The sequence below is a fragment of the Protomyctophum bolini genome (genome assembly GCF_963924005.1).
Source record: "Protomyctophum bolini genome assembly, chromosome: 12".
Lineage (NCBI taxonomy): Eukaryota > Metazoa > Chordata > Actinopteri > Myctophiformes > Myctophidae > Protomyctophum > Protomyctophum bolini.
Genome location: NC_137873.1, coordinates 36,220,781 through 36,364,959, shown reverse-complemented (window position 1 = coordinate 36,364,959; position 144,179 = coordinate 36,220,781). Strand labels below are relative to the sequence as shown.

Genomic DNA, 144,179 nt, shown 5'->3' with positions numbered 1-144,179 from the left:
GATTGGTGACAACTCCGTCAGTAGAAACCTGTGGACAAACTAGACATAGTTAGTGCAGAAAACAGACAGGCAAACATACAGACATTACTTTTTTTTGTTGATGCAATACTGCTCCATTCTGCTGCTCTGTGGAGAGAGGGAGTTTTTTTTTTTTAAGATATATATTTTTTAAGTTAAACCCTATAGAGTAGAGAGACAGTGTCAAGTTTCTCTGTGAGGCCTAGCACGTGGAGGAACATGGAATGCCTCCAAGATCCACTTCCTGCTGAAAAGGCACCAAACCAACCTGTACCAGAGGTCCTTAAGAGCTGCTTGTCGTCTAGGAAAGGTCACTTACCTGGTCAATCCTCTCATGAAGTACTACTAAAAGCATTCCGTATTAATCCACACAATTCCATGTGTAAGGTATGAAATAAAAATGTCTGGCCCTCAACTTAGCTGCATGTCCAGAGATAGACGGCTCCTTGATCAACTTGATGCACACCCGTAGGAAAGGAAAGACCCTGTGCATGCAGCTGCTACAATGACCAGCGCACCCCAGGTCTGTCTGAGTTACAGTCTTAGACCAGTCTTGCTTCGAGGAGGGCCTCTGTCGATGCGACCAATACCATCGACATCGGTCTTCCTCTCCAGCCCCCCCTCTTCAGTCACTTCTGCCCCGTGACTAAAGACGATACGCCTCCGTACCGTTTCAGGGAAGCTACAGAACACGGACAGCTGCATCTGTCCGTCTGACCTATAGACAGTGACTCTCCACTGCCTTTGGACTGGCCTTCCGCCGAGCTCCCATGTGGCGGAGACACCAGAGATGACTCTGGCCAGCTGCTGACCGTTCACCTCCACGAGGTCATAACGGCTGCCACAGCGGGCGTTCCAACACCTGAAGGGGGGCGTTAGGGTGTCAGGGTGGGACGGAGTCACCAGGGAACCAGAGAACTCCTGGAAGAGAACGTTGCTCTGGGTAGTCACCACGGCTTTTGGGGGCGTGGGAGGGCGGACTAGCACCCACGTCTTAGTACTGGGGACATAGCGCTTACAGCAACACCGGGCGACTTTACGGATAAAAGCTGGTACCCACTGCTTTCTACAAGGGTCATACCAAGGAAGCACCGGCCTCCACTCCTTAGTACGCTTGTCAAAGTAGCATGCACAGGGTCTCTCCTCAACAACGGGTGTGACATCCTTCGGAGGTCTGAGAAGCTGCTTCTCAACTACTACTAGTGAGGAAACGTCACTTACCTCGTTGAACTGGCGGTACAGTTCAGGGACGCACGCTGTGATGATGGCGAAGTCGTCAGCGGTCAGGGCTCGGTTCACCAGGTTGTCCACGCGGACGTCTACCTCCCTTCTGGAACGAGCCCTGAACTTACCTGCACGTCCAGAGACAGCCGGCTCGTTGATCAACCTGATGCGATACTGCTCCATTCTGTGGAGAGAGAGAGAGAGAGAGCGAGAGAGGTGCCTGTGGGGGGAGAGAGACAGAAGTCCTGCTGTGCCTGTGGAGAGAGTACTGAGACAGAGAACTGAGAGTTGTACAAGGCTGATACACCTGTGAAAGAGAAATGTCAACAAAAAAAGAACAGATCTAACAATGAGTATTATTTATGCTACAAGTGGTTAGCTTAGGTCTGGTCTTTAAGAGACGCGGTGACTGATTTGAATGACTGCAGCTAGGTTGTTATAGTTTGATTCAAAATGTAATGGCCGAGCCACAATTTCAGTTAACTTTTAAATGTAGCTAACTTAAGTTTGAAACAGTAAGACGGGAACCTGATGGTGCAAAAAACAATTGAAGCTAGGCTACAACGGCTGCCGACAGCCCAAATGCTTTCAAACGTTTATGAAAATCACAACTACAGACGTTTTCGACGCAACGACGATACAACCCAAATGCTTACAAATGTATTTGAAAAACAACTACAGACGTTATCGACGATGATACAGACAGCCCAAATGCTTACAAACGTATTTGAAAAACAAAACTATACAGACGTTTTCGACGCAACGACGATACAACTACAGACGTTATCGACGACGATACAGACAGCCCAAATGCTTACAAACGTATTTGAAAAACACAACTACAGACGTTATCAACGACGATACAGACAGACCAAATGCTTACAAACGTATTTGAAAAAACACAACTACAGAAGTTATCTACGTACGTAACAGACCGTTCCCTCTTCCACGGCCCTTACCCCAAGCCCAAGCCCAAAACTCACTGTAACTCACTGAAAACGCAACAATATTAGCACGCAAGATAAACACTGGTTCCTTTCGTGGTTGTCGATGTATCCTACTGTGTGATGGCGGTCGGCAAGTGATGTCTGTGGCTGTTGAGCAGGTGGTGGTAACTGGTAATGATGCTGTTAAGCGGGTTGGTAGATGCGACTGATTCTGTTTAGGATTCAATGCATCTGAGGTTTAAACGGTGCGACTCGGCTATTTATCCGCAGCCCGCCCCCAACGTGTGCTCTTTCCCGTCATTGATTGGTTGACTGTTAGGATGTCGCTGCTCGTTGATTGGTCGGTTTAAATGTCAACTAACTTCTCACCAGGCGTCGGGGGGATTTCCACCAGGGTGCACGAGTGTGCTCCGGTGCGGTATTTCCGAACGCGCCCGAAGTAACAAATTGGTTTCGTGTGTTTATTTTTGGATTTTTGCTATTGCTATTATTTTTGTTTAAATTCAAGTGACACATATGTTACGTTTAGATGAGAAAATATGAGTCATTGATTGTTGAACTTGAACCACCACTGCGTCTGCATGCCACTGCAGATCAATGAAATTATTTATTTACATCAGCCTCGTAGCGTGGTGTGTGAACGTGTGTGTGTGTGTGTGTGTGTGAGACATGACATGGCAGTGTTACGGTGAAATTGGTGACCTGACGAAATATGTGATCATCTTGTGGACTTCTTGTCTAAGTTGTCTTTGACACATGGCCTAAATACCAATGGTTAGACTGCTTTCACTGCTATAAGTGCTAATAAACAAACAGCAATGATTTACGTATGGAATGGACACTGACGTGTTATATATGACCTATTTCAGCAGGTCGCCAATTTCACGGTAACATCGCCATGCTGGAATGACCGAGACTCGGCCGAGATTTTGGGTATTGTAATTTGTAATACAGCGTTTACATGACATCACGGTGTCAGATCACGTTCAAGACATTTAGCAACCGTTCTGTAACTTCTGTACTATCTGTAGCTACTGTCATGTCGGCCACTGTTACTGATTTACATAATGAACCGAATACCAGATTATTTATGTAAATGTAGCCCACATGACAGCACTCTATTGATAGTAAACTCATCTGTTCAATACACAGTAACAACACCCCCTGTTGTTGTGGATTTAATAGAGTAGTAGTTAACCTTTCAACTTTTGTGTCGAAGACTAAAGTTCAAGTCCTTCTGTCTTTAACTTGACCATAGGAAACCTGAGGTGGTTCAGGGGAGGCCTGCAAAATGTGTTTAGCCAGCTACTTTAACCACTTTAACCCTACTCATGTCTATTTGAAAATAATAGATCAAACAGGATGGGTAAAATGCAGAGGACGAATTTCACCTATGTACCGTAGCCCAGAGCCTTAGATATATAGTCTATGCAAACTGCTCACTTCATGGGGCCAGTCCAATGATGGCTCTTCTACATAGACTTCTATTGAGAATGGGGACAAGTTGGACAACCAACCAGTAGGCAGAAATGCATTGGACTCAGGCAACAGCCCAGCTTTAATGATCTTAAATCCCTTTCTTTTAGATTGTTTTGTAATAGTACAACATAAACATTAAAGAGACTTTAATTGTTACTATACAATACTTTAAAACAGTTGTCATGTTGCACACATGCTTAAAATAGCTCTTATTTGCACCGCCCTCGTTGAAAACAATTGTAACAACAGTTGTATTTCCAACTCCAGCTTGTCTCAGTTCAGGCTGCATGAACAGTGCTCCGAGCGCTCGGTTTTTGCCCCCTCAATATCGTAACTCTTCTATTAGATGGCTCTGCTGTAGCCTATATATAAATGGTAAATGGTGCATTTATATCACACCGTGAGAGATTTATCCAAGGCACTTTACATAGATTACATTCACCCATTCACACACATTCATACACTGATGGCGGATGAAAACATGCAAGGCACCAACCTGCTCATTGGGAACATAGGGGTTCAGAGTCTTGCTCAAGGACACTTCGATTGTCGAAGCCCGGGATCGAAATGGTTCCCAGTTCGATCCCGGGCTCCCCCAGAGTCTCTGGGGGAGCCCGGGATCGAACTGGGAACCATTTCGGTTGAGCCACTGTCGCCCCTAAAATCCTTACATTGGCTACCAGTATCCCAGAGAATTGATTTTAAAATGTTGTTACTTGTCTGTTCATATTATGAACCATCTAGAACCCTCAGGTCATCTGGGGTTGGCCTACTAATTGTTCACCCCATAGTTGGAACAAAACATGGGGAAGCAAGCACTATTATGCACCACAAAACTGGAATAATATTCCAATTTACATTAGGAAATCCCCAACCATAGCTGTTTTTAAGTCTAATTTAAAAACATATATTTGTTCGAATTCATATGCTCCTTTATCTTTGTTCATTTTTTAAGTGTTTGCACTCTGTATTTGTTTTTATTCAGTAAAGCACTTTGAATTGCCTTGTGAATGAAAGGTGCTTTATAAATAAAATTGCCTTGCCTTGCCTATGTACACGTCACACACACACTTACTTGCTTATGGCAGTCCGTCGATGTCGACGGTGACGTTGCTCCAAATAGGATTTGTGATTATTGTTGTGTCTGTCGTCTGTGCATAGCCAGGTGGCTGTGCAGACCGACGTGCGATCCGTAGATTTTGTCACAGGAGGAGCAGGGGAAGGCAGCAGTGGTGGACCTTTGGCACCTTGGTGCCTCTGTGCATGCCGCTGTAGTAGGTAGGCCTACATAATGTATGTGTACTTATGCTCACACAGACACACACAGACACTACACACCCTTCAAACCATATAACAATATGAATGTACATATCTGATATTCACAAGCTTGCATATCTATGCCATCAGATGCCAAGAATATGCCCGCTTCCCCCAATATAATATTAATCTTCATCATTTAACCTCTGTTATTTGTCCAAAGTCTGACATATTAATGGTACTACTCACATGCTTTATCCTCAGGATGGCGCTCCAAACGGTGATCCACTGAAGTGACATGAACTTGAAATAACTGGGCTGAATGAGAACAGGAGTTGATACTGTACACTGCTTAGAATGAATCAAAAATGTACCTTCTCATACTTCATATTCATATTTTATAAAGTCACGAAGGAGCCGGGCCCGGACAGGAGTCAACCCACAGAGCCTAGTCCTTCCACGCGCCAGACCTCCCAGTCCCGGCAGAGTAGTTCGGGAGCAGCGGACTGTGTGGCCCCGTCTTTCCCTAATGGGACTGATGGTGGGTATAGCTACTGGGACGTATAAGGGTCATCTGAGTGAGGGGTGTTGCGAGACTCGAAACCCTGATGACCTTGGGATAGGCCTATATACATGAGGATACGTCCCAGGTGCATCCATGCAATGTTTATTGTTCAGATATTATATTACCGGTATATTCCTATGGTATTTCTTCAACAGTGTGTCTCCAACGATATATAAGTATATGTAAACACAAGGGTACAATATAACATTTCAAATCTTTGTATGCTCTTATACACTAACCCTTTTTCTTTTCTACACAGGTGCAGGAGTTCGAACGGGAGACCCATGAGAGAATCATACGCATAATCATACCTGATTCTGAGTCTGATTCTCTTGATTCACTCCTCATTCCTCTAGGGCTAGGGTGGCGAGGAGGAAGCCGAGGCAGACTGTGGTGACCTTCAAGTGGGACAACGTTTTGAGAGAGGTGTATGGGCAACCTCTGGCCATGCCCATGAACCCAGGCCTTGTTTAGGGTGGGTTCATCCACCCTAAAAGACTACTACTGGCTGGACAAGTCCATATCTGTTCAATGGACAAGAGGTCGCAGAACTCGCCCGGTGGTACGCAGGTCAGGATCCCGACTAGGTCTTCTCCAAAGTGGTCGTTGAACTCAGGAACAAGTACCCGGTCACATTCTACCAGATGAAGACCTCCAGTGGGTGTTTGTGAATGCAGGAGGCTCAATTCAGGGTTCAATTAGCCCTGGTCCAACATGTCAGTGAGTCTCTCACTGACGCCCTGCCGGCTGCCGAGCACGCCTCCACTGCTCTCTAGAAGTTTTCCCACTGCCGTGGGAGGCTTTAGAATTCCCTGAAAATAAACAAAACAACGTAACTACTCAGCGAAACAAAGCCTGCTAGACCTTGGTAAAAGTCTCTAGCTTCTCTCTAAAATGCACTTTGTGCCATTTTAATTAAGTAAGTCAATCCAGTGGGATGCATTTTATTTCATGATAAAAATAGTGCATTTTAGAGAGAAGCTGGGGAACTGAGACACTTCCCTTCGGTGAGTAGCTACGTCGTTTTGTTTATTCTAAACCCTTGCACCCTTGGCAGTGGGAAAACCTCACTGACCGAACATGTGCTACTGTTTGGTACAGCAGTGGACACTATACAGGACACTGGTCGATACTGGGCTGAATCTCAGAGACATAACTGGAACATTCAGACAGTGGAAGGAAGTTACCACTAAAGCCCAAACCACACCAAAGGGTCGGGTTGGACAAAACGTTTTTTAAGGTCAACCACATTAATGCAACTAATTGCAGTGGTTGACCGTGGTTTTGTCCCGACCCGACCCTTTGGTGTGGTTTGGGCTTTAGAGTGACGCCTTGATGCCCTGGAGACGTGTAAATATCTTTGTAAATACTTTTATATTGTTTTTATTGTATAAAATGTACATTGTTTGCATTTATTTAGCTGTTGCCTGTTATTATTATACTGTTTATACTTTGGCTGTTGTTGCATTGGCTGTTGTTGGTTACGTAACCAATCAATCTAGACCATCAGACCAAACTATTCAAGCATTATAATAATGCTTAATAATAATTTTCAAATATATCGGATATACACCTCCATATACTATATCCTATGCAAGTGACTGCGGCAACCACACTTAGACTTTAGTTATTATTATTATGAAAGTAACCGTTTGACATATACAAGGTTTCCACCTGACAGTGACAATTAACTATCCAATTAACAAGAGCATGCACAATTTGGGTATATAGTATCGTGAGCATTTATTATTTGCATATAGTGCTATAGCCTTATTATCATGGAAATCTTTATGCTGGTATAAATGTTGTCAATAAAATGCAATTAATCAGTGTAACTACAATGGCCTGTTTGGTCAAAGAACAAAAACAAATGAGATGGGGGTGATCATTTTAGGGATCCTTGACATGAAAAGATTTTGAGCACCACTTGTGGTGCATGCTCAAAGTCAAAACCTTTTCATAGAACCAGGATTTAGTTCAAGACATTAGAATCTGCCTCAGGTCTTAAGCCCAAACCACACCAGTTGCAACTCCACTAACTACGGTGAGTTCAAAACGGTTTAATGGTGTGGTTTGGGCTTAATGGGCAAAACAAGCCTGTGTGGAATTAAATGGTTTCTATGTGCATTTATCCACATAGAAATACAGTACCTAGGCCTAGAAGATGGTCTACAACTTTAGAAGAATCACATACACATTTTGCATTTTTTCATAGATTTATTAGGAAACTAAAATATGTACAGTCAGTGCAGGAATTCAGACCTAGAACATGCATGCCTACAACATTAGAACAATTACAGTGCATAGAAAATAATAAAAATAAATATGTTTTTGTAGCCTATACATCAAGATTAAGTTGGATGATGCAAACTGCACAAATTCCACCATATTGCACTTCTAAAAATGTGTATTTATTTATTCATGGCAATTATTATTTTTATTTTGGTGATCAGTCTATGAGTCCAACACATGATTCACCTGATCAACAGGATAGCTAGATCCCAGCAAACCCAGCTACTGCCATCAATGTAATTAATTAGTGCGTCCAATGTACCTGATCAACAGGCCCAATGTCAGCCCGATCCCAGCAAAAACAGCTACTGCCATCAGCAGCTCGCTCCTCGTTGTGGACTCTGGGTGCGATACCCGAAAGAACTCCACAAAACCAGCCCATGCATTGTTCTGCACCAGCCATTCCCGTTGGTCGTCGAGGAGGTATGTGGAGATTTCCTGGCCCACCATTCCAACAACGACAGAAGGGTCCCTGTCCTGCTCCTCGACCAGGTGTCGACACACAACTGCTCCGAAGGTCACAAGGCTGGCAATGCGACCCCAGTTTGTGGTACCATCGCTGAAGAGGTGCTTCGCTACTTGACCCACGAAACCCATGTCATCTCGTTTATCCAACCCGAGTCTGATCTTATTGATCATGCCATTGTAGAGGTAATGATGTTTTTCAACGCAGTCCTCCACAACTCGTTTCATTGTTGAATGAGCTTTGCTTTGATGTCTGCTCGGTATATGCATCACACCCGCAAAGTCCGTTAGGAAACTGCTGATTAGATGTCTTGTGTCGTTTTCCAAAACCTTGTCCCCTGCTGCTGCTGCAGAAGCAGCTGCTGGATGCATCATTGTTGGTGTTGAGAGTTGAGACATTGAAAGTTTACTTCAAAGGAAGACACAAATGTAAACAGATATCTGGTTCTGTTCCGTTCTGTTCTGTTACTTCTGTATGCTCTGTCCTCTATACTGATGATGATCAGCCATGCTTCAAGCGGTTTTAAAGCTGTTGGCCGGCCGTCGACCAATGGCTATCCGCGCTCGGCATACACAAAAAAGCGTTGCCGTTGGCAACGCGTCAATTTGTGTTGAGCGCGGCGCTCTGACGTCAGCAGAAATAGCCAGGTAAATAATCTGCTGCATTGCATTGACATTATTTGACAACACAAGGATCATGAAAACAACTGTGTAACACAAACCACTTTACTACTTTATGTATAAACACTGTCGTTTAGCTTGAATTATTATATCGCACGTAACGTAAACACTGACATGTCGTTTTGTTTACGTTCCAAGTCATAACGTTACAGAATTTGTCAATATTGCCATCTAGCGGTTTCTGGTGGTATTGCTCCGTGAGGTCACCTGGGCACCACAGGGAAAAGAAATTGATAACATCCTAAACAAACACTGGCACATAATCCAATCTGACAACGCCTTTAAATCAGCGTACGAAGGACCACCACAGATAGTATACAAAAGGGCACCAAACATCAGATCGATGTTGGTGAGATCGGATCATAATCCCCTAACACCTCGTACTTTCTTGGACAAAAATGTCCTTACAGGCAACTTCAAATGTGGATCCTGTGCACAGTGTAACTTCACCACCAGATGTGACACGTTTAACCATCCACATACAGGCAAGGCCATTAAAATCAGAGGAACAATTACGTGCTCAACCACAAACGTTATATACATGTTGACATGCCCATGTGGCCTCTCATACGTGGGACAAACCAGTAGAGCCCTAAAAACACGTATTAGTGAACATAGATCCAACATCAGAAACACCAATCCCAAAAGCCCAGTAGCCCAACACTTTAATAAAATGGGCCATGCCGTGGCATCGCTCCGGTATGTGGGCATAGAGAGGGTGCAGCTACCACGGAGAGGTGGAGATATCCACAACCTCCTCTTGAGAAGGGAGGCATATTGGACCTACACCCTCCGCACCCTACAACCCCATGGACTAAATGAGGACTATGAGTTATCAGCCTTCCTGTAAATAGTGAGCAAGGACTTAACAATCAGATTCCCCTGTGTGAACTGAACTGCATGTTGACTCTATATTTATCTATTTATACTTATACTTATTATTTAAAACTTTTGGTCTTGTGAAGTATACTTCTCGTTACTTGTCTTTTATCAGGGTTGTCCACTTTAAATTAAATTTATCTTGATGGCTTTACTGGCCGATGTCCAGAGAACCATTGATTGATCTTGAATGCCAGCCTTCATGTGTCTCTTACCTGTTCCCTTTGATATTGTTCTGACTGATTAACACTATTTTGGAGCAGACTGCCCAAACTGTAAACTACTTTTGGTACCAAAAGCTTTTTAAATCTTAAAACTAAAAACAAACAAAAAATGCAAAATCTAATATATAAAAAATATTAAAAAATGTATTTAAAAAAATACTAAAACAGTCTGTAACAAGCAAAAACCAGCAAGTTTTATTGAAATTGTTCTTTTGAAAACTGTGTTGCCTTATTGTAAACTTGCTTGATGTGGTGGTTATTCATGTTCATATTGATTGTCATGTCACTTATTGGTGTTAGTGAATCACCTGCCCATGCAGTCGTCATCAGTCACGTGATGTGACGACTAGGTTTAAAAGGGAGTTGTCACATATACTGCCGATTATCACCTGATGAAGGCCGTTCACGGCCGAAACGTCGTGTTATATTTATGGTGTTTTGAATAAAAAACAAACACCTTGGAGCAAACCTGTGTGCGGACTCTCTTCTCTTCACTGTATGTACCTTATTGGTCCAGCACCAGACAGGAACTGGATGTGCGCTAGCCACCTACCTTTTTTTTACACCTGGGCTGGGGTGTCATGTAATGTTACTGTCACAGATGGACCATTTTATTTTCAAATTTGCCGAACGAAACCGTCATCATCCTATATGACTCAGTAGTATCTGCACCTGGCTCGCTGATAACAAACTATATTTACACCTGGGAAAAACTGAATCCATTATCTTTGGATCAAATAATAATCTCGAAGGCAGATGGCTTCTTGGTTAGAGTGGGTGACAAATGACAATATTATCACACGAAAAGATGAATTACCTACCTAGGTTCCATCCTGGAGGCTAATCTTTCCGGTGATAAAATATAACAACATAATAAAAAAAAAGTCAACCAAAGAACAAGATTCCTTTACAGGAGCACAAGTCAATAAAAACACATTGAAGACCCTAACAGGAGCCCTCGTACAAGGTTTCTTTGACTATGCATGCACCTCTTGGTACCACAGCACCTCAAATGCCCTTAAAACAAGGCCCCAGACTTCCCAAAACAAACTGGTCAGGCTCCTACTTGGCCTCACCCCCGAACCCCTGCCCACTTTGACAGGCTGGAATGGCTTAGGGTCGATGACAGAGTACAGCATATTGCAATGGGTCTGGTCCACAAGATTCTATACACCACCAAGATACCCATGTACCTGTCTTAATGTTAACAAAGTCCACACCCACAACACCAGAGGGAGTGCAACAAACCATGCACAACCCAGATTGGGCACAAACAAGGGACTAAATTATTCTCTCTCACACACACACACACACACACACACACACACACACACACACACAGGTCTGATTTTGTTAGGGTACCTATCTACCCTAGGGGACACGGGGAGAACATACAAACTCCACACAGAAAGGCCTTTTCGACAACCACACCTCGGGTATGGGCACTGATGACGCGGAGGAGAGAACACGCCCACAGCGGGAATCGAACCCAGGACCTTATATCTAGCTGTGACGTGACAGCACTATTATAATACAGAAATTTCGACCATCTGAAAAGTATGTTAATTTATGCTACTCAATATTTGGTCTGGGCTAGTAGGGTTACGTTTACCCACATACTGCCCAAACTACTAGTAACTGGAGTGCTGACAATGGTTTTAATGCGCTTGACTGACCAGCCAACTGGCCTGACCACCATAGAGAACCTATGTCGTATTGGCAAGAGGAGGATGAGACAACAATGACCCAACAATACAGCTGAGCTGAGGGTCGCTATCAAAGCAAACCTGGGCTTCCATAACACTTCAGAGCCACAGGCTGATCTCCATGCCATGCCACAAGATTCTAATATTTTGAGATACTGGATTTCTGATTTCACAAGCTGTATGCCACAATCATCCAATTATTTTCTTTTTTGTTGTTGAAATATTTCACTTTATGCACAATATATCTAGGATATATATGAAAGTTATGATTTATTTTAGATGCACCTGTATACAGTCTGTAGCTAGATAACTTGCTTGTCATTAGGACTCAGCACAGCTAGGCTAGAAACACTGAAATCAAATGTGTATAAAAACACCAAAAGGGGTTCCCGTCCTGAATGGGTTAAGTGGTATAAAAGTCAATCAGATATCACTATCACTTGCAGCTTTGACAGGACTAAACATTCTCCCCCCCCCCCCCCCCCCCACACACACACACACACACACACACACACACACACACAGGAACATTTTATGTGGGTTTTGACATAATTTTGGAAATATTCAGATTATCCCCTTACGCACAAGATCGGTATCGGCCGATCATGAGAAAAACAATCGGTGCCAAAAAAAACCCTGATCAGAACATGGTTCCATGGACCATAATGCAGACCACGGCCATCTTACCATATAAGTTAATGGCAAGGTGCTAACAAGGTGCAACTTCCCATTGGCAGCCCATTCATCCAAACAGAAAAGTCCTATCTGATTGTATTACACGTCAAACTCACCAACATTGCAGCTGTGCGAAAAATCCACTGTAGACATGTTATGAGTTACTTTCTGCAGGTGATTCTTTTTCTAAGTGTTGCAGTTTGGAAGTGCTCGTTAGATATAACTCAACTTCCCTGCGTACCACCTGTTTGGAAGAGGCAGCAGGACATTGCTTTACAGAAAACGAGTGCTTCCAAACTCTGATGGCAAGATGGCCACGGTGTGCAAAGGGTCAATTAAATAGATGTCAACCATTTCAAATACAGTCGTCAAGGTAGCTGCGTGATTTGTTCATGGATTAATCCCTCTATGACCTTTGAGGTGGAGCAAAGGTTCTCCCTGGTCTGGGGGCTAATGGGATGCATGCTCGCCATTTTAGAAATAACTTGGGCTACTTCCTTCACAGGTGTTACCGATGATACTAATGAAGGCTCTGTTCCATTCTGGTCAAACAGTCTCACAGGAAACACTAGTGGGTCTCAAAGTGGCTTGATTATGGATCCTGCCGCAAAAGAACAAGGAGGCGCGGCCTTAGTGTCCTTGAGTGGGTTCCAAAATGCCGCCTAACTATGTGACATTCACCCACCCACCTATGTGACTGTGAGCACGAGTATGACTATTAGTACCAGTAGGGGCGCTGTTGTGCCAGAAACAGAGAGAGAGAGAGTGCTGTAAAGTCACTTGAAAATAAATTATTGGTAGTTGCTGGGTTTTTTTTTTTTGGGCTTGACTCTAAAGTGTACAGTAGTTGCTTACAATTTACAATTTAGGCATTTAGCAGACGCTCTTAATCCAGAGCGACTTACATTAAGCAAGAACAAAAAGCATGGGGAATACATCACATAAAAACATTTATCATGAAACATGCGTAAGCTAAGAAAGTAACAGTGGAATATCTATAATGAAACTATACATATAAGCTATACATCTATATTACTATGATATACATTATGTACTATGACGTGCTATGACTACATACAATGCACTTATGCTGTTTACATAACATGCTATAAGTCTGTATCAAATGCTATCTAAGTCTACAGAATTGCTATCTAAGGGGGTGGGGTAAGTGCTATGGGCCATGATGGAGTCTGAAAAGGTGGGTTTTCAAACTATGGCGGAAGATTGGGAGTGATGCTGCAGTTCTGACTGCAATGGGAAGTGCATTCCACAGTTTTGGAGCCAGAAGGGAGAAGAGTTTGGGACGTGTGGAGCGTTGTCCCGGCGTTTTTAGTGAGGGTACTTCCAGCTTCCCTGCGTTGGCTGATCTGAGTGAGCGGGAGGGTTTGTAGGGTTCGATCATACTTGCAAGATATGGGGGAGCCATACCTTTGGTTGCTTTGAATGCCAGCATCAGAGTTTTGTATTCTGTGCGGGCAGCGACCGGGAGCCAGTGGAGGGAGCGGAGCAGGGGGGAGACATGTGAGAATTTTGGCTGGTTGAAGACCAAGCGAGCTGCGGCATTTTGGATCAGCTGGATCATGCTGGTAGGCCAGTAAGGAGGGAGTTACAATAGTCGAGTTTTGACAAGACTGTTGTCTGGATTAGGAGCTGGGCTGATTCCTGGGTGAGGAACGGTCTAATTCGTCGTATGTTATAGAGTGTGAACCTACAGGATCGAGTGACAGCTGTGATGTGAGTTTTGAACGAGAACTGCTTATTTGGGCTTGCTTCCACATTTCTTCACATCAAGGAACCCCAGCCCAGATTGATATGTAATTGTCCACAGACATCCATCTGAACATATTTTGTGCCTTTATTAAAATGTTCAAAATATATCCATTTATTCTCAATGTGTTTTTAAATAACAGATGTACAACCTCACAGTGTGTTGCTGTGAGCTTGTAGATCAGGTATTTTCATTTGTGCTTGTTTTCATAGACCTGGCCACTTGTTTCTCTTGCTAAACTGGCAACAGCAAGAGAAAGAGGAAGTTATGCACCCACAAACGCAAATACTTAAAAGGGCTATATGAAAAAGGTGGAATAGCCCATTGTAAAGGATAGTGTGATAGTCATTCATACATTCACTTATGTATCTTAGACATTTTGTCATGTTTATTCAGCCGATACCAATTTACAGTATTACAGTATGTACTGATAAAACAAATAATGTCACTATCACTTTTATACAGTGGATTGTGAAGAGTGACAATGACAAACTTTGTTCAATGAAACGAACAAAATTATACACTTAATACAATGTTATAAAAAATAAAAGCACTTTAAAACCCTGTAAATGCAGCAGATATTCTTTCAACAAAACCTTTTTTTTTTTTTTCCTCAAATGATTTGGCACCAATCAGTGACAGAAAGATATTGTACAACTGAACGTACTGACCTCTCCTTTCACAGTTGGCCAATTCTGACATTCTCTTATCTTCTCTTGTGATAAAAATAGGGGGGAACGTATCACCCCCCCTTCTTAAATAAATATTGGATGAGTCTGCACAGTTTGCACCACATATTCCCCCCCCCCGTAGCAACCTTTAAAATAAATAATGGCGAGGTCTGCCTCTGCCTCTGGCGAGATGCAAAGGTTTGTAACCATGTCATCATCGTCTGTCAAGACTGTCAAAAAAGCAGATGCTCTTTGCATGTCATTTCTCATCTGATCTTCAACCCCAGCCACCCACCCACCCACCCCCGTGTCGTGGTAGCAGCGCTACTAAAGCTCCAGTCTTTCCCAGCCAGCCAGCCAGCTAGTCACCAGGTCCTGCAGTGCACCTGACATCTGGACATGTGAGTATATATATATATATATATTGTCAGTAATTAGCAAAACCAAACCAACCCGGAGTTAGCAATCTCACTGGCTGTGGTGTGTTTGAGCGAGCAGACTGGATTGCTGGGCAGTCAACTACTAGTCAAACCAGTCTCTCCTCTGTCCTCTCTTCGTCCTTTTTCCTTCATGGAGAGAAAGACAGAAATATTATTTTGACAGGACAATTCTAAATGAATAGTACAGTGTGAAAAGGGTACTGTATATTTTTGAGACAGCTGGCCAATCACTGTTGTTTCTGGCAGCAATTTCTAGATTTTAGTTTTAGTCATAGCCACTTGAATAGTTTTCCTTTAGTTTTAGTCACATTTTAGTCACCCGGAATGTTTTAGTCAGTGGAAAAAGGTAGTCGACGAACATTTTTCGTCTTAGTATTAGTCGAAGGAAATCAACACTGTTGCCAATACCTGTTGGATTCGACTGTGTTTGTGTGTGTCTGGTCTGGCCGTGGCACAGATCTCACACCCGGGGCGCGAAGGCTTGTTAATGAAAGTGCATGACGGACACGCCCACTCTGTCTGCAAAGACAACAATAAAAGTGGGACAAAAAGAATACGTTTACTTCCAATGTGTGACAGCAACTTTGTGATGCGTACAGTAGCAGTGCACGGTGCTTTGTAACATACCTGTGATTTACTGGATTTGCTGGGCTTTTCACTTATCTGCAACGTCTCCAGGTTGAGGGCATCTTTGATCTCACCACCTGTTGTTGGCCTCTCCCCAGCACCACCTGCTGCAAGCCCATGAATATAAACAACAAACAGAAAGTAAAAAGGGTGTCACAGAGTGAGCCGTTTCATTCTTAAACCATTGAATAGGCAATAGGGGGAAAAAAAAAGTTTCATTCTGTAGACAATAACACAACTGCCCTCAATTATCTAACCGTGGCGAACTTCCCGTTTGTAAAACGTTGCCCTGGGAAAGTTAAAGAAGCAACTCTTAATAATAATAATAATAATATCTCAAAACTATTATAACGCTTTTCGGAGTACCCAAAGACGCTTTACATGGGGGGCAGAGGTAACAACAAAATAAAACAACTTTATTGGGAAAAAGAAATAAACACTAAAAAGCTATAAAAACATTGAGAGTTTAGCTAGGGAAAGCAATGTTGAAGGTGTGTTTTGAGGGGGCGGTTTTGAAGGTTCTCTGAGTGGTTTAGGGAGGGCATTCCACAGGGTTGGGGCAGCAAACGCAAATGCTCTGTCGCCCCATGTACGGAGTTTGGTCTGGCTGAAGTCGAGGAGCTTTGCATCACCAGACCTGAGGGAGCGGAAGGGGACATGACGTTTGAGGAGGTCACAGAGGTACGGGGGGGGGGGGGGAGCCAGGTCGTTAAATGCTTTGTAGGTGGTCAGGAGCGTTTTGAAATGGATTCTGTGTTTGACCGGGAGCCAGTGAAGGTCACGGAGGACTGGTGTAATATGATCTCTGGAACGGTTACTGGTGAGCAGATTGGCAGCCAAGTTCTGGACATATTGAAGTTTATTGAGGACTTTGGAGGTGGTGCCATAGATAAGAGCATACTTTTGCAGTAATCAAGGCTGGATGTGATGAAACTGCATGGATGAGTGTTTCAGCTGCGTAGAATGACAGAGAGGGTCGGAGACGGGCAATGTTCTTGAGGTGGAAGAAGGTGGTTTTGGTGACTCGAAAACTATGCCATGGTTGCGGATGCGGGTGGAGGATGTGACAGTGGACCCAACAATGTTAAGTGAAAGATCTTGGGTAGAACTGGTGAGGGAGTTGGGAACCGATGATTTCCGATTTATTGCAATCGAGTTTGAGACAGTTATTTTGCAACCATAATTACGATGAATGATTTAAATGTGACTGAAAATGTGAAGATATGCATAACAATTACATTTTCGTTTGCTTATTATGATTTGTAAATTTGCACAGGGCAGATATGACAAATAACTGAAATATACATGACTGACGGTGTATCATAATTATTAACGTATTAAGTGTTTTTTTGTGGCCAGGGACAGAGACAGTAGGCTGACAGGAAATGGGGGGAGAGATGGGGGGGATGACATGCAGTAAAGGCCGTCGGGAACGGGAGTCGAACCCGCGGCACACCGCCAGACTGGATTACCAGCCAAGGTGCCTGGACCGCTGAGCCACAGCCCAGGCCAAGTGTTTTTTAAACAGTGGAAATAGCCGATCCATTAGCTCACCAATGCGTTACATCGCGAATGCGTTGTGAGCTTGCATACAGTATCTACTATTTTAAAATGCATTTACATTTTCAACAGATGAACGGAAGCGATTCTGACGATCATGCAAAAAACCTAGATTACTTCAAATAATTGCGATCAGGCGATTACATAGTTGGATAATGACTGTGTATAGCCACTGTATGTGATTGTGCTCACCTGGAGTGCTGTAGTTGAGCCGAGACGGAAGGGTACTGTATCCTCTCCAGTCTTGAGAAGTTGAACCGTTGCTTGGGGGTGGAGGTGGGGCTAGCAGGGCATTCTCCTGGTCTTGCTGGAACAGCTGGCGGGTGACGCGGGCTTGGCGGGCAGACACCAGGTAGAGGTACGCAGTGTCCCCGTCTTTCTGGACACCATAGGAGGCCAGGGACCGTGGCTCTGTGCACAAACACTGCCCAATAACCCAGCGCTGCACGCGTGGATGAAAGCCATATTCCAGAAACACCTGACAAGAAGGAGTGCGTTTTGAGTTTACAAATGCCACGTTTGCTTACTTTTGTATCCAAGAAAGACCACTGAAACGTCCAATTTTGTTTTCCAACCTGCTGCTTCAGTGCGGCCACAGTCATGTGGGGGAAGACTTTCACAGTGACACAACAGGACGAAGAAACGTCTTCCACTGCCACAGATAAACTACAAGACAGAAAGGGCACTCTATGATGAGCTCAAAGAATAACCTCAAGAATAACCAGTCCAAAGTAAAACAGCATTTCCAAACCGTCCCCACCTGATCTCTCCGTCCGCGTAGCTCTTTTCAGAGAGCTGAATTGTCAACGCTGCCTTTTGCCGAGCCAGCGATGATGCATGCTGGGAAGCAGCCTGTGTGTCGCCTGCTTCGATCGCCCTCGCCAGCTCAAAGCAAAGCTCCTCTATAACAAATTGACGACAGGTCATTTAGTGTGTTGAAAAGACGCCGTCCGACAGAGAAAGCGTCCGCGCCTGTCTGGTAGGTCTGGCTACGGCTAGATCATAGTAAGAAAAAGTCAAGTTACATACCCGTGAGTGGCAATGAAGCAGAGCTCCATTGTTCTATAGCTGCCGCTGTGTGGAGTCTTCTGTCATCTGAATCGTGAGCAGTGATATTTGCAACTGACGGCAGAAACACAAAACAAACAAAAAAGCCCATCAGCTATCAGTGAAAAAGCACTTCTCAACAACTTCTTTGTGGGGAAAGGGAGAATAAAATTAAGCAAAAACTATCACTCTCTGACCTCTGTGTGCCTCTCTTAGTGACGACATGACCACTGTGGCCCATTCCTCAGCCTCCCGGTCGCAGCGGAAGTTGAATCGGATGCAGTCGTGGGGCGGCGTGGCCAGACGCATCTCATGACACCGTGGGGATTTGACTTCATACTGTACCGAGCGCAGGTCAAACTCGGCGACAAACTGCGGGACGGAAGACAATGGCAATATGCCAGTGATTAAATGTTCATCGATATGATTCATTTCAACCTACTGTATATGCCCTGGTCGGTCTGGACAAGGTTTTATCACTTGAGCAGACAGAAATACTGCTTTTATAGTTTCTCAATACATACTCAAGAGTAAATCATTTTAAATGTAGCTACAAGTCACCTGAACGAGATAGTGTCCGTGTGAGCGTCCGTCCGTTACCAGCTAATCTCCGGCACCGTTAACCCGGTCGATGCCAAATTTTGCACACACACTCCCTGGATGCCAACGATGAACCTCTGCCCCAATTTCTCCAGAGCGGCATGGTATAGCGCAACCAGGAGGCCGACTTTTGAAAAACGTTTTTTTTTTTATATTACTCCTCCAGATTCTGTCCAAAAAATCCTGCAAATCGTTACACACGATCTCTATAGTCATGTGTTTAAGACAGAATGTCTCAATTCATCCAATTGCCATCCAAGAAATGGCACCCTTTTCACATTGGCCTATTATAGCACCACCAGGAGGCCACAACCTGCCCTGGTGGAGACCTGTGCCCCGAGGGGCACTTTATCTAGTTGTAACCTGCATTAGCTAAATGACATATGGTGGATGATGTACCCCCATCCTTCACACACAGGGAAATCCTGTGTTCATACGGTAAACGCTGCCATTGTGCTATGTAACGTGTATGTTCTGTTCCTTTGATTGAGGGAGGTGTCACTGCATGGGTATTGGCTACATGTGTTCCGGGGAGGGAAGAAAACAAGGAAGTTATTCTGTTCTGTTGTGCTAAAAATATAGTCTCACGTTAACAGACTGTTGCCTCCGCGATTTCCAAACGCTTCATCATACAGTCTGGACCAACGTCTTTACAGTCGCGCACATAATATAAATAGAAAACATCTAGCAGAAAAGGAAATAAAAATATATATTTTCGTTAACGAAAATGACAACTTCCGTTACTCAGCTCATGGGGACTATAGGTCCAGACTCTATATAGCATTCAGAGATTGTGTAATAGTTGTCCGGTTACGCGAGACTATGCTAAAAAGGTGGACTGCGTTAACCGAGAGACACAGCACACGTTCTGATATTACGAGCCTTGGGCTAGACACCCTATTTTAGTTGTTTTATGTTCAGTGACCCTCAACAACCCTCGGATTAAATTGTGCTGCAGCAAGGGAATACATCTGGGCTCAGTGTGTTTGAGCTAGCAACTTGAACATTGATTGACTGATTGAAAGATGTATTTAACAGATTGGAGAATTACAGTACATTTCAAGCACAGCTCAATACAAAACTGTTTTAACTGTGGACGACACCATAAAGCATTACACTTGTTTACAATAGGGTCCCGTGACTCCACCATGTTCAATTCATCATAACATTTAGAGACGTACAAATATACACTTCTATATAGCCAAAAACTGGAAATCATGGAGGTAAAAAAAAAAACATATACAGTGAGGGGGGAAAGGGTGGGTGTTAGGTATTTCGGGATCTACATTTGTAGATCTGTTATTTGGTGAATGAAGTTTTCATGTTGCCCTGTGAACCTGTGACTATGCTGTCCCACTGATTTTGGTTCTCACTTCTTTTGCCCTTGAAGCACTTAGTGAGAGTTCTTGCTCTTTTCCCCGGTTCCACTCTGATATTCATATCAGAGCCATCTCTGCCCCGTGAGATAGCTTCTGTATGCCATATTCAGTGACGTCTTGCATTATCTGTCCCTTTGTAAACAAATATGTTTTTTGACCTTTTTGTTCGACACGTTTTCCTGTGTATTGATTACAATATGCTATATTAACCATGTTCAATTTGAACATGGTGAGAGATCTTGGTGAAACGCTGTCCGAACTACCATCTTTTTTCTATAATGGTTAAATATATCTGATTGAACCTCCTCTAAGTTCTGCTTGCCTGAGTTCGCTTCATTGTGTCGGTCAAATTCATTCTGGTAAACTCTGTTATACTTTGACTTTTACTCATTATAGTCTAAAAGGTTTTATTACCATTTCTGTATATTGTTACAGGCCCTTTGCCTCAGTGTTTGGTTATTATTTATTTTACAGTTTTAGAGTTTCAGCTCTGGCTATCGAAGTTATTACGTTTATTTATACAGTCCTTGTACTTAGCATACAGATATTATTAGGTATCATAATTAGGGCTATGTATCCCTTAGAAATACATATGACAGAAATATTTCTGTCAGTGGGGGATTCAGATTTTACGGGGGCCAGTCAGTAAGAGATGCTAATTGCATGTCTTAATGACTGTTGGTAGGGCGTTCCACATTTTGGTGGCATAGGAGCGAAAACAGCAGATCAGTCCCTTGTTTGTGCCGAATCTGGGTTTGTTGCACTCCCTCTGGTGTTGTGCGTGTGGAGTCTGTGGACTTCGTTGACATTAAGGAAGTATTTATTTAGACAGGTACATTGGTATCTTGGTGATGTATCGAATCTTGTGGACCAGATCGTCCCCGCGACGTCACAAAACGGACCACCAGTACATTAAACGACGAGGATTGTTATGCCGTCCATGCCATATAAACCTCTAGCGTTTAGTAGTCTAGTTGGCGTTGTTCAACAGATGTTGTCAAATTCAAGTCAAAAGCTCACCACACTGCGGCTTCCGCTCGTATCTCGCAGCGCCAGGCGAAACTCTCCCGCCCGGCCGGGATCCATGCTGAGCTGCAGCCGCAGAGCTTCGTTGCCCGCCCCGGGGAGGCACAGCGGGCGGATCCCCGAGTGGCACACGGACACTCGCACCGACATCAGCACGGTGTTGCAGCTGGCCAGCGTAGGCCCGCCGTGCAGAGCCTGGGACGGGGCACCACCACCGACCCCAGCCGGGGCTGGAGTCCAGCCGCCCGAGCTCAGTGCCATCTCGCTGCTGCTGACGACCGCCTTGAACGCGGACGTGTTGCTGCTGTCTGGGGCGGGGAGATTACGCCGAATCGTGGCGTTTTTGTAAACCCTTGCGAGGTCTACCTTGCTGTGAGAAGGCTGTGTTTCATTGTTGGACGTTCAATAATATAATAGTCTCCTCCTGCCGCAGAGTAAACCATTAGGTCTGTGCCTGCCTGGTAGTGGTAGTAGTACAGCGAGATGCGAAAATCAAAACAGGAAGTAGGGAAGTACGTATTTTATTTAGGTCCGATGAGAAACACTTGCCACGAAGGAAGCATTGGCCGTACACGCCACATAATAATAAAAATATAAAATACGATAAGATAATGGAAATACTTTTTAATAAGTCTACGAAACAATGAGATGATGAGAAGTTGAGAACTGATCCTTGTTATTCACTGGCCTTAAACTAGATGGGAGTGTCATACAGATTGTAGATAGAGGCAGTTTGTAGACAACCCTTTTTTTGGGGAAAAGAGGGTTGGAGTTGGTCTTGTTGTCTGTCACAGATGGAGATTATCATGTTGCCACAATAATTAACATTTTGTAAGGAACAATTAACATTATTCAATATATAATTTGATGGACACGGTATAAACACCAATGGGAATAAGTAGGCCTACCTATTACCGATTTTAGGAAATTTCCCAAATTAACATGCTGGCAAAGCCAGAGCATTTTGTTTGACTTGCCTCTTTAGACTATGTGGCCAGTGATTGGCAGTGAAATATAAACTATGCTAAGTTAACTAATGTATTATGTGTGTGTCCCTGCTATATGCCTAGAAATGCTTCCACCCTTTGGAAGAGCAGAATCTGTGTGCTGACCAGCACACACTTGAGGAGAACTAGACCATGGCTGCGTCCGAATTGCTAGGGTTGTTCCCTACTCCCTATCCCCCATACGGGGATCCAGATTCTAGTGGACTCTATAGTGATGATTTCGGACAATACTCCCTGTATGGGGAGCACCGACTCTGACGTCAATATCGATAGAGGGCGCTGTAGTTCCGCGGGTTCATGTACTTTTTATTTGCATGAAATCCCCATTAGGTTTTTTCAGATCGCCTCATAAAGAAGTTAAGAACTGTTTGAAAAATAAACAAATCATCCCGGCCATTTCACTCATTTGGATATGAAGAATCAACTGACTACAAGAAACCAATCAAAACGCTGCTGCTGAATTTCCGCTAGGAACAGACTGTATCAAATAAGTCTGGCTGTCACCTCCCTGCAAGGACAGTTTGTAAAGTTATTTTTAAATTCATGAATGAATAAAGGAAAAAATAGGTTAATGAAAATATGTTTGCAGGCATTTAGGCCTATATATCTATGATAAAAAGGTTATTTAGGATAATGGATATAGTCTAATATTAATTTATTGATAATAATCATAGGCCCATTGTTATGGGAAAACAGTGCACAACCTTGACAATATATGAAAATATCAGCAGCATGATTTAATCTTAACCACATGAACCCCCGCTAATCCTGGGGCGGGGGGGATACGGCAAAAATAGCCGATCTAAGCAACGCGCGACGTCCGTGTTGTGAGCTTGTATACTTTTACTTGGGTACTTTTGGTAAAGAATTACCAAAAGTAGCCGATCTACAAGCTCTTCTCACAATACGGACGTTTGGTGTTAACAGAAACAGCAGTCCAATAAATGACTGCCTACACAATGAAGTTGCAATTTATTGCAATTCAATGAAATAATGTTAGATAGCCTATTCATGGCAGGAATGAATGAATATTAATAAAACATATGTTCGGACACAATTAATATGTGTCTCACATGCATGTATTTAGCCTACGTTTGTGATAAAGAATCTCACAAATATATTCTACAGCAAGCAACTGATTGCTCTCCTAACGTCATGCGCTGGGCCTGGGTGATACAATTAATCAGATTAGTAATAATACTATTGCAAACGAGTAGATTTATTATAAATAAAATAAAACAATTTCAAATAAATGCACAGATCATTTGTCTCGAGATCTGTAGCTTCGAGATCCGCCAGGGAAGAAAAGAGGGGGAAACGAAAGTTTAAAAAGTACATTTGTGTTGAGTTCTTTCGCTGGTTCAACTTCTGCCTCTTCTGAGTTGGAGCGCAATGAGCGCATGCATGCAGAAGCAGCGCACGTGCGCAAACGCGTGCATGTGCGCTCAAGAGCGAGCTTGCGCAATGCATTATGGGGCAGATTTGCTTCGCTGTGTTTTTGTAGTGACCATCGGATGCTCCCTACAATTCCCGGTGCATTGTGGGATACTTCAGTCCACTACGTTAGGGTGCAAAAATGCTCACTACATATTCGGACACTATAACAAAATGGCGGAACCTCAAAGTAGTGCACTATATGGGGCATAGGGAATGATTTCGGACGCAGCCCCCGTCTCTCTTGAGACAGATCAGTCCAAAGGTGAGGAACATCAGACAGTCGGAGTTGGAGGTCCTGGGGAAACGAGCCAGCCAAATTGAAGAAGAGCTTAAACAGGTATACATCTTGAAGTATACAGAGGGTTGACAACTTGACATGTACTGTGTGCTATACAGGGATGCACTGGTTAGGTGACCGGAAAGTGTGTCGGCTCTTCCCTCTGCCCTCAGTTTCCTGCCTCTATTACTAGATTTATAAAAGAAGGAATAAGAAACCTTTATAACAATTTTGTTTTACAACGTATGGTTAGCAATTGAACTCACTGAATCCCCTCATTTACAGGGCGCAAGAAAACCATACAAGCAAGTGATAGATGTCTCCTGGGGTGATCCACACAGGCTAGGAGTAAAACCCCTGTCATTTGTCCGACAGGTAATGTTATGCCTTTTAAGTTTTAACCTGTGAACACCTGTGTGTATCAACTGAGTGCACTTTCCTGCCATTTTCATTGACCGCATATTAAGCATTTACACTTGGCCACCTGTCATATAGGTTCTTGCAGCCTGCCTTTACCCCCGGCTTGCCAACAGTGACAAACTGGCAGTGGATGTCAGAGAGAGGGCCCATAGGTTGCTTGAAGCATGTGAAGGAGGGAGTGTGGGTGAGTACTGTCCACTTAACAGATCAAATTATTTTAATTTGATGGGATAGTGAGTATATAATGTCTGCAAAGTGTGTGTTGTTATTGTATTTTAGCTAAATTGTATTGTAGTGGTTGTAGATGATTTTGAGGTCACGATAACATGCAATTTATAATCATTAAAAATCACACTTGTGTGAATGTGACTGGGGCGCTCTTATCGTCATGCATCATCGTACGTCACATTCCGTGTTCAGCCGATCAAATCATCACAAATGTCATTCCGGCCAATCACTTTTGGCGTCTTCACTTTTCTGCCCTCACTGGTATCCTCAATATGTTATGTACTTTGCTCAGCCAATCAAATCATCGCTATGGGGTGATCAGCCAATCATCAGCCAATGTTTGTCTTCACACAGACCCACAAAGCTGGACAGGGGCTAGAGCGCACCTCAAAACATTTTCTCCAAATAGACACATGCTTTTACAGGTATGCTCATCTGGCCTAGTGCCACATGTGAATGTTTATGTTCATAAGAAAACGTTTTCCTTTTTGTATAGGTTCATATACTCCACCCGGTGGTCTATCTCATGTTCAGAAAAATGTCTCGAAGTTCATATCTCAAAGAGATGGTGGGATTCCATCGCACCCTGATAATATATTCATCACCTCCGGTTCTCAGAGGTCCATTATGGTAAGAATAATATTATCTTCTTAAACCCATTTAGACCTGAGACCAGATTCTACAAATGTCTTCTAAATCCTGAGTTAAAAAAACCCTGTTTCTATGTCAGTCGTTTTTTTTTCATGTCAAGGACCCCCAGAATTATATATGCATTTGGCCGCAGACCCGCATCTGAAAATATCGCTCTGAAAGAATATTCAAACATTTGCGCCACATTTTCACGATTTAAAAAAAATAGCAGACCTACAAGCTTGTAGCGTGGCACTCGGTGCCGCCCTATGAGCTTGTAGATCTGCTATTTTTCAATAGCTAAAGTATAACATAATGCTTAAAACACCAAAAGGGCGTTCCCGCCCAAAATGGGTTTAAACTATGTTCATTTAATCAATTATTTTGTTCCTCCGCCCATACAGTATATGCCAACATCACTGTCAACATAATCGAGTAGATTCCATTATGACATTTTGTTTAACTTTGTTCCTTTTAGCATATTCTAAATCTATTGGTGAACAGCCAGAGCTCACCCTCCACCGGAGTGTTGATTCCAACACCATCCTGCTCGTCTGTAAGTATGACCTTGGAGGGACTGGGAGCCACCATTGTGCCATACTACCTGGATGAAGAGCAGGGCTGGGAGCTCCAGATAGGTGAACTCCACAGAGCACTGCAGTCTGCGAAGGACGTCTGTAACCCTGCCGTGCTGTATGTCAACAACCCTGGAAACCCTACGGGTAATTGTACATGTTGGATAGTAGATAGTATGTGTCCGTCTGTTCCCAGTGATCTTGTTTGGCAACATCTCCATACCTTGTTGCCACTATAGGTCATGTTCAAAGCAGGAAATCAATGGAAGAAGTCATCCAGTTTGCTTCAGAGGAGAAGCTCTTTCTCATGGCTGATGAGGTAAATGTCTTTAGCTGTAGTATTATCATTATCCAGCCAGGAACAATGTGAAACCAAACTATACCTTTCTAATGTCATTACTATTGTACTTTTCTCCTCCCTCTTTCCGTTCTATTTGTAGGTATACCAGGACAGTGTTATTGCATTGGAGGGAATGGAGTTTGTCTCGTATAAGAGGGTATTGGCTGAGATGGGGTCTCCTCTCTCAGATACAGTGGAGCTGGCCTCCTTCCACTCAGCATCCAAAGGCTTCATGGGAGAGTGAGTTCTCTGTTCTAATTTGTTTTGCTAATTGTGTCAAATATCTGATGTATTTTTGGCTGATGATGACAAGTGAAAGCATACAGTAGGCTACAAAGCTACAAATTTAAAAGATCTCACGGTAAGAGTATGGTTTAAGTTTGAGTGAGTTATCTGTTCTTATGGGTGTGTTACTTACATCTACTACTGGTTAATGAGTGCAGCATAACTTAAAGGGAAACTTCACCCTTTTTGCAAAGAAATACATGTTAATGACGTTTAGACTTTCTTGGGGGTCTTTATGTGTGTAATATGTGGTTTTAGATATTTTAGATTTTATCAGTGAGCCCAGTGTCTCTGATGTCATCGACACTGGGCTCACTTACTTCCTGGACTACATCAAGGACTATATCTAAAGAGGACGAGAAGCGAAGACCGTACGGTGGACGCCATGTTGCTCCCTGGAAGGAAAGAAACATGTGCAGTTGAGACCAGGAAGTTGTACATGCACAAATCTGTTGTCTCATTTAAAATAGCCCCTCCCCCTATATCCACAAGGAAGAGCAGTGCACCAAAGCATTATGGGAATTGTAGTCCAGGAAGGAAGTGAGCCCAGTGTCGATGACATCAGAGACACTGGGCTCACTGCTACAATCTAAAATATCTAAAACCACATATTACACACAAAGAGCCCCAGGAAAGTGTTCGAAACGTCATTAACATATATTCTTTTGCAAAAAGGGTGACGTGTCCCTTTAATGGCCAATGGTATAGCAACACAACCTAAGACATAATATAAGCCTGAGCGTATATGTTGACCAAATCTCACTGACATTAAACACATGGTTTGTTTGTATTTCCCTCTACCACAGGGGTGGCCTGCGGGGAGGCTATGTTGAGCTTGTTAACCTGGATCCCGTTATCATGAACTATGCCCACACTATGTTCTCCACAGACCCCTGTTCAGCTGTGACTGGTCAGATGGCTGTGGATCTCATGGTGAACCCTCCGCAACCAGGGGACGCCTCATACCCCGTCTACAATGAGGTAACACAGCTACACATCTACACATCTTCATTTTGATAGTTGTGCAGCAATGTTTCACAGCACTTGTCCTTTGGTATATAGGTGGCAGAATGTTTACTACTGTGTGTCTCATGCAATTACAGTTAAGTGCTTGTTCTAAGACAGTATTTCTCTTTCCCTCATACAGGAGATACAGAATATCCGTGCAATGGTAGTCCATAACGCTAAGAGGGCCCTTGAGGTTCTAAATAGCCTGCCAGGCTTCAGTTGTCAGCCAGTGAAAGGAGGGTCCTTTGTATTCCCCAGACTGTATCTCCCACCTGGAGCAGTTCAAAAGGCCACGGTTAGAATACTATCTTGTAAACCATCTCATGTACCCGGCAGCACCCGCACTACATGCCATCATGCACACCTCATACTAAAGGCCCACAATGGAAACAAGCTGTAAGCATGTGACCTATGGTTTTGTTTAATGGTCAATGAAGACGTCAATCAATCAATCAATCAACCCCTGCCAAAGAAGAACAAAACAAGTGTACTTCTACTAAAAGATGCAATATTTGACACATTCTGTACCTTTGGATATTCCAGGAGCTTGGACTGCCACCAGATGTCTTCTACAGTGCTAGGCTGCTGGAACATGCAGGGTTGTGTGTTGGCCCTGGTTGTGAGCATGGGCAGAGGGAGGGAACGCACCATATCAGGTATAGTATAGGCAGGCTTCCTAGAAATTCCCTATCAGCAGAACGTACACCTACCATTATTCTCTCAATGTAGCTTTATATTAACAAATGACAGTTGTAACAGTTTCATGTGACAGTAAATAATGCTACCCTGAGAATGCAGCTGCTATATTTAGCATTTGTGAGCGGCGGCACACCGTCTTCTATGCACAGCAATGTGTGTCTGTCTGTCTGTCCGTCCGTATGTCCGCCTGAGTAGGATCTTTGACCCCTGTCTGAGTAGGACCCTGCCTGCAGCTGCTTAACTGTGCTTGGCTCCAAGGCACTCCAAGGCCCCACACACACTTAGCCTTTGTTATAGAGCAGAGCGGTCTGTTATCAAGAAATAACACACCGCTGAATTCAGAGACTGACCAATCAGAATCAAGCATTCAACCAAGCCGTGTAATAAGTAACTATAACACACAGTATCTATAACAATAAAAGCAGTCGGTTGGTTCTCATTGACATCTCGCAGGCTGCAACATTGGTATATTTTCATTTATAAAGCCATTCTTGGTGATATCTGCCGTCTTACTTTTCCTCCAAATTCGATTTGGTCAAAAATGGTCTAAACGTCAGATCAGATGCTTGGCTACGGTGTGTAGTACCAGCATTCAAATCCAAGGGGGGTAACAAATGTCTGGCCTTCTTTGGCCCCTGGTCGTGGAACGACCTACAGTCCAGACTAAAATTGGCATTGAAAGTTCCTTTGTTTATATTTTGTACATTGTGTATTTTGCCCTGCCACTAACAGATTATCACTTTGGTGATTTGCTGTATTTATTTCATAGGTATTTTGAGGTGTATCATGGACGTTTTATTTGCTGTTCTATAATGTGACATGTTCGATGTAGCATTGAAGTTGGCCAGTTCCCACTTGACGCAGTCTCAATGTGTTTTCTACTGGTTAAAAAAAAGTTCCCCTCAGTTTGCGATTTTTCTACTCTGACAGACATTAGGAAAAAATAGCAACTGCTTGCTGTGTATTGACATTTGAGGCATGTCAAATATTTATCACTGACCCTCATTCCTCTTCCAGATTTGGTGTTATGACATCGCTGGATACTATGGAGGAAATATTGAGCCGTTTGACAAGCTTCCACATACAGTTTATAAAGGAGTTCTCTTGAATAGAACATTTTGTGAAGGCTACATTTGAAGTGTGGCTTTTCAAATAAATAGAGACCACAGGTCTCTATTTACTTGAAAAGCGACAATAGAGACGGACCTTTGCAAATCCATTTCTGTTCATTAATTTAATTTGAACGTGTGTTTTGTTTTGCAATTTCATGGCTCTTGTGTTGAATGCATTGTTGTACATAAATCATGACAATCACTTGTCTCTCTAAATATATTTTGATCTTACTGTATATTACACTATAAATTAAGTTACATTTTATGACAGGTTGGAGTATTATTTAAAGTAGTTTTTCTGTTTTTCATTTGGTTTCGTTTTTTCTTTGTAGAAATAAGGATACAAAGTGTGGTAATTGTTGCTTTAGTTTTGGGTCTGAGAGGCTAAATGTCATCAAATTGTGGTCCGTGGCCGAATAAATAATGTCCCATGATATGAAAAGGGTTGAAAACCACTGCTGTATGTGATGCATTTTTGTCACATAGGACTATGTCCTATCACATAGGACTATGTCCTATCACATAGGACTATGTCCTGTCACATAGGACTATGTCCTGTCACATAGGAGTCTACAAGGTTGTTTCTTGCACAATAAATACCCTATTTTCTGTGAAATGACATATTTACTATACTGTGATTTCTCTTTCTTGGCCGTGTACGATAATTGTAATCCTTCGGTATAATTACCGGTAATTTAACATTTTCCATCTGGCAAGCCGAAATTCCGGAAATTGCGGAAATTGAAAATTGCGGAAATTGGAAATTGGGGAAATTGCGGAAATTGCAATAATTGCGGAAATTGCGGAAATTGAAAATTGCGGAAATTGAATTCTTTTTTAAACACTCCGCAATTTGCTGATGTTTCCCATCCTCCGCAATTTGCTAATGTTTCCCATCCTTTCCGGTAAATACAACACATTGAGTAGGGCACTGCAGGGAGTTGAACCCCGGGCCGTTCCGGTAAACCAGAAGTCCGACACCAGTGCCTTAGTTTTTGTGTTGTTCATTTACAGGTCCAGGTGTGCATACGCATGTGCGCCTGTGTGTGTGTAGGTGCACGCTTCAATATAATCCATTGTTTTTTTCATTTTTTCCAAATCCTCAAAAATGATGAAAAACGGCGTGCTATAGTATGCCGTACGATATGGGCTATAGCCCATGGTCCAAAATGATGAGAAACGAGGATAACTTTTTTTTTTCATGTATCCCCTATCCCTTACATGGGCTACTGGCCACATGTGGCCCCCACCTAGCTTCTTAATTTTGATCTCAAAGTGCACCAGATTAAAGCATTTTCATGGCAAATTTACACATTTTTCTGGCCCCCGGGTAGGCTTGCGCCTCAGAAAAATATGTTGCCTAGGGCCTCAAAAGGCCTAGAACCGGCACTGCTGGCAACACTGATCCTGGTCTCAGTATCCATGGTCAGTGTCCTGGTTTCAGTAACTATCTCCTGCTTTCAGTATCCTGGTGTCTGTGATGTACAGTGTAGAGGCAGCTCTGTGTAGGATTGTGCATTTAGTGTTGTTTTGTCTATAGCTTTCGATCATAGCAAGATCACTCTGGCCTACGCTATAGCTCTCGCACACAGTGGTAAACATGTTGGCTGCGTGCTCCAAAACACCATGAAAACACCCCACAAAATGTATTCTTAGAAATTCTGACATTCATTTAACATTTTAAATCTATGAATTGACAAATCATTGCGTCAGTTTTAACTTTTATTTATCAAAATTATATGTTCATATATTTTCAAAATGCAAAACAAAATATGTATTTGTATCTCTAAAAAAATTTGACCCAGTATTGTCAATTTCAATAATGGGAGTGAAATTAACACCATAAAAGTTATTGTATATCTGTCTCTGAGATGACTGATGAGTCTGTGAGCAGCAGGAATGCAAAGGGTGGATGGCAGATGGAGTCTGATGAAAATGACCATTGGGACAGTGAATAAAGTCAGTGATTCATTATAAAGTAAGTAGCCTTGCCGAGCCATGGGGCCCATAGGGCAGGAGCCTATCCTGTTTCTGTAGCGTGAGGCAGCTTGATGTACAAGTACACCCCCTGAACATGGCATAGTATATGTCGCAGGGATTTACCCCCCAATCCAACCCTTGATGCCGAGTGCCAAGCAGGATACACTGGGTCCTATTTTTAGAGTCTTTGGTATGACCCAGCCGGGCCGACCTCCCAGTCTCAGGGCAGACACTCTAACCACAAGGCCACTGAGCTGGTGTCTCAGTTCATTATAGAATGATTCAAATGCTCTGAACATTGAGAGTGCACTATATGGATAGATAGGTATCTGTGCTGTAAATGAAAGCGACAATAACATGGGAAACTGTTGGTTATGTTTAGTGGTATAACATGACAGCAAGTGCAGGAATACATCTAAATAGCATCGCTATAATGATAATGAATGTATAGCCTATTTTATATAGCACTTTTCCCCAAACAAAACGCTTCATCATGGTAACGCCAGTGAATATTGATTTGTTTCATTCACACCTACCTCTCTAAACAACAGTCCATGGAGTCATGATGTGGACAAAAAGTCCAGCACCGTTAATGAATACCTTATAGGGGACATATTAACTATTTTATTCCATATAGCTCTGACCCATCCCAAGCTCATTGAAGGGATCTCTAAAGAAAAAAGTAATAGTATAAGTCCACTGCATACAACTCGGTATACGGTATAATATTCACGTCCATACCGTACCAACTTTGATGACATTGTATCCGATTGACAGAACCAAGAAGACCGAGCGACGTCATGTCTTCCATGACCCACATCAGTCCGAAGGTGAGGAACATCCGACAGTCAGAGCTGGGCGCTCTGGGGAGACGAGCCAACCAGATCAAAGAAGAACTTAGACGGGTAATAAAGACTTACACTTAAAAACGGTACTGAAGATGTTGACATAATAGATCTGTTCCACATGCTGCATTCAGAAATGGTTCCAAATAAAAAGAAAACCGGTATGAGCTGAGGAGTGTGTTTGTTCGAAATGATTAAAGCTAGAACAAACATTAAAAGGAGAAATATGGAATAGTTGCAGTTCAAGCCATGAATTCAAGAAAATGTTTAAAGATAAATATAACTTAATTATAAACTAAAAAAACATATCTAGTACAGTATGTGAAAAGTCCATGTTTTGTCTTTGTCCTTCATATCAATGTTTTGTTATTGTTTCTGTTTTAAGTATATTATAAGACAAACAAGTTTGGCATTATAAGCTACACGTATGGCTTCAGCCTTCTCCGTTTTCGGTCCAAGTATTGTCTTTATGTTTTTTCTTACATTATTTCATAATGTTTAGAAGGTATGGTCAAAAAACAAACCTGTATTCATTTTTCTTTAGGGAGTACAGAAGCCATATAAGCATGTGATAGATGTCTCCTGGGGTGACCCACACAGGGCAGGAGTAAAACCTTTGACCTTTGTCCGGCAGGTAATATTGTATTTTCACCTCTTGACAAGCATTATGTCCTGTAAGAAAAGTTGTTCTTGAAAAAGGCACGAAGGCTGAAATGTACAGTAATAAAGCACTTTGGGCGCGGGAGCTACATTGCACTTTTATTTTTATATTTCATTAGACTATTAAATCTTGGCTCTTGAAGCTCTCATATTGGAAACATTTGTATTCTTCATGTGTAAGAGAATCTGTGCAGAAGAAAAAAGGGGTGCCTCAATTAATTTCAGTATTAAAACACACACAGTCTTCTTTGCCCCTGCCTACATCTGCCTTGATAGTAGTGTCTCCTCTGGGCCATATAACCCGATATTTTCCCTGTCTGCGGGAACCCCTTTTGGTGTTAGCATTATGATATGCTTTAGCTATTGAAAAATAGCAGATCTACAAGCTACGAGCTTGTAGGTCTGATATTTTTTTTAAATCGAAGAACCACTGACAGAAACATAGCTTTTTCAGAAAACTGTCAGGATGTAGAAGACATTTTTTAGAATCTGATCTCAGGTCAGAATGGCTTAACTCTTCATGCCCCCCCTGTCCCTTCATGTCTAAATAATGGACAGGTTCTCGCAGCCTGTCTCTACCCCCAGCTTGCCATCAGTGACAAACTGCCAGTGGATGTCCGAGAGAGGGCCCAGAGGCTGCTTGAAGCGTGTGATGGAGGGAGTGTAGGTGAGTGCTGTGTGCATGTTGACTGGTCCAGTTCAGTAAGCTGGATGCGGTTAATGTGTATGATGTTTTGTGGTTATCGTTCAGCCAAGTTAGTTATTTCCCTTTTTGACCCTAGAAAAACGAAACGTTGTTTTTGTTACACCATCACTAAACACTAGCCTCGCGTTGCGGTATACCACTGCTACCCGGGGCATAATGCATATGAAATAGGGGCGGGTGAAGTGTGGCTGCCAATGTAAAAAATATTCCATCAAAAATATTTCTCATCAACATTGAAGTACAGCAATACATGGCAACTTGAGCTAAGCTTCTTTAACACGATATTTCATTATGACTTTTGACAAAAAGTATATATATAATATCATGGGGGAAGGCCCTATCATAGGGGAGCAAAATCAGTGAAAAACGTGCGTATATCATTTTTTTTAAATATTCCTAAAAAAAAGATAAATGGATTTGGGAACTTCTCTTTTGGTCCACCCGCTCCGGACATGTGAGAATGGTCCAGTGAAAAATTTAATAAATAAATAAGTCAATTGTGGTTGTATGGGATTATTCTCTATCACTCTATCACTAAACACGGGTGAAATTCAGCCGAACACCTGCCTGTAGAAAAAAGAACAGGGATGTGGGCAGGGAAGCAAACCTACTTTCTATGATGTCACTGAGCATCATGAAGGTGCTGAGAGACCCACCCACCCACCTCAGACAATCAGCAACATTGTGAAAATTACAAAAAATATAATTGTCCGGCTGAATATCACCCATGTTTAGTGTTCTAGGGTTAAACCCCATTCTGGGCGGGAACCCCTTTTGGTGTTTTAACTAAGCATTATGTTATACTTTAGCTATTGAAAAATAGCAGATCTACAAGTAGCCACTGAGTGGCGCGCTACGAGCTTGTAGGTCTGCTATTTTTGAAAAAACGTAAAAATGCGGCACAAAAATGTGGATATATATTCTTTCAGAGGGAACGTTTTTCTCATTTCGACGTCAGGCCTAAATGGGTTAAATGTGTTTCGTCATCAGCCCGAATCACGTACAGTGCAGGCATAGATACTGTACACATGATCTATAGGACTATATGGTGCCATTGTGAATGTTCATAAGAGAATCTTTGCCTTTATGTATAGGTTCATATACTTCAACAGCGGGTATATTCAGCGTGCTGCAGAATGTAGCAAAGTTCATTTCCCAAAGAGACGGTGGGATTCCATCGCACCCCGATAATATCTTCATTACTCCTGGCTCCCAGTGGTCCATTATGGTAATATTATCTCCTTTTAATCCTCCATAAGGGGAGAGCTCCATAAAAGCTCCCTCTAATCCCTAGCTGTTCATTTCATCTATTCTGTTTTTCCTCTGCCTTATACCTCCTCATCGTTTCCATTACCATCATCTTTACAAACTGTATAGCAGTGGTTCCCAAACCTTTTCATGTCAAGGACCCCCAAATTGACACTATAATTAGCCCGAGGATCCCCATTTAAAAAGATACGCCAGGGACCCCCCCCCCCCCCCCCATAAGAGAAGGTTTCTACGGCTCTAGCAGTGATTCTCAACCACTTTTTCAAGGGTCCCCGTATTGACCTGAATTAGGCTACGGCGCCCCATTTGATAGAATTTCTATCTCTGAGAGTTAAATTAACATTGATTTTACAATGATTTTACAGAGTTACAGACCCATAATAAGGGTTCATTTGGTTCCTGAATATCATTTAGCATGGGTACCCCCCGGAACTATACCCTCAACCTACCCCTAGGGGTCCCCGGACCCCTACTTTTGGGAACCACTGCTGTATTATAGTACTACTAACATGACTTTATTTATTCATTTGTGCCTTTTTTTTCTTTTTTCTTTTAGAAAATCCTGAGCATATTGGTGAACAGTGAGAACTCACCGTCCACCGCGGTGTTGCTTCCAGCGCCGTGCTCCTGGTCTGTAAGTATGACCTTGGAGGGACTGGGAGCCACCATTGTGCCATACCACCTGGATGAAGAGCAGGGCTGGGAGCTCCAGATAGGTGAACTCCACAGAGCACTGCAGTCTGCCAAGGACGTCTGTAAGCCTGCCGTGCTGTATGTCAACAACCCTGGAAACCCTACGGGTAATTGTTGCACATGTTGCATTGGTATAGATAGATGTACCGTGCATGCAGTGATGGTGGAAAAAAGCACTTGATTGTTTTAGTTAAGTACAAGTACCAATACTGCAATTTAGAAGTGCTTTGCTGCAAGTAAAAGTACGGAATTGAAAATGTACTTGAGTAAAAGAACAAAAGTATCAGCATCAAAATGTACAAGTACTAAAAGTAAAAGTGCTCATATTGCAGAATGTCCCATTTCACACATTTCAAAATGTGTAGAAAATCTATTGAAAATAGCCGATCTACAAGCTCACAATGCGTTGCGTTGCGACGCATTGTGAGCTTGTAGATCTGCTATTTTCAAATGGCCGAAATGTATAAGTGGTTAATGTATGTTTTCTAATCAAAATCAAAATCTCCAAAGTAACTATAGTAACTAAAGTTCAAATTTTGGCTCTGAGAAGTGAGATGTATAGTGGAGTAGAAGTAAAAGTACTGGAAATTGGAAAAGTAAAATACAAATACCTCAAAATTACAGTAAAAGTACAGTACTTAAGTACAAGTACTTAGTTACTTTCCACCACTGACTGCATGTCTGTCTGTTCCCAGCGGTCTTGCTTTGCATCAGCCATATACTTTAATTGTCGCCACTATATAGGTCATGTTCAAAGCAGGAAGTCAATTGAAGAAGTCATCAAATTTGCTTCAGAGCAGAAGCTCTTCATCATCGCTGATGAGGTAAATGTCTTTAAAGGACAACTTTAGTTTTTTTTCAAACCAAGGTTCATGTTTTAGGTTGTGTGTACATTTCTTTTCATTTGCTGCGTTTTAGGGATTTTAGCTGTTTTTGACAGGGGGCGGGGGCATTCGAGCATGGGGCTAAATATGTATTTTCTTTCCCAAAACTTTATAACTGAATGTGTCAAACTGACATATTGAGCCTACTGTATATGACACAGTGTTGCTTACCTCCAGTAGGCTACCTTCACATTCAATAGATCCTGTGATCTTCTGTGGCCAGATCATTTCTTGGGGTCTAGTAACGACTATAGTAAATAATAAATAAATGAATCGCTATAACATTTTGTAACAAAAATACATATTTAGCCCCATGCTCGAATGCCCCCGCCCCCTTTCAAAAACAGCTAAAATCCCTAAAACGAAAGAAAGCAGCAAATGAAAAATGATTAACACTCATCTTTTACTTTCTCTAATAACAACCTAAAACATGAACCTTTGGTTGAAAAAAACTAAAGTTATCCTTTAACTGTAGTATATCATCTATCCATAATCCACGAATGACACATTTCTAATCCCGTTATTGTACCCCCCTCAACATACCCTTTCTATCTGCAGGTATACCAGGACAGTGTTATCGAATTGGAGGGAATGGAGTTTGTCTCGTACAAGAGGGTTTTGGCTGAGATGGGGTCTCCTCTTTCAGATACAGTGGAGCTGGCTTCCTTCCACTCCGCATCCAAAGGCTGCATGGGAGAGTGAGTGATCCGTTCGGATTTTTGCATGATGCAAAATGTTTCAATGCTCATATTCTTTGGTGAATAAGTTAAGTGAAGCATTTGAATACATATTATTCTTCTAAGCTCTATTTTGAACGACATCTCAACATTAAGAGCTATATGTTTTGAGTTTGTATTTGCGTCTCCTCCAGGTGTGGCCTGCGTGGTGGATATGTCGAGCTAACGAACCTGGACCCCGCCGTCATGAAGTACATCTGCACCGCGTTCTCCACGGATTCTTGTGCACCCGTGACTGGCCAGATGGCACTGGACCTCATGGTGAACCCGCCGCAACCAGGGGACTCCTCCTACCCTGTCTTTAACGAGGTGGAAACAAAGCAAACATTTTAATTTGGGTTTTTAATATTCATTCAATTATTTAAATGCTTCACATCTTGAGCCCACCCATTGAAAAATAAAAGCCCTTTATCATTTACCTGTGGCTGGAGTCTATATATTAAAAAAAAAGGAAAACAACAACAATGTAGGACATTTAGATCGTTCTGAGACAAGGTGGGACCCGGCAGCCTATTTGATGCCATTTCTCTGAGAATATTTTTGAATAATTTGTCTTTCCTTTTACAGGAGATGCAGAACATCCGTGCCATGCTGGTCCATAACGTTAAGAGAGTCCTTGAGGTTCTGAACAGCCTGCCAGGCTTCAGCTGTCAGCCAGTGAAGGGAGGATCCTTTGTATTCCCCAGACTGCGTCTCCCACCTGGAGCAGTTCAAAAGGCCACGGTTAGAATTCAGAATAATATCTGGCACAACCTATATATACATATACCACTGGTTCCAAAACCTTTTCATGTCAAGGACCCCCAAATTGACACTAATTATCCCCGCAGACCCCCATTTGAAGAGACTCTAAGCAGTGATTCTCAACCAGTTTAATTTCAAGGACCCCCAGTTTGACATGCATTAGTCTACGGACCCCCCATTTAATGGCATTTCTATCTCTGGGACCCCACATTTTTATTGTAAAATCAATGTTAATTTTAACGGGTCCATTTGGTTCCATTTGTACACTCTCAGAGTTACAGACCCATAAGGGTCCATTTGGTTCCTAACCATCATTTAGCTGGGGGACCCCCTGGAACTCCATCAAGTACCCCTGGGGGTCCCGGACCCCACTTTGGGAACCACTGTATTATACACCATTCAAGATAGAACGTGTAAAACCTTAAGAGTTGGACACACCATCAATTCCAATGTCTTCGCATATGCCAGGAGCTGGGAATGCCACCCGATGTCTTCTACTGTGGCAGACTGCTAGAAGAAGCTGGATTGTGTGTTGGTCCGGGCTGTGAGCACGGGCAGAGGGAGGGTAGCTACCATATCAGGTGTAGTATTATGTATATACTCCCGGGGGGGCGGCGGTGGCTCAGGGGCAGAGTGGCTGGATGGTAACCGCAAGGTTGCCTGTTCAAACCCGGGCTCCCCCAGAGTTAGTGTCCTTGAGCAAGACTCTGAACCCCTAATTGCTCCCGATGTGCATGGTTTCCGCTGCCATCGGTGTATGAATGTGTGTGAATGATGCAGAATCTAAACACCTTGGATAAACGGTATATAAATGCACCGTTTACTCACACAACTACAACACTAGTTACAACACTTAATACTTTGTTGTGCTAGTGTGACACTAAAATAGCCGATCTACAAGCTCAATCGGCTAGTAAGACAAACCATAAATTAAGCAGGATTCTCCTGTCTCCGCAGGTTCACTGTCATGGCCTCTGCGAATACTGTAGAGGAAGGGCTGAGACGTCTGACAAGCTTCCACCTAGAATTCATGAAGGCGTTCTCTTGAACAGGATGGATGTGTATAGGCTAGCCCTACATTTTAAGTGTATTGTACAGACAAGAGATAAGATACAGCATTTATGCATACATTTATTGTCATCCGTTTGTGTTTCACACTGTGTGGAAATTTCTTTTGACGCGTTAGTATTATTGTTGTATCACTAAATAGTTTATGCATAACTATTTCACCTCATATTTCCTCACAGCCGTTGGCCAAACGTCGTTCATCTCACTGACCTCACTAGATATTCATTAACAGAGAAAAACTTGACATGCTTTTCAAAAGCAAATACCCAGAGAGTCCATAATCCAGTCATGAAAATGAACTTCATATTGTGTACATTTAAAGGAGCAAAAAAACTAAACAAAACAAAAAAAACAGTCAACTGTACACACGTCAACAGTTTTGATTAAACAGACAAACTGTACATAAGCACTCCGAATTCTCACCATTCTTCCTCTCATCTTCACGCTAATGAAGATGAATATGAAGGCTCGGCCAAAAAAATTGTCTGCCAAATAATATATCATTCGCTGCATTTTGTGCACCGTTTGGAGAAAATAACCATTATTACATAAATATATATTAAATACATTTTGCTCGATTCTTCAGTACTCCGGAGCTGCATCTCCGGATTTTATACTAGCTGTGCTGCTGGGTGTCGCAGATCTGCTATTTTCAGTGCGAAACCATGTACAACTCTGTTGTACTTTACTGTACAAGTGCACGCACGCACACGCACACACACACGCACGCACAACCCTTCCATTCATGGTTTTGGTCCGTTTCAAAACCACGGTTCTCAGTTTTTATGAAATTGTTTTGTTTCTGTGTTTTTGTTTTATGTTTTTCTTGTCTCCTGGCCCCCCTTTCCCAAAAGAAAGGGGGGGGGGGGGTATTTTAGTTTTTGTCTGTTTTGTATTGTTGCTCACCATCCCCTTTCCCCAAGAGGACCACAACGGAAACAAGCCTATAACGGCTTTCTTGTGACTCTATTCTTCTGAATGCATTTTCAATAAAGTAATCAATACAGTTGTCCCGATACAATTATTTTCAGACAGAGTAAGAGTAAAGTACTTAATTTTTAGTACTCGCCGATACCGAGTACCGATACAAGTTTGTTGCGCAACGACTTATTTTACACCCCTTTTCCTCATAGATGCAGATGGATCTCTGATCTAAACGTCTCAGTTGTCATTTATGCTTTGTAGATCGGATGGTTTTGGTGATTTGCTACTCGGGTCAAAGTATCGGGGGGGGGGGGGGGGGGGGGGGTTCTGAGTACGAGTACCTGAGGGGTGGTATCGGCCCCGAGTAACTCGGAACAACTCTAGTAATGAATCAATCAATCAATCAATCCAATTCTCCTTGAACGCGGGCCTCAGTCCACCTCACTGTCGCTGTTGTTGCCGCGCGTTGCCTCGGTGCGCGGGTCGACGGAGTAGTCCGAGCCGTTGAGCAGCTCCACCAGTAACGAGATGAGCTTGCCGTCCTGCGCGGCGTGCGGCCGGATGGCCTCGGGGTTGCTGAGGTTCCGGTGCAGCATGGTCTGGATGGACGTGCGGAGGTCCCACAGCAGCTCCCAGGTCTGCAGCGACAGCTCCAGGTGCACCATGGCACAGCCGTTAAGAGACACGTGGACACGCTCTCCTCTCACTGGAGGGGGTTAAGAGAGAGAGTAGAAAAAATATTTAACCCATTCTGACCTGAGATCAGATTCAAAAAAATGTCTTCTACATCCTGACAGTTTTCTGAAAAAGCTATGTTTCTGTGTCAGTCGTTCTTCGATTTTTCAAAAATAGCAGACCTACAAGCTCGTAGCGCGCCACTCGGTGGCGCACTACTTAAAAATTACACAGATGCTCTCCCTGTTTTAATGGGTTAATTAAGATAGCCTGCAGTATATACTGTACATCATGGGACATAAATGAGCCCCCAGAGCCCGCCCCAATACATGCAAGACACAGTACTGTACCCCCCCCCCCCCCCCCCCCCCGCCGCCACCTGAGCAGCCATCAGCTGGGTGAAGCCGAGACAGAAAGGAACTCAATAAAGAGAGATAGTACACCCTACCCTTCTCCGTGACGTCACAGTCCGTGAACAGCAACAAGGCCAGGGGGTTAACGGCAGACGAGTCTCTGATCCAAACCTGATCGTCGGATTGGACGGCGCCGTAGAACGTCAGCCATCGACTGGGCAGCGTCTTCCCCCTGCGCCACCACACACATGGAAGCATCGTTATGTCATTTGTTAAAGTGCAACTAGAGATCACTTCGATGTGGAGAACGTGCACATTACAAACACCAACAGTAATGTACAAACATTGCACATGTTCATTTTCACTCACACATATACACACACGGACACGCACACACACACACACACACACACACACACCTGTTGACTGAGGAGCCGTGAAGTAGAACTGGTCCACTGTGTATGCGGTAGCCTACACCGTCGGGTCGAAAGCGCCCTTTGGTCACCATGCCCTTCTTCACCTGAAACGGCAACACAAAGTGTATCAGTTATTGCGTGATATAATAATAATAATAACAGTGTAATGTGCAATGCCAGTGTTTGTCGGTATGTATAGCCCGGCTACAGTGTGGTGAAATTCAATGCACCTCTACTCTGTGAATTACATTTTGTGATGCATGTCGTTATGATACAATTATATAAATAATTGTAACTTTACGTATAATGAAAATAAAACCACAATCTGAACCATAATTAAACTCTGCTTAACCTTATAGCCACCCTTAAACACTGCCTTCTCAACTAATTAACCCCCAATAAACACTGCCTAAACGTAAGGACCAGTAAACATCGCTTTAGTTAACTAATAATAGTTACGGTGCCCAACGTTAAAGATGGTAGTGCCGTGATTTGTCCCGCCCCAAAACATAATCATCATGTACTATGATTATACTAGAAAGATTTCATTAAAGAACAGAAGTACAGAAGTACAGAAAGTATTACAATTATTATGTTATGTGGTCACACCCTCCAGTTCATTAAGTGTGCCTGGTTTGCCTGGTGGGTGGTGATTAGGGGTGTAACGATATAGTAACTGTATGGAAATATCGATTTTAATTTAAAGTATATCGAAATGGAAACAGCAAATATCGTATCGTATCGTTTGATTTTGTATCGTATCGTTTTGCAATGGATAAAATCGGTATCGAATTAGTATTTAAGTATATTAAATAGTAGTATTCAAGAAGAAAAAGATGGGTTTCATTACTTTTCCATTCCATATCGCTACACTTGGTCTATACAGGGAAGAGGATATTTACAAATGGAACCAAATGGACCCGTTAGGGTCCATTTGGTTCCATTTGTACACTCTCAGAGTTACAGACCCATAAGGATCCATTTGGTTCCTAACTATCATTTAGCATTTCCCACTTTGGGAACCGCAGGTGTAGTGCGTATACCTTAATGAGTTTGGGGAAGAGACCAGCCAGCAGCACAGCTTTGAGCAGCTCTTCCTGCCTGCTGTACTGGTTGCAGAGAGCAGAGGTATGCTGGCAGTCGTTGGAACGAGACACTAGCCGGGCCTCATTAAGGTTCTCACTGAACTGAGAAATTAAACCTGGAACAAAAAAACATGAATTACTTTTTGCCAACATTGTGGATCCCAGTGAGGGGAGTAGCTTTAAATGCTTTAAAAAAAAGGGACACTTCCACCCTCTTTGCAAAAAAAATGATATGTTAATGACGTTTTAAAGTATTATTTAATATTTATTAAAAAAGGTAGTCGACGACCATTTTTCGTCTTGGTTTTAGTCAAGGAAAACAACACCGGGGCCCTCACCATTAATGAACCGTAGGCTGGCTCCAGACAAGGTGTGCTGGTCCATGTAGTCCTGTCTCTCGTATCTGTCGCCCGACTGCTGAATCCTCCTCCAGCCCAGCACTGCTCTGCTGAACACCAGGTAGTCACTGAAGCTGGAGCCACTCAGGGCCGCTTTGGACTGAAAACCACAGGAGAAGCAGAGACTGTGATCCACTAGAACAGGGGTGGGCATACTGGCAAAAGAAAGTCTGCCCAACAATGATGCCACTGGTGGACGGGTTTCTGCACTGCCCTCCTATGAGACACAGACTGAGTCGAGAAAAAATTGTGGTATTTTATCATGAACATTAGTGAGGATCAATTATATGAACATAGGTTGAAAAGTGGTGACGTGGTCCTTTAATTGTGGAAGATTTTCAACTACAGTATAATGACAAGCTGCATGACATGGGACAAATTAATTAGAGCGACAGAGAAAGAGAGGAGTGCGCCAATTTAACAAAGGTGCAGACGATCAGAAATCAGCTGAAAGTGAGTGACGTTTGCGCTACTGTATGCCGAATTGAAGTGGCATACAGTACATTGAACTCGGCCCGACTTTTCTTTTCTCCTCTCCCTGGAAATAAAAATGTCTGGGTTTCCGAGGCTAATGTTTAAGAGGTTCAATTAGAATGGACGCGCACGCTTGCGTGCGTGTGTGTGTGACCGACCTTATTGACACGTGCTCTGTTCATCATGCTGTTGTAGAAGGGGTCTCTGGTCAGACAGGCAGCGACAGACAGCAGGGGCAGGACGCAACGGAACATGGCGGCCAGGACCAACACTTTGCCCAGCTGAGGGTCACAGGAGATGTAGGCCACGCGCTCTCCTAAGGGGGTCAGAGACTCCGTCTTGTCTAGAACGCCTGAGGTGGGGTGAAAAAATAAATAAATGGTAGGGCCTGTATCAGTGTCCATGTTGTCGACTAAAACTACGACGAAGAATGTTCCGTCGACTACCTATTTTCCCACCGATGAAAACCAAATGGAGACTAAATGAAAACTAAGACTAGTTTTTTATTTGTTGACGAAATTGCCAAAATATTTAGACTAAAATGTTAGGAAGGGACTAGTGGACAAGTGATCCAGTATAAGAAAAAGACAAGTCATTTTACACTTTGTCGCATGCTAATAATCATTACGACGGCATCAAGGCCCGCCAAAACGCATTTTAGTCGACTAAAACTAGACTCTAAACATTCCAAAATGTGACGAAAACTAAATGAAAACTATTCAAGAGACTATGACTAAAACTAAAATCAAAATGTGCTGCCAAAAACAACACAACAAAAACATATTTTGCTACTTTTGCACTAAAGTATAAACTGGGACATTTATTTATGAAAGAACATTGCAACGTTAAACATGGAGTGGTTTCTGCCCGACAGAGACCATTATGAAACTTTACCACACATTAGGCGATGCACGTATTATAAAAACAAGGAGAGAATAGGAAACAGCACTGCGTTGCTCACCGATGTCTTGTAGATTGCGGACAGCGTTCCTTGTAGCGACTTGCTCTGGACTGTCCAAAACTTGGGATAAGAAGTCAACAGCCTAACCACACAAAAAGGCATATCAGTCAGGCATCGCTCATAACTTGATTTACCCCCATTCTGAGCGGGAACCCCTTTTGGTGTTTTAAGCATTATGTTACACTTTAGCCATTGAAAAATAGCAAATCTACAAGCTACGAGCTTGTAGATCTGGCCGTTATTGAAAAATCGTGAAAATGAGGCGCAAATCTTTGAATATATATTCTTTCAAAGCCAACATTTTTAATTCAAATATTTTCTTCTGGGATGTGACTGGAACAACATATTTTCAGATGGGGGTCGGTGGCCAATTACATACAATTCTAGGGCTCCTTGACATGAAATAGTTTGAGAACGACTGACATAGAAACATAGGGATTTTCAGAAAACTGTCAGGATTTAGAAGACATTTTGTAGAATCGTTCCCAGGTCAAAAAATGGGTTAATTTCCACTGCATTTGGGATCGTGGGGCCAAAGGCCTGATGTGATTATATTTCCTTACCTTGCAATTGGGACTGTGGATTTTGGCCTGCATTACGACGCTCTCCAAAGGGGTGCGCAGAATCTCGGGGATGGGAAAGGTCGCCATGGTTTCCAGCCGTTGCCGTGGAAACAGGTGGTAGGCGTGTCCCGGTTGGCATCGCCCCGCCCTCCCGCGCCGCTGTGTGACATTGGAGCGGGAAACCCACACCGTGTCCAGACAGGAAACCTGTTGGAAATACATGCAAGTAAGAACCAGTGTCGTTTAAATTTTAGTTTTTTTTTGTCATAGTCTCTTGAATGCTTTTCACTTAGTTTTAGTCACATTTTAGTCACCTGGAATGTTTTAGTGTTGGTCTAGTTTTAGTCGACGTCATAAGATTTTAGTCGACTAAACTAAATCTACAGATGATTTAGTAGACTAAAATGTATTGTGGCGGGCCTTGATTTGGTTATTTTCAGCATGCAACCAAGTGTAAAATGACCTATACTGGATATCTTGTCCATTTTAGTTTTTATTTGTTGACGAAATTGTCAATATATTTAGCTTAGTTTTAGTCATCATAGCTTAGTTTTTATCAGTGGAAAAAGGTAGTCGACGGACATTTTTCGTTTTAGTTTTAGTCGATGAAAACACTGGTACTAAGAACACAAGCTTAGATATTACAGTATATTTTTTGCGTCGTTCAGATAGGTCAGTGTAAAGTAAAGCAAACCTGGATTCTCGTACGCCATGTCCGTTTGATCTAGAAGACGGTCAAGTAATGCGATCTTTCATGTGACAGCAACGATCACGCATAACTGGGTTTTGTAAACATTTGGGGACGTTGTCTTGAATTGCATGAATTCCATATCCCCGACCCCCTAATATGTAGTCCCTGGAACTACATATTTCATATAATTCTTGGGGTCCTTGACAATAGTTTGAGAACAACTGACATAGAAACATAGGGTTTTCAGAAAACTGTCAGGATTTAGAAGACATTTGTAGAATCCTCCTCTAGGTCTAAATGGGTTCAAAACCAGTCTATCCATAATCAACGCATTTTGAAGGAGCACTAGCCACTCCTATATCCAGTTTCATATAATGTTTGGGTGCCCTCATGAAATAGTTTGAGACCACTGATATAGAAACATAACCGGTAGGTCTTTCAAGAAAACCCGTCGTGATTTTAGAAGACATTTAGTAGATTCTGGTCTCAGGTTTTAAATGGAGTGAGTAGCTGTGAACTGACCTTAGTGCGTGGGTCATAATGCTGCTCTTTCTGAGTCCCAGCGTCAACGACATGAACGATGTCATCTATGGTGATGGAGGTCTCCGCTATGTTGGTGGCCAGGACAATCTTCCTCTGGCCCACTGGGGGGCGCTGGAAAACCACCTGCTGGTCCGACACCGGCATGCTGGAATGCACTGGGGAGATGGGGTTTGGGGGGGGAGACGAGACGATAAAATATCATGGATAAAAGCTAAATAAAAATCTCACGGCTGATAAATGTTGCTATAGGGCCATGTCCTAATAATGTGCCATTTGTGAAACAAGCGCGAAAGGAGCCACCACACACACACACACACTAGTACCGTGTGTCCTATACAGACTTAACATGATGTAAAATTACGTTTTGGTAGCCATATACAGCTAACCCAGGTGCAGGTTGAGACATTAACGATTAGGGTTTTCTGGAAGACTGAAATAACTAAATAACCCGAAAATATTTTTGGTGCAGGACACACTTCCATAGACGACATGCTGACTTCTATGGCAGTGTTTCCCAAAAAAGGACCCCCAGACTGACACATTAGCCCTGCGGACTTCCATTTGAAAAGCTTGGTTCCAAGCTATATGGTTTAGCTAGGGACCCCCTGGAACTCCCTCAAGGACCCCCTGGGGGTCACTGGAATCCAAATGACTAAAATCAGGTCGTGGCGACTGAGAACTTGATTCCATGAAATATATTCTACGAGTGCATGCAAACCACAAAGAACAGTCCTGAAGTGGACCGCGTTCATTTCTCTTACGTGGAAGGATCAGTTTGGAGCTGGAGGAGGAACTGCGGGACTTCCCCTCGAGCTTCTCTTGAACGGCCTTGATGTCCTGCCACCCGGGAAGGAAACATAACACCGCACCTGAGGCACCACAAACCAGGGGTTACACAAATATAGTTAATATAAAAATATTAACACCTGAGGCACGACAAACAAGGGGTTACACAAATATAGTTAATATAAAAATAACACCTGAGGCACGACAAACAAGGGGTTACACAAATATAGTTAATATAATAATAATAACAACGCGACAGGCCAACTATAGGTTTGGAAAAAAAAAACCTATAGTGGTCCTTTAACAAGAGTATAATTCATAAACACCCCCCCCCCCCCCCCGCCAACGAATTATTGGTAAAGAGGTTGGTTACCTGGCTCCCCGTGTCTGTCGATGTGATCGATTACATCAGCCACTAGGTCGTGATCTGGCGCTACGTCTTCCTTTCCCTCCTGAACAAGATGCACAAAAGTAAGACACGATAAAGATCAAAGAACAGCAAAAAATTGGGACTGGCGTCCCTATTTTTGCGTGTCATTGTAGGAGCTAATAAAGGATTTATAAAAGTTGTTTTTTTTTAAATTAAAAAAAATAGCAGAAATAGATAGACTATTTGTGCCATTTTTGAAAGAGGGTTTAACCCATTTTGTGCGGGAACCCCTTTTGGTGTTTTAAGCATTTATGTTATGCTTTAGCTATTGGAAAATAGCAGATCTACAAGCAAAAAAAAAAGAAGAAACAAAAAGTCTCACCAGTCTGTCCCGGTCCGGCAGCCTCTTGGGGGGCGAAGGTCGGCGGCCCATCTCCATCAGAATGTCCTCCAGGTATCGGTCCTGGACCGGGTGCATGAACCCGGGCACCCGGACGACGGGGCAGCCGCCAAAGTACTCGGCCAGCCTCTGGTTGTCCCCCGTGGCGCTCATCAGCACCACACGGAGCTCCGGGTTCTCGTCCAGGGCCGAGCGCAGCAGCGCCAGCAGCAGGTCCGTGTTGACGTCGCGCTCGTGCACCTCGTCCACCACCACGTGGCTGACGCCGCGCAGCCACGGGTTCCCCCGCATCTTCCTCAGCAGCACGCCCACCGTGAGGAAGAGGAGGGCTCCGCCGCTGTGCTCCGGAGGGCGGCTGTCCAGCCTCACCTAGAAGGGAAAGAAAAGAAGCACACCAATGAGCAATTTGGTTTAAAAACCCGTTTAGACTGGCCTGAGCTCCATTCTACAAAGATAAACTTAAAACTCAAAAAGGGGTTCCCGTCCAGAATGGGTTTAAATGCACTTAGGTACTTTCCACCACATACAGTCCAGTCTTTAAGCATTACCTGATACTAACTATTAAGCAACTAGTCGACTATTCAACTAGCAAATCCACTAGTCGACGTTGCTGGTACTCTTTGACTAGTTGAAGTCTGAAGCGAGTGGTGCAACAGCACCCCCTATTGGTACTCTGGGACATAGTCACATAGGTTAGGACATAGGTTGGGACAAAAAGGGACAAAGCTGTTCCTTGGAGTGGTTGCACCACTCAAGAAATAAATTTAAAAAATATATTTTTTTCCCCCAGATTTTGTAGGCCTCAAGATCAGGTAGATTATAGTTATAGTCACCAATGTACAATGTTAATTTTTTTACATAATAGGTAGTTAATCAGTGATTTCAGTGATTTCACTTAATTCAAATATCACTTATTTTTTTGTTTTGTTGTGATAATGCTCTCTACTATAGTGTGCTGACCATATAAGGAGTTCCTCCCTGTCCCCAGTTAACCCCTGGGGGTCAAAAAACCTTAGGTTTCGTTTTTGGTTCTCTATCCTGATTGAATGAAAGGCTTAGGTCCCAGCCAAAAACGAAACCTAAGGTTTTTTTTAGTGAAATCACTGAATATACCTTTAAACAACTTGCCGACTAGCAAAAATGCCTAGAAGTGAACGCCCTACCTGGTACCCCACCGAGCGCCTCAGAGCCGGGCCCATCTCCTGGGCCACTCGCTGGGCCACCGTCACGGCGCTGATGCGCCGCGGCTGCGTGACCAGGACGTTGCACTCGGCCCCGTGGCCTCCCCGCACACGCTCCTCCAGCAGGAAGCGAGGGATCCGGGTGGTCTTGCCGCAGCCTGTCTCCCCGGCGATCACCACCACCCTGGAGGAGTCCACCGCCGACACCACCCGCTGGCGGTGGGCGTCGGCGGGAAGCACCGCCACGGCGGGGTTGGCCGCCCGCTGCTCCCACTGCTCCAGCAGCTCCGCGCTCAGCTGGACGGCCTGCTGGGCGGAGAGCGGCCGGTACGGCCGGCCCGTGATGGCGTCCGTCACAGAGTCCGTCTCCTCTTCCCAGCGGTCCTGCTGCCCCTCCTCCTCTCGGTTTAAGCTCTGCTGCTCGCTGTCCTCTTTATCCTCCCGCACTCTCTGGATTTCTTCCTCCACGGGATACTGTGGATTAAAGACGATTCACTTTATTAAATCACCATGGGTAAATGATATTATCTCTCACAAACATTTAGGCGTGAAATACAGAGACGTCCGGGAGCACGTAGGGGTTTGCAAAAACAAATCCCAAGACTGGGATGAAAAATGATTTCAGACCATGTCCCAATATGTGATTTGTGAAACATTGCGATAGGGAAACCCTGCAACCTTGCTTCGGTCTACTAGTTGATAAGAACTATAGACTATAGGGTTTTATAGGTTATAGTCACCAATGTACACATATTTATTTCCAAAAAGAAAAATAGGTAGTTAAACAACTAGTCGACTAGTAAACTAGGCAACTAGTCAACTAGTAAAAATGACGAGAAGTGAATGCCCTATCCTGTACTAGACACTATATTTGAGCGGCCCTAGCCTCTAGGTCTCCCTCCTATACTCAGCTATTAGTGTAGATTTCCATCCTACACAAACATTAAATTCCCATTGACAATGAATGGAGAATGTTACGTCATAGTGCCTGAGCAAATTGGCTTAGTGTCTATTTTGGTCCTACACAAACAATAAATTCCCATTGACAATGAATGGAGACTTTTACGTCATAGTGTCTGAGCAAATAGGTGAGCAACGTCATGATGATGTATACGATGACAAGGGCAGCCCTCACTTCACTTTGTGTTAGCACATACACCAAAAATATATACATTAATAACATGCGCAAAAACAATGCAGTGGTAAAATGGTGTTCCCCTTATAAGTTCTAACTGTCTTCACGGTGAGCGCGCTGGACTTGAATATTCGACAACCCTCCAGTGCCTAAGCCCCAGTCCCTATGGATTTAGACTGGAACTCACCGATGCTTTTTATGGCATAGGCAGGAGAAACTAGGCACAGCTGCTGGACATGAGACTAATTAATTAGAGCGACAGAGAGAGAGAGAGGAGTGTGTGTGTGTGTGTGTGTGTGTGTGTACTGTGTACGTGTGTGCATCAATTTAACAAAGGTGCAGACGATCAGAAATCAGCAGAGAGTGAGCGACGTTTGCCTCCCTGGAAATAAAGACGTCTGGGTTCCCCGAGGCTACTATGGACTGAGCTGTAAGCTGTAGCCACCCCGCAAAGACAATGCGGCACGTGTAACTATTTACTGTCTGTGGCAGAAGCTCACAGAGAAGCTCCACATATTCCGTCTGTAAAAATGCACGTCACTCGTCTAAAAGTGGGGAACTCACCTGTGCGAGGTACTCTCTCACGCTCTCCTCCAGGTGCGCTGGGATCTCCAGGGGGATGGGCAGTCGTTCCCTCTCTGCCGCCTCCCTGACCAACTCCTGGTTGTACTTGGCCTGAGTCAGGGGTTTGTTGTTCTCGCCGATCAGCTCCAGCTCCTGGACAGGACAAGGAGATTAAACCATTAAGATCCGAGACCAGATTATACAAAATGTCTTCTGAATCCTGACAGTTTTCTTAAAAAAAAAAAAAAAAACACATATCAGTGGTGCCATGGTGACACAGATGCGTCCACAGGTCTAAATGGGTTAAAATAGATAGAGACATTCTGACATATTGGTATATATTGTATATGGTATTAAAACACATATGTACATGTACATTTACAAGGATTCTACATTTTAGCATCAAGTCCTCACCTTCAGTTTCATACAGGCAAGAGCTGCAACGGCCCTCTCCACATCAATTCTTTTGCGAGCCGTGGCTGTGAAGCTCATCTTCTCTGGCCAATGCAGGGTTAGTTCACATTTCTTCATCTTCCCTCCAATTGTTCTGTACTGAATGAGCTCCTGTAGAGATGATGGGTACAGCATTTTAAGCTTTAACAGGCCACAGCCTAATGTATGCTCAGTCACGCACACAATGGTGTCATGCGCTGAGAATAACAGCGACATACAACGAGTCACATCCGCAACCCGTTGTTGAGCTTGCAGGTCGGGGATGCTTTCGGCACACAAGTACGAGTCGGCCTAAAGGTGCGTTCGGACTTGGATGTTTAGAGCGGCGCGATTACATACAGATACAAAGTCAAACGCAAAAGACGAGAAGTTGCGCAAGCGCCGCGAACGGGCGCGGCGCGACCTGGCGCAGCACAAACGGGACGAACCGAGGCGAATATTAAAATCCAAGTTTTAATACCCACATATTTATTTATGTGGGTGTTTGAACAGACTGTGAAGAACAGAGATTTTGTTTATTATCTCACTGACCGTTGTTCTGGTGCATGACGTGGCCACCTGGACGACATGGGCCAGGAGGGTTTTCGGGCTTGGAAACAGGGACAGAGCTTTAGAGACAGGGGAGACATGGGAGACACTGGCAAGCTTCTCTGCTGTGTAGCAGTTTCTCTCCTCTGTAGTGGTAGGATGACCCTCGGACTCAATCCAGGGGCCGTCCTCCTCGGCGTCATGGAAAAACGCAGACTGAGGTGGCGCTCTCCCTCCAGGGGCTCTCTTCACCAGCTGATTGTCTGGACCAATCACACCAAGCTCCTTCGCGGGAAGTGAGAAGTGACACCAAATAAGCTTCATGTCCATAAAGCAGGTTGATTGATTGAACATGTTTATTCACAGCATGTAGAAGTGGTATACATTTCAACGAAAGTACAGGTCAATATAAAAACCGAGGATGAAACCAGAAAAAGCACTAAAACATCAGGGTCCTCCATTTTCAATTCATCAGAATATTTAAAAGTGTAAAAATATACACAACAACGGTCAGTTAAAGAAAGTAAAAAAGGGAAAATATGGCAATATGGATCATCTAAAAGTCCACGTTATGCACACACAGACCGCTACTTACTTTCAGCTTGAGACAGACAGCGGCGGCCGCAAAGCGTTCGGCGTCGACTTTCTTAGAGGCAAAGCCCTCCATCTCCATCCTGCTAGGCCACATGACTGTGACGGTGGCTTTCTAGAGACGGGGACAAGAGCAAGTATTACTCGACATAGAATTGTCAATAACAAAGACTGAACATATACACAGATTACACACACAGTTCTACGACAAATAGCCCATCTGCAAGCTCACAACGCAGCAAGCTCAAGCCTATAAGGTTGTCATTTTAGCACTATTTGTTAATTTATGACCATTTTGAAGAAGAAAAACCCTTTGCTTCAACATGCCTAAAATAGGTGGTTAAGGCATGCCTGTTTTTGGTAGCCTATCTGAAATAAATAATTATCGTTAAGCATTAGAACCTGGCGATGAGCTCAGGTTGGCAATGATGCAATCCTTTTTGAACAATTTGCCTAGGTCTACGACGTCAGTGGTTCTCAAAGTGGGACGCCCATGGGGTCCTTGGGAGTGTTCCAGCTAAATTATTTAATTATTGATAGAAAATGGACCCATTCAAAACTAGAAAATGATTGTGTTCAGGACCGTGTGACCTCCTCTGACCTTGACATCCCCGTAGTCTGTGCAGCTGTACTGCACCAGCTGGGACAGGTCGCCTTCTCCCACCGAATGGGAGATGGCATTATGTAGCAGGTTCTTGGGCTCGGGGAACTGCTTCAGCAGGTCAGGGCTACCTAGACCGGAGGAAATGGTTTCATGATCATTATCAATTCAATTATGGAGCTTTATTGCCTTGAGAAAACACACACACGTTTACATTGCCAAAGCAAGTGTCAATATATAATATAGCAGTTGGAAATGGGGAAAGTATATACAGTTGGGGGGGGGGGGGGGGGGTACAGCATTGTGTATAAACAGAGCTATGTCACATAACTCACATTGCATTGTTACATACATGTTATAAATTATTTACAGGGTATACTATGAAGCTTCTACTACTAGCTATAGAGTATAGAGCTTAATGGACCAGAGCTAGCCCCTTTCGGCACCACCGTCGAAAATACAGAAAAGGTAACCGAGGGTATCCCGAAAGGGGATAGGACCAGAGCTAGCCCTGGTCCAGTGCGCCGCCAACGCACTGGACCAGGGCTAGAGGTCTACTCGATACAGCAGTAGTCCTTGGGGGTTTTGAAAGGAAAATACATGTCTGCATGTGGTCTCCGAGGCTATCGCTAGCCTAGTATCCTTCCATTGGCTTACTGTATGTATCAATGTAAGATCCAATACATTAGATTAGGTTGTAATAAAAATTCCAAATAGCCTAATCGTATATTTTTGCACGATGTGTAGCCCCTCTCGGAACCACTTTACGAAGGGTTCCGTGAGGGGCTATGCGATGTGCGCCCTTGAAGACAGTGTTAAGTTGCGCAGTCAAGACATGTTTCACTCACCCCGTTGTATTCCTGACTCCGACGTCCCAAGCTCCGGAGATGTTTGAGCCCCTGTCTTATACCACCGAACGTCAGACAAATTTGATGTGATTTTACATCCTCTATTACAGTTTATCCCAAGGTTGCACAGTGCTCTTAGGCGCACGAGTAAAGTGCCGGGTAGCGCCATCTTTAAACTACAAATTTCTTCTGCTGCTCTGGTCTATATTATTTCCTCAGCAACTGTGTCTAGAACGCCCTCATCTGGCGCGGAGTATGCTTTCCAGCAAATGGAAGAAAAATCAAACCAACGTTAGACATTCTTCTCAGATCTGGATGCATTTGCAACACAACCAGAAGTCACTGCAGAAGTGGGAGAAAATGTGATAACATACAAATGGGGACTGGTTGTCCGAGTCAAGCACCTGCCTCGCTTGAAGGTGGAATGTGAATAGCCTTGAGAAGTCAAAGTCACACCTGGGAGATTATAGATAGGCATGGAGGTGGTCTACTGCTTGCATCTCAAACATCAAGGGGTGACATTGGACAGCCTTTATGTTTGGCTAGATATCATGATGAGTCAGCTATCCCTAGTCAAAAAGTCCTATAGGATCTTCGAAATGTCCAATAGGATCCTACAGGATTTTGAAATCCTATAGGAATCCTATTGGATTTTTACACATATCCAACACTATCCTATAGGATTGTGTCAGCACTTTATAAAATCCAATTGGATTTTCCAAAGTGCCAATAGGATCTTATTGGGTTATATCCAACTTTGGAAAGTCCAACAGGATTTTTCAAAGTTTCAATAGGATTCCATTGAAACTGCAGAAACTCCAGTAGGATTTTCTGAAGTTCCAATTGAACCTGGAGCCATGTCCAAAGTTCCAACAGCACCCTATAGGATTATATTGGAACTTCAGAAACTCCAATAGGATTGTCTGAAGTTCCATTTGAACCTGTTCTGTTTCAACAGAACCCTATAGGATTATTTTCCAACAGCCAAAGCCTTTAAACAAAATCATTCAAGTCAAGCCTATTGGAAATATAAGTGTGTTTGCTTATAAAAAAAATCATCCCCATTAAAACAAATGTAGCATTTTTTTTTTATGTAGAACAAATACAACGGTGCTCTGTGGCCTACGGTCGCAACTATATAATCCAGTAAGACGCCTGAGGGCGAGGTCGTGTGCACTGGCCATATATGGAGTGTGTCTTGAGTGTACATGTTTGATGAGGTCAGATCAACATATGGAATGTTAGAACAGGTCAGCTCCAAATATGGAGATCTGGAGGGTGGCAGCGGGGGCAGTGTCTTGAGTGAACAGGCATTGAGGGCACAGGTAGGGCCGGGACTTCATTTTCAGGCCTGTTTAGAACTCTAGTTTTCACCGGCTGCACTCATAACTTTGGAGAAGGCCCGTCTATAGTTTAAATGGACAGGTATCAGATAAAAGGGAGACATCGAAGAGGAAGGACGGATGGGGAACGATCAACATAATGTCAGAACAGGTTCTGACATATATCCATATATTAATATTGATGACATCAGGATCTCCATAGCAGGTCGCATTTACTATATAATCCCTGATTTACTATCATCCCTGATGATGTCATAATGCTGTCACGAGACCTGGGCACAATGTGGGTTTTCCATGTATGGGATTTTGGGTGATGTACGATTCTATAGTTAACCTTTGATAATCATATAATAATAATAATATAATTGCGACCTTCAATTATATTAGGCCTATATTATGTGTGTGTGTGTGTGTATTATATATATATATATATATATATATATATATATATATATATATATATATATATATATAAAATATTGCTTATTGTTACAATGGGAGTGATACACACACACACACACACACACACACACACACACACACACACACACACACACACACACACACACACACACACACACACAGGCGCTGGTGTTACTATGGATGGAATTTATGGGAGATGGGGTGATACGCGCGCGCACACGCATGCGCGCGCACACATACACCTCGGTCTAGAATTTCTCAGAAAACTGTCGTGATTCAAGCAAGACGTAAACGGTCTCTTTGTTTGTTATTGGTTGACACTACGTCACGGTTTCATGTTAAGATCTACAAGCTAACAACTCGTCGCGTCGCAACGCGGAGTGAGCTTGTAGATCTGTTCGTTTTTGACAAGCGTACACCGACTGTCCTTAGCGCGAGCTTTGAACTTTTCAGAAGAGGAAATAATATATAACTGCGTCACGTCTTGGACTGATGCCTGATGGACTCCCACTTTCAGCAGTTTATTCAGCGTTTTTTGAGGTGAGTGTTTAACTGTTTATTAAATAGCACAGGGGAAACTTTATTTAGGTGATTTGCTATTTGTTTGCATACTTATACTTGTCCCATAAGTTTAACACATGGAACCGCGGAGGAGGGGTTATTTTGTACCGTGTTTTGGTGTGGTTGCTTTGAAGACGGTGGAAATGGTTGTTTATGGATTTTTAATATAAGCCTTCCATTTAGGAAAAACACAGGCTTTAACTATCTTCGGGTGCAGTTGCCCAACGATATCAGGGCAGGCCCATTATTAATTTACATGCTGGGGACCCATACTCAACATTTCTAACATAAAACCTTGGTGTACTCAACATGTCCGGGTTCACAATGGGGCTCCATGGGCTGCCAAGTAGACTATAGTAGGGCATTGCGGTTCTCAAAGTGGGGCCTGGGCCGGGACGGGGTACAGGTAAAATAGCAAAGAATCTGTTAGACCACTATGTTATACTTTGGCTATTCGAAAATGGCCAATCCTCAAGCTCATAACATTGCATTGCAAGCCAATTGCATTGCAATAGGCTGTGAGTTTGTAGATTCGAGAATCTAAAAATTTGGGCTAGGCTATAGCTATTTTCCTTGAAACTTTGTGAAATGTCCTGATTAATTTTGAATTAATACCACAAATCTCCTATGGGAATCACTGGTGCAAAATTGGGCTTGAGACCAGATATTATGTTGAATAGCCAACATGAGTAATATAATGTTAAGTTAGTTGCTCTAGTACTTATCTACTAGTATGTATTTATTTATTTTATGTTATGTATAACTTGTTGTATTGGTATGAAAGTGATGTATTGGTATGAAAATGTGTTTACATAACACATTGTGAGCTTGTAGATCTGCTATTTTCAGTGAGTGTCAGAATAGGGGCACTTTTCCCCTACTTTCTAGTAAGGGTTTTCTAGTAAGGGATGCATTCTAGTGTTTCTATTCATCTTTAACAACTTGAAAAACTTTGTTTCACAGGATGCCATGCTTGATTCACTGCACAATAAATAAAAAAAAGAAAGGAAGCTACTTGTGTCTAACAAGGAAATGGCACAAATAACAGAAAAATGGACTGGAAGGAAGCGACCTCGACAGCTGAGGTTAATCCAAGCACCATGGTAAAAAATCTGTTTTAGCTGAAAACTAGTCTGTGCCGAATGAACGTTGGGACCTTTATGCTGATACATTTAAAGGTCCAATGTGTGTATTTTTCAACAATGTTATGCAATTTACTTGAATCTGTAGAACTTGTTTGATTTATAGATTGATACAGGAGAAGATGACTCTCAAAGAACATTTGAGAGTCATGAGAGAGGAAACGGAGAAGGTCCGTCCAGACCTAGAGCTCCTCAAGAAAGGTTGACACGAATCAAATTGTACCGCAGAAACTTTGTGTCCAACCACAGCACATAAGAGACGCTCTCTGAGTTCCCATGTCTCAGACTGACTATCCAAAATAGTAAGTACAATAATGTGTCAATTGTCTCCTTATTTAATTGCATGAGTTATGACTATATTTTAGACATGTTTCTTCTACTTTGCCTTCTAAAGCTCGCTTGGGATCTGAGAGATATCACATTGATGTGGACAAACAAATCCTCAATAAGCTCGCTGCGATGGCAGAAAAAAGGTAATGCCAGAATCAAGTAACAAAAACTGACTGATGGCAGTAGCACCCTGAATCACTCACTCACTACTTGACTGACATTTGTTCTCGTGATTTTAAAGGATTATGAAAATAACATTATTATAATAACTTATTGTATATTTTTTTATTAAGGCCTCCAATCGGAAGCAGCAATTCTGCTCTTGCCTGTACTATTCAAGGAGAAACCAGAGTTTCCGTTTGAAGTTGAGGTGAGCCATGAACCGTTCACTAGTGGGAGAAGCACTATGTAATTGAACCACATTTTATTATTGCATTAGTTTTTATATTATCATATGGTTGTTTCTGTTTTTGACACAGTGGCTCTGCAGGAGACTAGCCAGAGGGTGTGTGTTTGTCTGATGGTTAATGGTATTCCCTCTCCCCAGGGCCTAGCTCAGACCAGCACTGAAAGACACCAAAGATGATGCTGAAAGGCTGCAGGGAGGGTCACCCCATGAAATATGACCACATTATGCTGTCGATGGATGACCAGGTAATCACAGAGGAGAGTGTGGACATCTCAATGGCACTGGGACTCAGAATCCAGTACCCTAAAGGACTGAAAAAGACACTGACCTTTTTGGAGTGTGTTGTTCTGAAATTGAAGGATGCAGGCAAACTTCCTGTCACAGTAAAAAGAGTGTACAACTCCATCTACGAGTAGCATGTACGTAGGAGTCAGTGTTCTCTCTCTATGTCTGGAATGGATGGCCACTTGAGAGTCCGCTAAAAAGCAAGGACTTTGCCACTGGACTGGGCCTCTTCTAATTCTGGAGTGTACATTTTGTTTTAGAAATCCTGAAAGACTGTCAAAGTGTCAAAAACAGTCAAGTGTGTTGTTGACCATTATAATGTTGTTTCACAGAGAAGAACTTTAAAGGGATTTTTTAAAACTTTAGCTGTATGAAATACTTGCCATTAATATAGTGGTTGCAACTGTATTCATTGATTGCCCGATTGAGTCCCGTGGTGGGAGTTCTGCTCTGTTTTTGTGAAATATTAAGTTCCGGTCATTTTGTGGGGGGGCACTGGGGCCACGCATTAAAAGTAAATTAATCCACAACATCATTTCTTTTTTTTTTTTTTTTTGTAAAAGTTTATTACCAAAACAGTTTAAAAGTTTAAGACGTTGAAAACCAACAACCCAAAATGATATATTAAAAACAAAACATACTCTCCCCCCATGACTTCAGCCTGGTGGAGACAAAAATGTATCAAATAAGTATTAAACATGCATACAATGCATCCAAAAGCAAAGATTAGACTGCAACAAACCAAAACATGTCTAGGCGGGGGGAAAAAAAGGAATGCATCTGAATCACATTTACCAATTGGCTTATAAACGGACACGGGAAACGGAAAAACGTGGGGACTCAGGCACAGTCACAGGCAGATCCGACTTCTTCAGCACCACAGGTTTGTAATGTCTTACTGGACGAGCTTTATGAACCTGGTCCTGACGCATTTTTGCAACTTCGTCCTTCTCTCGCTGTTCTTGCTCTTGGTGCTGCCTCTCTTCCATGCAGGTGTTGCATTATTATTAGCCATCCTATAGCGTATAGTGGATGGTGGTCACATCAACAAGGAAACGCATGCTTCATCGATATAGTTTCAGTCAGGAATGAATCAAGATTTATTGCGCATGCTCAGGTAGAACACAGTGTGTAGTTGTGCACGCAGGCACGTGATGACGTCACATGGCTTTGCATATAGGTGATAATGTGCATTAAGTCAACACCCCCACTCAAAGACATGTTCACAGTTCCCTAGAATAAAACAAAATAGGCACTCTTCACATCATTCTCCAAACAAATACCCAATAAATCCTTCAAACTTAGCCTTTGTCAGCGGCTTGGTTAAGACATCAGCAACCATCTCTGTGGTAGGACAGTATTCTATTGCGATCTTACCATCGGCTTGTGCAGACCTAATAAAATGGTATTTAATGTCTACATGCTTGCTCCTTTGACGGCCAACTGGGTCTTTTGATAGAGCGATGGCTCCCTGGTTGTCCTCATAGATCTTAACTGGTGTATGCTGGCTACCTCTATCCATTTCTTTTAATAACTGTACAAGGTACATGCTCTCTTGTGTGGTAGCAGCCAGAGCCATATATTCGGCTTCACACGTAGATAGAGCCACTGTGGGCTGCTTCTTACTTTTCCAAGATATAACTGGACCACTCTTAGTTAAGCTAAAGCAATAGCCTGTCGTGCTCCGCCTATCTTGTAAGTCTGCTGCCCAGTCAGCATCACTGTAACCTTCAAGTTTTAGGTTATCCTCTCTCTTTTTATAGCATAACTCGTGATCGATAGTTCCTTTCAAATATCGTAACACTTGCTTTGCTGCAACCCAGTGCTGCTGTTTAGGCTCTGATAGATGCTGTGATAATTTACTCACAACCCAACTCAAGTCAGGTCTGGTGCTTGTCATAATGTATATGAGACTGCCTATGACCTCTCGATACCCTGTTGCATCTGTCACTTCACCTTCAGTGTCAAACTGTAGCTTTTGCTCACATGGGGTTGACCTTGGTTTGCAATTGAACATACCAAATTTTTGTAGCACTTTTTCAATGTGTCGCTTTTGACCCATTTTGACCTCTCCTTCACTCTGAGTGAAGTCAATCCCAAGAAAGTGTCTTATTTTTCCCATATCTTTCATTTTAAATTTCCCTTTCAACATTTCTTTCACCTCACCGAGTAAATCATTGTTGCTGGCTGCAAGAAGCAAATCATCCACCCATATTATCAGTATGACTTTGCCATTTTTTGATTGTCTGCTATAGACACAATGATCTGCATCATTTTGTTTGAAATCATTTTCGGTAAGATGATCATGTAGTAGCCTGTTCCAATTGCGGCCTGATTGCTTCAAACCATACAATGACTTATTCAGTTTACAGACTAGGTGTTCACCTGTTTTTGACTCAACTTCGAAACCTTCTGGCTGCTCCATATAAACCTCATAGTCCATTGGAGCATGGAGGTAAGCAGTTTTTACATCCATCTGATGTATGATGAGGTCCTCCTGTGCTGCAACCTGCATCACTGCTCGTACAGAAGTCATATTAGCAGTGGGTGAAAAGGTTTCCTTATAGTCAATTCCCTCTACTTGACTATATCCCTTAGCTACATATCTGGCTTTGTAAGTCTCAGACCCCTCTGGGCTTTCTTTTACCACATAAACCCAACGGCCCCCCACTGCTTGTTTATTCTCTGGTAGTGTAGTCAAAGTGAATGTTTCATTTTCTTTCAATGAGTTCATCTCTTCCTGCATTGCCTCAGCCCAACGTTTTGACTTTTTAGAGCCTATGGCCTCTGTGTAGGTTTTTGGTACACCATAAGCAACCCTGTAGAAGTAATCTACATCCTCATTTTCTTCTTCAGTAGCTTTGCAATGATAATCCTTTAAATATCCTGGAGCTTTCCTTTCTCTAGTGGGATAGCGCTGTGCGCTCTCCTCCTGACTCCCATGAATATCTTCACTTGTCTCAGACTGACTAGCCTCATTTTGGATAATATCACTGAGCTGTCTCTGACTCTGGTTAGTTGCTCTCTGTGTTATGGGTATACCATCTCCATAACTGTCATTATTCATTTCAAGATCTGTCTGAGTTTGGCTATCCACACTGCTCTTTGTAATGAACTTGACTAATCTGTGTTTCATTACCTTCCTTGTCTCAGGGTGATAAACCAAATATGCAGGGCTGTATTTATCGTATCCTACGAAAATCCCCTTCTCACACCTTGAATCCAACTTCTTTTTGTCCTGCTTGTAGGCATAGCATTCTGAACCAAAAACTCTCATATTAGACAAGTTAGGTGTTTTTCCAGTAAATGCACAGTATGGTGTTTGTTCTAGACGCTTACAATAACACCTATTACGGGTCTGTGCTGCTGTCTGCACAGCATATGTCCACAGCTGTTTGGGTACATTACTCTCCAGTAGCATACATCTAGACATCTCAAAAAGAGTTCTCCAACTCCGTTCTGCCGTCCCATTCTGATGTGGGGAATAGGGTGCACTTTTCTCATGCCTTATACCATTCTTTAACAACAAAGACTGATACTCTTGCCCTGTATATTCTCCACCATTATCCGACCTCAGGCATCGAATCTTCCCATAGGGGGCAGTGTCTGCTATGAATTTCTCTGTTGCTTTAACAGCGTCACTTTTTGACTTTAGAAAGTACGGAAATATCATCCCACTATAATCATCAGTGAATCCAATAGCATATCTGTAGCCGTCATTATCTGCAGGCTCTATTGGGCCAGCTAGATCTGTATGCACTAACTCAAGAGGGGCTTTTGCCCTGGCATCTGCCTGCCTGTTTCTTTGTTGAGTAAATTTCCCCTGTGTGCATACCTCACAGTTTAACTGTGACTTATCCCGTTTTCCTTTGATTGTCATCCCTTCAACAACATTCTCTAGTTTAGCAACATCATCAAAATTACAATGACCAAGTATCTTGTGCCATGTCTGCATATCATAGCATCCTTTACACTCATCAATATTGTCATCATCTACTGTGCTAAGATAATACAATTTACCGTATACATCAATTTTAAACTTGGTACCATTCTCATGTCTGATCCAGTCATCACCTTCTTTGAAGTGGACCTCTGCTCCGCTGGCTGTTGCTTCTTTGACTGAGAATATGTTCTGTGGGAAGGATGGAATGTACAGTGCTCTCTTCAGGCGTGTTTTCACTCGTTTTCCTTCACTGTCGATCAAATGGACCTCTGCCTCTCCTCTCATCTTCGCCATCCCGGTGGCTTTCGTTCCGTCGGCCAGCTCGATCACATGACTCATAGGTTTAAAGTTTTTATCACAAGACTTGAACTTGGTAAAATCGTTAATCATGTGCGCTGTGGCACCGCAGTCAACCATAAGTCCCTTCTTATTTGTTTCTGCACAATCGTTCATCTTGAAGAAAAACGATGTGTTCTCCTGCTGCTGATTCTCTCCACTCCCGCGGTGTTGGTCTCCGCCAGGCCGTGTGCTCCAATCCTCGGCGTCCCCGCGCGCTGTCTTCACTCCGTCGTGTCCTCGTCCTCTCCCACGTCCTCGACGTGGCGTGTCCCACCTGCGCTCCTCCCGTCTCTGCTCCGCTGGCTCGAATTGACAGGTCCGAGCGAGATGTCCTTTCTTCCTGCACCTGTAGCATTCGACCTCGGATAGGTCCCGTTTCTTCTCTCTCCCACGTCCACGTGCTGCTGCCCTCATAACGTTGTCCTCGTCTTCACTCACAGGCTTGAACTTTTCGGTGTCCTCAAAGCTCCGCAGCTTCGTCTTGAACTCACCGAAAGTTAGCTGTTCATCTGTTTGGGTGATGTGCACGACAAACGCTTTGTATGACTCGGGCAAGCCTTTAATCACGTTAGCAATCTGCAACCCGTCACTAATATTTTCTTCGGCCCTTCTCAGCGATGTGAAAATCGTCTCCGCTCGAATTATATATTCAGTGACAGTCTCGTTGCTTGCTTTGTGGAGCGCAGAAAGTTCGCAATATAGACTCACAACACGTGGCTTCCCTTTTCCAGCGTAGTGTCCTTGCAGTATCTGCAACGCATGTCGTCCGTCTTTATTCGCGTCGCGCATCACAAGGGACAAGCTCTTGTCGTCCAAACACTGTACTAATTCTGCATATGCTTCGGCATTGCGTTTAGCATCAGCGTCGCGCTGCTGCTGTGCATCGGCGTCGGCTTGGTTGATGTTAGGCTCTTCCGTGATGGTGTCACACAGCCCACGCAGTTGCATGTGTGCTAAGAACCGAGTCTCCCATAACTCGTAATTCTCCTCGCTACCATCAAATAAAAGTCTGAACCACTTTTGGCCACTTTGACTGGGCCCATAACCTGTTGCATTATTATTAGCCATCCTATAGCGTATAGTGGATGGTGGTCACATCAACAAGGAAACGCATGCTTCATCGATATAGTTTCAGTCAGGAATGAATCAAGATTGATTGCGCATGCTCAGGTAGAACACAGTGTGTAGTTGTGCACGCAGGCACGTGATGACGTCACATGGCTTTGCATATAGGTGATAATGTGCATTAAGTCAACAGCAGGCCCTGAGGGTCTCTTTCTCGCTCAGCTCCTTCTCAAACTCCTGCCGTTCCCGGGCGCGGCGCTCTGTGGCGAGCTCAAAGGCCTCTGGAACTGTGGAAGTGTTCATGCCAAGAACAGAGTGGCTTTCCTTCTTGGGCAGGAAGGGCTCTTTGTGGACAACTTTGCTGGGCTGTGCTTTGAAAACTGTCGCTTCTGCCTGTCGTTTCTGCTCCTCCTTTACCATATGCTCCCAACGATCGTTCTTAACCGCTCCTCGTTCGTCGATGTGCAGCTTGAAAGGCTCCGGCTTGGTAGGCTCAAGCACTATCTTTTTGGGCAGGTGCACCTCATTGAAATCTGGCAGGGGTTGGGCCTTGAACTGATGCACCTCTTGATTTCTCAGGTCTTCTAGTCTCTTTTCCTTCAGAGTCCTCCTCTCCTTTTCCCTCTCCTCAAATGAGAACGGCAACACCTCCACCTCGCTCTTGTCTGAGGGACGAGGATAGAAGGGCAAACCGAAGTGAGGCATTGGGTTGGCTTTCACAGGGGATGGGGCCTTCACCTCCACCTTGCACTCCTGACGCACCCTTTTCTTGATTCTCTTCTCAATCTGAAAATCGAAGCCCTCTGGTTTTGTGGGCTCTTTCGCAGCTGGCTTCTTGGGGTTCAAAACACTGTCCAGAATCTTTCGGTTCAGTTCTAGAGCCTTGAACTTAAACTTGTTGAGTTTGTCAAGCTCCTCCGACTCCAGCTCAGCACTGCTCTTGACGGTCGTGGGGCGGTTCCTCTGACGGGTCATCAGACGCAGTGGCAACATATTTAAAACTGTGTTTTTGGTTCGCAATTCAGTTTACTGGGATAAGATATCAAGAAGGTACAGGTGATTAAACGCACAGCTGTGAAATTTGTTATTGGAAGAGTACTAGTACTGATGCAGGATGAGTCGAGATAAGAGAAATTGAATCGCCGCTGCATGCATGCTTACCCCTTTCTTCTCTCTGACGGCGCGCTTCCACAACATCATTTCTATTGTTCTAAAATATTAGTGCAAAATTGTTTTCCCCTCTATCACACGGAACTATGTTTTTTGTGTCCGTATCACTACACCCAAAAGATAGTTCCATGTGATAGAGGGGTCATAGTCAAACTAATATTTTAAAAAGGTCAACAATAAAAATTGTTAGTTTTGTGGATTAATTTACTTTTACTGCATGGCTCCAGTGCCCCCCCACAAAATGACCGGAACTACTTAATGTTGACAAAAACCAGAGCAGAACTCCCACCACGGGACTCAATCGGGCAATCAATTAATACAGTTGCAACCACTATATTAATGGCAAGTATTGCATACAGCTTAAATAAAATAAAAAAAACAGAATTTCAAGGACCCCCAGTTTGACATGCATATTAGTCTACAGTCCTATTTAATGACATTTCTATCTCTCTGAAACTGAAATAAATTAGCCTACTGTTCGATTGTGTTTGCTTTCATTTCTTTCAGAATTTATTTTCAGAATTCTATTGGATTATAGTCTAGGAATCCTATAGGAATCCAGCAGAGGAATCCAGTAGGATTCCAGTACAAGAATCAAATGGGATCCTATTGGATTTCTTATTGGATAATAATCCTATAGAAGTAAATCCTATGAGAAAAAAATCCTATAAGATTTTGGAACAAATCCTTTTGGATAATTTCTTATAGGATAATAATCCCATAGAAAAAGTCCTATTGGAAATCCAATTAAAAAATCCTATAAGATTTTGGAACAAATCCTTTTGGATAATTTCTTATAGGATAATAATCCCATAGAAAAAGTCCTATTGGAAATCCAATTAAAAAATCCTATAAGAATTTGGAACAAATCCTATTGGATAATTTCTTATAGGATAATAATCCCATAGAAAAAGTCCTATTGGAAATCCAATTAAAAATCCTATAAGAATTTGGAACAAATCCTATTGGATAATTTCTTATAGGATAATAATCCCATAGAAAAAGTCCTATTGGAAATCCAATTAAAAATCCTATAAGAATTTGGAACAAATCCTATTGGATAATTTCTTATAGGATAATAATCCCATAGAAAAAGTCCTATTGGATTTTTTATAGGATTATAATCCTATAAGAAAATATCCAATAGGATTTGTTCCAAATTCTTATAGGATTTTTTTATTGGATTTCCAATAGGATTTTTTCTATCGGAATCCTATTGGACTTTTTGACTAGGGATATCCGTATATGGAGCATATTAATTAACATGATGTCAGAAGATGTCTCTTTAGAATCTAGAGTTATATATGGAGCCGGCAGAGACATCTGAGTGGTGGTTCCCAAACGTATTCATGTCAAGGACCCCCAAATCCAAATGGATGTATATGTATTTGGCCGAGGACCCCCATCTGAAAAGGTGGTGTGTCAAGTCATGCACTGTGAGTGTGTAGATCTGCTACTTATCAACGTGTAAATGGATAAAGTGGTTGCTTGTGATGCTTATTAACTTATCTTGCTGGGGACCCCCTGGTACCCCTCGACTTAACTACCCATAATGACACGAAGGTGATTGAAACTTGAAAGTCTTCATTTCAGCCAGCCCGTCTCACTGTTTGACACTGTTTGTTGTTTCAAACGTGTGTGATTTTCAACCACTCAGAATCACTATTAACTACGTAACTGTCACATCAGAGGTTTACACGTGTAGCCTAATTCGTTTTTTGTGCAAGTTCCATAATTTTTGTTTTCAGAAAGAGAAAAAGAAAAGATATCTTATCTACACACTGTATAGGCTATACACATAGCATAAACCAACTGGAACAGTATATGCACATGAGATTAGACATATAAGGTCACCCCATTGAGGCTGATTTCAAGTCTTCTCAATCCTAAACGTTAAAAAGAAAAGAAAAAAAAAAGCGTATGTTGCTATATCAGTGGTTCTCAAACTTTTTCATGTAAAGGACCCACAAAATGTGCCTTATTTTGCATTTGGCCGCCGACCTCCATCTCAAAGCTTGTTGTTCCAGGCACTCCCATGCAGAAGCAATGTTTGTTAAAATGTTTGCTATTTTGCTTTAAGAAAATTACTGTATATTCAAGGTTTTGCTCAAATTGTCAGGTTTTCTTTAATGGGTTGAATGCTCACAAATGTGGAGAATGCAGTGGTGAAAGGAACTATAAGTATATTGAAGGCTACTGTACTTATTAAGTACAAATTAGCCTACTTGAGTATATCCAATTTCTCAGATGCCAATATTGTACTTTTACACTTATTGGAAGACCTTAGTTACTCCCGGTAGTTACTTTTGTAGATTTTGATTATTATTATTACAAAACATACATTACCTACTTCAGCCCTATATCTACATTACGGCCATTTGAAAATACTTTTGGTACGTTAAGTACATTTCGGTACCAATACTTTTGTACTTTTACTAGTACATTTTGAATTCCAGACTTTTACTTTCATTTCTGTATCGGTAGTGTTGATACTTTTACTTAAGTTAAACATGCACGGTACAGTACTGTACTTAATCCCACCAATGGGAGAATAGCCACCTGGAGAATGGGAGGGAAGATCCCAGGCATGCAGTCTGTGTTTACCTGCCTATAAATAGCTCTCCGAGGTCAGTCTGTTCTTTTGGATGCACAGGAGAATGGAACGTTTGGCACTTGTCTTCCTGTTGGCCGCCACTACTGGTGAGTTAACTCAATTATTAAACACACATTAAATACTTGCGTTAACTGTGTATATGATGATTTCCTGTTTTTCATAGAAGTGTATATTTGTACGTCTTTAAATGTTGTGATTAATTCAAAATGGACGACCCTGATGTAGACAAGTCTTTTAGTAGGCTATAGTGCTTTTCCTGCTGATAGCCCCGCAGTATAGCAGTTTTTGTATTGACCTGTACTTTCCTATGAACTGTAGCCTACCCATTCTACAAACTGTGAATGAAAATTTCAATCGATCAATCAATCAATCAATCAATCAATCAATCAAACAATCAATCAATCGTTTTCAGTGTATTAAGCAGCATTCAACTCAGTACAAATAACTGTGGTGTTAGCATTGATTTCCAGGGCAATACAGGAATAATATCATAAGATCACTGGCTCTCAACATCGGTTCCGGGGACCACCAGGGATCCAAATGAACCCTCACGGGTCTGTAACTCCTCGAGTGTACAAATGGAACCACATGGACCCGCATTTGTACACTGCGAGTTAAATAAACAGCGTCGTCTGGGGTCCCAGAAATTGTGTCAAATGGTTCCGTGGCCTAATGCATAATATTGGCGGTGCTTAATTAAAATGGTTGAGATCCACTGATTTAGAATATTTGTCACGGAATGCACATTTTTAACCCATTCTGTACGGGAACCCCTTTTGGTGTTTTAAACCGTATGTAAACCTCAAATGTGGAATATAGCGGTTTTAACTCAAATCTTTGCTTCTTGGGAGGTCCCTGGAACAACATATTTTCAGATGGGGGTCGGAGGCCAATTACAGATCATTTTTGGGGTCCTTGACATGAAATATTGAGTGATATAGGCCCAGAAACATAGGTATTTCAGAAAACTGTCAGGATTTAGAAGAACATTTTTTTCAGGCCTAAATGGGTTAAGGAGCAACATACTGATATCAGCCCATGTGTATCCTAGTGTCTGGATCTGGATGTGGCACTCCAAGCCATGAACCCAGCATCACCAGCCGCGTGGTGAACGGTGAAGAAGCCCGTCCTCATAGCTGGCCATGGCAGGTACAGCAATGTAATGGAAAGATGTCACACTTTGAATAAGATAACAGCTTATACTTGGACCCCCTCCGAGTTGTACAGTATGGATATAGAACATAATTATATACACGCACACTAAACTCAATTTCAGAAATTCCTCGAGTGTTAAAGTGTTAAAAGACAACTTTGTCTTCTTAATTTGTAGTAGTGGTGTCATCTAACACAACCTTTCAGGTCGAGAAGACCAAAAGAGAGATGTTTGCCTGGGACCCAAACTGGTGAAAATAGCAGATCTACAAGCGCACAATACACATTTGCTTGTCTTGCAGGCACAGCAATTCTGCTAAAACACAACATACAGTAGATCCCTAAATGAATCAATGATCCCATCATATAGCCGTGTTGGGATCATTGATCCAAACATTAATTGATCAAGAATGTGAATGAATGTGATCATTGATCACATTCTGATCTAAGTAAGATCTAAAGAAGGGAAATAACTATGAACCACTGTAACTCTTATATAGTGTAAATTGATACTTGTATGGGATACATAAGAGTATCCCATTAATCCCATACATTTGACAGCTCTACTCTGTTTTTATTTCGGAATTTACTTCTATTTGTAAAAAACAAAAAATGAATAAACAGAACATTAAAAATAAATAAATAATAAAATAAATAAATTTGACAGCTCTCTTGCTCTTATAGGTTTCTCTGGAATCGTTCTTCCCTACTTGTGGGGGGACACTCATTGCTCCTAACTGGGTCTTGACGGCTGCACACTGCATCACGTAAGCTTATGTTGTTTGTTTGTGGTATGGGCTGGCAGATATACACATCTGGAAGTAGCTGTAAAACATTCAAGCATCATGGCATCACTATTTTGGGCATGTCATTAAAAGCCAAATGTTTCAAATAATCTCAAAAATAGGAATAGCTGGCCACAAGTGGTTTAGAGAATTTAAATCGAGACGACAGTAGCATAAGACCACATTAACAGAAGGCATGCCAAATACTGTATTCGTGAGAACTAATTCCAGTCGTACTTTTACAAATTAATCACAGTGCGATCAAAATAAGAACAGCGCCAGAGGGTATTACTATAAAATGAATAGCTGAAACGTTATGGAGGAATCAGGCAAAACCTCATTGTGTTCTTGTTGTTCACTCTTTATCCAGGTTCCACACATACAGGGTGGTTCTCGCCGAGCATGACCTGGACAAAACGGAAGGTTCTGAGCAGTCCATTATGGTGGAGAAGATGTTGATCCACCCTAAGTGGAATGACAACTGTGTCTCTTGTGGGTAGGTTGAGCAGCAGCAAAGCAAACAAGTGTAAATATGTCCTTGACCAAGAAGATTGCCCTGAGAATTTCGTATAGATCAACAGCTGAACAAATGGCAACGTTTTCGTATAATACTGTATGGCAATAAACGGGCGTCACAAATATTCGTCACGCCTCGTTGTTCATTCTTATAGTTCTCAGTGTTCTTTATTTGTCATTTCATCCTGACTATAGGAATGACATCGCCCTGCTGAAGCTGGAGAAGAACGCCGTCATCAACGACAAAGTCCAGCCAGCATGCATGGCAGCCGGAGCTGTCCTCGTTAACAAACAGCCTTGTTATGTCACAGGCTGGGGACGCCTGTCCTGTAAGACCCAATGACAAGTCCAATAGGGCACCGTTTCCCAAACTGTGCGTCGGGACCCATTTGTGGGTCACAGACAAAAGAAAATCCCATTTTACATACATATATATATATATTTTTTTTTGTTAATCATTTTATACATTTTAAAACAAACAAATCTAATAAATTCCATAGGCTAAATAAATCATATATAAATTAGAAGTAGTGCAAATAGCCTATCTACAAGCTCGCAGCGCGGCGCAAAGCAACGTGTTGCAAGATTGTAGATAAACTGGAAAGAGAAGAGAAGCAGTAGAGATGCATCTATTATTGTCACAGTTAGATTGGTGTGTTAAACTGAAGGAGCAGTATAGAAACTATACTAGTATACATGTTTCTATACTGTGCCTTCAGTGTACAGTAATGCACCAACCAACCTAGTCTGGCATAGCCAGACTCTGTACAGCTCCACTGAGTGGGCGACTAAAATGTATTTTGGTGGGCCTTGATGCCGTCGTAATGGCTGATAACTAATGGCGTAACTTGCTGAAAATAGCCGATCTACAAGTCATCATATAGCTTAGTTTTTATTTAGTTTACATTTAGTTTTAGTTTTAGTCAAGTGAAAAAAGGTAGTCGACGAACATTTTCCGTCATAGTTTCAGTCGACGAAAACAACTCTGGCGTATAATAAATAGAGCATGTCGTCTGACCTCTTTGTTTTTGTCTCCGTGTGTCAGCCGGTGGTCCCAGGCCCAGCAAACTGCAGCAGGCCCTGCTCCCCGTGGTGGAGAACAGCATCTGTAGCAGCAGTGACTGGTGGGGCAGCTCAGTGAAGGAGACCATGGTCTGTGCTGGAGGAGAGAGCAAGTCTGCCTGCCACGTGAGTACTAAATCACCACCAATATATGCTTACAGGTCCGTCTTTCTGGATCCACTGAGCCAGTTTGGTTCAATTGGGGAATTGTTTTGTTCACAGCACAGATGACATGAGTGCTTTACATTTGGCTACACTAGTGTCAACGCACTTGCAGGAACCGAATGGACGGTGGGTTGGAAATGGCGGTTATTGATTTGCTCGTAACGTAACCGACTTCTTTTTAGGGCGACTCTGGGGGTCCTCTGAACTGTAAAGGCGAAGATGGAAACTGGTACGTCCAAGGAGTGACCAGCTTTGTCAGTGGAAAGGGCTGCAACACGGCCCAGAAGCCCACCGTGTTCACCCGCGTGGCTTCTTTCATCCCCTGGATCAGTGAGGTGGGTGGTGGAAATAGTACTCGCATGTTTTACTTAATAAAAGTAAACGTATCAATACCGCAACGTAAGATGTAGGCCCCCGACTCACACCTTTCGATCTAGCATACAACATTGACACATGCTAGATGTATACAAAGGGTGTGATACGTCTTGACCCAATGCATTTCCAATGGAAGTCCCGTGGTTTGACACAACATGTATGTTGTACGGCTTTCGGGCTGTGTTTCGACTGCCCCCCACCCCCTCATACAACACAAATGTTGTGTCAAACCATGTGACTCCCATTGGAAATTCATTGCGAGCTTGCATCAGCTACGTATACATCTCATACAACAAGCATACATCAGTCTGTTGTAAAGGTGTGAGTGAGGCCTTACTCTGTCACAAGTAGAAGTCCCGTTTTCAAAATGTACTCGAGTAAAAGTACAAAAGTATTGGTACTAAAAGTAAAATATGTTCAAAATATGTATATGAGACGCATTGTGAGCTTGTAGATCTGCTATTTTCAAATGGCCGAAATGTTGTCTAATCAAAAATCTCCAAAGTAGCTATAGTAACTAAAGTTTTAAAATAATTGTAGTGTAGTAAAAGCACAAATGGCTCTGAGATGTAGTGGAGTAGAAGTAAAAGTATTGGAAGTTATAAATACTCAAGTAAAGTACAAATACTTACATTTTACTTAAAGGGGCATTCCACTCATTTTCAACATTTTACTATGTCATTAATATACCTTGGCTTAGAGCATGCTGTGTTTCCTAGAACTGGAGGTCTGAAAAAAATAATTAACATCTTGGTGATGTCATCAAGATGTGATTCACCATGTTAATTATGTTTTTCATAGTAAAATGTTGTAAAATGCGTGGAATGCCCCTTTAAGTACAGTACTTGAGTAAATGTACTTAGCTACTTTACACCAGCGATGCCCCACGGAGCATTGCTGGTACCATTCTACTGTATTTATTCACACAAGATATGATTTACCTTCTTTTTTTCCCCTTGCAGACAATGGCCCAAAATTGAAGTTCTCTCTTTGCTGTCCCCGTGACTATGCAATAAAAAGGACTTCTCAAATGTCTGCTGACGTTGTAGTATTCTGTCAAACTGCAAGAATCTCAAAGACTTTAGTGAGAACAATCCATTCATATCTTTGTAAATATTACAATATTTACAATATGTTGTACGAAGGAGTATAATAGGCCTAACGCAACATTTGCCAATCCTGCGATTTCATCCTTTTTACCATTGTTTACATCTTGAGATGACGCTGTGGACTGAGACTCCGCGCACCGCAATGTATCGGTGCAGTTATAGGTGAAAACACAAACCGGCCAGCTGTAGCTGTTTGGATCAATTAAATGCAATGTAGTTTATAAAGGTAAAGAAGAAACATTTATTTTAATTTCTATAAATAATGAATCCGAGCTTGATTTTTATATAGCCTTAAAACAAAATTCAGTGGTTCAGTGTAAAATCATATTATACAGTGATGACAGTTGTCAGTGATCAAATGTAATCTTTTACATCAGAAGTAAAAAAAACAAACAAACAAAAAAGTTTAGAACATGTCCCAATATAAATACTGCTGAATAGCATTATATAAAAGTTCTCAATGATGGGACATGGTTAAAGAATAATTGAGAGAGAGAGAGAGAGAGAGAGAGAGAGAGAGAGGGGGGGGGGTTCACACTATGGTCTTGGGTGCACACTCGAGACCACTTGGCAGATGTTGTGGTAGTGTGAATGATGCGTACCGTTCCCCGGAGCGGATCAACCGGTCCCGGGACCGCATCGGGATTGAAGTGTACTCGGATACGGGTCGCTGCAATGTGAAAGCATTGAATACAGTTGAATGAAGTGTACTCGGGTGTGGAAGAATCAAGGCCAATGTGAATCATGGCCAGCGGGGACCAGGCAACCGTATTTGGGACGTATTTGTCGTAAACTAAGTAAAAATGTTCGCCGACTACCTTTTTCCACTGACTAAATCAACTGTAGATTTAGTCGACTAAAATCTTATGACATTTAGTCGACTGAAACTAGACTAACACTAAGACATTCCAGGTGACTAAAATGTGACTAAAACTAAGTGAAAACTATTCAAGAGACTATGACTAAAACTAAAATGGATATTTGTTGCCAAAAACAACACTGATTTGGGAACAGTTTGAATCAAACAGACTCAGTGTGAATCCCTGAGTGAGAGAGAGAGAGAGAGAGAGCGAGAGAGAGAGAGAGAGAGACAGATATAGAGACAGAGACAGAGAGAGAGAGAGAGAGACATAGAGACAGAGAGAGAGAGAGAGAGAGAGAGAGAGAGACAGAGAGACAGAGAGAGAGCGAGAATGACATGGTGACCACTATACTATCGGTCTCTGGTACAGACGTGGCACTGACTAGCCTTCTGGCGCTGCTGCTCGGCTGCTTTGATGGTGCCCGGCTCTGGGGCGAGGAACTGGTCCGTTGGGCCCACGGTGGTCAACCAGAAGCTGTAGAGGTTGGCAAAGTAGTGACAGGTGCCCCGCGCGCCCTGGCACTCTATGAAGGGGTGCGTCCGGAAGTCCCGCAGGCAGCTGCCCGAGGAGGTCAGAGACTGGCCTCCGCCCTCGTCACCTGCACCTGTGTGCTGAGGAAGGAAGGAGGCGAGAGAAGCAAGCAAAATAATAACATAAATAAAACATCTAATTCATTATATCTGTTATAAACTCATTTGCTAACCCAGAGGTTTTTCAAACTTTCCCCATTCCAAAGACCCCCCCCCCCAAACAGCGTGCACACACACACACACACACACACACACACACACCAGTGTTGTTTTTGGCAGCAAATTTAGATTTTAGTTTTAGTCACAGTTGAATAGTTTTTATTTAGTTTTAGTCATATTTTAGTCACCTGGAATGTTTCAGTGTTAGTCTAGTTTTAGTCGACTAAATGTCATAAGATTTTAGTCAACTAAATCTACAGTTGATTTAGTCGACTAAAATGAGTTTTGGCTGGCCTTGATGCCGTCGTAATGACTGATTTTGCGACGCGTTGTGAGCTTGTAGATCGGCTATTTTCAGCATGCAACCAGGACTTATACTGGATCTATTGTCCACTAGTCCCTTCCGATCATTTTAGTCTAGTATTTATTAGTTGACGAAATTGTCAATATTATTTAGTCTTAGTTTTAGTCATCATAGCTTAGTTTTCATTCAGTTTCCGTTTAGTTTTCGTCAGTGAAAAAAGGTAGTCGACGAACATTTTTCATCTTAGTTTTAGTCGACGGAATCAACACTGACAGACACACAAGCACACACACACACACACACACACACACACACACACACACACACGCACGCACACGCCTTCCTCATGCTCACCAGGAGGAAGGAGTAGCCCGTCCAGAGGCTCCTCCAGCCGGGCGGACAGGCGGGAGGCGCCTGGTCCTGGCTGTGAACCGCCACCGCCGGCGTCGACGTCTCGCACACCACGCAGCGGCTGATGTGCGAGCCGATCTCCGCGCCGGAGAAGGGCATCATGGGTATGGGCGCGGTGGTGGAGAGCCAGTAGGACTTGTCGTTGCGGCTGGAGTAGTGGCAGGCGCCCGTGTTGCAGTAGGAGAAGGGCATGGTGGAGAAGACCGGCAGACAGGAGCCAGCCTGGCCTGTAGGGGAGGAGGAGGTGGTGGAGGGAAGGCACAACACAGGGTAAACTCAATGGGCTCTATATAACCCGCATTTATCTAAATGACGGAGCGGTTTGCGCAAAGACCAGCACTGTTTAATGCAATGTATGCATTAAATGCAAGTATTCTTGTCGAATTATTACTCATGACAAAGTTGTACAGTATGTATATCCATCCAAGTGTTGTGATTGGTCGAAAGAATATCGTATCTGGGGGGGGGGGGGGGGGGGGGATACATCTGACGGATGTTTTCCGGCTGACACTTCCGCCGATACCGTCTCTGTCTTAGGTTGTGACCAGGCTTTTCACTGTTGGTTCCATTTGTACACTCTCAGAGTTACAGACCTGTACAGTGCTCATTTGGAAGCCGCTCAAGGACACTTTGAGACCCACTGGTGTATAGCAGAGTGTTTTTCCAGTGAGTCAACATGCAACAACAGCAGCACCCTGACTCTGTTCCACCAGAATGGAACAGAGCCTTCATTAGTATCATCGGTAACACCTGTGAAGGAAAGTGGCCCAAGCTCTTTCCAAAATGGCATGTATATATGCATAGTGCCCATTGGGTATCACACGCACGCACGCACGCACGCACGCACGCACGCACGCACGCACGCACGCACACACGCACGCACACACAGGGCCTATATAGCCGTACCTAGGTCCTGTGTGTGGGCCTTCTCCTGACCCTCTAGGTACACCAGACTGTAGCCGGTCCAGAGTTGTGTGCTGCCCTCGGGGCACCGTGGCACCGCCACCGACTGGCTGTGAACCACCAGCAGGTAGCCTGGACTCACTGGGCCCCTCCGGCCCGGCTCACCTGCGTCACCTGGGCGGCCTGCCGGACCTGCAGGGGACAAGAGAGCACCATGTCAGTGGTTTCTCATGTCAAATAATAAATTAAATGAATTAATTTATATTCAAAGATTTGCACCACATTTTCCACATTTTTTTCCAAAATATCAGATCTACAAGCTCGTAGCACGGCATGCTTGTAGATCTGCTATTTTTCAGTATAACATAATGCTTAAAAACACCAAAAGGGATTGGGTTAAAAAAGCGAGTGGGGGTGCACAAAGTATTCTAGATCTTCTAAACATAATTAACATATAAAAAGGGGGAAGTCGAACCATAGTTTTAGTTTCCCCAGCTCAACTGAGACAACCTCCCAACAGTTCCAGGATGTTCTCCTCGGTTTGGTTCTTGACACCTGAATTTCCCCACATATGAATCAATGAAGGTTATCTTATGACTTCTCACCCTCGGCACCAATGAATCCACGTGGACCGCTGTTTCCCAGGTCTCCCTTGGGACCGTCATAACCGGGGGGTCCCGTTGTCCCAGAGAGGCCTCGAGAACCCACAGGCCCCTTCGAACCTGACATAAAGATGAGCACACACGCACACGCACACACACACACACACACACACACACACACACACACACACACACACACACACACACACACACACACACACACACACACACACACACACACACACCAGTGTTGATTTTGACAGCGAATTTAGATTTTAGTTTTAGTCATAGTCTCTTGAATAGTTTTCATTTAAGTTTTAGTCACACTTTATAGTCACCTGGAATCATGTTTTAGTGTCGACTAAATATCGTAAGGTTTTTAGTTGACTAAATCTACAGTTGATTTAGTCGACTAAATTGTATTTTGGCGAGCCTTGATGGTGTCGAAATGACACCATTTCGACACCACCAATGAAAATAGGCGATCTACAAGCTCACAACGTAGATCGGCAATTTTTAGAATGCAACAAAGTGTAAAATGACTCGTCTTTTACTTATACTGGATCTCTGGTCCACTAGTCCCTTCCTAACATTTAGTCTAGCTTTTTATTTGACGAAAATTGTCAATATATGTATTTAGTCTTAGTTTTAGTCAGTCGCACACACACACACACGCACACGCACACGCACACACACACACACACACACACACACACACACACACACACACACACACACACACACACACACACACACACACACACACACACACACACACACACACACACACCTGTAGGACCTGGGATCCCCGGAGCGCCTTGGTTGCCAGGGTAACCGTCAGGTCCCGGAATACCAGATGGCCCGGCTGGTCCCAAAGGGGCGGGCCGTCTCTTCTCTGCCGCTGCCTCTCCTGGGAGACCTCTGACACCTGGGGAAACACAAGTTAGACCAAGTTGTTTAACTACCTACTTTATTATGTAAAAAAGAAAAAAATAAAGCTAATTACTTGGAACACTTTTGGTCTAGAGTGGCTACACCTGTCATTAATGCACTGCTGCCTTGCTTACCATAGGAGGCCTTTGATATGTTTTTTTTTGTTTTTGTGGCTTTCGTCTTTATTTTATATTTTTCATAGAGGGACAGACAGTAGGCCGACAGGAGATGGGGGAGTGACATGGAGTAAAGGCCGTCTGGATCGGGAGTCGAACCCGCAGCACACTGCCAGACGTGGCAATTGCGTAATTCGATGTTATACTTTAGCTATTGAAAAATAGCAGATCTACAAGCTCAAATCTTTGAATATGTATTATTACAGAGTGAACATTTTAACTTCCGGTGAGGTCCCTGGAACAACATATTTTCAGATGGGGGCGGGGGGGGGGGGGGGGGGGGGGCGGAGGCATATTACATAATGACTTTTGGGGTCCTTGACATGAAATATTGAGCACCAATGATACAGAAACATGAGGTTTTTCAGAAAACTGTCAGGGTTTTGAAGATTTTTTACCTAGTCACAATAATTGACAAAGTGAAAAAGTGGCACCACCACCACCACACTCACCCATTTAGTGACAAAGTGGCGCCACCACCACCACACTCACCCATTTAGTGACAAAGTGGCACCACCACCACCACACTCACCCATTTAGTGACAAAGTGGCGCCACCACCACCACACTCACCCATTTCCCCGGGAAAGCCTTTATGTCCTTTGTGGCCGATCAGTCCAGGGTGACCTCTTTGACCCCTGCGTCCTTCGGCACCTCTGGAACCGACGGGTCCTCTTTCGCCTGTCGGCAATAATAACCCCATTGTTGGTGTTAGCATTACGCTATGCTTTAGCTATTGAAAAATAGCAGATCTACAAGCTCGCTATACGAGCTTGTACGTCTGCTATTTTTGAAAAATCGCTTTTTTCAGAAAACTGTCAGGATGTAGAAGACATTTTTTTTAGAATCTGATCTCAGGTCAAATTGGGACAAAGCAGTGTTTAGGTGAAGTTGAAAGTACCTCAAATGGGCTCGTGTGAATTCGGCCTGATCGCACAGAAAATAGTACATTATGTACAAAATTGCAATTCCGTACATAAACGACTAAAAGACCCACAAGTCTGTTCATATACATAGTAGTGTTTGACGGAGGCGTGGCTTTCAGAGACACGGAAGTGCAATTTCACCGTGGCCGGTAAGACGGTATAGATCTAGGCTATCCAGGCGCGCAACAAATGCTTTTCGCAAAAGAAATGACTGAAATCACTCGTGGGCGACTGAGAACTTGAATCCCTGGGAGATGGGAGGTACAGGCTGTGCATGTACAGTATGTGTGTATACCGTATACCTTTAGGTCCTGTAAAGCCTAGGCCATTTGTTGGCCCAGGCTGTCCCGGGTGGCCCCTCTCCCCCTTACGGCCCGGTAAACCGGGGAGGCCAGGGGGTCCTGGGTCCCCGTAGGAGGTATTAACACCACCCGGAAGGCCTGGTTCACCGGCAGGACCTACACACGACAAGCACACACACACACACACACACACACACACACACACACACACACACACACACACACACACACACACACACACACACACACACACACACACACACACACACACACACACACACACACACACACACACACACACGTCGTACGGACAGAGATATTCTTATTAAATAATGGATTCTAATTCATGTATACGATTATATAAAGCCAAGGAACAGACACACAAAAACAACAGCACGCACGCACGCACACGCACACGCACACGCACACACACACACACACACACACACACACACACACACACACAATGCAGACCTGGGGGTCCGGGGGGCCCCTCATATCCTGGTTCTCCACCGGGGCCTTTCTCTGCCCGGCTGCATTCTCTGCCCGGGAAGCCAGGCTCTCCGCTATAGCCCGGGGCACCTGAGAGAGAGCAATGGAAAATAAGCAACATAAACACGCTTGTAGATCTGCTATTTTTTGGGAAAAAATGTGGTGAAAATCTTTGAATATTATATTCTTTCAGAGCCAATGTTTTTAACTCAAATCTTTCCTTCTGGGAGGGTCCCTGGAACAACATCTTTTCAGATGGGGGTCGGCGGCCAATTACATATAATTCTGGGGGTCCTTGACATGAAACTGTTTGAGAATGACTGACATAGACACATAGGGTTTTTCAGAAAACTGTCAGGATTCTGAAGACATTTAGTAGAATCTGGTGTCAGTCCCATAAGTAAATGTACTCACACCACTGCTAATAATGCGATACGGTACCTGGGTAGCCGGGTGGGCCTTGGGGGCCTTTGGGTCCAGGGTAGGTGCTACCGGCTGGTCCAGGCGGTCCACGTTGACCTTTGCCCCCAAGAAAACCAACTGGACCCTGTGGGCCAGGACTATCTATTCCTGGACAGAAAAGGAAAAAAGATTCTATATTCTATTCTTTAGGGCTCTATCTTTGCCCATGCCCTCATCCCTTTGCCTTTCTTTACAATTTTGAAAAACATTTTTGAATTGTTAAAATAGCCAATCTACAAGCTCACAACGTGTCGATGTAGGTATTTTAACTATTCAAAAATGTTTTTCAAAATAGTAAAAAAAAAAAAAGGCAAAGTAGTTTAGGGATAAGGGGTTTAGCATGAACGAAAATAGAGCCCAAATTATATCCAGGGTTCCCTGGCTCTCCAGGTGCCACAGCAGGTAGAGGGATAGCAAAAACAAACAAACAAACAAACGCACAAAAAAACAGCTATGGCTCAGCTGTTTTTCGGCATTGCTGAAATTGCAGAAGCATTCAAAACAAACAACCCGAGGACGCAGAGTGGACAAGAGGTGGCCGAGTCTGTCAAGAAGGTGATAGAGAAAGCCAGCACAACGTTCCCAAGTGCAAAGGTAACCATCTCTGCACTGCTGCCCAGAGAGGCCATCCGTGTACTTTGCAATTTGCATCCCACCTAGACTCGCGTAGCCAGACAAATATTCCATAATCTCCGAATGCTAGTCTGGAACTATACACCTATGATATCAATTGTTAAGGACGAAAGAGATGCGATTGCTCCTGGGGGTCACCCATGCTTGAGGCTATACTTGCAGTGACAGAAGAATTTAGCTTTCGATTATCAATGTTCATTTTTTGATCCCTGTTCTGATAACTCACCATCACAGACTGGATCTAGGGAAATGTGGCACGGACATGCAAAACACGAACAAAAGATTAGTCCGCATAAAACAATAAACACAGCGTTCTGAGGCTCTAATTACTTTTCTAGAATATGAGTGTAATAGTGTTAACAAAACGCACGACGGTGTAACAAACCATTAATTCCTATGGAAACCAAAACAGATACTGAGCACCACGAAATATTCCACTCAAACTTCTATTCTATTCTATTGTTATGTTGCATCCATGTTGATGTTCTTTAAATATTGTGCTTTGCATATTAAACCCTGCTGCTATGTTATACTGTTCCTGCTTACTGTAAATCGCTCTGGATTAAGAGTGTCTGCTAAATGTAAAATTGTAAATTGTAATTAAAACATTAAAACATTAGACGTCTACTCAGTGGTGCATGGGTACCTTTCAAACTGCAAATAGTGTACAAAGTACCTCATAATGCCCCCCAACCCGTGTACTGTACCTCTAGCACCTTTCATCCCTTTGGGGCCTGTCAGCCCATTCAGTCCATCCAGACCTGGTGATCCGCGGGTCCCTGTGATATGATGAGATGAGATGACAGCACACATACTGTACACTATGTCACATGGACAAGCACTTTCTATGATATGATACCCTAAAATGATAGGAAGCGACTAGTGGATAAGAGGTCGGTTGCATGCTGAAAATAGCCGATCTACAAGCTAACAACAAGCTCTACAAGCTCACTTGTGAGCTTGTAGATCGGCTATTTTCAGCAAGTGTAATAACAGTCATTACTTTACGACCGCCAAAATAAATTTTTAGTCATACTAAAATCGTATATTTAGTCGACTCAAACTAGACTAACACTAAAACATCCCAGGTGACTAAAATGTGACAAAGAAACTATTATTGAAAACTATAAACTAGACTGTCACGACTATGGTCGTGTGTGGTTATGATTAATTATGAGTGTTATGATTTATGAGTGTTATTTGGATTATAAATATATATATATGTTTATTGCTAATAGTATATATATATTTATATGGTGGTATATTGTTATAGTATATATATATGTATGTGGATTATCTTAGGCCTAGATGTCTTCTAATATATATATATATATCTATATCTGTGCAGCAGTTGTTCTGAACCTGTATTAGACTAACTCTCCTCCCATGCAGAGTATACTAATGGGTCTTCAGACAGACTGATTGTCATCAGCTGTGTGTCTGGGGTAACCCTGTTGGCCATGACCATGGAGGTCTGATCAACCTCCCTGATTGGCTGACGGTCACGTGAGCGAGCTAGCGGCCGCGGCTCTCTCACTACATAGCCCATTCATGCCCAGCCCAGCGCTGGGGAAACACTGACTTCCAAGGTCTTTCCCCCATCCGTCGTACTACTGTCGCCAACTGTTTTCGTTTTGTTCTTTAATTTGTGAAGTTGAACCTTTGGTTGTTTAGATAAGTTATTTTCCCTTCGGAAAGGAATAACTTTAGTTTTGTTTTGTGATCCGGTTTGTATTAATTTGAAGTTGAAGAGCCATTTATTTGTACTATTGTTAATTATTATATTTATTCACTATACTACTGAATAAATACTTGCATTAAGGCCTTGGTTTCCGTTTCTCCTATCTATGTTACATTACCTTTTACCCCTAGACATATGGTTTTGTAACATAGACATTTGCTGCCAAAAACAACACTGGTCTAAGACGTGACATGCAGTGTCTGCATGTGGTGGTGGTGGTGAACGGCTCCGCGTCGTGTCTTATAGTATACCTGGAGGTCCAGAAGGGCCAGGTGGGCCGGCTGGTCCCTGGCGGCCAAGGTCGTCACCTGGAGTACCCGGAAAACCTGGGCGACCGAGGGTCCCCCGAGGACCGGGCAGTCCTGCTCACACACACACACACACACACACACGCACGCACGCACGCACGCATGCACGCACGCACACAGGCAGGGCAAAACAGGAAGTTAGCAAAACATGGAACTGAAAAAAAAAGATGTCTCTGATTAATAGCACTCCAGAGACAGAAGTTAGAACTTCATATACGTTGTAATGTAATGAATCATCTCACATGTGTAGCGACATTGCCCTGAATATGTAGAGCTGAGCATAGAGTATGGACGGTGCAGACAAATTGCTCAGATTGACACTTTTTAATGACCCGGAACTTTTCAAAATAAAAGGCGCTAGAGTGCCCAGCAGATGAGGCAGATTTTACTCTGAAAAGCCCCGCCTTCCAATTCCCCCCCCCCCCCATTACTACCTCACGCTAATAAATAATTCTGATGATCTCTCTTTAGAAGCGTTAATATTCCAATTAAACGAGATGCTTGGTTAAGTCAGAAATTAGGACAGAACATCAGCATTATAATCAAAACCATGGAGAGCGCAGTAGATTTAGAGTAAATATAAAGTTTTGTCGGCCCGTAAACAAGGAAGTGAATGGTTGCGCGCAGTGCGTGCAAAACATGTCCGAGAGCTCTGAGCAAGGTGTTGACTAGCAACGGCCGCTATCAAAAAATAGATTTTAGCGGTCACGTTTTATACCATTAAGTCATTGGTGGAGTGTTCTCAACCCATCTCGAGCTTTGCCTGACAATGACCGCTTCCTTAATTGCAGCCTCTATCTTCAGCACCCTGGACAGTGCCTCTAAGCACAGTACTGACAATACCGATCGTATACTGTTCAAATATTCTCTCTCCTTTCTTTCATGTCAAGATTCTGTGCCAGGGACCTCCACGAGGGAAAACTTCTGTTGTTTCAAGGATTTATTTTATACTCCTTCATATGACACACCCCATGAGATGGGGTGAGGGGCGGTGGTGGCTCAGGGGTAGAGTGGCTGGATGGTAACCGTAAGGTTGCCTGTTCGAACCCGGGCTCCCCCAGAGTTAGTGTCAAAGTGTCCTTGAGAAAGACACTGAACCCCAAAGTGCTGGTTGGTGCCTTGCATGGTTTCCGCCGCCATCGGTGTACGAATGTGTGTGTGAATGGTTGAATTGATGCACAATCTATGTAAAGCGCCTTGGATAAAGGTGCTATATAAATGCACCATTTACCATTCATGAGATCATGGCAGATCTACATCACATCACAACGCTTTTTAGGTTGTCTATTTTTGGGGTGGGACACCATCACACAACTTAACGGAGAATTCCGCACCTAGCCGTTTTTCTCTCTTTTTTCTTTTTACTGAATTCTATTGATAATGTGTATATTAACATAAAATACATAAAAATACAAAATATTTGGACGTCAATCTGTACTTATGTGATGTCACCTCCCCTTTTCCCCAAAATGTCGTTGGGAGCATATTATTTTGACCTTATGTCTAAAAACCAGGCGTTTAGAAAGATATTACCTCGTCCTCCAGGCCTTCCTGGGTTGCCAGCGATCCCCAGGGGTCCTCTATATCCAGGGATCCCCCTGGGTCCAGGGTTACCTGGAGAGCCAGGTGTCCCAGCAGGTGCTAGAGAGATAGCAAACATAAAAAAAAGCTATGGCTCAGCTGTTTTCGGCATTGCTCAAATTGCATCACTTAGTACCAGAGCCATAGAGTAAGACAGAGTTACGCAAACTCTGTTCACTTCATGGGGCCAGTCCAATGGCGGCTCTTCTACACAAGACTTCTAGACTTGGTTTGTCCCTATTTGAAGGCTTCAAATGGGGACAACCGGAAGTTTACGGAATGCATTGGAGTCTATGGGCTCGCACGAGCACATGAACCACGTGACCGGGCTGTTTTCTGCCCCTCCTCAATATCGCAGGGGGGGGTCTGAGGCTAAAATGTCATCAAAATGAATGAATGGTGGTCCGTGGCTCAAATGCCAAATAAATAATGGGCCTTGATATGAAAAGTGTTGAAAACCACTGGTGTATTGTACCAGAATATGTCTGATATAAATTGTAAGGACGGGTCAAGCATGGGGGTCACCCATGCTTGATGTAGGCTATACTTGCAGTGACACAAGAATTTAGTGTTCCATTATCAATGTAATTTTTTATGATCCCTGTTCTGATAACTCACCATCACAGACTGGATGAAGGGAAATGTGCCAGTGACATGCACGGACATGCAAAACATGAACAACAAAGGATTAGTCCACATAAAACAATAAACACAGACATCTGATGCTCCAATTCATTTACTAGAATATGAGTGTAATAGTGTTAAACACACATGATCAGTGTCAAAACCATAGACTGGTCAAAACCAGGGGGGCAGTGAAGCCAATGGTGTCTGAAGCCAGTAGGAAATCCTGACTTCCTGAAAGTTCATATAATGGCCTGTTGTGGCGCTGTCATTGGGCCCCAAAAACCCCATAGAGGTCCATGTATTTGGTCCCAACTTCACAGAAGTATGTTCTGAGGGGCGTGGCTACCGTTACAGTCTATGATCGGGATCCACCCCCCGTTCGAGTCAAAATAAAAACCAACGAAGAAGAAGGGGGGAAGTCCCGCCTCGTTGTCTGGGCCAGCCAATGGCTAGCTGGGCCCAAATGGATCTAGAAAGATGGCGATTGGACTGACAGGCTTCATCTTACGTCCATATCAGACTCGGAGAACGCTTTGTCCATATTCTTTTTTACAGTCTATGGTCAAAACGCACAACGGCTAAAAAAAAACATTCCTTCATATACAGTATGAAAACCAAAACACTCAAAACACTAAAAACGTGTCAAGTTTCAACTGTGTGTGAGCATCTTTAGTGTCATTATAGGATTCTGTGTGTACATGCATCTAGCTTTGTGAGATTTTATTCTTGGTTCGTGTGAAACAGTAATCAACAGTTTGACATGCACCATCATGAACATACGGACAGAAAAACAAATATATACAGTATATATATATTACATTTTTAAATTTTTGTTTTCCTGGTTAAATAACAGTAATAAACTCACTTGTGCCTCCGCTGTCTCCTGGCTCCCCTTTGGGCCCGGGTAGACCAGGCTGTCCGAATGATTCGCCTGGGTCACCTGGAAAAGTGGCTGAATCATTACTTGTGCGTTTCCGACTACCTCCGCCAACAAGGAGATTATGCTTTTTTCACCCTTGGACTATCTGTTTTGTCTGTCTGTCTGTCTGTCAGTTTTGCACCAAACCTGGTGAAAAAGGTCGGTTGTAAGCCAAAGAAGAATTGATTAACTTCAATGCACACAATGGGGCTCCAGGAAGAACTGGCACCAAGTACTACGGCGCAGTGTTGTGTTTGGCAGCAGGAGGAGTGCTGAAGGCTAACGCTGCGTCGCTGCCCAGGTGACGTCACTCATGCGACTCCTCCATGTCTCTCGCTGCCACTCAAGTGACTACTGGCCAATCACAGCACGTCTTTTCCCGGGAGCTTGACAAGCTTCCGTTCATGCGTCTGCTATAGATGCTTCGCAAGAAATGTCGGGAAAATGTTGTAATTCTGACGGAGCATTAGTCATGCGCCAACTGGAAGAGGCGTCTACCTTTATATGTCTATATGCTTTATCACTATCAGTAACTCTGGTAAAAGGCAGTAGTTCTTGTCCAGCCCAATTGCCACTTTGGTGGTGGACTGTGCTCTTGGTAAGCATGTTCTACTTTGACATTAATTCCAAATGACTCGCCTCCTCAGACATTTTAAATGAGAGGGTAGATTTTAATTGGCCTCGTGCTGCTAGTGCAATAACGTGCAATACAGTCAATTAAAAGATCAAAGACAATCTGGTATTACACCTGACCCGAGTAGTAATAATTTCACCTCTCTCCTATTCATTCACAGTATGCATGTATTAAAAAAAAACATTATACCCGGGCACTTCAAATAAACTACCCAAAGAAATAAAGATACTACTACTCATTAAGTCTGCATGTTTAATTGCAGGGGCTGACTGAATGGCGTTCTGTCAAACGCCTTCCACAGTGTCAAAAGGCAGCTATACTCCAATAGGAGCCTTTTAGCCTGGATAATAAGCCCTGACATTCGCTCTCACTACATTTTACTGCATTCATGTATTGGTCAAGATAGCGGGGAAATCAGGATTAAGAAGAACCAGCTTTGTCAACGGTGTCTGTTGTGCCTCACCTTTAGCCCCTGATAATCCAGGATGCCCTGGGTTACCATGAGGTCCCGCAGCCCCTGGGTCCCCCTGGAACGGGAATGAGCACAAACTGTTTTTACTCCATTTGTTGGACCTGGATACTGTAATTTATATAGATTTAAAGCCACGATACTGAGTCCGCAAAGGTACTCTCTCAGCATTTTAAGCCTTAAGACCTACCGTTACAACATTACAACATTTATATTTATATTCATTTTTTTCCTGTTCTATTTTTCCACCTAAACATCATCATTGATGTTCATTGGTTAGACTTGCAATGCCATTAGTCATGATATTTGCATTTAAATACCCCCCCACAGAGGCAGAAATTCACACAACTTCAAAATCTTTTTAACAATGTTTAACCTTTACCCCTGAGAAAAGTAAGTGAAATGCCTGTAATATATATATATATTTTGTGATCATTAGAATGTCTAGAACCTATATGTTCCTCTGCAAAGTACTAGTAGTACAAAGTAGCATTAAAGTTGAAATCTCTTTTTTGCTGGGTATGTCTGGGTCTTGCAGGGTTAGGCGACTATGATGTTTAAAGAACTGTTCCTTGATGCTGCGTCCTTTCCTTGACACAAGACTACAAGATGACATAATAGAGCATAGCAGTGGCCATTCATTTTAGCAGACCTACAAGCTTGCTATGAGCTTGTAGATCTGCTATTTTTCCACAGCTACATTTTAACATAATGCTTAAAACACCAAAAGGGGTTCCTGCCAGTGCCGTCTCTACAGGGAGGCATTGGGGGGCATTTCCCCCCAGATTGGATTTTCTACCCCTCCAGTCCAGATTGGCCAGTAGTACTCTACCCTACCAATATTTTAATGTTTTACAAATGTTAAATCTATACGTTCTTCATGATTATTGTAAATACATACATGTTCAAATTAATTGAATAGTTAATAGAAATACAAGGTAATATATGCATGCAGAAGACATTATAATGCTCAACATTGTATTTCTTTGTTTGTTGTTGGTGCTGCTGCATAATTGTATCCTACTTGTAGCCTTTTTCAAGCATCACTTTGTTAATAGGCGACTATTTGTTTGAAAAATTAAGTGCCCCCTTTGGAAAAAAGTACTGTATGCCCCCCTGCTGATTTGTGCCTGGAGACGGCACTGGTTCCCGCCCCAAATTGGATAAAATAAAAAACGCAAAAAAGGGTAGCCTATTCATTAGAAAAACTCAAAAAACTCTGTTGTACCCTGTCCTTATTTTCTTCTTTTCTAATTATTTGTTCGGCCCAATCTTTTTTTATTTGTCAACTCGCCTGTTGTCTTTGTCCGAGGCTTAAATGTCTTTAACCCATTCTAAACGGGAACCCATTTTGGTATTGGCATCATGTTATGCTTTAGCTATTGAAAAATAGCACATCAAGTTCAGTCAAGATGAACATTCTTCCCCGCTTACTTTACATCTTTAGAAATCTCCCAGTAGAAGTGGACGATAAACAATTCAGAGAATGGGACAAATGGATTTCTAGGTTCATTTGGCAAGGGAAGAAACCAAGAATTAAATATAGCACCCTACAACTGAGAAAGGACAAAGGGGGCATGGCTCTTCCCTGTTTAAGAAATTACTATTATGCAGCCCAGATAACTCCTCTGTTATACTGGAGTAACAGGGGGTATAAAGCGAGATGGAAGGAGTTGGAGCTTGGTCTAGTTGCTGACTTCCCTCTGCAGGCTGCAATAGGGGACAGGGGTTTGGCGGACCGATTAGAGAGGATCAATAACCCATGGATAAACCATACGTTAAATGTGTGGCAAAAGGTTGTGAGGTCATGTGGTCTAAAAAAAATGTTGAAACTTTTCAGATGGTGTGCCTTCGACACAGACTTTGTCCCAAATAGAGGCGACATTAGATTTAAGTCATGGATAGAGAAAGGAATCACAACTTACATGTCATTTATGCAAAGAACTGAAATTGATAGTTTCAGATCAATACAAGTCAAACATGATCTGGAACAGGCTGACTTTTACAGATACCTCCAGGTGCGGCACTATATCAATCAAGAATGCAAATTCAAAGAGTTTTCTGCAGTTGAATCAGAATTCTTTTTCATATTAAAGTCAGCTCTCACAGTGGAGCCAAGTAAGTCCATCTCTGAGTTATATGGCGCCATTTCAGATGCTAAGAATGAAAGCACGTTGTACATCAAAGAGAGATGGGAGAGGGACGCAGGAGTTGAACTCTCAGAGGAAGTATGGGGAGGGATCTGGGAGTTCCAGTCTACCTCAACTTGTTCTATGGACTGGAGAGAGCACTGTTGGAAAAATATTATTAGATATTTTAAGACCCCATACCAGGAAAAATACAAAGGGGACGATAGGCTGTGCTGGAGGCAGTGTGGGGCAAAGAAAGCCAACCACTTCCACATTTTCTGGGGGTGCCCCAAATTGGGGGTGTTTTGGAACAATATTCACAAATCACTGTGCTCAGTATTTAATACTCCAATACCTTTCAACTTCACAACCATGTACCTGGGCCACATTGAATGTCTTAACCAGTCGAGATACACAAAGCTACTGCAGATTCTCTTGGCAGCCAGCAAAAAGTCAATAACAAGAAGATGGCTATCCCCAATCACACCCACAATGGACGATTGGCATGGAATAGTCCTAGACATCTTCAAAATGGAAAAATTAACATACATGTTAAGAACTAGATTAGACAATTTCTACCAAATTTGGAACAACTGGATTGTGCATATTGCCCCCCTGAGAGCGGACTTCGTGTAATCTCACTGGTTCATTGCCTGCTGTTTGATTGTATAAATATAAAATGTATAAGACACCTCTCCTCCTCTCGTGGTCGAAGACCAAAGCTATATTGTTTTTGTCCCCCTCAGCATAAATGTATATACTTTAGTTGTTGTTGTTTTTTGTTTCTTATGTCTTTTTCCGCCCACTCTTTCTTTTTTCTTTGTCCTCCTGAAATGTACCACCTGAAGTATTACTGACGTGCCTGTCTCTGTTTGAGTGTGGACTCGATGTCTTATATAGGAAAAAGGACTATACTATACAGAGACATTGGAGATGTTGCCACATGGAGGGGGGATGAGGGAGGGAAGAGGGGTGGGGAAAAAAAAGAAAAGAAGAAAATCTTGGGAACTGCTCTTATATCGTTTGTAGAAATGCTATATGTACAATTATACTGCACTTTCCGAATAAAACAAATATTATAAAAAAAAAGAAAAATAGCACATCTACAAGCTCATAGCGCGCCACCGAGTGGTGCGCTACGAGCTTGTAGGTCTGCTATTTTTGAAAAATCGAAGAACGACTGACATTTCTTTAATCTGATCTCAGGTCAGAATGGGTTAATCAGACCAGTGTCAGTGTGTGTCCAGTGGAAACCTCGTATGAATCTGATCTCATGTCAGAAAGTGTTAAATAAATACTTTTGGAAACGTCTATGGGAAAAATGAATAGGGAATTATATTTCCTGGTGCCCTCGTCGTTCTCAAAGGGGGAGGGACTGCAACGCTCTATACCAGTTCTCCAGGTGTTCCGGCGTATCCGCGTGGCCCGATGAAGCCCTTCTGTCCTGGGGGGCCAGGAGTGCCAAATAAGCCTGGCCGGCCTGGATGACCAGGTGGGCCCTTACACCCAGGTGAACCGGGCACTCCATCAGGCCCTGGGTCACCGTGTGGTCCTCTGGGGCCCGCTAAGCCTGTTGAAAATAAAAGATAATGTATAATATATTGATGTAGTTGCCATGATAATCACACCCGTGTGATCAGAGTGGTGCAATTCCCCCCCCCCCCCCCCACCCCACCTCTCTCTCTCTCATTAGCAGGCAACAGAGCATGCACTATCCCTCTCTGTTTCTGGCACCCCCTACTGGTACTAATAAGTCATATACTCGTGCTCATGGCCAATGATACATACGGTAGGTACGCACGGACATTGCTGGTTGTAGGAGTGGTTGCACCACTCAAAAATGAAAGAAAACTGGGAGCTTTTTCATGTTCTCAAGTTCAGTGTTGTTTTCGTCGACTAAAACTAAGACGAAAAATGTTCTTCGACTACCTTTTATCACTGACCAAAACCAAATGGAAAGTACATGAAAACTAAGCTATGGTGGCTAAAACTAAGAAATATACTGACGATTTCGTCAAAAAATAAAAACTAGACTAAGATGTTAGGAAGGGACTAGTGGACAAGAGATCCAGTAGAAGTCATTTTACACTTGGTTGCATGCTGAATATAGCCGATCTACAAGCTCATCTTGTGAGCTTGTAGGTGAGCTAGTGTAAAATCAGTCATTATGACGGCATCAAGGCCCGCCAAAATACATTTTAGTCGACTAAATCAACTGTAGATTTAGTCGACTTAAAACGTATGATATTTAGTCGACAAAAAATCTAGACTAACACTAAGACATTCAAGATCACTAAAATGTGACTAAAACTAAACGAAAACTATTGAAGAGACTATGATTAAAACTAAAATAATTAAAAAGCAACACTGAACACTGTTTTTACCATGGGGTCCCGGGTTGCCAGGCGGTCCACGCTGTCCTGGCAGTCCAGGGATTGTGGTTGAGTTGAGGCCTGCTGGGGGCAACCCTGCTGGTCCCACTGGGCCAGGGCGACCTGAATGGGACAACACAATGTGACCAATGAGTGAGAAGTAGAACACAGAGACTCCCATAGACTCCTATAGACTCCCATAGACTCATATAGACTCCCATAGACTCCTATAGACTCCCATAAACGTTTCAGAAAGTATTCATTTAAAGTCCTTGAAAACGATTCTACAAATGTACGTTCTCAAACTATTTCATGTCAAGGACCCCAAGAATTTGACGTATTTGGCCGCAGACCCCCATCTGAAAATATGTTCTTCCAGGGACCTCCCCAGAAGCAAAGATTTGAGTTAAAAACGTTATATATAAGAATATATATATATATATATATATATATATATATATATATAAGAATATATTATCAAAGATTTGCACCACATTTTCACGATTTTTCAAAAATAGCAGACCTACAAGCTCATATGAGCTTGTAGATCTGCTATTTTTCAACAGCTAAAGCATAACATTACATAATGCTTAGAACACCAACAGGGGTTCCCGCCCCAAAATGGGTTAAAGACCTTTAAGACAACTCGTCTCCTGACAAATGATGACAATAAACACAATTTGTTTTGGGCCGAACAAATAATTAGAAAGAAGAAAAAAAGGGCAGGCAGGGTACAACAAATATGATAGTGTTGTATGGGTTGTAAAGTTTGTTTTAGAAGTTACAGTAGTGGAATGAAGATCTGTTTCACAAAATAAATATCAGTCCATTTAGTTTGGATGTTATTCCTAAGCCATGATACTGTATGTGGTGGACAAGACATTTTGTTTTAATCCTATGGACGGATAAGTAGTAAATGTAAATTCCAGTCAAACAATTTCAGTTTTACAAACACAGGATATGATGTTATTATCCAAAGTGCGTCATCCTCCCTGAGCCAGGCTTGCGCCTAACCGCATACACTGGGTGTTACAATCCGTTTATACCATCAGAAACATCAGAAAAGAGTTGGGTGAGGCAATGTCTACCAGGTAAGTGCAGTGAATTACTGGTTTGGTATATGTGACACCAGAGCCTGTCATTAGCGTGACAATGAACAAAGTTCATCCAAGACTCCATGACATCTCTGGCGTCCACCATTGGCCAGGTGATTCACAGGTTTCAGGGGGATTGATTGATTACCAGTTTGCAGAATTACAGTACATTTCAAGCACAACTCGATACAAAAACTGTTAACTGTGAGTGGAGTAGTGGACAACACTATAAAAGCATTATAGTGGGTAGAGTTACCTTTAATACCAGGCAGTCCTGGGTCTCCTGTGTCACCAGGCCTCCCAGTGAAACCTCTCTCCCCCTGCCTCCCGCTGGGTCCTTTAGGTCCAGGGTTAGCTGCTCCACTGGCTCCAGGCCTTCCAGGAAGCCCCCGTTCACCTGGGGCGGACACACAACAACGAGAAAGAGACACTGACTTCAAGCATTCCAGGCGACAAAAATGTGACTAAAACTAAGTGAAAACTATTCAAAAGACTGACTAAAATAAAATAAAAATGTTGCTGCCAAAAACAACACTGACTTCAAGCAAGAAGACGCACTGGGACAGTGGGACCAGATAGCGTGGTGGCTACATGTCCTGTCCTCACAACAATTTGTAAAAAGATGGAAGATCTAAAGAGGAACAATACAACAGATCAGACCCCAGTCTACCAAGTGTATCAACTATAGAGGGTTAAAGGGATATTTTACTTTCCAAAAATACTTTTGGTCATTTCATCGTCTACTCCGGCTTACTGTATGTGAACGAACGCCCCAGACAGTTTTACAGTTGCTCGATTCAGTATTTAAATATATGATATTCATTTTAGCTGCCCCGCCCCCTTCCTATCAAACCCATTTTAACTTCAAACTCCATTGTACCCATGATAGATTAATCGAAAATACCCATCCTTTTTTCTGTTGACTGATACTGTTTTAATTTAATTTTAATAATATTTATTGATCCTCCGTCCTCCAGCTGGAGGCGCTTCTTTTCCAAAACAATTATTAAAAATAAATGAAAACAGTAAATAAATAAAAACCCAGAGAATGGGTTAAGAAAGGCCAGTCTCTTACCGTTGTCTCCTGGCTGTCCTGTAAACCCAGGGTCTCCAGGGGATCCAGCGGGGCCTCTGGATGCTCCTGGTACTGGCAGTCCAGGTGGGCCAGGCAGGCCTTTGGGCCCCTTGGGTCCGTGGCCTGGTGGACCCATGTCACCTCTGTAGCCCCTCTGACCATGGTAACCTGTGCAGGATATAACAACAAGTCTATAAAGAGCTCTAATTTTGTCCATGCTAAACCGCTTCCAAGTGCTCAAAGCGCTTTACAACGGTTCATTCATTCATACATTTGGAGGTGAAGCGGCGAACGGTCGACGCCAGCGTCCTCACTTTCCACATTCACACACCAATGGTGGCAAGCTCACACCGACCAACTCATTGGAGGCAATGTAGGGTTCAGTGTCTTGCCCAAGGACACTTCGACATGTGGACTGGAGGAGCCGGGATTCGAACCGCCGACCCAGGGATCATTGGACGACCTGCTCTACCTCCTGAGCCACAGCCGCCCTTATATATATATATACACTAAATATATATACTAAACTACTTACTATATATACAGGTTTAATGTTTGTTTTTAGTTCAATGTTTCTTTTAAAAACGCCATCTTGACCCTAACACAAACATTAAATGCCATTAGCAATAAAGAGAATTAAAATGTTTGTTTTGTCACCGTTTGTTTTACATCACCATTACATCACCTAATCAACATGAGTTAGACTTGAATATATGTTCGTAAAACGAAAAATGTTCGTCGACTCCCTTTTTTCACTGACAAAATTAAATGGAAACTAAATTAAAACTAAGCTATGATGACTATAAAACTGAGACTAAATATACTGACAATTTCGTCAACAAATAAAAACTAGACTAAAATGTTAGGAATACCCATACCCATAGTGCCCATACCCGAAGGCAGGGTTGGCGAAAGGGCCTTTCTGTGTGGAGTTTGCATGTTCTCCCCGTGTCCCCTAGGGTAGGTACCCTCACAAAAAACATGCAGTAATCCTGGTCACTAAACTGCTTCCCCCTGGCCAGCCGGAGGAGGGGAAAGGAACTGGTTGGAATAACGTGTTCCTTCCACGCGCTACGTCCAACCAGGGAAACTCCCCCCTGTCAGGTTGTAAAGGAGCAACTTGGACACTCAGGCATGAAGGAAGCATGAGTTCAAGTCCGTTGCTCTCCCCTTGTCCCCCATATATGGGGACTAGGTTGGTGGAGGGTGTGTAGAGCCCAGGATCACATTAGATGATTGACACAGGGGTGAAAAATGGGTTACAAAATCGTGGGATAAAAAATATATATAAAAAAAAAAAAAGTTAGGAAGGGACTAACGTGTTGTGAGCTTGTAGATCGGCTATTTTCAGTAAATTACGTAAAATCAGTCATTACAACGGCATCAAGGCCCGCCAAAATACATTTTTGTTCGACTAAATCAAGTGTAGTCGGCTAAAATCTCATGATATTTAGTCGACTAAGACATTCCAGGTGACTAAAATATGACTAAAACTAAATTAAAACAATTTAAGAGACTACATGACTAAAACTAAAATAGAAATTTGCTGCCAAAAAACAGTTCCCAGGGTGCTCACCTGGTATTCCGTTGGGTCCCGGGTTGCCGTGGCGTCCAGGCGGGCCAGGCTCCCCCGTCAGGTCACACACGGAGCAGGGTGGTCCGGGGGGCCCGGTGAAGCCGGGGTCACCAAATGGTCCCGCTTGTCCTTTGGGGCCCGGTCCGCCCGGTAGACCCTGGCCTCCTGTGGACGGACGGCATTGTGTATCGGTGCTTCTGAGCTGATTGTCCTTATCGGCCAATTTTTCTATGGTTCAATATGTCTATAAAAAAATCACACCTGTGTGAACTGAGTGGTGCAATCCCCCCCCACCTCTTTCTCTCTCTCTCTCTCTCAAGCTCATAGCGCGCCACCAAGTGGCACGCTACGAGCTTGTAGGTCTGCTATTTTTTTTAAATCGAAGACACTTTTAGAATCTGATCTCAGGTCAGAATGGGTTAATAATTAAACTGTCAGGATGTAATAGACATTTTTAGAATCTGATCTCAGGTCAGAATGGGTTAAACACCCACATCAAAAACAACACAGAGCACATTAACAACCGGACAATACAAAAGAATGAGGTCCCGCGCTGCAACGCGTTGTGAGAAAGTAAAATGTAAAGTGTAAAATGAACCATTTCGACGGCATCAAGGCCCGCCAAAACACATTTTAGTTGACTAAATGAACTGCAGATTTAGTCGACTAAAATCTTATGCATTTTAGTCGACTAAAACTACACTAACACTAAAACATTCCAGGTGACTAAAATTAAAACTAAATGAAGTTTCATTCCAAAGACTATGACTAAAACTAAAATAGAAATTCGCTGCCAAAAACAACACTGGTGTGCATGTGTGTGTGTGTGTGTGTGTGTGTGTGTGTGTGTGTGTGTGTGTGTGTGTGTGACATGAACCTGGTGAGCCTGGGTTTCCAGAAATGCCTGGGAATCCTTTCCTCCCTGGAGCCCCAGGGCGGCCCGGTTCTCCGGGAGCACCGGGGCTGGCGTTGCGCGGCTCACCCGGCACACCCTTCCTCCCTGGGGGGCCTTGTAGCCCAGGAGAGCCTGGAGGTCCGTCCAGACCGCTTCCCGGGGAGCCAGGCTCACCCGGATCTCCGGAATAACCTCTTGGTCCTATAAATGTCAATTAGCAGGGGTGGGAAACAGTACTTACATGTTTTACTTAAGTAAAAGTACCAATACTGCAATGTAGAACTAGTCTGTTTCTTTTTTTTTTTTTTGGTAGACAGCCAGCAATGTTTTTTTTGTCTCTGTGACACATCTAGGAGCCGCAATCTGCATTCAAATGTTTTCCTAGAGGCTTTGCCATTGGTCGATTTGCCTGTCTATTTCCTGATTGGTTAGTCATTGCGACCGGGTTTTTTTTCGACCAATGACAAAGCTTCTAGGAACATCTTTGATGCAGGTTGTGGACCCTAGATGTGTCACAGAGACTATATGTTTTTGGGGAACGTTCTACCCATTGCTCTCTGTCTGAATAAAAAAATACCACTGTATATATCACTGCTTATACCAAAAATACTTTACCAAAAGTAGAAAGTACGCAGAATGTCCCATTTCAGGTTTTGAAATGTATAAAAATGTGACGCATTGTGAGCTTGTAGATTGTCTATTTTCAAATGGCCAAAATGTATATAGGGCTGAAGTGTTTAATGTATGTTTTCTAATCAAAATCTGAATCTCCAAAGTAACTACAGTAGTAACTAAAGTTGTCAAATAATTGTAGTGGAGTAAAAGTATTATATTAACTTATAATATTAGCCCCTGAATCTATAGAAATAAAAGTACTGTAAAGTTGACGTTCTCACGTAAAGTACAATTACCTCACAACTTTACTCAAGTACAGTACTTAAGTAAATGCACTAGTTACTTTCAATTTGAGTTGTCCCGATACTGAATCGGTAACGGCCCTTATTTGTCATGTCGGTATCAGTGAATATGCCGGTATAACCACAGATCCGACACAGGGGGGTAAGGGGTTGACACTATGGCAGGTAAATGGAATGTTGGGGCATGTGGAGTTTGCTTTCGAGTTGCCCAAACTGCAAGTGCACATTTGAGTGAGGAGTCTGCTATAAACACAACACGAGATAGAATATATAATCGTGTTGTCTGTCTCTAAACAAACACCGCCGCTCTGTTCCGTCCATAGAGGACATCCCTACTTTCTTTTTTTTAACTTCAAATTTTTATCCCACGATTTTGTAACCCAGTTTTTCTTTTCTCCCAGTGCCAATTATCTAAGTAATCCTGGGCGCTACACTTCCTCTGCCAAACTGGGGGGGCAGCGGACTGACCACATGCCTCCTTCTATGCATGAGGAGTGCAAGCTGCTTCTTTTCACCTGACAGAGGGCAATTTCCCCGGCCGGACGTAGCGCGTGGAAGGGAGTAAAGGGACACGTTATTCCGACCAGTTCCTTTCCCCTCCATCAGGCGCCCCGGCTGGCCAGGGGGAGGTAGTTTTAGAGACCAGGATTACGGCATGTTTTTGTGAGGGTATCTACCCTAGGGGACACAGGGAGAACATGCAAACTCCACACAGAAAGGCCCTATCGCCAACCCCCGCCTCGGGTATGGGCACTGATGACGCGGAGGAGGGAACACGCCGCCAGTGCCCACAGCGTCCCCAGCGGGAATCGAACCCAGGACCTTCTAGCTGTGAGGCGACAGCACTACCAACTGTGCCACCATGCCCCTGGGAGATCCCTACTTTCAATGTACTTTTCACCACTGACAATTAGTACAGACTTGGAATCACATCAAACTATCTGCAAATAGATCCAGTTACAAAATGTATAACACAATCCAAATGAATCACACTGTATAGATAGCTGTCCATAGCTATAGGTCTCATACCTGGGGGTCCCATCCCTCCAACTCCCCCGTCATCTCCTTGTGTGCCTTTAGGCCCTGGGTAGTCAGAAGCCCCTGGCAGGCCTGGTATGCCTGCTACCCCCGGGTTACCTGACCATGACAACCACAATATTGATTAGTTAGATGAGAAATACAGGGGGTCGTGTAAAAAAAAAAGAGGAAAGATATGTAGCTCTTAGAAGAATGGGAAAACAATTATCTAAATCATTAGGAGAAAATAAAAATAACTTAAATGGCGTTCTGGGCACTCGGTATATAATATGCACTGGTTTAAAATGTATTTAGCCATGTTAACGAGGACTGTTCTTCCTTGGACTCATTTTCTAATAGATGGAAAAAGTACTCAATTGTTTTACTTAAGTAAAAGTATCAATACTGCAATGTAGAAATGCTCCATTACAAGTAAAAGTCCTTGAGTATCAGGCCAGTCCTTGAGTACTTCACAAGTATTGGCATCAAAATGTACTTGGAGTACCTAAAGTAGAAAGTACTCACTATGCAGAATGTCCCATTTACAGTTTTCAAATGTATACAATATTTAGAAAACAGCAGGTCTACAAGCTCACAATGTGTCGCATCGCGACGCATTGTGAGCTTTCACATGGTTAAATACTATCCAATACTATCCAATACTATCCATGGTTAAATACAATACTATCCAAAAACAAACATACAACACATGAAGAATAGTTTATAGTTGTGGCTGCGTTTTCACCTAACTACTCTCTTACAACTACAAACAGGGACGTGCACACATAGACATCAAAGGGGGCCTCAGCCCCTTACCTGCCCTTTTACCCGTCTGTAAAACAACTGCCATTTCCAGACCACGAATGCAGCATTTACTTATGGTGAAAGAAAGGCCGGAAGGCAGCATTCAGGAGAATTGCTTTTTTCCCTGACGTGTCCTGAACTTGAACACAGCATTCATTTTTTTTTTTTAAATCCATGTTGTACACCGCATCTCCACTAGCTAAAGAGTGCTGGTTGCGCCCCCTAAAATAGCTGAGCTACAAGCTCTCAAGTTGAGAACTTGTAGATCTGCTATTTTTGTCCAAAAGTGCCCTCTTACGGGATTTCAGCCCCTGCCCCTCGAACACTCTCTGCACGTCCCTGGTTACGAAAATGGGTTTGAAATGCCTCAAAACATGCATCGACCTATTGAATGTATATGGGATGGTTTTCATTTGAGCCATCCATCAGTGAGAAGGAATCCATGGATCATAATAATCAGACCATACACATTTACCTGGCACACCGTGTTCTCCCTTTGGTCCAGGTGGCCCAGGCAGGATTTCATGACAGCAACTCTCCCCTGTAGACACAAAGACAATACACCTTTAGAAGATTTAGAACACTTTCCTGTGTGTAATATGTGGTTTTAGATATTCTAGATTTTAGCAGTGAGCCCAGTGTCTCTGCATGTCATCGTCACTGAGCTCACTTCCTTCCTGGACTACAATTCCCATAATGCTTTGGTGCACTGCTCCTTCTTGTGGATAGGGGGAGGGCTGTCTTAAGGCTCATACATAGGCTGGATTTACGGTGGTGAGGTGACCACCGAAACTACAACATGAAGAGCAAACCACCGCCACCGCTCCAGCCCTTCTCTCTGTTTTTACTCACCACCGTTCAACGTTATTTCAGCTCCGGTGGTCAGCTCACCACCGAAAATCCAGACTATGAATGAGCCTTTACTGAGACAACATGTAGTCCAGGAAGTAAGTGAGCCCAGTGTCCATGACATCAGAGACACTGGGCTTCACTGCTAAAATCTGAAATATCTAAAGCCACATATTACACACATAAAGACCCCCAGGAAAGAGTTCTAAATCTTCTAAACTCAAACTAAATGAGAACTGAGAAGTCTACTTAATGTATGACCTCCTTATAGACTGGTGAATTTACACTATGCCATCATGATTTTTATATACCGTTTTTACCACAATTTATTTAATCACAAACACAAAGAAAGGGCGAAAAACCCAAACAAACAATACTGTATGTATGTATGTATGTATGTATGTATGTATGTATGTATGTATACGTATGCTATTCTCAAATCTTACCACATGAAGCTTCCGACAACACAAGGTTAGCAATCGCTAAAACTGAAACTCTAAATACAATTGAAATTGAATTGAATCGTTCTGACCTGGAGGGCCTGGTCTTCCAGGATTCCCGGGGAACCCCGGTCTCCCTGGATCTCCCTGGCTCCCCGCTGGCCCCTGAGGTCCTGGGACCCCCGGGCCGGGACGACCGGCAGGCCCCGTAAACCCCTTGGGACCGCCAGCTCCGGGGTGTCCCTTTGGACCGTACCCTCCTGCAAACCCATCGCCCTGCAAGGAAAACATGACACTTCACACCCTCCAGTGTTGATTTTGACAGCACATTTAGATTTTAGTTTAATAGTCATTTAATAGTCTCTTGAATCGTTTTCATTTATAGTTGTAGTCACATTTCAGTCACCTGGGAATGTCTTAGTGTTAGTCTAGTTTTAGTCGACTCAAATATCATCAGACTTTAGTCGACTAAATCTACAGTCGAGTTTCATTTAGTTTCCGTTTAGTTTTCGTCAGTGAAAGAAGGTAGTCGACAAAACATTTTGTGTCCTAGTATTAGTCGACCAAATCAACACTGCTACACCTGTCAGACCTGGAGAAGGATGATAACCAGTCAAAAACAATACAAGATGTCAGTGACATCTCAACTCTGGCGCTACGCCAAATCAAAAGGCCACCGTACGCGCGCCAAACAACAATCAAGAACGACACTTTTTGCATTCATGCGCCCAGTGATTTATTTTTATTTTTATGTTTTATCCCACAATTTTGTAACCCATGTTTTCACCCAGTGTCAATTATCTAATGTAATCCTGGGGCGCTACACTTCCTTCTATGCATGAGGAGTCCAAATGCTTCTTTTCACCTGACAGGGGGGAGTTTCCCCGGGCCAGACGTGGCGTGTGGAAGGAACACGTTATTCCGACCAGTTCCTTTCCCTTCCATCAGGGGGGGACACACGGGGAGAACATGCAAACTCCACACAGAAAGGCCCTTTTGCCAACCCCACCTCGGGTATGGGCACTGATAGCCTCGGAAACCCAGAAGTTTTTATTTCCAGGGAGAAAAAGTCTGAGTCCACTTCAATTCGGCATAGAGTAGCGCAAACAAGTGCTCACTCTCTGCTGATTTCTGATTGTCTGCACCTTTGTAAAATTGACATACACACGCACACATGTACACACACACGCTCCTCTCTCTCTCTGTCGCTCTTTTGTAATTAGTCTCATGTCGCGCAGCTGCTTATATTCTCCCGGCGGATCCTGCCGGGAGCTGCCTATGCCATAAAAAGCATAGGTGCGTTCCAGGCTAGGGCACTGATGACCCTTGCCCACAGCGTCCCTGTGTTCTGTCTGTCTGTCAGACAGAACTAACTGTCTGTCTGTCTGTCTGTCTGTCTGTCTGTCAGACACTCACCGGGGGTCCAGGGTCTCCTACTGAACCAGGAAGTCCATCGACTCCCGTGCTGCCGGTAGCTCCGGGTGGACCCCCATATCCGGGGCTTCCGGGGTCACCCTTGACACCTGCATGCGTAATAATATGAACAATTAAACACCGTTATTAAACATCAGAAAGGACTGACGTTGTGAAGGCATTGTGAAGGATTGACGATAAACAAGGAGCCGATGAAGACTTCACAGAACATAAACCTTTATGGTGCGTTGCGTGCGAGTCGCCTTTCTGGCCCTTCAATCCTGTGGCGCCTGGAGTTCCTGCGTAACCCTGCATGTCCAGAGGGATACAGTACAGTTACAGTACTATAGAGGGATACAGTACAGTTACACTATAGCAGTGGTTTGCATAGCCGTTTCATATCGAGGCCCATTCTTTTTCAGGGGCGTTTTAGCCCCTCCTAAATACAGGTTTAAAACCCATTTAGACCCGAGCTCGATTCTCCAAAAATGTCTTCTAAATTGTGCCGCGCTATATGAGCTTGTACATCTGCTATTTTTAAATAGCTAAAGTGTAACACAATGCTTAACCCATTCTGACCTGAGATCAGATTAAAAAAAATGTCTTCTATACATCCTGACAGTTTTCATTCTGACCTGAGATCAGATTCTATTTCAGTCAATGTCAGTCGCTCTTCGATTTTTCAAAAATAGCAGACCTACAAGCTCATAGCGCGCCACTCGGTGGCACAACAACAACAATAAAATAAAAAGGTAAAACTCTTCTCTTGTCTTACTCGCGGTCCCGCCGAGCCGACGTCTCCTCTCAGTCCCGGGTCGCCCTTTTGTCCTTGAATTCCAGGGAATCCTTCGGATCCCGGAAGCCCAGGGTAACCGGCCGGGCCCGGCTGGCCGTGCCCGGCGTCTCTTCCTGTACATTCACAAGCCCCAGGGCACCCTGGCGCGCGCGCACACACACACACACACACACACACACACACACACACACACACATGCACACACATTTTAGTTCTTTATTATTTTGAATCCGCAAATTACTTAAAGATGGAGTGCCACATTTTTTTTATTTTTCCAGTTTTTCATGTGTCTATGAGGTGACAGTACTTCATTAGACACCCTGGAGTTGTTTTTATGTGCAATGGGGTATTAACTTTGTATTTAGGGTTTCTTCCTGGAGGCTGAACCCTTGACAGTCAAACGGGCCAATGAAGTAAACAGTAATATAGTGACACCACACTATCAGCCCCTCCCCTAACCCCTCCCCCTTTATCATATAACTACAGCTGTGGGTGCGGCTTCAGTTCAGGTGGATCACCACCCATCACCACCCACCAGGCAATCCAGGCATACTTAATTAACTGGTGGGCGTGTCCACATAAAAGCATGATTTTAACAAATACTGTACACTTTTTGGAAAAAGTTCTTCCCCCTTATATTGTAATAATACCTGATGATCATGTTTTAGGGTGGAAAAAATGGTGGCACTCCATCTTTAATACATTTTAACGGGGGTTGAGAGTTCATGCGGACACCTAAAGGATACACACATGGCCACCTTCTCCTCTCCACACAGACACCTAAAGGATACACACATGGCCACCTTCTCCTCTCCACACAGACAAACTGCCTATAGAACAGCCGAACCTGGAGACTATATTATATGAACTGTACTTGAATATCCATGAATATCCATCGCCTTATTATTATTTTCTTTTTCTTTTGTTTTATATGGTTTTTTTGCATTCTGTTTTTCCTTTTTTTTCCTGCTTTAATTGTCTGTTTCTACACCGTTTCCCCCCTGTACCCTGTGATTTAAAAATTATAAAAAAATATGAATCCTAAAAAAACATAAACAGACGAAACGGAGCAGTATAATAATTGGCAAGTTGTTTTGCCTTTGCTCTTTCTTCAGGGCAGCTAATGCACACATTAAATAAATGCAACATTTGAGCACCTTTAAGTCCTTTAACGGTTCCTCTCCGTCCCCGAATCCCGTTGTCTCCTGGACCGCCGGTGTCTCCTGGGTCTCCTGGTTCACAGTAGTAATCTGTGGCATCAAATAAAATGTCATTATACAACAGGTCGTTTCGAGGAAGCAATCCGATTGGTTGAAACAGCCTTCTAGCCGTGGGTTCACCACTCCACACCTAATCAAAACAAAGAATTCAGCTGCTCTGTTTTCCCAGAGTGCAGCAAACTCGGTGGCTAGGCTAGCTATAGTTTCTTGGGACATTTGTGGTCGTAGTGACTACATCTGTCATTAAAAAAATATGTTTTTTTTCAGCGATTTTCTTAGTTTTAAGGGTAACTGCTAACTGGTAATTGCCACTTCAGGTGATGCTTGCGGAACTCGACTACGTCTCGTTCCTGACCGCATCACTGTCTTGGCAATAATCACGTTAAACCACACCCTCTGGTGTAATATTGTTCAATTGTGCAACTTCTGGAAGCACAGTCCAAGCAGGACAATAAGGACATGTTTTTTCTCTCTTTTTTGACTTCTGTGCCTTTATTGATAGTCACAGTGAAGACAGACAGGAAAGAGGGAGAGAGAGAGAGAAGGGGAGAGACACGCAGCAAAGGTCGTCATGAACGAGCGGGACTCGAACACGAGACACGCTGTCAGGCCCAGAGCCTATTATGTGGCATGCGCCTGGACCGCTAGGCCAGCGGGTGCCCCCTCCAAGCAGGCATTATTACTCAAGAGAGTAATATGTTACATATTACATATTACTCCTTAAAAAAAAGTAATAATATTATATTACTTATTACTTGGAATAAAGAGTAATATAATATATTTCACGCTGAAGGGAGTTCCAACCGTGCCTCTATAGCCAGGCCAGTCAGGTGCATCTCAGAAGCAGGACAGGTGCCATGACACCTGGTCAGGTCATCGAAGATGTTACTGAAACATCGAAACGTTATATGTTATGCTTTAGCTATTGAAAAATAGCAGATCTACAAGCTCATAGCGCGGCACCGAGTGCCGCACTACGAGCTTGTAGATCTGCTATTTTAGAAAAATCGTGAAAATGTGGCGCAAATTTTTGAATATATTCTTTCAGAGTGAACGTTTTTAACTAAAATCTTTGTTTCTGGGGGGGTCCCTGGAACAACATATTTTCTGATGGGAGTCCGCGGCCAAATACAGATAATTCTGGGGGTCTTTGACATGAAAATGTTTGAGAACAACTGACATAGATACATAGGTTTTTTCAGGGGATCCTTACAACAACAACACAATCTGTTTAGTCAGCTTCTTTCAGAACTGAATCCAACTGTTCTGAATAACACGAAGAAAGAGTCACCGATCAGCCAAAAAAAAAGGCTATAAAATAAAGCAGCAATCTCTCTTGACGGTATAGTCAACAAATCCTGAGTAATATGTAATATGTGCTAATTTTTTTTTTACAAAGTAATAATGGTATAATGTTACTGTTTTGGCAGAATAATACCTTACTTTACTCGTTACTGGATAAATTAATAATATTACCGTAATATACAGTATTACTAGTAACTTGTTACTGCCCAACACTGGGTGGGGAAACGTGTTTTAGTAAAACGAGTGCAATCTTCATTATTTATAACTGGCTACTTGGTATATTGTAGTGGCAATGAATGCATTCTCACCTCCACATCCTGGTGTGATGTCAGCATCACGCACGCACGCACACACACACATTGAGAGAAAGAGAGTGCAGTTAGTGCATCACGACGATAAGACCACATTCAAAACCACCTGCACAAAAATGACTTCTTTGCTACTTCTAAATAATGTGTAACATTTGGCAGAGCAATAACACTATGTTGCCTGGTCGGTATCAGCGTATAGTATACCTGGGGGGCCAGGGGGACCCGTGGCACCTTTACGTCCAGGGAATCCCGCGTGTCCCTTTGGGCCGAGCGGCGCAAATTCGTTGTTGAAAAAGGTCCCCGGTTCTCCTTTGGAGCCCTTGGGTCCAGGAGGGCCTCTGTGGCCAGTCCGTCCCGGGCCTGCAAGGAGATGTGTTGGAGGAGAGGACAAGGTGTTATAGCAAGGAGACAGAGATGTGTTGGAGGAGAGGACAAGGTGTTATAGCAAGGAGACAGAGATGTGTTGGAGGAGAGGACAAGGTGTTATAGCAAGGAGACAGAGATGTGTTGGAGGAGAGGACAAAGTGTTATAGCAAGGAGACAGAGATGTGTTGGAACAGAGGACAAGGTGTTATAGCAAGGAGACAGAGATGTGTTGGAACAGAGGACAAGGTGTTATAGCAAGGAGACAGAGATGTGTTGGAACAGAGGACAAGGTGTTATAGCAAGGAGACAGAGATGTGTTGGAACAGAGGACAAGGTGTTATAGCAAGGAGACAGAGATGTGTTGGAACAGAGGACAAGGTGTTATAGCAAGGAGACAGAGATGTGTTGGAGGAGAGGACAAGGTGTTATAGCAAGGAGACAGAGATGTGTTGGAGGAGAGGACAAGGTGTTATAGCAAGGAGACAGAGATGTGTTGGAGGAGAGGACAAGGTGTTAAAACAAGGAGACAGATATGTGTTGGAGGAGAGGACAAGGTGTTATAGCAAGGAGACAGAGATGTGTTGGAGGAGAGGACAAGGTGTTATAGCAAGGATCGATGTGTTGGAGGAGAGGACAAGGTGTTATAGCAAGGAGACAGAGATGTGTTGGAGGAGAGGACAAGGTGTTATAGCAAGGATACAGAGATGTGTTGGAGGAGAGGACAAGGTGTTATAGCAAGGAGACAGAGATGTGTTGGAGGAGAGGACAAGGTGTTATAGCAAGGAGACAGAGATGTGTTGGAGGAGAGGACAAGGTGTTATAGCAAGGATACAGAGAATGTGTTGGAGGAGAGGACAAGGTGTTATAGCAAGGATACAGAGAATGTGTTGGAGGAGAGGACAAGGTGTTAAAACAAGGAGACAGAGAATGTGTTGGAGGAGAGGACAAGGTGTTATAGCAAGGAGACAGAGAATGTGTTGGAGGAGAGGACAAGGTGTTAAAACAAGGAGACAGAGAATGTGTTGGAGGAGAGGACAAGGTGTTATAGCAAAGAGACAGAGATGTGTTGGAGGAGAGGCCCCCTCAATGTCGTAACTCTGTCGTACTCTATGGCTCTGTGTACTGGAATAGATGGAATGGAACAGAACAAAAGGAGGAACGAACTAAACCAACCTGGAAACGTTACCCCTGGTGGTCCGGGGGCTCCGTGCATACCCATGTCCCCCGGGTCGCCTGGCTCACCTGGCAGCCCGTGGAAGCCACTGTTGCCTTTGGGCCCTAAAAACAGACACAGTATAAGAAAAAAAGCAGTCGTCATGCATGCTCCAGTTAATAGCATTTGTGGCCAAATTTGACTGAGGGACGGACGGCCATTGGATTTTTTTCCCATGTCATAATGAAAGCAGGGTATTATAGCGTCATATTGACATATTTGTTGTTCAGTTTGACCCACCAGTTTTGGAGATATGGCTTATAGAGTAATGTTTTGCAGAAAACAGCGAGTTGAGAAAACAGGCTTAAAAGGTTCACTTCTGTGGTCTGTAACATTACACCTATAGCTACATGGTTAAGCCTTTATAGTGTCAATTTCATTCAATGGCATTTATTTCAGACATGCTCTAGTATGTGAACCGTCTGCCTGTGCTATTAACTCATTTTGGATAAAAAGAAAACGAGTTTCTCCTCCTTCGCGCGATGGCAGGCTCTCAGTCAAATATGGTCACATTTTATAAATCCCCAGGGCTTTTTAGGAAAACAGTAATGATGTTGGATCACCTGATAAGAATAAGAGGGTTATTATTATTATTATCACTGATGTGGTCTCACCTCTAGCATCGCTACCATTGTGGAAATATACCGGCCCAGGGGGTCCTTGGTCTCCAGGGAAACCCTACGAGAGCAAGCAGAGATTACGGAATTTGATTTGTTATTTCATTTACAAATGGACCTCTAAAGATCCATTTGGTTTGTACACTAATATTTTCAACCTTTCTTTTTACGGTGTTATTGATTCTATTGAGGGGGATATTGTCCCTTTGTTCCACATTGAATACATCAATACATTATCCTTGAAACGCAAACTGCTCTCATTCATTAGAAAACAAAACACCCAGCGGGCGCTAAACAATTGAACTTCTTCTGATCATCCACTGACTGCAGAACTGCAATAATGATGTTCCGCAGGTGGCTGTTGTAGTAGGCCAGTGCAGTGGCGCCACCCTGTGGCCTTCTATCAAAATGCAACAGTTGAGTAGAAGGTTCCTGCAGAGCTGAGACTGGTACCAAAAGGTACCAAAAGTGAACTCTGAACTTGGTACATCTGCTTTTGGCTTCTGTGCCCCCAATACATTAAATGTTACCACATTGGTACCCCTGAGTCGTTTTAAAACCTTGGTGAGCATTACAGATCCCCACAATGTGTAACTGTTTTTAGATCGTTTTGAAATTTGTCTTAGCTTCTATTTGTAACCAATGTTATTCATATGTATACTTTTTGTTTTCCTTTTCCTGATCTTCTGATGTATTGTGATGTTTTTTATATGATTTTGTATTACTCAACGACACTGAAAATGAGTTTAATTACTCAGTATAATTTCGAGAATAATTAGAAGTTGAATTAATGAATGACTGCACTGCTGCAACCACATTTCTAGAACCTAACCTAACCCCAACCTTAACCGCTAAAACCTAACGTTGAAACATAGGCTCGCACACAGAATTCTAAAGATAGACCTTTTATTTGGCACACATTTCTGTGTTTTTACATTGGGATGGCCTTTAGCATTACCTCCTTCCCTGAAATAGCTACAGGACATAAACTGTAACTACTGTATACAGGGAACAGTCTTGATTTCGTCGACTACAACTATGACAGAAAATGTTCGTCAACTACCTTTTTTCACTGACGAAAACTAAATGAAATCTCAGCTATGATGACTAAAACTAAATATATTGATAATTTTGTCAACAAATACTAGACTAAAATGTTAGGAAGGGACTAGTGGACAAGTCATTTTACACTTGGTTGCATGCTGAAAATAGCAGATCTACAAGCTAAGCTTGTAGATCGGCTATTTTCACCAAGAGTAGAATCTGTTATTATGATGATGACGGCATCAAGGCCCGCCAAAATACATTTTAGTCGACTAACTCAACTGTAGACTGTCGACTAAAACTAGACTAACACTAAAACATTCATTGACTAAAATGTGACTAAAACTAAATGAAAACGATTCAAAAGACTGTGACTAAAACTAAAATCAAAATCAAAACCAACACTGACAGGGAATCAGGCTCCGTTTCCTAAAAACTAGTCCTAATCCTATAACTCTAAAACTAACATAAACCTAAAACCTAAGCATGAACCCCAAGTACTGTCCGTATAACCCTGAAGCTTAAAGTGCAGTTCTCCAGCTGTGCAGTTTCCCCAACCATGGAAGACAATGTGTGACTCAAAAAAGTGCCTCAATTCGGCAATAGTGAAAAGGCAGAAAATGAGAAATTTAGTTTTTTCCCTATCAACACAGTTGTTGAAGGAGGTTTTAATTCCAACAGATAGTTGATTTAGAGGTATTAAATGGTTACATTTATATGGCTGTTTATTTTTCTGTAACTTTACCTGTGTTTTTGGGGACGGCGGAGAGATGCAGGCTCCGAGATTTATATACGGTTTCGATTGGTATTTTGGAATGCATTGTCCTCTAGTTTCACGCTGAGCCGCCCAGAAGTACAGTACAGTACAGTACAGTACAGTACAGCGTGCTTGAAAACACTAAACAGCATTCTTCAACTTGTTTATGAACAATTAACACACCACAGTGGACGATAATTATCAGAAACACACAAATAGATAGCCCTGAATGACCACAATAGGTCTGTAACCTACTGTAGGTCTTGAGAGTGTTCAAATGGAACCAAATGGGGTCCATTTGGTTCCATTTGAACACGCTAAGCGGGTCTCAATTCAAATGAAACATTTTGAGAACCGCTAGTACTAGTTGGACTACTAATGTCATAATAAATAATTGTCATACTGTACATATACTGAAGCAAACCTGGAGACTTAACATTCAGTAAGTGGGCGTTATGACCAAAATAAGAACATAATGGTGTGTAAAAGAGACAATATAAAATGTGTCACGGACAAGACCAAGTCTTAGCCACGGACACATTTTGTCCATGTACAGACATGTCGGTGAGCCCTGCTTATGCTCATTTGTTTTTGGCATAAGATTTCGATTTTCGTTTTAGTCTCGTCAATAGTTTTCATTTAGTTTTAGTCACATTTTAGTCACCTGCAATGATTTAGTGTTAGTCTACTTTTAGTCGACTAAATATCATAAGATGTTAGTCGAAAATACATGTTAGTCGACAAAATCAACTGTAGATTTAGTGACTAAATCTACAGTTGATTTAGTCGACTAACATGTATCTAGGTGGGCCTCGATGCCGTCGTAATGATAGAACTGCTATTTTCAGCATGCAACCAATTGTAAAATGACTTATAGTGAATCTTATAGTCCACTAGTCCCTTCCTGACATTTTAGTCTAGTTTTTATTTGTTATTAGTATATTAGTCTTAGTCACCATAGCATAGTTTTCATTTAGTTTCCAAAACTTCGTCTTAGTCGACAAATCCAACACTGCTTATATGACTAACTCTAATAGAAATAGAATATATATATTATATTATTTCTGTTTACTGTACATGCTTTGCTTACCCTTGGTCCAATTCTACCAATCAAACCCGGAAGTCCAGTGTTTCCGCGAGAACCCTGAAATAATCCAAAACGTATTGATTTATTCGAGTTGAAAATGAATAGGAAATTAATTTAGTAGGGAAATTGTTTTTTTTGCCATAATATTGTTGACATCACATACCTCAACTCCTTCTGGTCCAAATAAACCAGGTACTCCTGGAAAACCCTGGAGGCAAAACCACAGCCATAGACGTTTTAGATTGGATGGAACGTGTGTGTGTGTGTGTGTGTGTGTGTGTGTGTGTGTGTGTGTGACTCCATCAAGGCCTGTAGTACTTGCCCTAGCCCCGACGAGCTTGCAGTTGCAGGCATATGCAAAGGCTCAACTTATGTAACTTAAATAGCACGTTATGTAGACTTAGATAGCATTTTATGCAGACTTATAGCATTCTATGTAGACAGTACTAGAATAGCATTTCATGTAGACATAGCACTTTATAGTATAGATGTATATAGCTTCATTATATAGATATTACACTGTTACATTCTTAGTTTACGCATGTTTCATGATGACTACTTTTTATGTATGCAATGTATTGCCATGCTTTTTTGTTCTTGTTTAATGTAAATTAAAAAGGTCTGGATTAAGAGCGTCTGCTAAAATGCCTAAATTGTAATTGTAAATTGTGTGTGTGTGTGTGTGTGTGTGTGTAGCACATTTCTCACCCGACTCGCAACTGGCCCAGGCGTTCCATTATCTCCTTTAATTCCTGGAAAATATCCTGCACCCCCCTGTAGATAGAAATACATCTGCCTCTTACTCTATCAGCGTCTCTCGTACGTACAAATGCACACAGACACACGCAGTCGTGCACACACACACACACACACACACACACACACACACACAAAGGCTGTCCCCAAACATTCAAGGTTCGAATGTTCGCTCCATAGGGTTGGCACTCGAATCTTAATTAATGGGTTTGAACCATTCGTTTTTTTATTTAAATCTTTTTTTTAAATAAATGTGTTTTTTTCCCCCCCTTTTTTATTAACTCAAAAATATATCTCGGCGAGAATGTGATATGAGCCTGTCAAAAAAAGTAAGTTTCTAGTGCATTCCTGTCAGAAGTTATGTCTATCTCCTTGTCCTGTCCCTCTCCAAAATCCCCTGTGCACATTCATTTGGTGATAGGCCTGCAGCCAATCAGCCAATCAGCAACACACAGACAAGCACTATCGCAAAACTCTCTCTCTCTCTCTCTCTCTCCCTCTCTCTCCACCGAAAGTGCTATATACTTCTCCAGTACAGCAGTGCAGAACCGAGAGAGTGACACGTTCTTTTGGATGTAAACTGCGCAGACGAGAGAGATTGATAAAGAGCGGGGGAGACGCGCTGTGCGCTCTGATCGAGACGGTTCTTTTTTAAATTAGTTAGAAACAAATGGTTCGGATGTTCGCTCGAAAATTCCTGCCGAAGTTCGAGTCCTAAAAAAAGGGCTAGGGTACAGCCTTCCTTAACACACACACACACACACACACACACACACACACACACACACACTATTTAGTCATTGAAACTCACGTGCGTGCCCTTTGGACCACAAATTCCAGGAAGACCCCGGTCACCCTGAAGAAAGATGTGGTAAATACAAACAAGATAAGTGCCAGCATTAAATTAGATTGGGCATGTGTTACTGTTACGTTAGTGCTAATAATAATAATCACAAACACAAATGCTTGTCTCTCGCATGTAGACGAATCCACAGAGGGGAGCCATATAGCTGAGGCGATACATTGAGCTTGACACTAACGCATTGATTGCCTACACCTGGCCTACGTCTACAGGGCACCAGTGTTGTTTTTGTCGACTAATACTATGACGAAAAATGTCCGTCGACTTCCTTTTTTCACTGACGAAAACTAAATAGAAGCTAAATGAAAACTAAGCTGTGCTGACAAAAACTAAGACTAAATATATCGACAATTTCATCAAGAAATAAAAACTAGACTAAAACGTTAGGAAAGGACTAGTGGGCAAGAGATCCAGTACGAGTCATTGGTTGCATGCTGAAAATAGCCGATCTACAAGGTCACAACGTGTCGCAGCGCGACGCGTTGTGAGCTTGTAGATCGGCTATTTTCAGCAAGTGTAAAATCAGCCATTACGACAGCATCAAGGCCCGCCAAAATACATTTTAGTCGACAAACTCAACTGTAGATTTAGTCGACTAAAATCGCATCGACTAAAACTAGACTAACGCTAAAACATTCCATTGTGACAAAAATGTGAAAACTATTCAAGACTAAAACTAAAATCTAATTTTGATGCCAAAACAGTACACAACGCCTCGCTGGATGATGCCATAACCAAACAGTAATAATGCATACAATCATATTATGAACACAACATCCCACTTTCCATAAAGACAACTTCTTCCGTGGCAAAACTCAAAATGCTGTACTGTGGGCAAAACACAGTGCATTCCTGTTTGCAGCAGGTATAACTTAACACGCCTGTTTTGAATCAACAGCAATACAGCATGATTGATTATGTTTATCAGCAGGTGAAGAATTACACGAGCTGGCAAACAATTTACCAAAAGGCTCATAATGATATACAAATTTACTTTCTCTGTCACGTCCACACACACACACACACACACACACACACACACACACACACACACACACACACACACACACACACACACACACACACACACACACGACGATCCATTCCATCACACCTCTGACACAACATCAATACTGTACCAGACGTCAGGATAATGCCTCATCAACACATTCAACTTAAATAGCGGATAATCTACTTGTAGATCGGCTCCAAGCATCAATCAGGCTTAATGTGCGATCGATAAGGTCACAGCAATATGGAAGAAGAGATTCACCTTGGAACCTTTGGGAGGGAGAACGTCTGGAGGAAACTGCACTGACTCTAGGGGTCCCGGGAGCCCAGGGGGGCCAGGGGGGCCCTGTTCACCCTAAAACCAACACATCAAGTAATACTTGATTCATAACGCACATTTAAAACAACCGAGATTGACCAAAGTGCTGTATACAGTATGTAGGATAATAAAAAATCTAAAATATAAGCATACTATATAATCATTATTGCACAGTGTCAATATAAGCACAACACAGCTATATGTGCAAAATTAAAGGATGGACAGTGATGCAAGGAGGAAGCATGTGATCCCACTATGGACGCCACAGCCCCGTGCAGAAATACAGTATAGTGTGAATTATGTACTGGTTAACATCCAAAAGGTCTCTTACGTCATCACCCACATCACCAGCCAATGATCTTCCATGATCACCCTGAAAAACAATTAACATTTTTTTTACCTTTCACAGAATAGTGGACTTGATATCAAAAGATGTCATCTTACATTTGCAGGTCATGCCATACTGTATAAGCATTCTACCGTGGAACCAAGCGTGTTTAGCCGGTGTAATGATGATTAATTTTTCTCATAACATTTTACAGTACAGGTAACACCTTTGATCATGTCATTGTTGTTAATGAAAACCATAGGGAGGTGTTCGTTCTCGAGGTCGGCAGTCGAGTTAGCAGTGGTGGAAAAAGTATTAAATTGTTTGAAGAGGGCTAACTTACTGGTGGTCCTCGCCAGCCGGGGGATCCATCCCTACCCTAAAACAAAATGTAGGTAGATTGCAGTCACAACACACGCACGCACGCACGCGCGCGCACACGCACACGCACGCGCGCACTCGAATAATGACAAAGGTGACTCACAAGAACAATGTTGGTGTAACTGAGATTCAATGAATATATTTGTTTTACATGCACACATCTCAACTATGTACAGTATTTGTCAGGCAGGGAGCGCAGGCCAGGTAGGGCACATCGTCAATCAACACTTGTTGTGCGCTAAGAGCTAACGTTCACGCTCCGTTTACGTTTTAAGTTTGAGAGGACAGACAGGCCTGAACTGAGAATTAATTCAAAATGTTTTTTTTTTTACCTAAGACGGACTGGTCGATCACGTATGTGACCAGATTTGACTGAGAGCCTCCCATCGCACAACCTCCTCCTTTTCACCAGAGGAGAAAGGAGGAAGTTTTTTATCCAAAATGAGTTAATAGCACAGGCAGATAATAACTAGAGCATGTCTGAAATAAGTGTAAATATGAAATAAATGCTTAAACATGTAGCTAGGTGTTATGTTAGAGTAGGTTCACTTCTGTGGACTCAGTCCACAGAAGTGAACCTTTCAAGCCTGTTTTCTGCAAGACATTACTCTATAAGCCATATCTCCAAAAACTGGTGGGTCAAACTGAACAACCAATATGTCAATTTGAAGCTATGATTCCCTGCTTTCATAATGACATGAAAAAACGAAAATTGAAAAAAAAAAATCCAATGGCAGTCCCTCAGTCAAATTTGGCCACATATGGACATACCGTATATAGGCACAGTACTAGTGTATGAACACGTATTCCTTATTGCCACATGGCCAAACAATCAGTCCCTGTAGTGGGTATAATCTATCTTTAGCATAATATCAGTTTTTCAATGCCGGGCCCAGAGACCACCCGGGGGTCCAAATGGACACTTATGGGTCACTGTAACTCCGAGAGTGTACAAATGGGTCCGTTTGGTTCATTTATTTTAACACTTTTACACTAAGAATTTCACAGTATAGATCGGGGTCCACAACAATTGCATCAAACGTGAGCCTCAGAGTATTATATAGTAAGAGAGTGGCGACACTAGCGTTGACTCCCATTGTTAACAATGGAATGCGGAAGTGCTCATTCTATCTCAATGGGATAGTTCCAGCCATAGGAGCAATGTTTGAAACTATAGCCCATAGGCAGTAGCGTGTCGCTACTCTCCTACTCTCTGGTGAGTCTGACGGTCCGTGGCCGAATGCATATCAAACTGGTGGTCCTTTAAATCCAACAGGTAGAGACTCACTGAATGTACGTATAGTATGTGACAGAAGTTAACAATGCATAGCTTTTCTCACCGGAGTCCCAATCTCAGAGGGCCCAATGTCACCCTTACGCCCAATCTGTCCGGGAGCTCCCTGTGTGAAGAAAACAGAAAAGATAAACCAATTTTAACACAAGGTTTAAACAGGTGTAAAAAAACAAACACAAATTGTATGTGGTACGCAGATTTTCTTTAACATAAGATATTCGCACTTGCGGAATCTATAGAGAAATCATGGGTCACACGGACAAAGAAAACATATGTGACGCATATTTATTTAAGTTTTGATTTTGTTTTAACCAAATATTTTGTGTAGTTTCTGTGCGTGAAGCAAATGATAATTCATTATTTAATTAATTAATTAGTTTATTCATTCATTCATTCACAACATCCCAGGCATCCTCGTAGCAGATTGAAAACAACGATTTAATCACTATTAAAATGACAATGCAATCTATTTCCCCCCAAAACATGAGAGCTGGAAAACGCACCGTTACTCCAGGTGTTCCAGGGATCCCAGGTTTTCCCTGTTTAAAGAGGGGAAAAAAATTAAACAGTAAAATACTGTACAACAGTGGTTTTCAACCAGTGGTCCTTGAGGGGGTTTCAGCTAAATGGATGGAGTTGGTAACCACATGGACTTTTATAGAACTTTTAACTCTTGAGAGAGTAAAATGAGGGTATCTTTTGGTTTAATTTTAGTCTACACAATTAGAGAATGTAGAATAATTGTTATTTGCCTGGTATCTCTCCTAATGGTATACCACACCAACAACACCAATAAACTTACAGTACAGCATGGAATTATGGAAATCTTATGCTATACGATAACAACATATTGTGGGTCTGAGAGGCTAAGGGCTCTTATTATTATTAACATTTTTGAATACCGGTAGTTAAAATGGCCAGTCTACAAGCTCACAACGTGTCAATGTAGATTGGCTAGTTGAACTATTAAAAAATGTTTTTCAAAATAGTTTTTAAAAAAAAGGCAAAGAAGTTTAGAGATAAGGGGTTTAGCTGTGACGAAAATGGAGCCCGGCTAAATGTCATCAAACGGAATAAATAATGGACCTTGATGTGAAAAGGGTTGAAAACGGCTGCTGTATAACTATGCAAAAAACTGTACAGTATTCTTCTTCATACAGTACAGTATGGTGCATCATGCAGTCAGTGTCTGAGTGGAAGTGTGCACATGGACCTCATACATATTAAACTCTACTCTACTCTACCAGTGTTGTTACAACTAAAAACTATGACTCGTTGACTACCTTTTTTCACTGATATAATTATATTATATTATATTGACAATTTCGTCAACAAATAAAAACTAGACTAAAATGTTAGGAAGGGACTAGTGGACAAGAGATCCAGTATAAGTCGTTTTACACTTGGTTGCATTCTGAAAATAGCAGATCTACAAGGTCACAACGCGTCGCAGCTTGTAGATCTGCTATTTTCAGCAAGTGCAGAATCAGCCATTACGGCGGCAGCAAGCAATACAAAATGTAGTCGACTAAAATCGTATGATATTTAGTCGACTAAAACTAGACTAACACAAAAACAGTCCAGGTGACTAAAATGTGACTAAAACTAAATGAAAACTATTCAGAAGGAGGGTTCCGGTTTCCGGTTTGAGAGGATGACAGCTTGAGGAAAGTTCGCTCGGTCAAAAGATATAATATCGGCCCCAAAGTCAACTAAAATATCAAGAAGTCAAGTTATATTTACTCATAAGAAGGGGCGAGGATGGTGTTGAAAGAAAGGAAAAAGAAAGCAAGGGAGAGTACGCATGCCGGCGGCGATAACGAAGCACAGCAACCTGAAGCTAACAATGATGCTACCGCTAGCACTTCGGCAACGCAGCAACCAGTGGACATCACCGTGGGATCTCCGGCCGCGGTGGCTAGCGGCGCTTGCCCCCCCTCACCCTGCTCCGACCAAGAGGAGGAGGTAAATCTGGCTATAATTCTGAGGGAACTGCGCGGTTTCAGGCAAGAAAATAAGAAACAGATGCAAGACCTGAAAGGGGAAATAGCTAAAACAAACGCGAGGGTGGACCAGGCCGAAGCTAGGATCGTAGGCAGTGAGGAAAGGCTACAGAACGTGGAAGAGATACTAGCAGAGATGCTAACGATCCAGGAGGCTCTCCAAACTAAGATAACTGATTTACAGGGACGGTCCAGGAGGGACAACGTGAGAATATACGGGGTAGCAGAGGGGACAGAGGGGACAGCAAGGTCCCTTATCCCCTTTGTGGCAAAGATGCTAAGAGAGAATCTGAATATCCCCCCAACGACGCCATTACAGATACAAAGAGCGCACCGCGCCATGGCTCCGCTGCCCCCAAATGGTGCCCAACCCAGATCGATCGTGGTAAAGTTCCTGAGCTACACCATGAAAGAAGAAGTGATTAAGCAGACCTGGGAGAAGAAGGGCTTTACATGGCTAAACTGTAAAATCAGCCTGGACCATGATTATGCACCCGAAATATTGGCCAAAAGAAAGGAGTATGCTGAGGCACGGAGAGCTCTGAAAACAAAAGACACACGGTTCCAGACGCTGTTTCCTGCACGACTAAGAGTCCACCACGCCGATGGGACGAAGACATATGCTACAGTGGAAGAGGCGACGGCAGACCTGGCGAGGCGTGGACTGGCGGTTGCAGTGATCAAGAAACCAACAACGCTCTGGGAGAGGATCAGGAGAGGTGCGTGGCAGACGGCAGGGGGAGCGCGCCCACCGCGGGCCAGCGGGGTTCCAGGATACATAGAGAGGCTGCAAGTATTCAGACGTGAAGACACAGACTAATCTTCCTTTGTTTTTCTTTCCAAAGGGATAAAAAAAAGGGGGGGGGGGGGGGTGTACCGATGCAATTGAAATGACAAGTGTGTGTGTGTGTGTGTGTGTGTGGGGGTATGTGGGAATGAGTGTGGGGGGGAGCCAAAACACCAAAAATATATCACTGAAATTTAACCGATAACATGGGGGGATGAGTGACGTGTGTGTGTGTGTGTGTGTGTGTGTGTGTGTGTGTGTGTGTCCGGGGCACTAATATATCACTGAAATCAAACTGATAATCTGGGGGAATGAAGGAATGGGTTTCAACACACTGTCTTGAAATTAAGTGGGACTAAATATGTGGAATGTCATATCACTGAAAGCTAGTTGATAAAATAGGGGGGGGGGGGGGGGGGTGGGTTATATTCTAATAGACACAACATTGCTGCATTTGTTCTGATACGACCGAGACAAACTACTATGCAAGATCTTTCTTTCATAGCTGTCATCAGGGTGGATAAGGGCCCTCTAGCACAAGCAGGGAGAGGTTTTCCCTTTATTAGGAGAATGGGCAGTGGAAGGGTTCCACTGCTGGAACTCAGGTTTACAATGTTTTTTGACCAAGTACGGTATTATTATTTTGTGTGTATTTTGACTGTTTTTTCTTTCCTTATGCTGAGGGTTTTTTGTTTATTTAAGGAGAGAGGAGGGGTGTTGACCGTTGCACATAATAACAGATATGCAGGTTGAGCCGGTGAAAATAATTTCTTTCAATGTAAATGGGGTTTTGAATCCTATTAAAAGGTCTAAGATACTAGCTAAATTAAGGAGGGAAAAGGCACAGATCGCTCTCCTTCAGGAGACACACATGAATCAATCTGAGCACGAAAAATTAAAAAAGATGGGTTTTAGACATGTGTTTTCATCATCTAATATTCCAAGCCATAGGAGAGGGGTTGCAACCCTCATCTCAGCCTCAGTTAACTACGAACATATTTCAGAAACCAGGGATGACGAGGGAAGGTTTATCAAGATTACAGGAAAAATAGAGGGTTCATTGATAACAATAATAAATGTATACATCCCACCGGGAAGCGAATGGGCTCTATACAGACGTATTTTTGATTTAATGGTTAATTCTCAGGGGGTGGTCCTGTCGGGGGGTGACTTCAACATACGGTTAACTAAAAAAGACTCCTCAGGCACAGCAAATCAGAACAACCCCATTAGTAGGAAGGTGAACTCACTAATGGTGGAACTGGGTATTATTGACGTGTGGAGAGAACTGCACCCTAGCAATAGAGAGTACACTCACTACTCATGCCCACATTCTGTATATGCTAGGCTAGATTATTTTTTCATGTTCAGCTCAGACAGATTCAAGATAAGGAACTGCAACATTGCAACAATTGACCTGTCAGACCATAGTCCAGTTAATCTGTCCCTGCTCCTGGAGAGGAAAGCTAGAAAAACCCTCTGGAGACTAAATTCATACATATTAAATGATCCGACTACATTGACAAAGATTAAAAAAGATATTAAAGAATATCTAGAGCTGAACACCTCGGAGGAGGTTTCACCTGCAATATTGTGGGACGCATTAAAGGCTGTAATGAGGGGGAAAATCATTTCTCTAACCTCGTATCAAAAAAAACTCAAGAGGCAAAAGCTGCTGGAACTAGAAAATAAATTAAAACAGCTGCAGGTGGCTGACAGTAATGTTGCAGGTTCCAACTTGAAACAGGAAATCAGGAAAACGCAGGGGGAAATTAATGACATCTATACACAAGAAACTCACAAAAAGCTTCTTTTCCTAAGACAGAGATACTATGAGACGGGTGGTAGATCAGCTAAATATCTGGCTTATAAACTGCGTAAACAACAAGAAGAAAACACAATTTATAAAATACGAAATCCTGTGTCCCGGGATATCGAAAACAAAGCAGAAAAAATCCAAGAGTGTTTTGAAACTTTCTACAGAGAACTATATTCTCAACCCCAAGCAGCAGATGAAACCCAGATAGATTCTTTTTTGAACTCCCTGGATTTACCAGTCCTTACTGACCCACAAAATGTAAATTTGATAAAACCAATTACAAGCGGAGAAGTGGACTCAGCCATTTCCAGGCTAAAAGCAGGGAAGTCCCCGGGTTCAGACGGTTTTAACACAGAATGGTATAAAACGTTGAGAGCGGAGTTGTCACCATTGTTGCTCAATACTTTCAATGGGATCCTGCGGGGAGGCGATGCCCCGCCCTCGTGGAAGGAGGCCATTATCTCAGTCATTCCAAAAGAGGGAAAAGATAAACTAGAATGTGACAATTATCGACCGATAAGTGTTTTAAATTTAGACTATAAACTTTTCACCTCTATTATGGCCCGGAGGCTGGAGAACACTTTGTCCTCCATCATAAGTTTGGACCAGGCAGGGTTTTTGTGCGGCCGGCAAACCTCAGACAATATTAGGAGGTCACTACACATCTTAAGTCAAACTACTGAGGACAAATCCAAAGCAATCCTAGTAGCCCTGGATTCAAGAAAAGCCTTTGATTCCGTAAGGTGGACCTTCCTTTACAAAGTAATGGCGAAATTTGGTTTTGATGAAACATTTATAAAAGTTATTCAGACCCTATACGACAAACCTACAGCTCGTATCAAGATTAATGGAGATTTGTCTGATGCTTTCGTTTTGAAACGTGGTTCGAGGCAGGGGTGCGCAATCTCGCCTCTCCTCTTCGACTTATTTATTGAACCCCTAGGCCAATTAATAAGACAGAGTGAAGCCGTCAAAGGCATAAGTATGGGGGGTATCGAACACAAGGCTGCCATGTTCGCAGATGATGTCCTCGTGTACTTAGGGGGGGACCCTGAGAGGTCATTTAACGAACTGATGTCACTACTAACAGGTTATGGTGAACTATCCGGTTATAAGCTCAATACTTCTAAAACACAGGTCATGGCTCTAAACTTTAATGCCCCAAGGGGACTGAGGGAAAAATATGATTTGAAATGGGACAACGAAGAAATCAAATACTTGGGAATAAATGTGACGAAAGATCCTTCAAAGTTAAGGCAAGCTAATTATGGTCCCATATCGATGAAAATTAAATCTGATTTACATAGATGGAACCTAATCCCCTTCCTAAGCCTAAACTCAAGAATAAGTTCAGTCAAGATGAACATTCTTCCCCGCTTACTTTACATCTTTAGAAATCTCCCAGTAGAAGTGGACGATAAACAATTCAGAGAATGGGACAAATGGATTTCTAGGTTCATTTGGCAAGGGAAGAAACCAAGAATTAAATATAGCACCCTACAACTGAGAAAGGACAAAGGGGGCATGGCTCTTCCCTGTTTAAGAAATTACTATTATGCAGCCCAGATAACTCCTCTGTTATACTGGAGTAACAGGGGGTATAAAGCGAGATGGAAGGAGTTGGAGCTTGGTCTAGTTGCTGACTTCCCTCTGCAGGCTGCAATAGGGGACAGGGGTTTGGCGGACCGATTAGAGAGGATCAATAACCCATGGATAAACCATACGTTAAATGTGTGGCAAAAGGTTGTGAGGTCATGTGGTTTAAAAAAAATGTTGAAACTTTTCAGATGGTGTGCCTTCGACACAGACTTTGTCCCAAATAGAGGCGACATTAGATTTAAGTCATGGATAGAGAAAGGAATCACAACTTACATGTCATTTATGCAAAGAACTGAAATTGATAGTTTCAGATCAATACAAGTCAAACATGATCTGGAACAGGCTGACTTTTACAGATACCTCCAGGTGCGGCACTATATCAATCAAGAATGCAAATTCAAAGAGTTTTCTGCAGTTGAATCAGAATTCTTTTTCATATTAAAGTCAGCTCTCACAGTGGAGCCAAGTAAGTCCATCTCTGAGTTATATGGCGCCATTTCAGATGCTAAGAATGAAAGCACGTTGTACATCAAAGAGAGATGGGAGAGGGACGCAGGAGTTGAACTCTCAGAGGAAGTATGGGGAGGGATCTGGGAGTTCCAGTCTACCTCAACTTGTTCTATGGACTGGAGAGAGCACTGTTGGAAAAATATTATTAGATATTTTAAGACCCCATACCAGGAAAAATACAAAGGGGACGATAGGCTGTGCTGGAGGCAGTGTGGGGCAAAGAAAGCCAACCACTTCCACATTTTCTGGGGGTGCCCCAAATTGGGGGTGTTTTGGAACAATATTCACAAATCACTGTGCTCAGTATTTAATACTCCAATACCTTTCAACTTCACAACCATGTACCTGGGCCACATTGAATGTCTTAACCAGTCGAGATACACAAAGCTACTGCAGATTCTCTTGGCAGCCAGCAAAAAGTCAATAACAAGAAGATGGCTATCCCCAATCACACCCACAATGGACGATTGGCATGGAATAGTCCTAGACATCTTCAAAATGGAAAAATTAACATACATGTTAAGAACTAGATTAGACAATTTCTACCAAATTTGGAACAACTGGATTGTGCATATTGCCCCCCTGAGAGCGGACTTCGTGTAATCTCACTGGTTCATTGCCTGCTGTTTGATTGTATAAATATAAAATGTATAAGACACCTCTCCTCCTCTCGTGGTCGAAGACCAAAGCTATATTGTTTTTGCCCCCCTCAGCATAAATGTATATACTTTAGTTGTTGTTGTTTTTTGTTTCTTATGTCTTTTTCCGCCCACTCTTTCTTTTTTTCTTTGTCCTCCTGAAATGTACCACCTGAAGTATTACTGACGTGCCTGTCTCTGTTTGAGTGTGGACTCGATGTCTTATATAGGAAAAAGGACTATACTATACAGAGACATTGGAGATGTTGCCACATGGAGGGGGGATGAGGGAGGGAAGAGGGGTGGGGAAAAAAAAGAAAAGAAGAAAATCTTGGGAACTGCTCTTATATCGTTTGTAGAAATGCTATATGTACAATTATACTGCACTTTCCGAATAAAACAAATATTATAAAAAAAAAAAAAGAAAACTATTCAGAAGACTATGACAAAAACTAAATTCGAAATTTGCTGCCAAGAACTCTACTCTACTCTATAAAGTCACCCAAGTTCAATCATGGGGAATGCCTATAGTACCACACAAAAACAGTTAATGGCGATCATATGTTATGAAGAAGGCTAATCCTCAGACAGAGCTCGGCATACATGTTTTGTTGCATTATGTTAACATTATTTATATCTAGTGAACAGTGCACTGCTTTAGACTGTAGCAATGCATTCAGGAGCTTTCTTTTTTTCCTATTCTTTCTCGTTTATCTCAATAAATGAGAAACTGTATCTGAGCCAGTCTTGTATCATTTATTTTGGAGTCTGGATTGCCGCTTGTTCCACTTCGGTGGTATTTTCGGTTTAACCCAAACCATAATTGTCTCCACCAGGCCGGAGGCATGGGGAGAGAGTATGTTTTGCACTCCGTCCGTGTGTGAGTGTGTGTGTGTGTGTGTGTGTGTGTGTGTGTGTGTGTGTGTGTGTGTGTGGCCTATTATAGCGCCACCAGGAGGCCACAACCTGACCTGCCCTGGTGGACACCTGTGCACCGAAGGGCACTTCATGTAATTATTGCTCTTAAACCCAACAAAGTGTCAGAAACTCACAGGAAGGCCGGGCGAGGCCGAGTCGTACAAAGGCTCTCCTTTTATTCCTTTGGGTCCAGGCGATCCCTGACAAAGACAAAATACAATACTGACATCACACAATAATGTTCATTCATTTGTATATGTCTAACATACCGTACTGCTCTACCGCGCGGACTGGACAAAATTAAGATGTATTCAATAATACAAAGTCACTACTGTCGCTACTTTAACCCATTTTGGGGCGGGAACCCCTTTCGGTGTTTTAAACATTATGTTATAATTTAGCTAGTTAAAAATAGCAGATCTACAAGCTCATAGCGCGCCACTGCGCTACGAGCTTGTAGGTCTGCTATTTTTTGAAAAATCGTAAAAATGTGGCGCAATTCTTTGAATATATATTCTTTCAAAGTGAATGTTTTTAACTCAGGTCTAAATGGGTTAATGAAAAAAGAAAGTAGGAAGAAGTGTGCACAAATGTACACAGAATGGGTATGTGTGCACACACCCTAAGAGTTAAATGAACAGTGTCCTCCTTCAATACTCACTCGGGGTCCAAAGCGTCCCTCCACGCGTCCAGGGCTGCCAGGTCCCCCCGCTCGTCCCCGAGTACCGTTACATCCGTCCAGTCCTGTCAGCCCGGGTTCACCCCCTGCTCCTGGGTGGCCCTGGGTGACATTTAGTTTTATTATGAGTGGCATATTGTTACAGTTCTAGAGTGATATTATCATAGCTATGAGTGTCATTGTTACAGGCATGAGTGGTAGGTATGGTTTAGGCCAGGGCTTTAAGCAACTAGTCGACTATTCAACTAGTCGACTAGTAAATCCACTAGTCGACCTTGTTGGTACTGATTTCTTTTAGGCCTCAAGATCAGGTACATTATAGTTATAGTCACCAATGTACACAGTTTTGAAATGTACGAATATTTATTTCAAAAAAAGTGAAAAATGACTAGAAGTGAATGCCCTAGTATGGTTTGGTAGGAGAAGGTGGACGGATAAACGGCCGTGTGCTTGTGTACCCCGGCCCCTATCCATTAGGGTAGATGGATATGGTGATGAGTGACACGCCATTTTGATGCAGAACAGTGTTGTTTTCGTCGACTAATACTATTTTCACTGGTGAAAACGGAATAAAAACTAAAGCTATGACGACTGAAACTAAGACTGAATATATTGACAATTTCGTCAACAAATACAAACTAGACTAAAATGTTAGTAAGGGACTAGTGGACAAGAGATCCAGTATAAATAAAACACAAGTCATTTTACACATCGGCAAAATAGCCGATCTACAAGCTCACAACGAATCGCAGCGCGACACGTTGTGAGCTTGTAGATCGGCTATTTTCAGCAAGTGTAAAAATCAGCCATCAAGACGGTATCAAGGCCCGACAAAACACATTTTAGTCGACTAAATCAAATGTAGATTTAGTCACACTAAAACATTCCTGGTGACTAAAATAAGACTAAAACTAAATGTTTTAGTTTTATTCCAAAGACTATGACTAAACTAAAATAGAAAATTTGCAGCCAAAAACAACACTGATGCAGAAGCACAAATATTTCGGTGATATTGAAAGTTATTATGGTTGGTGATTGTATGATTAAAGATAGGTGTGCGATACAGCATAATATACTTCAAATAATGTTGCAACCAGTTCAGTTAATGTCATAATACATCCACTAGATGGTGCCCTAGACACATCATATTCAGGTTGCATTGCACCATCAACACAGCAGAACAGTATAGGCTAACTCAGTTTTCATAGTATTAGTGAGTTATCTGTGCGTTATATCATGAGTTTATATCATGAGTTTATATCATGACTTTCACACATTTGAAAGAAAAATAACCCACTTTTCTAATTCTACTGCATTTCCAAGAAGTTGTTACTTGTTATCTGAACTCAACAGTTTCAAAATTGTGGTTGGACACACAGGGCTAGATTTTGAAGGTGCGTTTTACCTATTACAGTAATATGAGCTGGGGGCGTGAGGTATGTCATATTGCAATTTTAAGCATGTTAAGAAGCGCTTTCGACACCCCGTGGAGTGCGCAAAACGGCCTTGAATTAGTCATGGGAGTGTTTAAGGCGTGTTTGAGAGTTACCCAATCAACATGTCCGTACTATTTTCTTTACCAGTCAGCTGATGTCACATACGGAATGCGCACTTTGGGGATCGTTATTATTACATTTCTTCAGGCTGGCACCATAGAAGACATGACATATATGACTTTGTCACATTTGGGTTAATTATTCCTATTGCACTGCATGCTGTCACCTTCATGCCTCAAAATAAGTTGTTTCTATTGAGAAACACCAGTAAAATTATATTTTAATTTAAATTATAATTATATTATATTTGAAATGAGTAATGAGTTGAATGCCTGGTGCGTATGCCCGTGATGCGGTATGGTCCCGTGATGGTATGGTCTTCGCTCGTAGCATTTTATTGAAGAAGACTTGAATCAAGTGTGATACAGCGTATGAAAGCAAACTTCCCAAGGATTATGCATATGTTTTTGTTTTTTTTTAAGGTTGAGAAATGAAAGAATTATGGCCGTTTCTAATCTCAACATTCCCAATAAAATGACGCAATAAAAAGTCGCTGTTGCCATGTCTCAGAGAAACAAGTAAATAGGTCTATAAAAATAATCCCAAAATAAGCGCATATAACAGGGGTCTGTAACCTATTTTAAATGAAGTGCCATGTTTTTATTTTCTAGATATTGAGTCTGCCATATCCAGATTAATTTTAATGACACCACATTAAAATAAAAAACATATTTTGATTGTCCACAAATATAAAGTTCTTACATCTTTTTAAATATTTTCTTGCACATTGTTATAATGATCATTATATATCCGCCTGCAGTCAGAGTTCATAGTTTTAATGAATGAATGTGATGCATTGTGAGCTGGTAGATCTGCTATTTTCAAAATGTAATTACATTTTTGTATTAGCCGTCCTTAGTTGGGCAAATGCATTCATCTGGGGATGCCTGACATGGGAATGTGCTGTGTGAGGATCACTGGTTTAAACAACATTAGGAGAGAAACCTTTAGAAACAAGAAAAGCAACCACAACTACCAATATTTACAAGCAACTTTACAGAAAAAGAAGCCGCTTATAATAAACAGACTTGGCAACACTCCAGCAGCGTCCCAGAGCCGCTCAAGTGTAAAATCAAACAGTGCTTTTATCTGCTTTTGCGTTTATGAGGTGCCTAGACCCACGTCTAATCGTTATGCGCAGGTCAAGGGGCTTAATAGCAAATTGCGCAAAGCGAAAATAATTAACATATGGACACTCCCACAATGCTAAAATATTCAGCAACGTCGTATTCCATATGTGTGTGCGTTCAACACGGGACGATAAGGCTTTCATAATACGATTGTGCGCAGAGCGAGGCCAATTTATGTATTACCACATGGTAAAACGCACCTTCAAAATCCAGCCCACAGGGTCAATTAACTACTTAGTCTAGTATACTGTATGTATATACCGTGCTTCTGTGATGTGACATGTGAGCTTGTAGATTTGCTATGTTCGCCATTGGAACTTTTTTTGAAATATATTTTGTTGAAGATTTCTAGACAATCTATTATTATTATTATTATTATTATTATTATTGTTATTGTTATTTCTTTGCCAAATGTTCACCTATAATGCACGAAAACAGGGACACCAGGTGAAAATAATTTAACTGAACGTGTGCTGGTAGCAAGCACATCTGTGTTGACCATGATTATTATGGTGACAGAAAGACAACAGGTGAACTGGTCACATCTTCTGAAGTCAAACGTTTCAAATGTGCAACATGACAAATGATTAATGTAAGTGATAAGAGCTTACCACATAGGAATATCATCTAGTTTTTGCAGATTTTTGGGCAATTTGATGTGGGGTACGTACTACTACTACTCAACAAATGGGGTTTGTTGAGTAGTATTCAAGTGCATTCAAGTGTTTATTATTAATTATAAACGTATGCATTTATCTTTGTCTCCATTGCATTGTGGGTGCATTTAATATAAACATGTCTGCATTTCATCATTTTCTGATCACCCAGGACGTACAATTAAATCTTTACGGTCTCAAGAGTTAAATTTGTGTTTTAATGTGTACCAATGCACTTTTTATGTGCTCTTTCATTTTTATGCCTAATTCATTTCGATGAGGTATAAATCAGATTTTAGAAGAGCTGCAAGGCGTCGGGCGATGGTGAAAATAATGTAATGACGTCACTGTCTGTGTGTGTGTGTGTGTGTGTGTGTGTGTGTGTGTGTGTGTGTGTGTGTGTGTGTGTGTGTGTGTCTGTCTGTCTGTCTGTGTGTGTGTGTGTGTGTGTGTGTATCAAGCGGCCGGCTTTGGAAATATTGTATAATAAGGAAAATGCAAGTTCATATGAATGGCTTGTACAGTAGTGTTGCCGTGCGGGCCCAGAAAAAACTAGCCATGGTTCATGACTCTCGTATTCATACGAGAGTCATGGCTTAACTGCACCTTGTTTTTGGCGCTAGCTACAATTACAACAAAAACGTATATATAAACGTTCAGATTTCAAATATAAAGTACTCACAATTTGTCCCACGGGTGTTAGTTAGTTGCTGCACCAGCGATTAGAATTGCTGCATCCCGCGTTGTTTAATAAAAAGCATTTTTATCCGAGCTGTTATTTTGTCATTGGCTTTCAACTACGCGCCCCTATCGGTCGGGAGGAGGGTGGCACTCGGTGTGTTCGATATAGGTACGCTGACCGTCCTGCTAATACAGACTAATAGGCGAGTGCGCTCCCGGTGTGCAACTGTGGATTTCCCAAACGTACCCCGTTTGAAAAAAGTAGCCGGGGCGCTCGGATAAAAATGCTTTTTATTAAACAACGCGGGATGCAGCAATTGGAATCGCTGGTGCAGCAACTAACTAACACCCGTGGGACAAATTGTGAGTACTTTATATTTGAAATCCGAATGTTTATATATATACGTTTTTGTTGTAAATGTAGCGAGCGCCAAAAACAGGGTGCAGTTAAGTCATGACTGTCATGATAATTATCATGGCAGTCATGTTTCAGGGAAAAACTATCCTCTATGCAAGTGGATGGGTTTTTGGCTTAACTTTAGTGATTTTATTAGCTTAATAAACGTGGTCATAAATACTTTATGCTTCCAGTCACTACTTTAAAGTCTTCTTTCAATCACCATGGTGGCCTACAGTATATGCTTTTTAGTAAATGATGGTAGGGTGTGCTGCTGCGAGGTGGCGTGGCTACCTTGGGGCTAGACATTTGCCGTCGTAGTGGCTAAATATGGCATTAAATAATTTCTATCGAATATGATAGTTACAATGATATTCAGTTGAGGTGTTTCTTAAGGGTAACTGTTGTCATGTAATCAATTCCCAACAGATCTCCAAACCTGTTGTTCTGGGGAGCGCTGGTTTCAGTCCATTCAACCTCCTCTTGTGTGTCGGCTAGTGAGGCGCACCCTAGGAGACATTTATACTTCAAAGCGCAACAGGGTTCTGACCTATTATATTCATCCTAGAAGGCAGGCGTTTGCCATCTAGCACTACGCGCTGAAAAGCTGTTCTTTTTTTTCTCCTTATAATTTTTATCCCAAGATTTTATAACCCATTTTTCACCCCTGTGTCAATTATCTAATGTGATCCTGGGCTCTACACACCCTCCGCCAACCTGGGGAGAGCAACGGACTTCAACTCATGCTTCCTTCATGCCTGAGTGTCCAAGTAGCTCCTTTACACCTGAAAAGCTGTTCTGTCGAATCCTACTTGCGGCACTATTTTTGTGCCAACAACTTATTTTAGGGCGATAAAGTCAAGTTTTAGACCGCAAACACAGTCTGTGAGGTTAGGGTTAGTGGTAGTGTTTCTGTCCAATATTTCTGTCAGAATTGGACACACTGCAGATTGGACACACCCTCCGAAAACCTACTGACAACATCACTAGGCAAGCACTGGACTGGAATCCACAGGGCAAGAAAAGGGCAAAAAATGAAAAAATTACTCTCATTCAATGTCTTACTTACTGCAAGGCCACCAGCACCGTCAAACCCAGGAACACCCTCCAATCCCTGCAATTCAAATGAAATGTGAACATCGTTCATTCAGTCAAACCTGCACTTAAAGCCTTACAGTACTTTTTCATATTACAAAGAGCTTAAGAGCTGCAGGCCAAGAGTTCAAAACGTTGACTCCCTATATCCGAGTCGAGATTTGGTTTTTGGGTGTTAAGTACAGTATATATATTTTGATGAATGAAACTCTAAATTCTTATCGACATATAATGTTTGCTGAGATAATTCTGCATGTGTGATCACAGATGATATCTCTGCTGTCGGGAAGAAACCACCTAACTCCAAAATGTTCATTTTTCCAGGAAAAATATAAATGTTGTGACTTTAGCAGTGGTGTCATGGTGTTTTTTTTTACTGCTAAAAAAGGTGGTGGAGAGACAGTGTGAAGGGGGAGACAGTTTGACCGTCCAATGGAGTTAAGAGGTTTTGTCCGAAGCGCTTTTTAACAACTTTTCAGTGGTTCAATATTTTTTTCTAAACAACACACAGACGTAAAGGGTGTTCGATAGCACTGATTTATGCAAAAAATTATAATACTCAAAACCCTCAAAAAAAGTTCCTGGATTCCTCCAGACAGCAACGTTACGTGATCCCAATTCTGTTTTTTTTGGTGATAAGCTATGCCCAAATTGCAAATCTGATTCACTCTGTCTCTCTTGGGTTGTAGCTAGTGTTCGCTGCTGTTGCAAGCTCACTTTGTGCAAAAATAATAATACTCAAAAACCAAAAAAATTGAGTTAACTGCTCACTTTTTAACAAGCTCACGTTGTGCACACACACACACACGCTCGCGCTCGCGCGCACACACACACACACACACACACACACACACACACACACACACACACACACACACTTACCTTGTCCCCTTTAATCCCCTCGGGGCCAGGCGATCCCTCTGTGCCCCTGCGGCCCTTCTCTCCCAGATGCCCTTCTCGACCCCTTGGCCCCATCGGCCCCTGGGGGCCCTGCGAGCCTACTTTCCCTGGAGCTCCCTGCAGAGAGGACAGCCCAGGTGTACAGTATATACAGTAGAACACATTACAGTGGTGGTGGGGGGGGGAAAGTACTTCAATCTTTTACTTAACCCATTCTGACCTGAGATCAGATTCTAAAAATGTCTTCTAGATCCTGACAGTTTTCTGAAAAAGCTATGTTTCTATGTCAGTCGTTCTTCGATTTTTCAAAAATAGACAGACCTACAAGCTCGTAGCGCGCCACTCGGTGGCCCGCTATGAGCTTGTAGATCTGCTATTTTTCAATAGCTAAAACATAACATGATGCTAACACCAAAAGGGGTTCCCGCCCAAAATGGGTGTTAAGTAAAAGTATCAATACGACAATGTACAAAATACTCTGTCACAAGTAAAAGTCTGGTAATCAAAATTGACTCGAGTAGAGGTATTTTGAAAATAGCAGATCTTACAAGCTCACAACGCGTCACACCACGACGCGTTGTGAGCTTGTAGATCGGCTATTTTCAAATGGCCAACGTTGCAATAGGGCTGCAGTGGTGTATGTTTTGTCCCAGTGGTGGACAGTACATAACTACGGTAAGTACATTTACTTAAGTACAGGTTTTCAGGTATTTGTACTTTACTTGAGCATTTCCAATTCCCAATACTATATTACTAGTACTCTTTAATCCACTACAATTATTTGACAACTTTAGTTACTTTGTAGATTGTCATTATCATTGCAAAACATGCATTGACCACTTCAGCCCTATACAGTAGATACCTTTCGGCCATTTGAAAATAGCCAATCTACTATTGAATCTACTATTGAATCTGCTATTGTGGATCTACTATTGGATCTGCTATTGTGGATCTGCTATTTAAATGATGAAGAGTTTGGTAACCAAATTGACTCTTACATAATCATTAACTCTTGAGAGTGTAACATGAAACCAAATGGACCCGAAATGGGTCCATTTTGGTTTCAGATTCAATTATTGTTAAACATCTGCATTACTTAATTTACAAGTAGTGGTGTTAGCATTATGTTATGCTTTAGCTATTGAAAAATAGCAGATCTACAAGCTCATACAGTAACGCGCCACCAAGTGACGAGCTTGTAGGTCTGCTATTTTTGAAAAACCGAAGAACGACTGACATTCTTTAGTTTTGGGTCTGAATGTCATCGGACGGTGTTCCCCCCAAACTTCCGTGGCTCAAATGCTGAATAAATAACCGTCCCCTGATATCAAGGACCATTATTTATGACATGATGTCATAAATATGTCACTGTAATGACCATTGCGATTATTCAAGAGTTTGAAAACGACTGTTTTTTTAAATAATTTAAACACAGTTCCTTTTCCTCCTTGCCTGAATTGTACGACTGTTCCTCAACGTGATTGATGGCAGCAGCTATAAAGCTGAACATAACAACGGAAGGACAAAATAAAGAGGGGAGGGGGCCGAGGAAGATGGAAAGGAAGGAAGAAAGGGTCAAAAGGAAGCGAGGAGGGTACAAATGCATCAAGTAAAGACATGCAAAGACACCGTGACATTTTAGTTGATTGAATTATTGACTAAGGCACGGTGGAACGCCGCTTTAGCAGGAGATTTATGCGCCCCCGGCCATTGCAGTATTAAATAAAACAGCCTCGCTGACATGTTTTGTTCTAGGGGAGGGAGACCGTTTGCTGCTCTTCCTGTATGTGTTTCTCACGTAAAATAAAAATAAATAAAACCTCTGGTACAATGAAGTCAATTCTAATCTCATCTAACTCAATTCTCAATGTGTTGTCTCGAGTGCTCACCCCGTAGTCCAGGGGTGGGGAAACTTTAACGATGGAGAGGGCCACTATATTTCCACACTCCCTCCACAGAGCCGCATCGCATATTACTGTCCTAGAGCAGCTATTATTTGAAATTATTATGTTTTGCTATTTTTGAATTGGAATCATCATAATTTTTTTATTTAATTTCAAATGCCTTTAATTATAGTTATGTTATAACTTTAGAAAACAAAATACAAATACATTTATATAGCGCCTTTATCCACATAGATTGTGCATCAATTCACCCATTCATACACCGATGGCGGCGGAAACCATGCAGGGCACCAACCAGCACATCAGGAGCAATTTGGGGTTCAGTGTCTCTTGCTCAAGGACACTTCGACACTAACTCTGGGGGAGCCCGGGTTCGAACAGGCAACCTTGCCGTTACCATCCAGCCACTCTACCCCTGAGCCACCGCCGCCCCATTTTTACATTTTAATACTACTCATTACCGTACTACTTTAGTAATTAAAGCGGGTCATGTTTGCAAATCAATAATATCTCAGTATTCTGATATTAACCCAAGGGCCACATTAAGTGAACGGGCCACCAGTTGCCCATGTATGCTCTAGGGGGCACTGGAACGCTTCTACCAGCTTAAGTGAAAGTTAGGAATAGAAAACATGCTCCACATTATAGTATAAAATAAAGGTTACTGTAACACAGTGGTGGAATTACTAATTACTAAAAATTTGCATTTTTCTTACTCAAGTAAAAGTAACAATAATACAACAATATATAAATACTATACTGTTGCATGTAAAGGTTGTGTGTCTGCAGATCAAACAGGGAGCGTTCGTACCAGTGCACCTTTGGCAGGGAGACATCGGCACTCAGAGCAGTCCCTGCCTCCACACGGGACCTGTGCATCGCCCTGCAGGAACACACACACACACACACACACACACACACACACACACAAGACAAATGATATAATGACTCACAGTCATATCAACATGCTTTATAAATGAGTGGTAAATGGTGCATTTATATAGTGCCTTTATCCAAGGCGCTTTAAATTGATTGTGCGTTACATTCACCCATTCACACACACACACACACACACACACACACACACACACACACACACACACACACACACACACACACACATTCATGGCAGAGAAAACCATGCAAGGCACCAACCAGCACATCAGGAGCAATTAGGGGTTCAGTGTCTTGCTCAAGGACACTTTGACACCAACTCTGGGGGAGCCCGGGTTCGAACTGGCAACCTTGCGGTTCCCATCCGGACACTCTGCCCCTGAGCCACCGCGGCACAAAATCATGTGCGTGCGTGCGTGACAAGTTGAGACAATTTTCAGTACATTATTGCAGTACTGTGTGTATAACTACTGTGTGTATAACTACACAAAATGTAATTAATTATATTTGAGTTCTTATATCATTGTGCGGTGTGCACCCATTTCCCAATACATACCAACTTTTATACACTAAAAGAATATATGTTATAAACTACTTTCAACCTTGCCTTATTTTTAGCATCATTATAGGTGAAATGTTGGTGAAAGGCTTTTTTAAAACCACTGGTATATAACCAACCACCCTCAACATTGATTGCACCCTGAATGCCCCTTTTAGAAGAAGGAGAAGGGATTTATTCTAAGACCATTTCAGTCGACTGAAATGGTCGCAGGACGAGGTTCATATGATTCACACACACAGCTCCTGCTGCAGATTGGACCGGGAGGCACAGACCAGATAAGGTTTAAACCATTCAGGACGCGAACCCCTTTGGTGTTTGAAACATCATGTTATACTTTAGCTATTGAGAAATAGCAGATCTACAAGCTCATAGCGCGGCACCGAGTGAAAATGTGGCGCAGAAATCTTTGAATATATATTCTTTCACGGTGAACATTTTTAACTACATTTTTGCTTCTTGGGAGGTCCCTGGAACAACATATTTTCAGATGGCGGTCGGAGGCCGATTACATATAACTTTAGGGGTCCTTGACATGAAATAAAAACCCCACTGACATAGAAACATAGGTTTTTCATGATTTAGAGGACATTTGTAGAACCAGTTCTCAGGTGTAAATGGGTTAAACCAATGATTAGGCCTATATTCTCATGTCGACAACAGCACATAATGAGCTCTCTGACCTCGAGCAGACGGAGATGAAGGCACCTGTGTGAGTATAACTTATCTCTCCATGCCTTCACAGACACACATTTTGTGTGAATGATGCCTCAACTCCTGGAACTCCGGGAATTCCCTGCATTGCAGCACGTCGTGCACACACACGTGTGGGATAAGTGCTGCAGGAACTGCTCGAACTGTAGGCCATTTTTCACAAACACTGACCAATGTTTTGCTGAAGACGACTAAATATTTGGATGTCTGTGAGTTTACACTGGCGAGAAAGGGAGGGAGGGGGAGTGGGGGGGCGTATTGGGACATCTGCTGATAAAACCGGACCAGCATTCTCATGTGTGTCCTCCCATCTTTCATTACACAACATACCACACAACAATCGGGTAATCCCTCCCATCTTTCATTACACAACATACCACACAACAATCGGGTAATCCCTTAATGGTGCTATAGCCTGACGAGGCCATTGCAAGTGCACTGGATTTGGAAATAGTGAGAACACAGTTAACAGGTGAGAACATTGGCGTAACAGTGCATATTGGACAGCAGCAGGGTCAATGTAAACCAAGAGGCAGCACAAATCCCTGGACACGGCTACTGTTCACATTCTTGTTCGCCACTGCAGACATCAGTCATCCACGTGCATGCCAGGACTTATAGAGGGTATGCGCATGCATAAAGTGAATGGCAAATCGAGTGGCAAAGTGATTTTAACGTCGTTTAATGCAATCATATTGGACTTTTCTGTTTGGATGTATGGGCTGTCAAGGCCAGAAAGTAGTTTTTTGGCACTCAGTGGGCGTTCCCACATAACTTCCTGGTTTGATGACGATGTCACGCGCATACCCTCTATAGTTGTCAATCACGGCATCACGGGATATTAATAAAATCTGAGAATACATTTCTTACCAAGAGTTTTCTTCACCATATGTGTTTGTAAGGGTGTCTGTCTACTGTCTACTAACATCATTAAATCCCACATTGGTTTCTATTCAACCACCCTAGGGGACTTTTTGACAGCTGCTGAAAGTTGGGGTACCATCAACAACCAATATATCTCTGCTGTCGGGAGGAAACCTCATAACTCCAAAATGTTAATTTTTCAGGAAATTAAGAAAACCTTATATATTTTTAAAACAAAGCAATACAGCCTCATCAAAGTTGGTGTTGTAACTTTATATATTGTCAATTACTTCCATGAGAGGTGGTGGAGTTAGTTGCTAACCTTTTGCAGACCTTTTGAGGGTCCAATGGAGTTAAGAGGTTTTGTCCAAAGCACTTTTTACTACTTTCCATTGGTTCAATATTTTCGAAACAACACACAGACGTAAAGGGTGTTCAATAGCACTGATTTATGCTAAAACAAAAATCAAAAACCAAAAGAATTGAGTTATGAGGTTATGAGGCAACGATTATAGCAAAATATTTAATTATACTTTAAGTAGCATGTGACGTGTCAAACTAGAGGGTTTTCATAATTCTGAACCCATTCCAAGCATTAGTTTTGCACGAAAAACACTCCTTGGGCCAAATTCGGCCATAGCCACTTCACATTTGTGATGACGGCTGATAATATTCCCTGACTAGAAGTGGAATTTACCACAGCTTTCCCTATGCAATGAATAGGAACATTGTTATCACTCACTGTGTTCACTAACTGTGTCTTTCTTTTTTACTTAATATATTTTTTATCCCACGATTTTGTAACCCATTTTTCACCCCTGTGCCAATCATCTACTGTGATCCTGGGCTCTACACACCCTCCGCCAACCTGGGGAGAGCAACGGACTTAACTCCAACCTTCATGCCTGAGTGTCCAAGTTGCTCCTTTACACCTGACAGGGGGGAGTTTCCCTGGTTGGACGTAGCTCGTAGCGCGGCACCGAGTGCTGCGCTACGAGCTTGTAGATCTGCTATTTTTCAATAGCTGCCTGGAGTTTAACTTAATGCTTAGAACCGTCATCGTCAGTAGGAGACTGCATACCGAGCACTTCGATTCCTAATCATAATTATTTAAATAATTTATTTTCACATCTGTCACATTCTGTGGAAGGAATGGATAAACAGGATTTTATTTGACCCTTGTATCTCTCTCTCACGCTGTTAAGTGGAAGTAGCAAACATAAGCGCCTACCCAACAGTGTTGATTTCGTCGACTAATACTAAAACGAAAGAATGTTCGTCGACTACCTTTTTTCACTGACGAAAACTAAATGAAAACTAAGATGACTAAAACTAAGACTAAATATACTGACAAATATAAACTAGACTAAAATGTTAGGAAGGGACTATAGTGGACAAGAGATCCACTATAAGTCTTTTTACAATTAGTTGCATGCTGAAAATAGCCGATCTACAAGCTCACAACGCGTTGTGGGCTTGTAGATCTGCTATTGTGTAAAAACAGTCATTATGACGGCATCGCAGAAAATACATTTTGTTCCACTAAATCAACTGTAGATTTAGTCGACTAAAATCTTATGATATTAAGAACATTCCAGGTAAAATGTGACTAAAACTATTCAAGAGACTGACTAAAACTAAAATTTGCTGCCAAAAACAACAGTCTCTCACGCTGTTAAGTGAAAGTAGCAAACGTGAGCGCCTCCCCAAACACACACACACACACACACACACACACACACACACTCGCCTAATCAAAGTGTTTACAGTGATATGACCTGTTGTGTGTGTGAACACCGGACAATGTCCTCACATGACACCTGGGACCAGTGTAGATTTTGACAGCAAATTTTGATTTTAGTTTTAGTCATAGTCTCTGGAATAGTTTCCATTTAGTCACATTTTAGTCACCTGGAATGTTTTAGTGTTTTAGTCGACTAAAATTTATTTTCGCGGGCATGGATGACGTCGTAATGACTGATTTTTACACCTGCTGAAAATAGCCGATCTACAGGCTCACAACGCAGATCGGCTATTTTCAGCATGCAACCATGTGTAAAATGACTTATTTTACTTATACCGGATCTCTTGTCCACTAGTCCCTTCCTGACATTTTAGTCTAGTTTTTATTTGTTGACAAAATTGCAAATATATTTAGTCTTAGTTTTAGCTTAGTTATAATTGTAAAAAGTATAACTATAACTATTTATAAAGTGCTCAAAGCGCTTTACAATGGTTCATTCATTCATACATTGGGAGCAATACATGGAGTTAATATTGTATTTCACCGGCAAAGGGTATAAGTGAAGACATTTTAAAAGCACTCACTGCATTGGCCTGCTGCACAGAGGTGACCAGGACAATGATCCACCTGCAGAAGGAACAAAAGTGAATTCACCTTTTTTATATATAGCACTAAGCATTAAAAAACAAGAAGTTAATCCGAAGTGTTTTCAATTCAAAATAGCATCATGTACTGTAGACCCCATCCAATAGGCTACAGTTAAAACAAACGCAGTACACTTTAAAACACAAACGTTATCTGCCGACTGAGCTGAAGGAAATCGAGAAAAAGTTGCGTTTTTTTTTCAGCATGGAATAAAAATGTTCAATGATGGAGCCAGTGCTGTTTTTGGCAGCAAATGTTGATTTTAGTTTTAGTGGTCTTTTGAATAGTTTTCATTTAGTCTTAGTAACATTTTAGTCACCTGGAATATTTTAGTGTTAGTCTAGTTTTAGTCGACTAAGTATCATGCGACTTTAGTCGACTAAAATGTATTTTGGTGGTCCTTGATGCCGTCGTAATGGCTGATTCTACAAGCTTGAGATTGTAGATCTCAAGCTTAGACGTGAGCTTGTAGATCGGCTATTTTCAGCATGCAACCAAGTGTACAATGACTTACACTGGATCTCTTGTCCACTATAGTCCCTTCCTAACATTTTACTCTAGTTTTTATTTGTTGACGAAATTGTCAATATATTTAGTCTTAGTTTTAGTCATCGTATAGCTTAGTTTCCATGTAGTTTCCAATTTGTTTGCGTCAGTGAAAAAAGGTAGTCGACGAACATTTTTCGTCTTCGTATTAGTCGACACTGGATGGAGCTGGACTTTAATTTATTTCCCTTTAATTGTGAAAGTGTGGGAAAATTACTATATATACTAGTTTCTGCTAGTATGTACCTCTACCCCCTCTATATAACATTTCTGATCTACAGGCTCAGTTAGCTCACAACTGCAATGTGTTGCATAATGTACACCCCCAGAATAGAGCGTCGCAGTCCCGCCCCCTACCATCCCATATGGAAAAAAAAGTAGAAGAAACATATATGTTGTCCTGTTGCCTCCAATAGTAAGTATTTACATTTTTTATGTATGTCATTTACATGTATGTCATGTAAAGTACATACTAGATTTTATATGTGAACTCTTGAAAGTGGCACCTTTCATACAATCCTCATATAAGACAATAAAGTGAATCATGTATGAATCAAGTAAACAACATGTATGTGATCTATGAGGTAAGTAAATGGCAAACTGTATTTTCCTTACATGTTCCATACAATGTTTGTAGTTTTAAATTATATGAGATATATCCTTTCCATATATAAAAAAAATACCATTATAGTATGTATTTTATAGTTTGTAACCATTTAATTTACAAGAAAAGTATGCTTCTTTTATATGATTTTTATAACATTGTTATATGTCAGCCAATACATTATACCTTATAGTTATAAAAAAAACATATGTTTTATCTATGACTATATATAAGTTTTTATATGTGAAGTGTATGATAGGTATAAAAAACATATGCGCTATAGACCCCTGGGAGATGGTTGCTGAGATAGAGCACCACACCTACTATACCATCAACTCCCAATTCTTCCCGCATCACTTGCCGCACCCAAGCTGTGCTACTCATACGCTGAGTTGCCAGTGCCCAGGATCGAACCCACAAACTTGTGGTCTTAAGGCGAGAGCTCTACCGACTGAGCTACCCAGACACATCCTGACATATGTGAAGTGTTTGATATGCTCTCTTTATGTTTTTTGTTTTTTTTAGAAGATTCTTATAAGTTACCATAGCAGTATAAAATAAAATGCATTGGGAGGTACATGGGGGGACAATGGTGGTGACACTGGCTGGGGGGGCACTGGCAGGGGGGGCACTGGTTGGGGGGGCACTGGGGGCTTGTGTCACACTGCAGGGGGGACACTGGCTGGGGAGGACACTGGGGGCTTGTGTCACACTGGGGGGACACTGGCTGGGGAGGACACTGGCTGGGGGGGGGGGGGGGGCATCACACTGGGGGGACACTGGCTGGGGGGCACTGGGTGGGGGGTGTCACACTGGGGGGTCACTGGCTGGGGAGGACACTGGCTGGGGGGGGGGCACTGGGTGGGGGGATCTTAAATAATGTAGGAGTCATAAAATGTAAAAGGGAATACAACTCATTATTTTGTCATCTCATGTTATTTCATTGTAAGATTAGGTTTTGTTTAATTTGGATGTCTCTGTGACATACATGGCCTGTATTGTATGGTTTCTATACAATATCCTATCAGATTTTGGTTTCACTGATGTTTGCCCAACTCTACAAGTTTGACAACACACAATTACTAAGGATTTTGTATGTGGATTTACTGCAGTAATTATTTATAAGTTCATATGTATTTCAATTTATACTAATTTACTAATAATATTGTATGTGGATTTACCGTCACATATAGGTCTTATAAGTTACAAAATTATATAGGTTTCACTTTATAAAAACTTACTATGGCTCTTATATGTGCTTTGACTGTTATATATAGTTCCTATAAATGACAAAATTATATAAGTTTCACTTTACAAAAACTTACTATGGCTCTTATATGTGCTTTGACTGTTTTATATAGTTCCTATAAATGACAAAATGATATAAGTTTCACTTTACAAAAACGTATTATGGCTCTTATATGTGCTTTGACTGTTTTATATAGTTCCTATAAATGACAAAATTATATAAGTTTCACTTTACAAAAAAATACTATGGCTCTTATATGTGCTTTGACTGTTTTATATAGTTCCTATAAATGACAAAATTATATAAGTTTCACTTTACAAAAAAATACTATGGATCTTATATGTGCTTTGACTGTTTTATATAGTTCATATAAATGACAAAATTATATAAGTTTCACTTTACAAAAAAATACTATGGATCTTATATCTGCTTTGACTGTCATATATATTAACTACTACTAAGTTTCATGTAAAACATATACAAATTTAGTAATTTTTTTTCCATATGGGATGGCCCAGGAAATGATTCTCCATTCATTTTCCTCATAGACATTTCAGAAAGTATTTATTTAAAGACGTTTACGCTGCGGACAAAGCCAACTCTTGTCGTGACAAATCATGACAACAAACACAATTTTTCGGGACAAACAAAATAATTAGAAAGTAGAAAAAAACGGCAGGTTACAACACTTTTTTTGTTGTTCTTCTTCCATGTAATTATTTGTTTTGTCCAAAATATTGTGTGTGTTGTCATGATTTGTCACGACTCGAGTTGGCTTCGTACAACGCTTAAAAGGTATTTAAATAAATACTTTTTGAAATGTCTATGGGAAAAATGCATTGTGATTCATTTCCTGGGCCTGGCGTCGTCATGAAAGGGGGCGGGACTGCGACGCTCTATAGGGAACGTCAGGACTCATGCTCATGAGTCTGTGTGTTGGTACTTCAAATCCGGACAAAGTTGAGCATCCTGTTCCTCAAATAACGTCAGTGTCAATGAATCAATAAATTCATATTCTAAGTGGTTACAGCTGAGGTCTGTTGAGTGTACACTGTACACAACTCTGTCTCACTGCACTAGCACAGGGCTTCTCAAAGTTGGGGTCGGGACCACACATGGGGTCGCGGGACACTCACGGTGAGGTCGCAGGATTATTGGATTATTACTGTTGATTTTCGTATTTTCACGTATCACCATGTCTTTAGGAGTAATGATCAATATCGTGCCATGTCTGTTGACTCTCTCTGGATCACTGAAGCAGGGACACAGACATGTAAAGCAACACGGACTGTCATGTGGACATGAAAAAAAACAAAACTGCAGCCTTGCTCCCTTTGTGCCACTAGTAGTCTGGCAGCCAACAGGTAGTCTCGCGTTGCCAGATTGTTGCCTCTCGCAATGTTCAAATGCTTCCGTCATACAGTCTGGACTGGAGCAACGGGAGCTCTATCATGAGTACAATTATAAAGTGGAAGTGGTCAGTGGAGCCTCCTCCGAGTCCCCACTTCCATTTCGTCTTTAAGTAGCCTTGCAGAGCCATGAGGCCCATAGGGGCAGGAGCCGGCTATATCTCCTGTTTCTGTAGCGTGAGGCAGCTTGATGTACAAGTACACCCCCTGGACATGACGCTAGTATATGTCGCATTTCGTCTTTACAGTCGCGCAAATTTATCCCAATATAATTGAAATCATCTAAGCATTATGTAGTTTGCTGCTTAGCAGAAATGGAAATAAAAAAAGAAGTTCTGAAGATATTTTAAAATATATTTTTGTGAATGGAACAGACAAACAGATTACTCGGTGTAGTTCCAGACTCTATATACTAGCATTCAGAGATTGTGGAATAGTTGTCTGGCTAGTGGCTACGCAAGACTAGCCAACAGGCTTATTTTGTTTAACCCATTCTGGGCGGGAACCCCTTTTGGTGTTTTACCCCCTCAGGCCGGAACCCATTTGGGGTTCTGTACAGTATGTATAGTATTCAAAAAATGTATATATATATTTTTTTTTTATGCTGCTACGTATATAAATAATATTTGAAGTTTTTCAGAAAACTCAAGTCAGGCTTTAGAAGGCGTTTTTAGAATCGGCCTCAGCCCTAATTAATTGGCTTAAAATATTATCTATATACAATACATATACATTCGTGAATCCACTTGCTGACCAGCTGTCTTTTTTACGAGGGGATATACGGTATGTAACCATAACAACCTATAGGGCAAGCTATAAGGCAAGATTTTCTAAATTTAATTTTGCATTATGCTTTACGTAGTATGTGACATGTCAAACTAGGGGATTTTCATGATTCTGAATCCATTCCAAGCATTAGTGTCCCCCTTTTATGTAACCCAGGCAAGGAGGAAGAGGGTTCACTTCTTGTCACAATTCTTTCCACTTTGTACTGACGCTTTGCAGGTGTGCGTGCATGCATGCGTGCGTGTGTGTGCGTGCATGATGCATCTGAATCTACTGTAAGTACACATGAGTGTGTGCACGTACAGTATGAAGTGAAAATAAGGAATGCACATAGGCAGCCAGATGTGTTGAATACCTAAGTAAACAGCGAAAGTGTAAGGGATGCACATAGGCAGATGTGTTGAGTAAACATGCAATAAGAATGTTTGTCACCAGGAATTTACTAGAATTTACTAGATTTACCCTGTGAGGGGGACTGTGTATCTGGCTAGCATAACACATCCCTCATAAATGTCTATTATTTTCTAAATACTTCCAGTGTGTACTGTGTAGAACAGTATACACTATACAGCATGTTAACAAAAAGCGTTGAAGGGACTTATAAACAACAATAAATTAGAGGCATCTGTTTCTTTTAGGATGTAAGCTTTTCTCCTCGCATTAGTAATCGCTAGGCCTACTGATAATGAAATACTCTCGCTTCAGGACTAAAAGGCTTTTTGAACTTGAAAGTACATTTGAGGATATCAGGAACTAAGCAATGGTTAGCATTAGACTTATAGAAAGTTAAACTTATGCAGTTCTATCTATGCATAAAGTTCAGAACTCACCCAAGTGTGGACAAAGTCACAAAGCTGATGTTGACTCTCATTGGTCCTCTTTAGAGATGAGTCCTCTCCTCAGTACTGCCCCCTGTGGCAGAAATAAATAGCTGTCTGTCTGTCTGTCTGCCTGTCTGCCTGCTTTCTATAGTGCTAAGGCAACAGCATTGATTTGATATTTTACTTTCAAATAATCTGCATGGGTGGCTGACTGTAACAAACCACTGTGCTATGATTGCAAAAATAACAGTAGCCTATAGTCTGGCCTATTGAACCTAATTGGGACAACAGCAGTGACAAATTGATACAACTGATAGAGAGTCAGTGCACCATGCAGTCTAACTCTGGTCCATAGCTTTAAATGCAACGCATTAGAGCTATGGACCAGAGTATGTACAATATGATACATCAAGTCTATATTAAGAAAGTGAAAGTCTATCATTATTATTATATCAAGTCCATCCATATACATTACATTAGTGTGGAACTGGAGTCTGGAACATATATTGCAGCATGGTCAAAATGTAAAATAACTTACCAGTGAAATGCAGTCAGAGACGCCAATCAAACTTCATGTAGCGTTCTCCAGTCTACAAGTTCAGCGAAAATAAGCGACCCTTTCTCCTGACACCTCTGTTTGCAGTGGACACACACATATGTAGCTGACCTATAGCTGTTGCCTTCCGAAGTTCCGATTGCAAAGATGCATGAAAGATGGGAGCGAGAAGCGGATGAGTTTGCAGTCAAACACCACACGACGACGCGGTACCGCCCCCCCCCCCCAATTATACACGCGCTCTAGACGTCGAACAACTTTATACAAAACGAAAGCAATGGGGTCGACATCATCATCATCACAGCCAGATGTAGAGCAGGACTGGAGGGTGAAGGAGACAGAGACATTACTGTCGGGGTCTGGGTCTGGGAGGATCACAACAACCGCCCCACGTGTTGCTTTCCGCTGAAGTTCCGCCGTGTGTGTGCGTGTGTGTGTGTGTGTGTGTGTGTGTGTGTGCACCGCGTTTGGTGTCCTCTCTCTGTCTGTGCTGTTGAGAACTTGAGACCGGTTCCATCTTCCATAGTCCAGTCAGTGTCACTATGAGAGCATCATGGTGGCTTCCACTGGTCCTGTGTGCTGTTATGCTTATGCTGCTGCAGTGCACTGAAGCAAACAACCATGTAAGTACACACTATTTATTTTTGTAATTAATATAGCTTAAGTTAAATGCATTCACTCACATTTCAGTGGAGATGTCAGGCCTTCTGGCAGACTACGGTATATAGACTAGACTCGAGCCCATGGTTAATACTGTATGGACTTTTATACTGGCTTAAGACTATAATCAATGACACTGTGCTGTACTGTGCTGTGCTGTACTGTACTGTAC

At 42.4% G+C, this 144,179-nt stretch overlaps 5 protein-coding genes and 1 long non-coding RNA gene across 6 annotated transcripts; 3 read left to right on the top strand and 3 right to left on the bottom strand.

Moving 5' to 3' along the window:
• Positions 1-14,555: 14,555 nt before the first annotated feature.
• On the bottom strand, positions 14,556-22,340 carry LOC308324965 (ranBP-type and C3HC4-type zinc finger-containing protein 1-like). Its single transcript, XM_080777320.1, has 9 exons — positions 21,525-22,340; positions 18,723-18,897; positions 18,508-18,600; positions 18,239-18,380; positions 18,054-18,144; positions 17,671-17,956; positions 15,919-16,025; positions 15,700-15,810; positions 14,556-15,417 (listed from the first exon to the last, which is right to left on the bottom strand). Exons 1-9 carry the CDS (start codon positions 21,789-21,791, stop codon positions 15,367-15,369), a joined length of 1,323 nt encoding a protein of 440 aa, XP_080633446.1. The 5' UTR covers positions 21,792-22,340; the 3' UTR covers positions 14,556-15,366.
• A 2,995-nt stretch (positions 22,341-25,335) lies between these two features.
• On the top strand, positions 25,336-39,114 carry LOC308326253 (alanine aminotransferase 1-like; the record flags this gene model as incomplete). Its single annotated transcript, XM_080779060.1, has 17 exons — positions 25,336-25,529; positions 26,008-26,251; positions 26,344-26,423; positions 26,545-26,684; positions 27,536-27,710; positions 27,877-28,032; positions 28,281-28,437; positions 32,306-32,433; positions 33,592-33,700; positions 34,834-34,967; positions 35,565-35,808; positions 36,446-36,525; positions 37,144-37,283; positions 37,457-37,631; positions 37,890-38,045; positions 38,535-38,647; positions 39,024-39,114. The coding sequence occupies exons 1-17, from the start codon at positions 25,356-25,358 to the stop codon at positions 39,112-39,114; spliced, it is 2,496 nt and encodes an 831-aa protein (XP_080635186.1). The 5' UTR covers positions 25,336-25,355.
• Positions 39,115-39,184: 70 nt separating this feature from the next.
• dhx30 (DEAH (Asp-Glu-Ala-His) box helicase 30) lies at positions 39,185-53,849 on the bottom strand. Its single transcript, XM_080777166.1, has 19 exons — positions 53,675-53,849; positions 52,827-52,957; positions 52,230-52,340; positions 51,638-51,919; positions 51,068-51,217; positions 50,654-50,806; positions 48,937-49,428; positions 47,756-48,142; positions 47,377-47,455; positions 46,979-47,086; positions 46,197-46,372; positions 44,984-45,190; positions 44,421-44,502; positions 43,618-43,811; positions 42,926-43,085; positions 42,546-42,703; positions 41,506-41,606; positions 41,182-41,318; positions 39,185-40,764 (listed from the first exon to the last, which is right to left on the bottom strand). Exons 1-19 carry the CDS (start codon positions 53,841-53,843, stop codon positions 40,490-40,492), a joined length of 3,552 nt encoding a protein of 1,183 aa, XP_080633292.1. The 5' UTR covers positions 53,844-53,849; the 3' UTR covers positions 39,185-40,489.
• Positions 53,850-55,840: 1,991 nt separating this feature from the next.
• On the top strand, positions 55,841-58,676 carry LOC308325100. The gene is made up of 6 exons (XR_013965001.1): positions 55,841-55,980; positions 56,965-57,104; positions 57,250-57,445; positions 57,538-57,616; positions 57,767-57,843; positions 58,021-58,676. It is a non-coding gene; the product is annotated as an uncharacterized lncRNA (long non-coding RNA).
• A 9,660-nt stretch (positions 58,677-68,336) lies between these two features.
• Positions 68,337-72,333, top strand: LOC308326251 (chymotrypsin-like elastase family member 3B; the record flags this gene model as incomplete). The annotated part of the gene is made up of 7 exons (XM_080779058.1): positions 68,337-68,447; positions 69,135-69,217; positions 69,606-69,731; positions 69,947-70,080; positions 70,797-70,939; positions 71,161-71,313; positions 72,316-72,333. The coding sequence occupies 7 exons, from the start codon at positions 68,337-68,339 to the stop codon at positions 72,331-72,333; spliced, it is 768 nt and encodes a 255-aa protein (XP_080635184.1).
• A 703-nt stretch (positions 72,334-73,036) lies between these two features.
• LOC308326250 (uncharacterized protein) lies at positions 73,037-142,841 on the bottom strand (the record flags this gene model as incomplete). Its single annotated transcript, XM_080779057.1, has 38 exons — positions 73,037-73,936; positions 74,673-74,956; positions 75,636-75,824; positions 76,238-76,354; positions 77,025-77,162; positions 77,916-78,023; positions 78,571-78,726; positions 79,036-79,152; positions 79,504-79,632; positions 80,865-80,936; positions 82,150-82,260; positions 83,740-83,847; positions 85,280-85,354; positions 86,431-86,494; positions 89,957-90,064; positions 90,950-91,060; positions 92,288-92,428; positions 92,590-92,627; positions 93,107-93,274; positions 94,683-94,847; positions 95,560-95,778; positions 97,524-97,631; positions 98,791-98,856; positions 99,697-99,880; positions 101,021-101,127; positions 101,254-101,326; positions 101,793-101,926; positions 104,854-105,009; positions 106,189-106,293; positions 106,843-106,906; positions 114,731-114,790; positions 114,909-114,917; positions 123,093-123,158; positions 123,620-123,739; positions 130,035-130,169; positions 132,768-132,839; positions 137,316-137,358; positions 142,801-142,841. 38 exons carry the CDS (start codon positions 142,839-142,841, stop codon positions 73,676-73,678), a joined length of 4,422 nt encoding a protein of 1,473 aa, XP_080635183.1. The 3' UTR covers positions 73,037-73,675.
• Positions 142,842-144,179: the final 1,338 nt, after the last annotated feature.

Coding starts and splice junctions, on each gene's coding strand:
- LOC308324965 (XM_080777320.1), bottom strand. CDS start 21,791: ATGGCACTGAGCTCGGGCGGCTGGACTCCAGCCCCGGCTGGGGTCGGT. Junction 18,601..18,722: donor ACTAAGAGAGGCACACAGAG/GTCAGAGAGTGA, acceptor TTCTGCCGTCAG/TTGCAAATATCACTGCTCAC. Junction 16,026..17,670: donor GCTCAACTACAGCACTCCAG/GTGAGCACAATC, acceptor ATGGGCTTGCAG/CAGGTGGTGCTGGGGAGAGG.
- dhx30 (XM_080777166.1), bottom strand. CDS start 53,843: ATGGCGCTACCCGGCACTTTACTCGTGCGCCTAAGAGCACTGTGCAAC. Junction 50,807..51,067: donor TTGCCTGTATGAAACTGAAG/GTGAGGACTTGA, acceptor TGTCCTGTCCAG/GAGCTGGAGCTGATCGGCGA. Junction 49,429..50,653: donor TGAGAGAGTACCTCGCACAG/GTGAGTTCCCCA, acceptor TTTAATCCACAG/TATCCCGTGGAGGAAGAAAT.